Below are 144,179 nucleotides of genomic sequence, written 5' to 3'. Positions count from 1 at the left end.
TAAATAAAACAGAGAATGCAAAACAATAGAGGAAATCAATGAATGCGAAAGTTAGTTCTTTGAGAAGATCAACAAAACTAACAAGCCTTGACTAGACCAAACCAAACAAAGGAAAGGGAGGTTAAAAAAAAAAAAAAAAAAAAACCACTGTATGCCAATAAAATTACTATGCCTACAGCACAATAAAAAGATCATACACCATAACCAAGTGGGATTTATTCCAGGAAATGTAATACAACAAATCAATCAAATAAAAATGATTTGAAAAGCAACTGACAAAATCCGACACGTTGTCATGACAAAAACACTCAACTAACTAGGAATAGTTGAGAACTTTCTCAACCTGATAAAAGTCATCTATGACCACCTCACAGCTGATATGAACAGAGATGAAAGACACAAATTATTGACCCTGATTCAAGAAGAAAATAGAAAATTTGGGATGGGCGTGGTGGCTCATGCCTGTAATCCCAGCACTTTGGGAGGCCAAGGCAGGAGGAGCACGAGGTCAGGAGATCGAGACCATCCTGGCTAACATGGTGAAACCATGTCTCTACTAAAAATGCAAAAAATTAGCCTGGTGTGGTAGCGGGCGCCTGTGATCCCAGCTACTAGGGAGGCTGAGGCAGGAGAATGGCGTGAACCTGGGAGGTGGAGGTTGCAGTGAACTGAGATCGTGTCATTGTACTCCAGCCTGGGAGACGAAGCAAGACTCCATCTCAAAAAAAAAAAAAATAGAAAATTTGAATAGAGCTATAACAAGTAAAGATATCAAATTGATAACCAAATATTTTTCACAAATAAAACCTCAGGACTAGATTAATTCACTGGTTAATTCTACAAAACATTCAAATAAGAATTAATACCAGTTCTTCACAAACTTTTTCAAAGTATAGAAGAGAAGGGAACACTTTTCAACTTCTTCTATGAGGACAGTATTATCCTGACACCAAAATAAGATAAACACATCACAAGAAAAGAAAACAACAGACCAATATCCTTTCCAAATACAAACACAAAAACAAAACAACATAGTAAAAGGACCATACACCATAACAAGTGGGATTTATTCCAGGAAATGTAATACTACAAATTAATTGAATAAAAATAAAAACTATATGAAAAGTAACTAACAAAATCCAGCACCTTCTCATGACAAAACACTCAACAAACTAGGAATAGTAGAGAACGTCTCAACCTGATAAAGGTCATCTATGACTGCCTCATAGCTGATAGCATACTCAATGTTGAAAGACTTACTGCCTTTTCCCTGAGATCAAGGACAAGACAAGGATGTTCAGTCTCACCGCTTCTATTCAACACAATTTCTTTTCTTTTCCTCTCTCTCTCTATCTTTTTTGAGATGGAGTTTCACTCTTGTTGCCCGGGCTGGAGTGCAATGGCGCAATCTCGGCTCACTGCAACCTCTGCCTCCCAGGTTCAGCCAATTCTCCTGCCTCAGCCTCCCAAGTAGTTGGAACTACAATCATGCACCATCACATCTTGCTAATTTTGTATTTTTAGTAGAGACAGGGTGTCGCCATGTTGGCCAGTCTGGTCTTGAACTCCTGACCTCAGGTGCTCCACCCACCTCAGACTCCCAAAGTGTTGAGATTACAGGTGTGAGCCACCGTGCCCAGCCTATTTAACACAATTTCTATTAAAATCCTGGCTGGCTTCTTTGTAGAAATGGAAAAGCCAATACTCAAATTCATGTGGAATTGCAAGGGACCTTGAATTGACAAAACAATCCCAAAAAGGAAGAATAAATTTGGAAGACTCACACTTTCTGATTTCAAAATTTACTAAAAAACCACACTAAATCAAGACATGTGAAAATTGCATGAGTGTTCACATCAATGGCATACAATTGAGAAATAAGCCCCCATGTCTATGGTCAACTGATTTTGTGTTAGGGTGGCAAGACCATTCAATGGGGGAAGAACAGTCTTTTCAACAAATAGTGCTGGAACTACTGGATATTCACAGCAAAAGAATAAAGTTAGACCATTACTTCACACTATATATAAAAATTAATTCAAAATGGATCATAGGTCTCAATGTAAGAGTTAAAAACATGAAATTCTTAGAAGAAAACATAGGAGAAAATCTTAATGACCTTGGGTTGGGCAATGACTTGTTAGATACAACACCAAAAGCTCAAACAACAAAATTAAAAATTAACGAACTGGACCAAGTCAAAACTAAACATTTTTATGCTTCAAAGGACACTATAAAGAATGTGAAAAGAAAACGCATAGAAAGGAAAGGAAAATTTTTCAAGTCATATATATGATAAGGGACATTTACTTGTATAGAGAATGTATAAAGAACTCTTACAACTCAATAATAAGAAGATGAGTGACCCAATTAAAAAATGAAGAAAACAGCTGAATAGACATTTCTCCTAAGAAGATAAATAAATGTCCAACAAGCACATAAAAAGATGCTCAAAATTTTTAGTAAGTAGGAAAATGCAAATCAAAACCACCATGACATACCACTTCACATCCACTAGGATAGCTATAACCAAAAAGACAAATAATAAGTGTTGGCAATGATGTAGAGAAATTGGAATCCTCATATGTTGTTGATGGAAATAAAAAAAATGGTGCAGTCATTTTGGAAGACACTTTGACAATTCCTCAAATAGTTAATTAGAGAGTTACCATATGACCCAGCAATTCTACTCCCAGGTTTACACCCAACAGAAATGAAAATATATGTCCACACAAAAATTTGTACATGAATGTTTGTAGCAGCATTATTCATAATAGCCAAAAAAGTAAAAGCAGCCCAAAAGTTATAAACTGATATATAAATAAATTAAACCTGGCAAATCAATACAACGAAATATTATTCAGCAATAAAATACTGATAGAAACTACAAAATGAAGCTGGGCATGGTGGCTCACACCTGTAATCCCAGCACTTTGGGAGTCCAAGGCAGGCAGATCACTTGAGGTCAGGAGTTTGAGACCAGCCTGGCCAACATGACAGAACCCCATCTCTACTAAAAATACAAAAATTAGCCAGGAGTGGTGGCTTGCACCTGTAATCTCAGCTACTTGGGAAGCTAAGGCAGGAGAATTGCTTGAACCTGGGAGGTGAAGGTTGCAGTGAGCCAAGATCGTGCCACTGTACTCCAGCCTGGGTGACAGAGTGGGACTCTTTCTCCAAAAGAAAAAAGAAACTACAAAATGGATGAACCTTGAAAACACTATGCTAAGTGGAAAAGCCAAGCACAAAAGACCACATATTGTCTGATTCCATTTACATAAAATGTTCAGAAATGGTGAATCTATGGAGAGGAGAAGTAGAATAGTGACTGCCTAGGGCTGGGTTGCGGTGTCCAGGGAAGGGAAGGGGATTGGGGAGTGACTGCTAAGGGGTATGTGGTTTGTTTTTTATTTTTTATTTATAAACACATATGGTTGATGGTTGCACAACTCTATGAATATACTAAAAACACACTGAATTGTTTACGTAAAAAGGGTCATTTTATGGTATGTCAATTATATCTCAATAAAGCTGATAACAAAACAAAACAAAAAAGGAACTCTCCATGTACCTGCATCTTAACACGCACCCCAGCCCATGGATGCTCTTTTCTTTACGGCTACTCTTGGTTCCCTATAGTCTGTGTTCATTTCTCCTTCTTCCATTCCTGTTTTCTCTTCTCCTCCCTCTCTCTCATGTCTTAATCACAGATCTCTTTTCTTCTCCATTTAATAGCCATAAATAAACTATTTTTAGTATCTTTATATTGACTAGAATTGCATTTCCTTGTGCTTATTTTGATCTATGTACCATTTCATATTTGTCCCTTTAAAACTTTCTAAAATGTGGGTGGGTGTGGTGGCTCATGCCTCTAATCCCAGCACTTTGGCAGGTCGAGGAAGGCGGATCCCTAGAGCTCAAGAGTTTGAGACCAGCCTGGGCAACATGGCAAAACCCTTTCTCTACAAAAATTAGCCAGGCCTGGTGGCACACACCTTTTGTTTCTGGCTACTTGGGAGGCTGAAGTGGGAGGATTGCTCTAGCTCGGGAGATAGAGGTTGCAGTGAGCCATGATAACACCACTGAACTCTAGTCTGGGTGGCAGAGTGAGACCCCATCTCAAAAAATAATAATAATAATTTTTTTAAAAACTTTCTAAAATGTGACTTAAATTGTTTGGGAGGTTTTTTGGTCAGTCAATAAATGTGTTAAATGAGATTAACATTACAAAATTATTTCAAACCTAATTTATTAGAATGCTATTTATTGCAATGGAATTTATTATTCAGCCATTCTTTTGAAATATCTCAGATACATCCTAATGAGTACTAATTCCTGCATGTAGCAGAGTCACAGTGTCTTAGACTTTTTTTTTTCAGAAAAGATATGACAAGTGTCTTATGTGGAAGCTACTTAATACTAGAACGCAGCATCTTTTTTTTTTTTTTTTTTTGAGACGGAGTCTTGCTCTGTCGCTTAGGCTGGAATGCAGTGGTGCGATCTCGGCTCACTGCAACTTCCTCCCAGGTTCAAGCGATTCTCCTGTCTCAGCCTCCTGAGTAGCTGGGATTACAGGCGCCTGCAACCATGCCTGGCTAATTTTTGTATTTTTAGTAGAGACGAGGTTTCACCATGTTGGCCAGGCTGGTCTTGAACTCCTAAACTCAAGCTATCCACCCGCCTTGGCCTCCCAAAGTGCTGGGATTACAGGCATGAGCCACCGCACATGGCCGAGAACATGATATCTTAATTCAAGTGAAATTATAGTTAAAACACATACAAATATCTGTAAAACAAAGCAGTATGGGGTACAGGTCATATTCATTTTACATAAATCATTATCATAGAAATAATTACAATTATATGTAAACACAGTCTTATTGTGGAAGCATGAAAATTGTTTTTTATAATTAATGGTAAAGCTCATGTTTCTCTACTAAAAATACAACATTTACCGGGTGTGGTGGCGCATGCCTATAATCCTAGCTACTAGGGAGGCTGAGGCAGGAGAATCACTTGAACCTGGGAGGCAGAGGTTGCAGTGAGCCGAGATCATGCCATTGCACTCCAGCCTGGGCAACAAGAGCGAATCTGTCTTGGAAAAACAAACAAACAAACAAAAAAAAACAGGAAAAGAAAGAAAGATGAAGACACTGAAGCCAGAGAGACATTCGACTTTGCCAGTGTCAAACTATAAAGACTGAAGCTGGAACTAGAAATCAGACCCCCCTTCCCTAGGTCAATATTATCTTCTTCATTTCCTCCTCAAGGTTGATATCAATTATCAAATGGATCATAGTACATACCATTAGCCCACACTTTAGTTTCTTTCAGACAGTAATAGAAGTCATAGTAAGGAAGGAGACCACTATTACTCCTGCTGCCCTCTTTTCCTCACCTTGCCTAGTTCACAAGACAGGAGGAAAGCGAGAAAGCAAAAAGTGGGAAAGGAACAGAAGTAAGATAAATAGCCAACCTTGGCACCACCACCCGGCCCTAGGAGTTAAAAAAAAAAAAAGTAATAATAATGACATCAACTCCTGACCTAAACTACTTGTGTTATCTGTAAATTCCAGACACTGTATGAAAAAGCACTGCAAAACTTCCTGTTCAGTTAGCTGATGCATGTAGCCCCCAGTCACGTTCCCCACACTTGCTCGATTTATCACGACCCTTTCACATGGTCCCCTTAAAGTTGTAAGCCTTTAAAAAGGCCAAGAATTTCTTTTTCGGGGAGCTTGGCTCTTAAAGACGCGAGTCTGCTGACGCTCCCGGCCGAATAAACCACTTCCTTCTTTAATCCGGTGTCTGAGGAGTTTCGTCTGTGGCTCATCCTGCTACAATAGTTTCCATACAGGCTTCATCATATACTGAGGTATTACAGAGCTTCACTAAAAAAAAAGAATAAACCACAACTTTAATGGAGGCTAGCACCACTACAAATTCCACAGTGACTCCTTAAAACAAATCAAGCATCTTGTTTCTCAGCATCTTAGCTTGGGTTCCCTTGAAAGTAGAGCCTCAGATGCAGATAATTTATTTGTGAGTTACTCTCAGAAGCCAGGAACAGGCGGGCAAATGGAGGGAGGAAAGGTTTGGAAGGTCATTCGTGGGCAATGGGAAATTGATTCCAGTAGAATCTCCTGAGAAAGAAGCAAATGTCTTCCAGAATTCTCCACTTGAAGGAGAAGAGAGATTATTCATTAGCTGGCTCACATTTCTCATTCGTTGAAGATAGTCCCCAGGACACTGATCCTTCTCTATTTTTAAGCTGTGCTTAGAGGAGGGGAGTGGCCCAACATCCCCTCAGTTCAGAGAATGCCCCAGAGCAGAAAGCAGGCAGAGCAGGCTTCAGTGAGTCATCGTCAGTGCCAGGTGGTCTGAGCTCACTGGAAACTGTACACTACAGCTGGGGCTGAAATTGAAGAGGGGATTGAAAGAATGGTATATGGGGTTCCAGAGATATCTGCTACACACAGCGTATGAATGCTTAATTTTAGGTAGGTGTATTTGTCTGCTCTCATACTGCTAATAAAGACATACCTGAGACTGGGTAATGTATAAAGGAAAGCGGTTTAGTGGACTGACAGTTCCACGTGGCTAGGGAGGCCTCACAATCATGGCAGAAGGCAAAGGAAAAGCAAAGGCACGTCTTACGTGGAGGCAGGCAAGAGAGCTTGTGCACGGGAACTCCCCTTTATAAAACCACTAGATTTCATGAGACTTATTCACTATCATGAGAAAGACCGACCCCCATGATTCAATTACCTCCAAGCAGGTCCCTCCCACAACACTTGGGAATTATGGGAGCTACAATTCAAGATGAGATTTGGGTGGGGGAACAGCCAAACCATATTAGTAGGCAATTAAGAAAATCACCATCACCCATGCCAAGGCCAGATGATTCCTTCATAGACCCCAAGAGGACAACTCAATTCTTTGGTTTTGTAAAAAGTCTTCCCCAGAACACATGGCATATCCACAGGCCTTGGTTTTGTGTGTGTGTAGCCCATGTATTCCGAGTCTAAAGCTTTGGTCCATAAAGTCATTATGTTGCAAGCCTCTATGGTTGTATTGAGGAATGCTTATATACTGGATCCAGGAAAACCAAGGCCTACTGGTTCTGAGATTCACGCAGAGGGCTGAAAAAATTTTCATCAGCTAAAGGGAAAGTCAAGAGAAGGGTAGCCCAAGGGGGTCACTCTGACCTGCAGCGAGAGCCAGAGCCAAGGCACTGGAGGTCAGTGCAAGCCTTACGAGTGAGGCATCTTTTTTTTTTTTTTTTTTTTTTTTGAGATAGAGTCTTGCTCTGTCGCCCAGGCTGGAGAGCAGTGGCGCAATCTTGGCTCACTGCAAGCTCCGCCTCCCAGGTTCACGCCATTCTCCTGCCTCAGTCTTCCAAGTAGCTGGGAATGCAGGCGCCCGCCACCATGCCTGGCTAATTTTTTGTATTTTTAGTAAAGACGGGGTTTCACCATGTTGGCCAGGATGGTCTCGATCTCCTGACCTCGTGATCCACCTGCCTTGCCTCCCAAAGTGCTGGGGTTATAGGCTTGAGCCATCTCGCCCGGCCGGGAGGCATCTTAAAAAAGAAAGATTCTGCTGGACGCAGTGGCTCACTCCTGTAATCCCAATACTTTGGGAGGCAAGGCAGGCGGATCACGAGGTCAGGAGATCGAGACCATCCTGGCTAACATGGTGAAACCCCGTTTCTACTAAAAATACAAAAAATTAGCCGGGCGTGGTGGAGGGCGCCTGTAGTCCCAGCTACTCGGGAGGCTGAGGCAGGCAAATGGCGTGAACCCGGGAGAGGGAGCTTGCAGTGAGCCAAGATCGCGCCACTGCACTCCAGCCTGGGAGACACGGAGAGACTCCATCTCAAAAAAAAAAAAAGAAAGAAAGAAAGAAAGATTCCACCTTCAGCTTCGGTCTTAACATAAGATGCAATGCACTCATTATATCACACTTTATAAAATTCTCACAGGGAGTAGGTCAGATATCAGCTTTCCAAAGAAATACGATGATACTCTAAAATAGCCACTGGTAGACTCATGCACAGACTGCTTTTTTTCAAGAACCAGAAGAAATACCACTGAGACATTGTTCAGGCATTGGTTGCAGGACAAGTAGAACAGGAAGCCACCTCTGTTATAAATTCCTGCAGGGCTATTGTTTAAACCACAGTAAAGAACCTGGATGCCCCAGTCTGATAACTGGGGCTCTTATTTCAGGAATGGAGTCTTGACGCTCACCAAACCAATTTTTGAATAAACGTTTGGACACCCACCTGAGTTGATGATCAAAGAAAGTTCACTCCTTTTTTCACCTACTAAGAGTTCATTACATTCATATTTCGTTTCCCTGTAGAAAGAAGAATTGACATAAAATTCAGCTAATTCCTCTATTCATTGTTTATCCTGTTTGGGAGGCTTTTCAAGTTCCCCAGGTTTCTCACCTCCTTGCTTCCTATTTAAGGTCACAGCAGAGGAGCCTCTATTAACATGTGTGAAGAAATCAGCAGAGTTTTTATAGGATTTACACTGGTAACTCGCAGAGCAAAATATATCAAAGTTTTTTATACAGGACCATGGAACATCACCCTTCCAGAAGCCAGCAAGGTAAGGCTATCAAAAGGTTTGAAGATGGCCTAACAGGGCTAAGGAATGGAGAAGAGGATGGGCCTTCTCTGCCTTGTCATCTTCAGGAGAAGAAGTGCATTTGATGTGCTAACATCTAAGCCAGTGGTGGGCTCATCCAGAAACAGAACAGTTATAGCTCTCATCACCTCCATTGCAATGCTGGGCTTCTTTCTCTGTCCTCCAGACACACCCCAAATGACCTGGTTTTCTACATTGGAGTCTGCTAATTTTGCTGAAGGCCACCTCTTGAATGGTTTTGTTAATGTGTGTTTGTTTTTTTGTTTTTGTTTTTTTGTTTGTTTCTTGCCTGACTGTTTATACTTGTTGACAGCCAAAGGGCTGCTGAAAATTTTTTCCTTAACCATCGCTCCCATCGCTATACCATCTGAGACTACATAATCTGAGATACCTTTTTGTTGTTGTTGTTGTTGAGATAGCGTCTCAATCTGTCGCCCAGGCTGGAGTGCAGTGGTGTGATCTTGGCTCACTGCAACTTCCGCCTCTTGGGTCCAAGTGATCTTGTCAGCCTCCCCAGTAGCTGGGACTACAAGCACACACCACCACCCCTGGCTAATTTTTGCATTTTTAGTAGAGATGGGGTTTCACTGTATTGCCCACGCTGGTTTTGAACTCCCAGCCTCAAGCAATCCCCTGGCTTCGGCCTCCCAAAGTGTTAGGATTACAGGCATGAACCATTGCGCTCAGTCTTCAGATACTTTTGAAGTTGGCAGGTTGCAGGGTTTCATTTAGCAAAACATCTGCAGAGAGACCACAGGAATCCTTCCTTGCCTCCACCAGAGGGTCCCAGGATAGTATTAAAACCAGGTTTTATCACCCATGGACAACCTTCAATATCTCCTTCTCAACTGTTTTTTAACCAACTAGAAGCCACTCTTTACCTTCATTTAATAGTAAATATTGTGAAAACACAGGTACATCAGATAATGTCCCTAAGTTTTTGGAGGGCCCAGCAGGTAGACCATTAACACTGGTTGTTGTTGTTGTTGTTGTTGTTGTTGTTGTTTTTAAGTGATGGGGTCTGGCTACCTCGGCCAAGTTGGTCTTCAACTCCTGGCTTCAAGCAATCCTCCCAACTCAGCCTCCTAAAGTGAGGGCATTACAGGTGTGAGCCACAGCACCCAGCCTGTCAGTGCTTGTTTTTGATCTTGGGAAAATAAAAACGTTTTTTGCAGACATGTAGAAATTGTTTTTTTCCACTGTGCTGCCATGGGATGAAATTAACTTTTCACATAGAACCCTAAATTGAATTCTGATTTATGAAACTGCTAGGGCCACTTCTTTTCTGCTATGGAAAATAATCTCTGCTTAGTCTTCAATGTTAGAACATTTACATGTATACATTCACACACAACTATACACACAAAGGACAAACTATGGTCAGGGAGGAAAAAGGACATGAATTATTATCACTCAAATAATGACTCATTTACATGAACCCTACTGTTCACTGAAGAGGAAGGATAGAAATTCACTCATTCATTCAATAAAGATCCATTGTGCACCTAATTTTTTTTTTTTTTTGACAGTATCTCACTCTGTCGCCCAGGCTGGAGTGCAATAGCATGATCTCCCTCACTGCAACTTCCGCCTCCCAGGTTCAAGCGATTCTCCTGCCTCAGCCTCCTGAGGAACTGGGATTACAGTTGCATGCCACCACACAGGCTAATTTTTGTATTTTTAGTAGAGACGGGGTTTCACCACGTGGGCCAGGCTGGAATGCACCTAGTTTATGTTAGAGACTGTTCGTGTCACGAGGAACAAAGTGCTATGTAAAACAGTCTCTACCCTAATACAACTTAGATTATTAGTAGACGAGTGCCCATTGGTTGACGGCAAAGTAACAGATGAGAGAGAGAGAGAAAGAAAGAGAGAATGAGAAAGAGTAGAAGAAACACACAAGAAACTAATTAATTAACATATAAGTAAGTTAATATCATGTGGTGGAAGTGTTATGAAGCCAAATTAAGCAGGATAATGGGAAGAGAGTGTCCACGGGTGTCATTTTAGATAAAGTGATCAGGAAAACCTCTCTATGGAGAAAATATCGACCAGGGACCTGTATGAAGTAAGGGATGGAGCCGTGCAGACATCTGGGGAAAGAGCATCCGAAGCGGAGAGAAAAAGGCAGGCTGCAGTGGCTCATATCTGTAATTCCAGCACTTTCAGAGGCCAAGGCTGCCGGATCACTTGAGGCCAGGAATTCAAGACCAGCCTGGACAAAGTGGTGAAACCCCATCTCTACTAAAATTACAAAAATCAGCCAGGCATGGTGGCACATGCCTGTAATCCCAATCACTCAGGAGGCTGAGGCAGGAGAATTGCTTGAACCCGGGAAGTGGAGGTTGCATTGAGCCGAGATCATGCCACTGTACTCTAGCCTGGCAACAAAGCAAGACTCCATCTCAGAAAAATAAAATAAAATAAAGTTTAAAATGACAGTCATTTTATATTAATTGGATATTGACTATGAAAGAAAAAGAAAATTAGGAATAACTCTAAATGTTTTGGCTTAAATAACTAAGGGGATGGTTGTACAGTTTACTCAGGCAGAAAGCACTTAAGAAGGAGTAGATTATTGGGGGAATAATAGAATCTAGGGTTTGGTTTAAGGCATGTCATGTCTATAATGCCCAATAGATGTGCAAATGGAGAGATTTCTCTCCCCTACAGAAGCCTATCTCGCCTTAATTCTGAAAGTCATAGCTCAAATACAGCTGAAACTAGGCACAATTTTGAAACTAGACACAATATTTGGTAGGAACTTAAATAAAATCATTTTAGAGACCACTCAGCCACTTTTTAAAAATTACATTATACTTCATTCAGCTAAAAATCAAACAAACTAACAAAACATGACCTTCAATGTGAGTGGGGCAAATGGTTTTGTTGACCTGTTTTTCCTTTAATGTAAGTAACAGAATCTTCACCGTTAGCATCACACTGTTTATTACTTAGAAAAAGAAAGAAAAAACAATAATGAACCTTCAAGGTGAAAGTGTTTTACATAATTCAAAACTATTTTTTGAAATCCCAGTTTTTCCAAGATATAAAAGAGTCATTGCTTAATTCCTTCCCCATGTCAGGAATGAAGTATGACATATCTACAAAAAATATAAACCACAAAAAACACAGGAGACGATATGCTATCCTACAGAGAACATACATAGATATAAAACATACAGATAGATATAAAACACAAAATTTCTCCTACACATGGGAAAGTAAGCCATGTTATTTCAAAGTACTTTTGAATGCAACTTCTTCATCTTTCTTTTATTTTGATTTTCAGGCTCAATGTATTTGTGATCAAAAAGTTTGTTGTTATTAGATAGTATAAAATAAAGCAGATCATTTCTGATTATTGCAGATTATTGCTTCCATTACTGGATAAGGAAGTGGGGACTTGGCTGCTTTTCAAGGAACCTTTCACCATGCTAAAGGCAATTCTACTTACCAATGTACATGAGGGTTCAAAGGTTTTAGTAGGAATTTCCCTTTTAACTTTTGAAGCCAGTGAGTCTTCCTTACCACTTCAGAATAATTTGCATAACCAAGCCTATCAGCTTTCCACGATTGAATTGTCCTTACAGTAAAGAATCAACTCCATTGAAACAACTTTATAGGTCCACATGACTGATTTTTTAAATCTTCAAGTCTTTTAGGAAATATAAGCTTTTCAAATTCTAGTATTATCAAACCAACTTTGCCTTTCTTTGCTCAATTGGTAGTAGAATGCCTCAAGCCCTGTTGGTTCAACCAAGATCTGTGCCTTGAAATCCAGGTTGAGGGAGGATTTAAATGCTAAACAAAACATCAAGAAATTAAAACTCCCCTAAGAAACAAGGTAAATACTATAGAACATACCAAAATACTCAGTGTTCATGCTGAATGTCTGTGTATGTGTGCATGGTGTCACCATGAGAAGATATCGGGGTGTACACTGTAACACACGTACACTGATTTATTGTACTTTAGAACAGTATTGATTTAGGCTGGACACAGTGGCTCACGTGTATAATCCCAGCATTTTGGGAAGCCGAGGCAGGTGGATCATTTGAGGGATAGGAGTTCGAGACCAGCTTGGCCAACATAGTGAAACCTCATCTCTACTAAAAATACAAAAATTAGCCAGGTGTGGTGGCATGTGCCTGTTGGGAGACTGAGGCGAGAGAATCCTTTGAACGCAGGAGGCGGAGGTTGCAGTGAGCCAAGATGGCACCACGGCACTCCAGCCTGGGCAACAGAGCAAGACTCGAGACTTCGTTTCAAAAAAAAAAAAAAAGTAAAAAAGTATTGATTTTCTGTATTTCCAACATGTTATATAGAATTCTCCACAATAAAATAAATTGTGCTTTTTTGTTTAAATATTCTAACGCATTCATAGCATTTTTCTTAAAGGGAAACGCTATGCTTCTTGGTTTAGAAGAATTTTTTTTATAATAATATTTCATGAAAAATGCAACAGATGCTCTTCACCAGTTTTCTTTCTTTCTTTTTTTTTTTTTTTCTTTTTTTTTGAGACAGAGTCTCACTCTGTCGCCCAGGCTGGAGTGCAGTGGCATGATCTCGGCTCACTGCAACCTCTGCCTCCCGGGTTCAAGCAATTCTCCTGCCTCAGTCTCTGGAGTAGCTGGGATCAAAGACACGCGCCTCCACGCCCGGCTAATTTTTTGCATTTTTCGTAGAGATGGGGTTTCGCCATGTTGGCCACGCTGGTCTCGAACTCCTGACCTCAGGTGATCCGCCCACCTCGGCCTCCCAAAGTGCTGGGATTACAGACGTGAGTCACTGCGCCCGGCCTCTCTTTACCAGATTTCTAATTGATTTTAGTATGATAATTTCCTGAGATGGCAAATGGATGCCGATCTTTGATGAAAGGTTTTGATTGAGATTCTGAGGCTAACTGCACTACATTGAGGAGAGTGGGATGACTGTTTTGAGATGGGGAGAATGGTGTCATGAAGGCAGCATATTTGTAACTCTAGAATCATATCTGCTCCCAATGTTTTGTAGTGGTTTTAATGTAATGTTTGGTGTTTGGTCTTTTCCTTGCAGGGAGACTTTATCACAAAGACAAAATGTGCATGTCAATCTAAGTACATAAATCTTCTATTGTTTTATCTTCTCTTGAAGGTGGAAGAAAGTCTTTGAGGCACAATACAGAAAGAACAGAGTTTTAAATCTTTTTCTGTGCTTCAAAAAATATTACCATAATACATACTCTGTTGAAAAAATATATAAATAAGTTAAAAGAGGAACACAAAGATTAGTCATAGACTCACCATCTAGAGAATTACAGTACTAATTTTTTAATAACTTCTAGACTCATTTCTGTTCATATATTTAACATAAATTGAATCTTAGAGTACATTTTATTAACCTAGCCTTTTCATTTAAGGATATGAATACAGTCATCTGTTCATCTTTTAAAAAATGACTTCCTATGCCATCATTTAAAACAGTTGTACAGTTTTCAATTGTATGGTTATTCATGATTGAATTCCCCAGGTTGTTTCTAATTTTTCAATTATTATAAATAGTACTATGAAGAACAGTTTTTGGATGAATCTTTGTACATATTCCTAATTACTTTCTTAAGATAACTTCAAGAAATGAAATGTTGGGGTCAAAAAATATGTGTATATTTAATAGTTTTGAGATTGTAGGCCAGGTGTGTGGCTCACACCTGCAATCCCAGCACTTTGGGAGGCCAAGGCAGGCAGATCACCTGAGGTCAGGAGTTCGAGACCAGCGTGGCCAACACGGTGAAACACCGTCTCTACTAAAAATGCAAAAATTAGCCTGGCGTGGTGGTGTGCGCCTGGAATCCCAGCTACTAGGGAGGCTGAGGCAGGAGAATAGCTTGAACTTGGGAGGCAGAGGTTGCAGTGAACCAAGATTGCACCATTGCACTTCAGCCTAGCTGACAGAGTGAGACTCTGTCTCAAAAAAAGAGAGAGAGAGATTGCAAAACAACCTTCCAGAACTCTGTGATCGAGTAAACCCATTTCCCTGCACCTTTCACAAAGATCAGATAGAGATGAGTTTACTTAGGATATTATGGAAGCAACTACATCTTCTTCTCATAAATATGAGTCTAAAATGTGACAAGAGCCTCAGCGCTATCGGCTATTGTGATTATGTCCTCACCTCTACTTCACTAACCACAAGGGACTTTTTATTTTTTCCTGGCACAAAGAACACATGCCGTTGTAAAGTGAGTATGCCACACCCTGAGCTCTTAAAGTAAATATTTTGCCAGGGAAATCGAAGAACCGGAAGAAGAGAACCAATGGAAATGGGGAGGGCAGTCCCTACCACTCCCGTACTTTCCAAAGGAGCCTCTGGGTGCCGAGCATATTTACTTAACAGATCAAAGGTTTTTAATATGTATGACAGTTGTGGTGCTGATGATGAAATATTGGTAGCTCTCTATCGTAAATCTGAAAATTCCCCTGCATGTGTCTCACAATTGACATGAAGAAGGCAGCTACAGTAATCATCGGACTACGCAGAGAACAATTTACTAAGGAATGCTGATCAGTTAAGGCACAAACTGGAGACCGAGGCCTGCGTTCCTTCATAGCACGTAGCTTCAGGTTAGAGCCAAGAATTTCCAAGTGGTCGTTATGAATGGCGTTAACTAATCGGCTAGCATGTTGACATATTCCAAGTTCTAAGGTGTGATGTGTAAATACTCCAGTTTTATGTGGGTTTAAGTCTTTTACAGTTCTGTAGAAAAAGGGCCAGCTGCCCATTTGTATATGGCTCCAGAGTTATTCCAGGAAAATCTAAGCCTAACCATTTGTTTAAGACAATGTATATTTACTATGAACATAATCAGAAATGTGTGCAAAAATTACATACAGAACTATTCACTGCATCATAATTAAAATAGGAAAGGAAACAAAAAATACACAAATAGTAAGAGAATAGTGATTAAAATCATTGTTGGATATCCACAAAGTTCAATATTATAGTATGTTGCCATTTAGTAATCTGCGAAGCATTTTATGCAAGGGATAAACGCTAATGACATAATGACAGTGAGACTAGCAGGACACAAAATCATAAATGGTGTGTTAACTCATTATGGGAAGTTGTATATTTCCCATAATTGTGTATTTCCCATATGTATGCGTTTTTAAAAAAGACTAGAAGGAAATTCTCCAGAATGAAAATAGAAATGATCTCTGGTAGTGGGAGGCGTTCCCCTTTGGTTTTCACATTTTTTCTATATTTATCAATTTTTTAATTTTTTAATTTTATTTTATTTTATTTTATTTTTGAGACAGGGTCTTGCTCTATCACCCAGGCTAGAATGCAGTGGAACAATCACAGCTCACTACAGTCTCAAATGCCTGGGCTCAAAAGCATCCTCCGGCCTCAGCCTCCTGAGTCCCAGCTGGGACTACAAGTACATGCCACTGCACCTGGATATTTACCCTTTTTTTAAAAAAACAATAAACACATGTTACTTATAATCAGAACAGAACAAACTATTTTCAAGACCACATGTGAAACAAACTACGGTTCCTAGTATATGAAGCAAAATAAACTTAGAAATATAGCCGGGCGCCATGGCTCATGCCTGTAATCCCAGCACTTTGGAAGCCTGAGGAGGGTGGATCACTTCAGGTCAGGAGTTCAAGACCAGCCCAGCCAACATGGTGAAACCCTGTCTCTACTAATAATATAAAAAATTAGCTGGGGGTGGCGGTGGGTGCCTGTAATCCTAGCTACTGGGGAGGCTGAGGCACGAGAATTGCTTGAACCTGGGAGACGGAGGTTGCAGTGAGACAAGATCATGCCACTGCACTCCAGCCTGGGCAGCAGAGTGAGAGTCTGTCTCAAAAAAAAAAAAAGAAAGAAAGAAATGTAACGTTAGGCTGGGCTCGGTGGCTCACGCCTGTAATCCCAGCACTTTGGGAGGCCGAGGTAGCCAGATGGCTTGAGCCAAGGAGTTTAAGACCAACCTGGCCAACATGGCAAGACTCTATCTCTACAAAAATGCAAAAATAACAACCAGGCATGGTGGCACATGCTGTTAGTCCCGACAACTCAGGAGGCTAAGGTAGGAAGATGGCTTGAGCCTGGGAGGCAGAGGTTGCAGTGAGCCAAGATCATGCCACTGCACTCCAGGATTCCAACATGGGCAACAGAGTGAGACCCTCTCTCAAAGAAAATAAGAAAAAGAAAAAGAAAAAAGAAATATAATTTTACAGAGTTACTTTTATTTATAGCTTTAATACTTTATAGTAAAAAATGCCACTGGAAGAGAAAGACCTTATTTCTTTCTTTTTTAGACAGAGTCTGTTGCTGCCCAGGCTGGAATGCAATGGGGCAATCTCAGCTCAATGCAACCTCTGCCTCCCGAGTTCCAGCAATTCTCCTGCCTCAGCCTCCTGAGTAGCTGTGATTACAGGCACGCGCCACCACACCTGGCTAATTTTGTATTTTTAGTAGAGATGGGGTTTCTCCATGGTGGTCAGGCTGGCCTCGAACTCGTGACCTCAGGTGACCCGCCCGCCTTGGCCTCCCAAAGTGCTGGGATTACAGGCGTGAGCCACCGTGCCTGGCCAAGAAAGACATTATTTCTTAGAATACTTCATACCAGTCTCTCATGAAAATATTACAGTGAGCCTTACAAAATTTTCACTGCCCTCCTGACTTTGTAGATGGCCCTAGAAGAAACATAACTCTGCCAGGAAGACATCAATAATATATTATACCTTGTATTGGGATTTACAGGATAAAATAGATGAAAGCTAATTGGAAACAATTTACATGGCAAGTAAACTTTTAAGCTTTTAGAGAATTTAACTATGAAGTCATTTTATGTTAGAAAAATATGTCCATAAAACAGTTTGAGAAACACAAATTACTTCATCTCATGAAGGCTAAAGAATCACTAATTAACCATACCAATAACTCACTGTGTTGGTTGGGCAAGTTCTTGTGTTCTCTGGGTCTTAGTATCTCCATTAGATAATTAGAAGTATGCAATTAGTTACTTCCTGGACTCTTTTTGGGAAGTAATATTATATGATTCAATGCTATAAAAATAACATTGGAAAGTAACATCGTATGATTCAATATTATAAAAGAATTCTTTTACAGATCTTACTAATTAGCAGCTTCATTTCCACTCAGTAAGAAGAAATGACTATAACCTCTTACAGTATTCTAGCCTGATTATTTTAATCAGTTTATAACAACAGTTTAACCAGTGGTTTTATAAACACTTTATTGCCTTTCACCATGGTCTGACTGTAAACAAGCATCCATTTTGAACCTTGTTCTGTTTCATGATTGCATTACATCATGCCTTCTTAGTCAGCCTTTCTTCTCACAGCAGAAGTTAGGCAAACCCTAAGCTATCATGTCACTTCCAGCTACATACATTACCATTTATGGCCCATTTCTTTAGGGCTTACAGGTGCCCATTAGGAGTGAACCCAACCCTAGAAGCAGATGAGCAACTGGAATGCTCCCTCATGCCTGCCAGCCCAGGCCAAGAGGCACCAATCTGCTTGGAGTCTCTACGGCACATCAGAAAGAGTAAATGAATCGTTGGCTTGACACAAAAGATGTTTCAACTGCTGTAGAACTAGGTAGGGTGACGTAGTAGCTAACCAGGGAATGACACTAATAAGCCCAAAGCTTTGGATCCATTACTGAGTTGACTTACTGATTTGCCACTGCCGTGCGGTTCTTTCCAAGCTGGCCACATGTAAGGGAGCTTGAGTGAGTGATGGTAGATGAATAAGAATAAAATGTGATTTCAACTGGTACAAAAATCAGTATAATATCTCCAGAAAAAGTCTGAAATTTTTCGAAAGCCAACCAATAGGATACACCTTCCATGATGACTGAGTATAAACATCTTCTGAGAGGCTCCTGCCCTTTCTGAGGGACACCAATCTCCCTTGGTAGAGACAAATGAAGACTGTCAACCCCTTTTAAACATCTGTGTCATACAGAGTAAGCCTTCCAGGAAAGAACCTGCTCCCAGAGATGAGTCAAATGCAGGTGATAATTGTTACCTAAGCTGAGGGATGAACAGGACCACTGAAGGAAAAAAAGTTAAGGCCTGGTGCAGTGGCTCACATCTACAATCCCAGTACTTTAGGAGGCCAAAGCAGGATCTCTTGAGCTCAGGAGTTTGAGATCAGCCTGGGCAACATAAGAAGACTCCATCTCTACAAAACAAAATTAAAATAGGCTGGGCACAGTGGCTCATGCCTATAATCCTACCACTTTGGGAGGCTGAGGTGGGAGGATCACCTGAGGCCAGGAATTAGAGACCAGCCTGGCCAACATGGTGAAACTCCATCTCTACTAAAAATACAAAAATTAACCAGGCATGGTGGAACACACCTGTAATCCCAGCTACTTGGGAGGCTGAGGCAGGAGAATTGCTTGAACCCAGGAAGCAGGGGTTGCAGTGAACCGAGATCATGCCACTGCACTCCAGCCTGAGCAACAGAGTGAGACTCCATCTCAAAAATAAATAAATAAAAATAAAAATTTAGCTGGGCATGGTGACACACATGTGTAGTCCCAACTATTCAAAAGGCTGAGGCAGGAGGAATACTTGAGCTCAGAATTTCGAGGCTGCAGTGAGCTAGGATTAGTATACTCCAGCCTGGGTGGCAGAGTAAGACCCCATCTCTGATAAATAAATGAATAAATAAGCTGGGCGCGGTGGCTCACACCTGTAATCCCAGCACTTTGGGAGGCCAAGGTGGGTGGATCACAAGGTCAGGAGATGGAGACCATCCTGGCTAACACGGTGAAACCCTGTCTCTACTAAAAATACAAAAATTAGCCGGGCATGGTGGCGGGTGCCTGTAGTCCCAGCTACTCGAGAGGCTGAGACAGGAGAATGGCGTGAACCCGGGAGGCGGAGCTTGCAGTGAGCCGAGTTTGTGCCACTGCACTCCAGCCTGGGCGACAGAGCAAGACTCCATCTCAAAAAAACAAAATTAAAATTTAAAAAAAAATGAATAAATAAATAAATGTTAAGGAAAGCTATGATTCTAAGAAACTGAGTATCTTACCATGAAAGTCACTAGAGACTTTTCCACCCTAAAACTATGTGTTACTCAGGAATAGAAATTCAGAATCCCTTTTTTTTTTCTGGACGGAGGCTTTTTCTGTTGCCCAGGCTAGAGTGCAGTGGCATGATCTTGGCTCACTACAACTTCTGCCTCCCGGGGTCCAGCCATTCTCCTGCCTCAGCCTCCTGAGTAGCTAGGACTATAGGCACATGCCACCACACCTGGCTAATTTTTGTATTTTCAATAGAGGTGTGGTTTCACCACGTTGGCCAGGCTGGTCTCAAACTCTTGGCCTCAGGTAATCCTCCCACCTCGGCCTCCCAAAGTGCTGGGATTACAGCGTGAGCCACCACACCCAGCCCAGAATCACTTTTAAAAAGATGATTTCAGTAATGAAAGCAGGTAACTCACACCACCGTGGAGCCTGGGTAGCACATGAAGCACCTTTATATAGTTCTCCTTCATTCATTTCTCTTACTCTGTATTTATTTTATTTTAATATCACTTCTGCTTTCTTTGGGGATTTAAGCTTTTTTTTTCTCACCTTCCTCCTCCGTCTTTTCTGTCTTCTCTCCCTTCCCACATGCTTTTCTTATTTCTTTTCAATAGGCCATTAGTTTTTACATATGAAATGTGGTATATGATATTTTCCCCTCTTTCTGCTTCTTTTTTGTCCTTCCCTGCTTTCTGTGCCAAATGTTAGTGTACATGAGTAGAATTTTACTTAACCAGCTCTAGAAAAATGTTGACCCTTTTACTTATTGATAAAAATGTATGTGTTTACTTTCAAACTGTACCTCTAATAGAAAAGACATTAGCAAGTTCTTCCACAGATTTTGGGAGTTTAGAATAAGTAGGTAGCATGAACGCATATGGCTAAAATGCCATTACAAATGAGAAAGCTTTTGTTTCAGCATGAAGGCAGCTAAGAAAATCATTCAGACACAAGTTTCTTTATCCCTCCAACTCCAAAGAAGTCTGACCTCCACAATACATAACAGAAGTAAGAGACTAGGGCCAGGCGCAGTGTCTCATGCCTGTAATCTGGCATTTTGGGAGGCCGAGATGGGAGGATCACTGGAGGTCAAGTGTTCAAGACCAGCCTGGCCAACATAGTGAAACCCCATCTCTACTAAAAATACAAAAATTGGCCGGGCGTGGTGGTGCATGCCTGTAGTTCCAGCTACTTGGGAAGCTGAGGCAGGAGAATCGCTTGAACCTGGGAGGCAGAGGTTGTAATGAGCCGAGATCGCACCACTGCACTCCAGCCTGGGTGACAAAGCGAGACTCTGTCAAAAAAAAAAAAGAAGAAGAAGGAGAAGGAGAAGAGGAAAGAGATTAAGTACAAGAATGCAGGGAATTATTTTGAGAAACTGGGAAGCTAAAACTAATGAGAACTTTCAGTAAAGGAGGGGAGGAAAGGAGGAAAAGACTGAATGTGCTGTTTCCTATAATTTGTAGCAATAAAACACATTAGAAGGACAGGAATCCCTTATTTCAGGAATTTTAACTATACCAAAATGTATAAATAAGAAATGACCACTGAAAGTTACCATGCCAAATTACTCTATAGAATGTGAAAGATGCATCTTAGAGAAACACATAAACACACAGAAGCATTTGTTGAACATCTGCCATGTGGTCAGATGGTCAGATTTGCCTGGAGGGAATAACGTAAGACCAGAAACCAGAAAGACTAAGTTCTAGGGTCATCTGGGTCACACACTAGCCGTGTGGCCCTGATCAAACAAACTTTTAGCCTCAGTTTCTGCATTTAAAAAGTGGGAATAAGCATGTATCCAAGTATGATTGGGAGGATTGGTGAGGTAATCTAAGTGAAAGTACCCTGTACAATGTAAAGTATGACTCAAACGCAAACTATTATTGATGATACCGTTTCTACTGCACTAAGCAATATGGTCAAGACACAGACATAAAAGAAATAGTCTTGTGATTGAACAGCTTATGACTTAGTTAGAAAGACAAAACAAAAATTCATGAGAAAGTCACAACAGCAAGCATTTATGTAGCAACTTACTGGCAGGCACTTTTATGTGTATTTTATATATATTAATTTGTTTAATCATTACAATAATTATAGAAGTATCATCCTATATATTCTCTATTGTATATATCACAATGACTATTATAATTCCCATTTAACAAGTGAGGAATCTGCTACAAAGTAAAATGAAGTAACTTGCCCAGAGTCACAGGAAGTAAGTGACAGAAATGAGATCTGAACTCAGTAGTAGAGAGAGAGAGAAAGAGAAAGAGAGGAGGAGGAGGAAGGGGAGGAGTGGAATAAGGAGAAGAAAAATAAATAGAAAGAGGAAAATACGGTTCTAAATTCTGTGTTCCACATTTTATGTTATTAAAGGAGACATTATTCAGGTAACCAACAACCTAGCAGTGAACACTCACTCTAATGAATATTCTCAGAGAAACAAAGATATATTAAAAACTATTCTCTTCCTTTAAAGAAGTTGGTGAATTATGAAGCTACTACAAATAAAGTGTTAGAGTATGGGAATTTGACACAGGACATTTCACACAGAAGAAGAAATGAAGTTGTTCTCTTTTTTCCTTCTATTCTCTCAAGACTCGTCTGAATCATAAACAGCAATTAGGGTTTCTTTGACTAAGGAGAGAAAATATATTCTAGAAATGGAAGAGGGAGAACAATGTCCTAAGTAAATAAATAAACAAACAAAAACTTCCTAGATATGATAAGATTATCTCCTGGCACCTGTAGACATTTCTTGTATGTGATGCCAAAAAAAAAAAAAAAACACCCTGCTTCTATTTCATCATTCAAAAAAATTTGCAATCCACCCACAATGTGCATGCCAGCATCCTACAAAATTTACCTGGCATGCAAGCCATTTGGCCTGGAGTTCTGGCAGGGATTACCCCAACTCCCTCCTCACCCTCAACTCCCTCCTCACCCTCAACTCTTGCTGTATGATGATTGCTGACTTCTTAGTCTTACTTTTTGTCGTGACCTATTTATCATTTCCTGTACATCAGGAAGAGATTTGACTTTAGAGTAGAAAGTAGTCTGTCAGCATTAAGTTCCACTGAATAAACTTGAACCAAATCCAGTTCCCAGGAGTGACTAACAGCCGCCTAGCATGATCACACAAGAGCCATCTGATCCCCTTCGCCAAGCCCATGAGTGTGACGCAAACAGAGAAACTCAAACGGGGATTCAGGATGCGGGAGAAAAGTTAGCATGATTCCCAAATGAAGATTCGGAAAATGAGGAGGGCGGAAAGACATTGTTTGGGAAAGTGAATGCTAAACACATATCGGCCTCAGACAGAAGACAAAGCCAAGAGTAGAGGGGAAAGGAACTGATTGTGTGTCTGTCTCTGGGGACACACAAGACCTTCTTAGAGCCAGGCCTTCTTAGATCCAGGTCTTCAGACCCTCACCACTGTCAAGGTGACTAGCCTAGGGAACATTCAGCATACACACCTGCAGGCTTGGAGAAGCCCCTCAGAACATGAGAGGGAACTCACTTGGTGGAATTCTATCCACGCTTCTCCTGTGCAATTCCGTCATTCCAAGAAGTCCTGGGAAAATACAAAATCTCTTCTAGTCTTATCTCTCACTCAACATAACAAAAATATCTAAGATCTTTCCCTAATGTGTTTTCCCTTGCCCCTGGAGTAGCTCCAACCATCACTCTTGTTAGGTGGTCATATTCTACATGTCATTCAATGTCTAATTAAAAGGCTACTTTTTCAAGGAAGTTCCCATAATTGGATGAAATAGTTCTCTACTTTGAACTCCCATTGGGCTTTGTTTTTCATGCCACATAATCACCTGTATTGTCCTGTCCTTGTCCACTTAGCACCTGACAGACGGTGCTGAAAAGTTCAAGGATGTGTGGAAGATGGACAAACCATGTGAAGTCACGTTTGATTACTCCTACCCTCATTTGCCCTATCTGTTTGTCACTAATTCTTTTTACACTTTGCCTCCAACTCATTTCCTTCTCTCCCACCTTGGCTGTCCTGGTCTCAGGTCTCAGAGCTCAAAGTCTGTATTAATATAGTAGTTTTCTGAAGCAGCGTCATCACTGCAGCCACAGAATCAAAGAATAGTAGGATGATAACATCACAAAAATTGTTCTCCATTGTTCTAATTGGTTGGTCCCCAGGGGAGAAAAAGGGGTTGACAGACCAGTCCAACTTCCCCAGGGGGCTGTTTTTGACACAGGCAAGATCCTTTTGTAGGAATTAGACCTCAGGAGAAGTAGTAAATAGGAAAGAAGAGTAATGATGGGGAAATTACATGAATAGAGTGAGGTGATGAGATTTCTTTTTCGGTGGGGCAGTAACCATGAGTTTGAAATTTTAAAGAAAGGAAAAATGTTTAAAGGGAATAGTTTGAAATTTTTTGCTAAATGATGCTCTATGGAAAAAACTTGTAGAGGATTTCTTACCTCTGCAAGAAATCCTACCGTAAGTTGAAGTTTATTTTTGAGAACTTTGTGCTTAGACTAGTAGATTGCTCGATGTCATGTTGAACAAGACTAAATTATACCAGCCATGGTGGCTCACACCTGTAATCTCAGACCTTTGGGAGGCTGAGGCGGGAGGATTGCTTGAGGCCAGGAGTTCAAGACCAGCCTGGGCAACATAGTAAGACCCCCACCTCTGCAGAAAATACACAAATAATTTTTTTTAAAAACTAGATCACAGAATATCTCAGCCTTATTCTGGCTACAATAGAACCTGAGGATCACAGAATCATAAAACACGAAAAGGAAGTTTTCTCCTTATATGTATAAGAAAACTGAAGTCCAGAAAACTTAAGTGACCTATGCAAAGGTATATAACTAACCATTGGCAGAGTCTAGCAACCCAGAAATTATCCTGCCCAAACAATTATTCTTGCTGCTCTAATATCCAAAGAATCCCCTAAAATGCAGACCATGCCTATTATTCCCATTCTTCACCCATTACCTATCAAAAGAAATTCTAACATCTTAAGTATGAAGTTACATAGGAAGACACACAAAAATATTAAATGAGTAAAATTTACCCAAAAATGGACAGAGCTTTATAGCTCTTTGATAGTTATAATTTGGCATTAATTTCTTCATAGATCTGATCTGCCACTTTCTCCCAAAATGTACCTTCTATTGAGTTAAATAAGCCTCCTTTCTCATAATAAAGCCTATCGATTATTGAAAGTTCTCTCTATAATGTGTTATTTATGTACTAATCATTCTTTGGGTACCTATTTCTATACCTATCTTAGAGATAAACCTTGGAAAATTGAATAACTTGCCTAAGGTCACCCAAAACTTGTAATGTCGGAGCTGAGATTTGAAACCAGATAAATCCAGACCCACATTCCACGCTGCTTCTGCTCCATCACCCGCTTCTTCCATACTGGCCATAAAAGGAGAAAGTTGACGGCTGCCCTGGAATCACTGGATTCCAAACCTGGGTAAGCACCCTTGCCCAGGTTCACATGGCTAGACTCTAGTGGAATCAGAAATTCAACACTGAACTACCTTCTTCCAAAACCCGAGCTTCTTCTACAGTGTTTTCCTTTGACTTCCAGCCTTGTGACCTTGCTTCTGTCTGTTGCCCTATAACTTTTCCAAGTCTTCCACGGCATTGCTGGAGGTAACTCTGTCTTCCATGAAGCATTTCTTTATACTCCTTGCTTCATAATTACTTATCACTTACAGCAGTTTGCTACAATACTTCAAACTGAAGAATTATTAACTTCAAATTGTTTGGATCCCTAGGCACTGCCGTGGGTGGTCTTCAAGATGTTTACCCAGCCCCAGAAATTGTGTTTGGCTCTGTATGTATAGCTATATTTTTCTTGAGAAGTAGGCCATAGTTTTCATCCAAGCCCTCAAGGAGTCCACAACTCCAAAAAGTTGAAGAATGGCTACCTCGGAGCACCTTTGCAAATCCTCAGATTTGCTCTAAAAACAAACAAACAAACAAACAAACTGTGTTTCTTCTTTTCAATGTATTTCCCTGAGCCTACTACACAAAGGAATTTCAACAGTTCAGGGTGTTTTTTGTAACAAAAGAGGCTCCAAATTTCCCTCAGTGCTTTCCTATGGTCAGAATTCCAGGATCCCGGTTATTTGAGCACCACAGCTAATTTCCCAGCTGTGGCACTTCCCCACTTCTTTCCTTTATCCTTCTTCAGACAATTATGCTGTGCTTTTCCTACACTACTTGATTACTCCTCTTTTGAAAGTCTGACTGATAAACTGTTCCCAGGCCCTTTATCTCAAGCCTTTCATTCTCTGCCTGACTGAGCAGGTAGTTTCCTGATACTGGGACCAGAGCCAATCAGTTTTCTTTTGAAAAAAATTCCCAAAAGGGAAACCCAAACCTATTGAGAAATATGAAAAATGTAGAACCATTTTATTCCTGTCATCTATGTTTATCAGTTCAGGGCTTCAAGTTAGACATGTAAAATGATTCAGAGAAAAGGGAATGAAATGTTTGAATCCACAGTCAGATTTCAGGGCTATAAGTGAACTCATCCAATTCAACAAACAAGTCGACCAAACACCCACAAATTTCATCAAAGTCTTAAAACTAGTTAGTTGCAAAATCAAGAGGGTTTTTTCCTCCAAATCATTCTCTATCACCAACTCCAAGACATACACACATTCTTTTCTTACTTGAGTCAGCATTTTTCTTTTTTTTTTTTTAATGCTATCCCTCCCCCAGCCCCCCACCCCCCAACAGGCCCCAGTGATCAATGTTCCCTGCCCTGTGTCCAAATGATCTCATTGTTCAATTCCCACCTATGAGTGAGAACATGCGGTGTTTTGTTTTCTGCCCTTGTGATAGTTTGCTGAGAATGATGGTTTCCAGCTTCATCCATGGCCCTGCAAAGGACATGAACTCATCCTTTTTTATAGCTGCATAGTATTCCATGGTATATATGTGCCACATTTTCTTAATCCAGTCTATCATTGATGGACATTTGGGTTGGTTCCAAGTCTTTGCTATTGAGAGCATTTTTCTAATTCTATATACCAAAGCTTCTTAGCCACAAAAACAGGAACATGTCAACTCATCTTGCATGGCAGCAATTTTCCTGACTTTGGGCCTAAACTGGATAATGCAAATCATATATACAGACTTAACTGTGTAGCACCCAGTCTAAAAATATTTATAGTTATACAAAAGAGAGAAGTAAATAAAAACCAAAGTCATGGTCACATCTAACCAGAACAAAACTAAAGATTTGCCAGCTGGCTTCATGATGCAAGGTTTAGTAACTGACTATATCCTGGTCTCAGCAGTAGGCCCCTAGCCCCTCACTAAAGTATTAAATCTGCAAAGACAGCTCTATGCAGCAGGCTGGCAGTAGCTTCTGCCCATTATGAGGGTCAGCAGCCCTGCAAAGGCAAGGCAGAGACTCTGTTCAGCAGCTTCCTACCCTCATTTTCTTTCCAATAGGAAACAAACCACCCCAAAGGTCCCATCAACTCTGCCAAACCTCTCTGCTTCCCAACTGCAGCTTTACCAGAAGAGATAAAAAGGAGAAACTGCTTTTACTGTTTGGAAACAATCGTGGAGCTCATGTTCGGGAAAAAGTGAACACAGTGAGATCACACTTCTCCCTAGGTATTGGGGGTTATTTCTCACTGGTGTTATATGGATCTGGGAAAGTGAAATAGGGAACAAAAAATGAGATAACAGAAAAGGTCTCGATGCTAGGATTAAAGCTGAGTGGACAGGCCCGGTGCAGTGGCTCACGTCTGTGATCCCAGCACTTTGGGAGGCTGAGATGGGTGGATCACTTGAAGTCAAAAGTTCAAGACTAGCCTGGCCAACATGGTGAAACCCCATCTCTACTAAAAATACCAAAATCAGCCAGATATGGCGGCGGGCACCTGTAATCCCAGCTACTGGGGAAGCTGAGGCAGGAAAATTGCTCGAACATGGGAGGTTGCAGTGAGCTGAGATCATACCACTGCACTCCAGCCTGGGCAACAGAGAAAGACTCTGTTTCAAAAAAAAAAAACATTGAGTGGACAAGGAGGATATTCTAGTCAGACAGTCAGGGATCTTCAAGAAAGTGCTTGAGATGTGGTTATTCTACGTGGGTGGGAGGGGAATCACTACACGCTTTGAGAAGCAGAACTCTACTTGCTATCCACTTAGTTTTTCTTTTGTTTCGGTGACAGAATTTCTTCAAAAGCGCAATGAAGTTTCACTTCTCAGCTAGCACAGTGACCACCTCTTCCATGCTGTTTGAAGTTCAGGCTGTCTTGTGGGGTCCATTGTTACCACAGTAGAATCCAACCAAGGTGGGCATTGCCCCCAACTCCTGGTGTGACTAGCAACCCCATATAAATGGTTTTTCCCATTTCTTCACTTTGAAACCTCAGTCAATAGCTCAAGATCCTTACTATATAGAAGGAAGAAGAAAGGGAACTTCCTTTTTTAAACAACATTTACATAACACTAACGTGGCTTTTATTCCAGACCTTTTTGTTAGTGATTTTCAAATATTAACTCATAACGTTAAAAAATCCCAGGCTAGGGACTTTTGAATCCATTATTTACTCCTGTGTCTCTCAGAATATTTGGAAACTACTCATACCAGAATCACATGAATCTTGTGAACAGTGAAGCTTTCTACACCTTCTAAATCAATCCACACAACAACTGGGAGAGGTAAGTGTATTCACACCCATTTTTCTTTACAGATGAAGAAACTGAAACTCAGAAAAATGTATGTCCTACCGCAGGCCACATAGCTAGTAAGTCCCAGAGCCCAGATGGAAACGTGAGTCTGCCTGGCACTAGAGCTCATGCTCCTTCAGCAACAACATGGTACAGAATGAAATAATGTGGGAGAGGCTGGGCACGGTGGCTCACTCCTATAATCCCAGGACTTTGGGAGGCCGAGGCAGGTAGATCATGTGAGGTCAGGAGTTCAGACCAGCCTGGCCAACATGATGAAACCCCCCACTCTACTAAAAATACAAAAATTACCCAGGCGTGGTGGCACATGCCTATATTCCCAGCTACTCAGGAGGCTGAGGCAGGAGAATCACTTGAACCTGGGAGGTGGAGGTTGTGGTGAGCCAAGACCGTGCCAATATACTCCAACCTGGGCAACAAGAGCAAAACTCCATCTCGAAAAATAAAATAAAGTGAAGAAACAATGCGGGAGGATGAACACATGGATGCTGCCTGCTACAACTTCAGCAGCAGAGTCTTGGACATCCACCTTGTGCAAGACACTCCTGAGTGGCATTGCTGTGTCTCACACACAGCACCTTGGCCTCAGTAGACAACCACGGGACAAGGAAGACTGGGGACTGCATCAAGACCTAAGGTGGGGCAGGAATGGAGTGGACCGCAGCTACAGAAGGTGGGAGCCGTACGAGTTCAGCTGTGGATCATCCAGGCAGAAGAACAGGATGTCAGGATGCTCAAGAGTTAAGAAACTGGAGTGTCCCCAGAGATGACAAGCAATCTATGAAGAGACCTATTCAACAAAGTGGGTAGGGATGCAGAGAACAACAGAGAAATGAACAGAAAATAACAGAGCCCCATCACCGTGCCCAGTTTTCAGGACAGGCTGCGGTCCCTGGGGTGAGAGCAAAGTGACTGAGAATAAGGCACGGCCATCTCCAGAACTGAGACATGGTCTTGGCCCCAGCAATAGGGCAGAAGCCCAGAAATCACAGCTGGATGCATGGTCAGGTTGGACCAGTGGCAAGGGGGCAGAGTCCTAGCACATTGTCTGGAAGGAGGCATTTTCCACTCTTCCGTGGACCACCATGCTCGCTGGGGAGGGTGAGGGGTAGCTTGGGTGGTGCTAGGCTAAGCAAAGCTCACCAGATACTTCACTGATGTTTTTGCCAAGGCATTTGTATACTCAGATTAATTTTGATATCTCCAAAAAGGGGCCATAAGTCATTTCCCAAACATATTTGATCACAGTGTTATTGGCGGCGAATCCTTATGTGTCTGCAGCAACCTCAATTCTTGCCTCCTCAGAAGGAAGAATTCTACTAAGGGCCATAAGGCCAAAGGAGAGATTGAGGCAAGTTTTAGAGCAGGACTAGAAGTTTATTTAAAAGCTTTAGAGCAGGAATAAAAGGATGTAAACTACACTTGGAAGAGGGCCAAGCAGGCGACCTGAAAGGCAAGTGCACTCTTTGACCTTTGACTTGGGGTTTTATACGTTGGCATGCTTCTGGGGTCTTGGCGTCTGTCCCTTTTCCCCGGATTCTTCCCTTGGGGTAGGCTGTCCGCATGGCCAGTGGCCGTCCAGCACCTGGGAGGGGCCCCATGCACAGTGTGTTTACTGAAGTTGTATGCACGCTCCCTTGAGCTATTCTTCCTTTACCGGGTGAGTGTTCCTATAAGGTCATATACCAATTAAACTCTGCCATTTTGCCTCTTAGTGCGCATGCTTGAGCCTACTCACCCAACACCTGAGATCTTATCGGGACGCTGCTGATCACCAGTTTCAGGTTTTTTCTATCTACTGAGAGACTGCCTTTCCCTGGCACTGGCTGTGACCAATTATTATTTTAGAAAGGCAGTTTAACAACCACCTGACCATCACTAGATTGTTGATGGTTGCCCGACATTCCTGGTGGGAAGTTGGGGGGGCCTCCCCTGCCCTGTTCATGTCTGACTAGCTACCTACTGTAACAACAGCATTCCTTTTTTGTTCTTTAACAGATCGTCTATGGTTATCTTCCAGAATATCAAAATAATATTTGAAAAGCAATGAGGTTGTAAGCTTTGGGTCTATTAATAAGATAAATAAATAGATAATAAGATAGTGTTTTTTAAATCCACTCTTCACACTTAACATTGAAAATATGTCCTTAAAATGGAGCAATGCTGGGCCAGCAGGTGGGGATCCAGGAGTCCTAGCCACGCAGAGGGGACTGCAGGGCTGGAGACCAGGCAGGGCCAGACAGACACAAGGAGAATAATACATAGAAATGTGGTTCCTGGGCCAGGTGCAGTGGCTCATGCCTGTAATCCCAGCACTTTGGGAGGCCAACGCTCAGATCACTTGGGGTCAGGAGTTTGAGACCAGCCTGGCCAACATGGTGAAACCCCGTCTCTATTAAAAATACAAACAAAAAAAAAATTAGCCAGGCATGATAATGGGTGCCTATAATTCTAGCTTCTTGGGAGGCTGAGGCTGGAGAATTGCTTGAACCTGGGAGGTAGAGGCTGCAGTGAGATGAAATCATGGCATTGCACTCCAACCTGGGCAACAGAGTGAGACTTCGTCTCCAAAAAAAAAAAAAAAAGTAGTTTCTGCTGTCAGATGTTTAGATGTTTACACTCCATAGCACTCTAGTCTTTTCAAAAAGGCAGCTGTATCTTCTCTTTCACTTTATCCAGGCTATAGCAACATTTACATGACAGCTCTGCTGGTTTTCTCCTCCCCTTTTCATGGAGTCGGTCATTAATAATAAAATGTGGTATGTCCATACAGTAGAATATTGATCAGCAAAAAAAACCCCGCAAAGCACTGATACATGCTACACACAGATGAACCTCAGAAACTTCATGCTGAGTGAAAGAAGCCAGGCACAAAAGGCCACATATTGCGTGATTCCCCTTTATATAAAATGTCCAGAATAGGCAAATTCATAGAAATAGAAGTGACATGGATGGATGCAGGAACTGGAGGTGGGAAAGGAATGGGGAATGACTGTGAATGCACATGCTTTCTTCCAGGAGTGTGAAAATGCTCTAAAATTAGATTGTGGTGATAGCTGCACGACCCTGTGAGTATAATAAAAGACATTGAATTGTATACCTTACATGGTATGTGAACTCATCTTGATAAAGCTATTTTAAAAAAGGTTACTGAAGGCTGGGTACGGTGGCTCACACCTGGAATCCCAGCACTTTGGGAGGCCAAGGCAGGTGGATCAGCTGAGGTCAGGAGTTCAAGACTAGACTGGCCAACATGGCAAAACCCCGTCTCTACTAAAAATACAAAAATTAGCTGGGGGTGGTGGCAGGCACCTGTAGTCCCAGCTACTCGCGAGGCTGAAGCAGGAGAATGGCTTGAACCCGGGAGGCGAAGGGTGCAGTGAGCTGAGATCACACCACTGCACTCCAGCCTGGATGACAGAAGCTCTGTCCCCCGCCCCAAAAATAAAATAAAATAAAAATATAAAGGTTACTGGGTAGTTGCCCCACACCCAGCTAGCTAAGAGAGAGGTGCATCGGGCCTCCATCCCTGGGGGCAAGGAGAGACCTTCCTTTCTTTTTTTTTGAAACAGAGTCTCGCTCTGTCATCCAGGCTGAAGTGCAATGGCACGATCTCAGCTCACTGCAATCTCCACCTCCCGGGTACAAGCGATTCTTGTTCCTCAGCCTCCCAAGTCTCTGGGATTACAGGCTTGCACTACCATGCCCAGCTAATTTTTTGTATTTTTAGTAGAGACAGGGTTTTGCCATGTTGGCCAGGCTGGTCTTGAACTCCTGAGCTCAAGTGATCCACCCACTTTGGCCTCCAAAAGTGCTGAGATTATAGTCATGAGCCACCGCACCCAGCCTAGAGCCCTTTTTTCCTTCCTGCAATCCATCTTCTCTTTTCCTCCTGGTGGCAAAACTCCCTTGTGGAAAGCATACCTTTTTATGCCACCTACTTCTCTCTTGACACACGTACAGCACCTCAGTTACTTCTAAGAAGAAAATGGCTTCTCAAAATGGGATTCTCTGATCTCCCTGAGTCTTTTAGCCCCGGTTTTGAGAAATTGATACCCCTTTTTTGCCAAATTGACAAAACTCTGAATGGGGGAAAAACAGCCCCCTTTTGGCTCTTCGCTTGTTAACACTTAACTTTGCTCAAATAAAGTGATTTGCGCCAGGTGTGGTGGCTCACACCTGTAATCCCAACACTTTGGGAGGCTGAGGCAGGAGGATTGCTTGAGGTCAGGAGTTTGAGGCCAGCATGGGCAACATAGGGAGACCCCATCTCCTAAGAAGAAAGGAAGAGATTCTGTTCCAAGGCATCTGTGAGCCTGTGGAGTAGACACCATGAGCAAAGCTCACTCTTTCAAGTTGAAAAAACTTATGGACAAGAAGTTATCATTGAAGTTAAATGGTGGCAGACATGTTCAAGGAATATTGCAGAGATTTGAGCCCTTTATGAATCTTGTGATAGATGGATGCATGGAGATGGCAACTAGTGGGCAACAGAACAATATTGGAAAGGTGGTAATACGAGGAAATAGTATCATCATGTCAGAAGCCTTGGCCGGGCGCGGTGGCTCATGCCTGTAATCCCAGCACTTTGGGAGGCCAAGGCAGGTGGATAACTGGTGGTCAGGAGTTCTAGACCAGCCTGGCCAACATGGTGAAACCCCGTCTTTACCAATAACACAAAAATTAGGTGGGCGTGGTGGTGGGTGTCTGTAATCCCAGCTACTCAGGAGGCTGAGGCAGGAGAATCGCTTCAACCCAGGAGGCAGAGGTTGCAGGAGCCAAAATCGTGCCACTGCACTCCAGCTTGGGCGACAGAGTGAAACTCTGTCTCAAAAATAAATAAATAAATGTTAGAAGCCTTGGAATGAGTATAAACAATGGCTGTTCCGCAGAGAAATCCATGTCCTCTCTCCAAAGAGCTCATTTTACTATGATGTAAAAATTAGGTCATGTACATTTTCATATTAGACTTTTTGTTAAATAAACTTATGTAATAGAAAAAAAGAAAAGAGAGAGAGGGAGGGGAGGGAGGGAGAGAGGGAAAGAAGGAAGGGAGGAACGAAGACAGGGAGGGAGGGAAGAGGAAAGAAGGAAGGAAGGAAGGAAGGAAGGAGGGAGGGAAGGAAGGAGGGAGGGAAGGAAGGAGGGAGGGAAGAGAAGGAAGGAAGGAAGGAAAGAAGGAAGGAAGGAAGGAAGGAGGGAGGGCGGGAAGGAAGGAGGGAGGGAAGGAAGGAGGGAGGGAAGAGAAGGAAGGAAGGAAGGAAAGAAGGAAGGAAGGAAGGAAGGAAGGAGGGAGGGCGGGAAGGAGGGAGGGAAGGAAGGAAGGAAGGAAGGAAGGAAGGAAGGAAAGAACGGACAGCCAAGGAATTAGGAAGAGGGCAGAGAGGAATAGATCCTCCCTTCCTCCCTGGGCCGTGCAGCTACAGGTGAGCAGATCCTGAATTTGGCAGGTGCACAGCAGTCGTGAGTGAATCACATGAGAAGCTCTTGGAGCCTCCAGGATGGTGGATTGGTGGCTGCTAAGTTTTTAATGTATGCATCCGTCCAAAAATTCATGTTGGAACTTAAATCCCAAAGTGACAGTGGGAGATGATTAGGCGTGAGGACTCCATCCTTGTGAATGGGATTAATGCCTTTATAAAGAAGCTTCAGAGAGCTGGCTGGTCATCCCATCCCTTCTGCCAATTGAGGACACAGCATTCATCCCCTCTGGAAAGCACAGCAACAAGGAAGCAGATAGAGCAGTGAATCTGCCGGCACCTTGGCTTCAGACTTCCTAGCTTTTGGAGATGGATGAAGAAATAAACTTTTATCATTTATGAATTACTCCATCTGTGGTATTTTTCTATGGCAGCAGGAACAGACTAAGACAAGCCAAGAAAGAAAGAAAGAGAGACAGAGAAGAAAGAAAGAAAGAAAAAAGAAAGAAAGAAAGAAAGAAAGAAAGTCCACTTTTCATAAAAGTAATAATTAATAAAATGTAAACAATTAAAAATATTTGACTCCTCAAAAATATCAAGGTCATTAAAACCAAGGAAAAACTGAGTCACTATCACAGTCCAAGGAGCACTGAAGACACCTGACAACTAAATGTAATGTGGTCTCTTGGAAGGATCCTCAAACCGAGAAAACATATTAGTGGAAAACTAGTGAAACCCAAATAAGGTCAGGAGTTTAGTTAAAATGAATGCGCCAATGTGATTCTCTGTTTTCATCAATGCAACATGGCTATGTAAGTTGCCCACAGTGGAGGTAGCCAGGTGAAGGGCACACGAGAATTCTCCCTACTATCTTTGTAACTTTCCTGTACACCCAAAATTATTCCACAATAAAAGAGCAAAATTGAAAATTGAAAAAAATGTCTATGTACAAGCATAAGTCTAGTTCAAGCAGACTCTTATTATCTTTTTTTTTTTTTTTTTTGAGACAGAGTCTCGATCTGTTGCCCAGGCTGGAGTGCAGTGGCGTGATCTTAGCTCACTGCAAGCTTCGCCTCCCGGGTTCACGCCATTCTCCTGCCTCAGCCTCCCGAGTAGCTGGGACTACAGGCGCCCATCACTACGCCTGGCTAATTTTTTGTATTTTTAGTAGAGACGGGGTTTCACCATGTTAGCCAGGATGGTCTCGATCTCCTGACCTCGTGATCCGCCTGCCTCGGCCTCCCAAAGTGCTGGGATTACAGGCATGAGCCACTGCACCTGGCCTGTTATTATCTTTTTAGCTGAATCGTGTCCTTTCTCCTGCTTTTCATGGATTAATTTAGTTTTCATAAGGCCTTCTCCATAATCAGATGCAAGAAGCATTTCTTCCCACTGGTTCCCAATGCCCCACCAAAACCTCTCTGCAGCCATGTCCTGCTCTTTCCCTTTCTACTGCATGAAAGAAGATTCCTTTTTGTTTGTTTGTTTGTTTGTTTGTTTGTTTGTTTTCCTTTTCCTACAGATTCTTCCCTGAGGCTGGGTGTGGTGGCTCACGCCTGTAATCCCAGCACTTTGGGAGGCCCAAGGCTCCCTGACAAAGGATCACCTGAGGTCAGGAGTTTGAGACCAGCCTGGTCAACCTGGTGAAACTGCATCTCTACTAAAAATACAAAAATTAGCTGGGCATGGTGGTGGGTGCTCATAATCTCAGCTACTCGGGAGGCTGAGGCAGGACAATTGCTTGAACCCAGGAGATGGAGGTGGCAGTGAGCCGAGATCACACCGCTGCACTCCAGGCTGGGTGACAGAGTGAGACTCTGTCTCAAAAAAATAAATTAATTAAATTAAATTTTAAAAAATTATTCTTCTCTGAAAACATCCAGAGAAAATTGAGACACTGTGGGACTATGGGCTTCAGTTTTCCTTGGAGTCAGGATCTGTTTCCGGGGGTGACTTCTACTCACTTCTAACTCTACCGCTTACACACACACACACTCTCACACACACACACACCCCTTACAACTTCAATTATATGCTACTGTAAACATTATATAATCCCATCTGCATTTTACCAGACTTATCTTAAAGGTCAAACCACCCCCTAGCCACCTAAAACCTACAGGCAGAAACCATGAACTTATAGTGACATATTCTTGTACCTTTTTCTTTTTAAGCAAATGGCTCATTTGAAGTGATACAAAGTAAAGAACAACAAGCAGAAAATGAATCATGTGGATTGAGACTGCACCTGTCAGCACATAGAGAGAAATGAAAAGTTGAAGCCAAATGTGTAAATGTCAGCATTTGTCTTTTCATTAAAAGAAAGACCTTTACTGTTAGCATCACTTTTCACACCAGTTTTCAAAGTGTGGGTGAGAATATTTTCCAGTTCATATCAGAGCAGGCAAAACACCGCAACACTAAAGATAAAATGTTAACATCAAGATTTCCTGGAAATCAGTATTGATGGCATTCACACAGCTTTGCCAGACCATCAGAAAGGTTAAGAACTTAGAAAACTCCTGTAATGCTAGGTGGAATCAAAATGAAAGGCTGTCAATCAATGAGAGACGAAGATGAGAGGCCCAGTGTGCTTTTCATGATTAACGGAAATTCTGATAGATAATACCAGGACTTTGGTTTTTAAAATTAAGAAATGGAAAACAGCAAACTCGTTGTCATTTCCTCTTCTGTATTATTTGTCTGTTTTAAAACTGGCTTACCTAGATTTGAAAGAGTCTTCCTACCAGCAATTTAAATGTAGAAAAGTCTACCACAAAAAAAATGACCTACTTAGAGTTTGGTGATATTTTAATAGAAACTGCAGAGGCCATCTCCACAACCATTTGAGTATCAGATGATGAAACGGGGCCGCAGATTTGTTGAATGACTTTTCCAGGGTGAGTTATCTAGTGAATTGTTGGGATTCGCTCAGGATGGTGGCAGAAATATTAAAAGGAAATATTACGGAAAGTTATAGGGAATAGTCACAAACCTTTTTGGAAGGCTGAAAGGTTACATAGCTTGTAATAATTGAACAGGCTGAAGGCAGCCAGTTCTTACCTTAGAGAATTAGAATACTAGGGACAGTAGAGGCTTCCCCAATAAGTCTGTTTACCCTACCTCCGTTAACCAACTGTTGAGCCGGATGGCCCTTTCGCGGGGAGGTGGACCAGAAATACTGCCCCCTAATGGTATTTACTTTAAACCGCGGTACCTGAGCTTTAATCATTTGTAGAACTACTCTCTTAACCATGTTAATTATCCACAAGACTCAGAGCTTCTGTTGTTAATAGTAAACAAATGCCTGGAGGGCGAGCTGCTCCGGACCGGCCGGAGTGACAAACCTCTCTTGGTGTGTAGGGGTTCAGACACTCAGCAGGACTGGCAAGACAGAATATCTGTGTGTCAGTGTACATTTTATCCATCCGTCGTTTGGGTCAGGGTCTGTGTGCCCTCTTGTGAGGAGCAATACCTCAGTGCGTGGAGAATCAGGACCCCAATCCAGGTCTTCTCACGATCTTCATGTAACCCACAAACTCTGTTTTGCTTATATCGCTTTGGATGAAAAAGGCAAAATGTTAGAATATGGAAAAATGGTATAGTAATTCACTATTATTTTCAAAGAAGAGGCATTCATAAATACAAGAAGATGGCCAAAGGAGAAACTGGAGATAATAGTTATCTGTCACTGAAAAATTAACTCTTCACTTATTATGTTATAAGCTGTTTATTTTGTCCTATTTGGTACAGAGAAAAAAGGAGCCAGGCTTTCAAAGCAAGATTGCATTTATATTAGAACCCAAGATCTTCTTCCCCTTAGCAACACTTCTCTCCCTGTATCTTTAGTATTATAGGTGAACTAAGTATGCAGAGAGTAAATATTTCATAATCTTAACACTTAGGCCGGGCGTGGTGGCTCACGCCCGTAATCCCAGCACTTTGGGAGACCAAGGCGGGTGGATCACGAGGTCAGGAGATTGAGACCATCCTGGCTAACACGGTGAAACCCCGACTCTACTAAAAATACAAAAAAATTAGCTGGACATGGTGGTGGGCGCCTGTAGTCCCAGCTACTCGGGAGGGGGAGGCAGGAGAATGGCGTGAACCTGGGAGACGGAGCTTGCAGTGAGCCGAGATCACGCCACTGCACTGCAGCCTGGGTGACAAAGTGAGACTCCGTCTCAAAAAAAAAAAAAAAAAAAAAGACACTTGCTGCCAGAAATACTCAGAGAGGGAACTATTTTCATAAGAAAAAAAAAGTCATAATAAGTGGTTAAGATCACCATGAGCAAGGACAGGGAAACAAAAGAGAATGCTGAAGTGTTTTGCATTATAAAGCAATAGAAACTTGGGTATGATGAGAGAGGAGGGGAAGGAGAAACTGGTGACCATATAAATGCATACAAGCTAGGTGTGTCCCTGACACTCAGAACCCTTAGGGAAGAAGGACAGTGGGCCTAGTAGAGCCCCACTTAGCACACTGAGTGACAGCCTAAGGCACAAAGCAATCCCAGCATACACTGTATACACATTCATTATGGCATGCGGTAAGTGAAAGATGGTTCCACGTTTGGCCAGTGGGGAGAATTGTGTGGTTTACACCAGCAGTCCTCAACCTTTTTGGCACCAGGGACTGGTTTTTTGGAAGATGATTTTTCCACGGACCAGTGAGGGTTCAGTGGGGGATGATTTCAGGATGACTCAAGTGCATTGCATTTATTATGAACTTTATTTCTGTTATTATTACATTGTAATATAATGAAATAATTATACAACTCACCATATTGTAGAATCACTGGAAGCCCTGAGCTTGTTTTCCTGCAATTAGATGGTTTCACCTGGGGGTGATGGGAGACAGTGACAGATCACTGGGAATTAGATTCTCATAAGGAGCGCACAACCCAGATCCTTACATGCGCAGTTCACAATAGGGTTTGTGCTCTTATGAGACTCTAATGCTGCAGCTGATCTGACAAGAGGCAGAGCTCAGGGAGTAATGTGAGCAATAGGGAGTGGTGGTAAATACAGATGAAGCGTCACTCACTCAACTGCTGCTCACCTCCTGCTGTGTGGCCTGGTTCCCAGCAGGCCACAGACTGGTACTGTTCCACAGCCCGGGGGTTGGGGACCCCTGGTTTACACAACTTGGCCAGGTGACTGATAAGTACAAACTTCATCACACAATATGACCTGGCCCCTTTGTCACATGGAACAAGGAGCAAGTAAATATGACTCCTGCAGTTTCAAATTCCCTCTCTTCCTTTGTGTTCTGGTTTTGTTTGTTTGCTTTGCACTTTGAGTGTTATTGTGATTCTGGAGATCTCAAGGAGAAAACTGCCTAGAGAAGGGTCTCAATAGGCCGGGTGTAATGGCTCGTGCCTGTAATCCCAGCCCTTTGGGAGGCTGAGTCTGGTGGATCATGAGGTCAGGAGTTCAAGACCCACCTGACCAACATGGTGAAACCTCATCTCTACTAAAAAAAAAAAAGAAAGAGAGAGAGAGAGAAGGCCTCAGTAATGACCCAGAAGGCCTTCACCAAGTAGTGGAGAAACTTTTTTTTTTTTGAGACAGACTTTCACTCTTGTTGCCCAGGCTGGAGTGCAATGGGGCAATCTCATCTCACTGCCACCTCTGCCTCCCGGGTTCAAGCAATTCTCCTGCCTCAGCCTCCCAAGTAGCTGGCATTACAGGTGGGCACCACCACACCTGGCTAATTTTGTATTTTTAGTAGAGACGAGGTTTCACCATGTTGGTCAGGCTAGTCTCGAACTCCTGACCTCAGGTGATCCACATGCCTTGGCCTCCCAAAATGCTGGGATTACAGACGTGAGCCACTGCGCCTAGCTAGTGGAGAAACTTCTAAGATTAGACTTAACTTATAAGAATGTCGGCCTGGGAGAAAAAGGAGGAAAGCTACAGATAACCTGACAAAATCCTTCACTTCATAATGAAGAACCAGAGGCTGAAGACAGCAAGTATTTGGCCTCAGAGAAGTTAGCTGGTTAGCATTTGAGCAGATCTCCTACGATTCATGTCACTGCTGAAGAAAACTAGATTTACCCATTTTAAAACATGCCTCTGCCTGCATGAGGCCATCGACCACATTCTCCAGGGCATTAACTGTTTCCAGCAAAGAGGAGGTAAAATACTCCTCCAGAACCCAGCAGTCTTTTTCTTCAGCAGAATCGTGTTCCCCGTGGAACTCTTGTAGGCAAAACAGAACTTTGACGCAGCCCAAAGCTCAATCGATTCATGATCAGTTAAACAAGGAGAAAGAAGGAAATCTCAGACCCGAGGAAACTCTAGGGAAAACACCTATGATACAACACTGGGGAAAACTAGCAGAAGTCATCATGACAATGTTTATTATTATTATTATTATTATTATTATTATTTGAAACGGGGTTTTGCTTTGTTGCCCAGGCTGGAATTCAGTGGCACAGTCTCAGCTCACTGCAACCTCCACCTCCTGAGTTCAAGTGATTCTCCTGCCTCAGCCTCCCAGGTAGCTGGGATTACAGACGCATGGCACCACGCTAGGCTAATTTTTGTATGTTTAGTAGAGATGAAGTTTCACCATGTTGGCCAGGCTGGTCTCAAACTCCTGACCTCAAGTGATGCACCTGCCTCAGCCTCCCAAAGTGCTGGGATTACAGGCATAAGCCACTGTGCCCAGCCTATTCTTAAAATACATAAAATTAAAATATGAATTTTAATAAAAAGCTGCTATTCAAGGTCAGGTCCAGTGGCTCATACTTGTAATCCCAGCACTTTGGGAGGCCAAGGCAGGCGGATCACGAGGTCAGGAGTTCGAGACCAATCTGGCCAACATGGTGAAACCCGTCTCTACTAAAGATACAAAAAATTAGCCAGGCATGGTGGCGTACGCTTGTAATCCCAGCTACTCAGGAGGCTGAGGCGGGAGAATTGCTTGAACCTGGGAGGCGGAGGTTGCAGTGAGCCAAGGTCGTACCATTGCACGTTAGCCTGGGTGACAGGGCTAGACCCGGTCTCAAAAAAAAAAAAAAAAGCTGCTATTCAAATAAAACGTATTTTTAGCAAACAAATGTTTTATTTGCTAACAGGTTGAATTCCTCAATAATTATAAAGGAATCATTTTCTTTGACCAAATAACCCTTCCCACAGCCAAAACATTTGCTTTGAGGGAAGTTATATCAGCTTTATATTTTGCAAATATTTTCCGATTCTATGAGGTTTTGCCGCAGACTAAACACAATCCTCTGAGTCATCTAATTTGTGTTAAAGGAGAATGTGCTGTGGTTGGCTGAATAAAAGACCCCAAAGATATCTAGGTCTTAATCCCTGGAACCTGTGAATGTTACCCTCCATAAGTGGACTTTGCAGATGTGATTAAGGTTTTTGTTGTTGTTGTTTGACAAGAGTCTGGCTCTGTCACCAGGCTAGAGTGCGGTGGTGTGATCTCGGCTCACTACAACCTCAGGCTGGTCCCGAATTCCTGGCCTCAAGTGATCTGCCTGCCTCGACCTCCCAAAGTCCTGGGATTACAGGCGTGAGCCACTGAGCCCAGATGATTAAGGATGTTAATGGAAAGATGGAAAGAGTATTCTGGATTATCAGGGTGGGACTCAAATGTAATCAGAAGTGGCCTCATCGGATAGAAACAGATCAAGATTTGACTACAGAGGAGGAAATAGATGTCACAATGGAAGCAAAGCTTGGAATGATTTGAGGAAGAGGTTTTAAGTCAAGGAGTGCACAAAGCCTCCAGTAGCCAAAAAAGGCAAGGAGGCGAACTCTCCCTTGAGAACCTCCAAAGGGAACCAGCCCTGTGAACCCCTTGACTTTAGCCCAGTGAGCCTGGTTCTGAACTTCTGGCCTTCAGAACTGTAAGAGAATCAGTGTGCTGTTTTAGGCCACCAAATTTGTGTTTATTTGATACAGCACAAAAGGAAAGTAATTCAGCTGGTAAATGCGATTAATTTCCACATGGTGAGCCCCAGTGTGTTTTCATTTAAAGATAAAAGAATGAAGACAAACTTTTGATAAGTCGAAAGCGTCAGAGTGGGTACAGAGCACATGGCAAGCCCCTCCCCTCCAGTTTGGCCCTGGAAGCCTCACTCAGAATCTGTTTGCAGTCTATCCAGAATATATGCTTCTGGGGCCTAAAGAATTTTCACATTAATAAATGAGCCTAGGGCCAGGCGAGGTGGCTCATGCCTGTAATCCTAGCATTTTGGGAGGCTGAAGCAGGTGGATCACTTGAAGCCAGGAGGTTGAGACCAGCCTGGCCAACATGGTAAAACCCTGTCTCTACTAAAAATACAAAAATTAGCCAGGTGTAGTGACGTGCGCCTATAGTCCCAGCTACTCGGAATGCTGAGGCATGAGAATCACTTGAACTCAGGAGACAGAGGTTGCAGTGAGCCGAGATGATGCCACTGCACTCCAGCTTGGGTGATAGAGTCAGACTCTGTCTCAAAAATTAAATAAATAAATGAGCTTAGAGTATAATAATGTTATTGATCAACAACAAATCTCATAGGAGCAATTTCCAACAATTTTTATATACTCTTTTATTTATTGTTTTATTTATTTTTAATTGACAAGTAAAAATTGTATGTATTTATGGTGTATAACATGTTTTGCTATATGCATACATTGTGAAATGCCTAAATCAGCTATTAAACATATAACATTACCTAGCATACTTATCATTTTTGTGTTGAGGACACTTGAAATCTACTCAGCAATTTTCAAGTATACAATATATTGTGATTAACTCTTGTCACTATGATATGCAATAGACTGTGCGAATTTATTCCTCCTGTCTAAATGAAATTTTGTGTTTACCTTTAACCAACATAGATACTCAATCAGAAGCAAATAAAAAACATCAACAGAATCCAGCAATACCGATTCTTCTCATGGATGACCTTTTTTTTTTCTTTCTGACGATGTCTCACTCTGTCACCCAGGCTGGAGTGCAGTGACGACATCTCGGCTCAGGTACAGACCCCAAGACCATCCTGCTGGGGGCAGGCAGGTAAAGCTGCAGTCCGGGAAGCCTAGAGGCCCTGCAGCTCCTGAAAAGGAGACTCTGGGGAAGGAGGCACTTCCCGTGCCCTACAATAAACTAAGGCCTGCTTGAGGGGAATCACACTGCCTTTCGCCTGCAACTGTATCCAGTGGCTTCCCGGCAGTAAGACGGTAACCTTGTCTGGGCCGCAGAATGCAGTTTTCAGCGCTCAGGAGCCTGGAGGGGTAAATGGGGCAGGGGAACCCTGGGAGGAACGGGATTCCATGGAGGGCAAGGGGTCTTCGGGAGACCCCCGGACATCTGCCCGGAGCGCCAGGGCTTGCTTCTGTAAAAGCACACTCCGTGAGCCAGGGCCTCCTCGTTTCCTGCCTCCTGGAGCTGGCGCCGCCAGAGGGGACCCAGGCAGCCGCGCCCCGAGCCCAGGATTCCCGTCCCATGGGGCCTGCCGTGTGCACCAAGGGGGTTTAGCAGCGTCCTCTAGCACCGCCACCCCGGCCGCTTGCTGTGACCAGCAAAACTGTCCGAGACACAGCTGGTTGTCTCCTGGGGGGCGGAATGGCCCCTGGTTGAGGATCCCGCTATAAGGCTCGGAACAGCCAAGGAGTGATCGGAACGATCATTTTCCTGGTGTCTGTAGCCTGCTTCTCCCACTCTGTCCATTTCGCATCACGTTCATTCGCCAAGTGCTGACAGCTTTGCCTCCTAAATATTTCTTGAACCTGTGCTCTTCCCGCTCCGTCACCGCTGGGGTCCTGGTGACTTGGGAACTTGCAGGCTCTTTCCTGGCGGCTCTGCGTTGGTCTCCCCGGGCCTTGTCCCCCACATCCATTTTCCTCACAGTCACTAGGGACTTTATACAAAATGTAACTCTCCCCAGGTCACTGCCATGATTGACTGATTATGACTGATCGATATATATCTATATCTATATCTATATCTATATCTATATCTATATCTATATCTATATCTATATTAGACAGAGTCTCGCTCTGTTGCCCAGGCTGAAGTGCAGTGGCATGATCTCAGCTCACTGCAACCTCCGTCTCCCAGGTTCAAGTGATTCTCCTGCCTCAGCCTCCCGAGTAGCTAGGACTACAGGCGTGCGCCACCATGCCCAGCTAATTTTTGCATTTTTAGTAGAGACGGGGTTTCACTATGTTGGCCAGGCTGGTCTCGAATTCCTGACCTCAGGTGATCCGACTGCCTCAGTCTCCCAAAGTGCTGGGATTACAGGCACGAGCCACCACGCCCGGCTGACTGATCGATTTTCCATACAAGGTCTGGCCCTGTCTCCCAGGCTGGAGTGCAAGGCTCACTGCAACCTCAATCTCCTGGGCTCAAGCAATCCTCCCACCTCAGCCTCCTAAGTAGCTGGGACTACAGGCATGCTACCACACCCGGCTAATATGTGTGTGTGTGAGTGTGTGTGTGTGTGGTGTTTCATTTTTGTGGAGACGGGGGCGTCTCATTATGTTGCCTAGGCTGGTCTAGAACTCCTGGCCTCAAGCGGTTCCCTTGCCTCATCCTCCCAAAGTGTTGGGATTGCAGGTGTCAGCCACCACGCCTGGCCGACTGCCGTGATTAAAAGCTCTTCAGTGGCTTTCCATCAGCCTCAGAATAAAGTCCAAGCCCCTTACTAAGAGCTCTCCCATCATCTGGTCCCAGCTGACCTCTCCACTCAATCTCCTAACACATCATTCTTTGCTCTTTAAAAAAAAAAAAAAGAAAAGAAATTCTTTTTATTTTTTACTCCTCTTGCTATCATTCCCAGTTGTCTCTTGTTCCTCATGCATGGAGCGGTAACTGCTGTTTTTGTGCCTTGGCGAGTGCTGCTGTCTCTCCCTGGAATGTCTTTCCTGATTTCTGCTTCAAGTTCACATCCTTCTGGGAGCCGGCTCCTGGCTGGCCTGGGCTCACCTCCATTGTTGCGTGTATCACTTTTGACCACCAGGTGGTAGCACAAGGCAGTGTTTAAGCGCTCGGGCCCAGGAGCCCAGCTGCCTGACCCCAAATGCCAGCTCTGCCAAGGACTGAATGACCCTGGACAAAACACAGAATGCCTCTGTGCGCCTTGTTTTCTTTATCTACAAAAGGGAGATAATTAACTGTCTACTTCATAAAGTTGCTATGTGGATTATATGAGCTAATATGTGAAAAGTTCTCAGAAAGTCTCCTGGTGAAAGATCAATACAAGCTACTTGTTATATTTTTCTGTGTGTCAGTCTCTTCCAGAAGACTGATGAATACTTCATATTTTAAACATGAATAACAGAAATCTCACTTTAAAGCGGTCTCTTAACACTATCCTTGGGGTTTCACGTTTTCCAAGTTATTTGAGAAGTTTCCTGGCCATTTGTACTACCCCATCTGTGAATTACTTGTTCAAATCCTTTGCTTTTTAATTCCCCCAACAGAGAGGACTGTTGTAGAGCTCAGTTTTGATCACTGGCCTCTCTCCCTCTCCTCATAGTCTCAGGCCTCTCCTCTTCCTGTGACGGTGTGGACTGTGTTTCAGGACCATTGTTCTTTTCTACATTTGACTATTTAAGGTAAGCATATTGTCCTGTTACTTGAAGTAGATAAATCAGCAGCTGTGTACTTTTTCCAGCCAATAAAAGAAATCGCATATTAAGTAGGGAACAGATAAAGAATGATGTTATTTCATGTGTATTGTTTAATTTTCTCCACTCAAATTCCAATTATGAAAGAAGAGGGAATTACTAAGATAACTCAAAACCATATGCTGCAGGTTTTCAGGTTACTTAATGACACAGAGACCTCCAGAGCCACATGATACTGGGGTAGTGCTTTCACTGACAAACACCACAAAAAAACAAATCTTTTCTTTAAGGGTAGTTTCTGGTAGAATCTACATGCCTATATGTTCAAGGATGCTCATTGCAGCATTGTTTACAATATCAAAAAATTAGACACAACATAAATGCCCATTATTGGTGACATAAATAAATTGTGGGAGCCAGGCACAATGGCATGCACCTGTAGCCCCAGCTACTTGGGATGCCCAGGCAGGAGGATCACTTGAGCCCAAGAGTTCGAGTCCAGTTTAGGCCATATAGCAAGACCTCATCTTAAAAAATAATTGTGAGCTGGGTGCGGTGGCTCACTCCAGTAATCCCAGCACTTTGGGAGGCTGAGGCAGGCAGATCACTGGAGGTTAGGAGTTCGAGACCAGCCTGGTCAACATGGTGAAACCCTGTCTGTACTAAAAATACAAAAATTAGCTGGGTGTGGCGGCACATGCCTATAATCCCAGCTACTCAGGAGGCTGAAGTAGGAGGATCACTTGAACCTGAGAGGCGGAGGTTGCAGTGAGCCAAGTGGTGCCACTGCACTCCAGCCCGGGTGATAGAGTGAGACTCCGTCTCAAAAAAAATAAAATAAATTAAATTAAACATTTAAAAATTTTTAAAAATATTGTGGTAAATCTATAAGATGGGACACTTTGCAAAAATTGCTAAAAGATACGTGTAGACCACAGAAATGACATGCAGTACTGTAATAATAAGTAAGAAAAGCAAGGCTGGGTGTGGTGGCTCACGCCTGTAATCCCAGAATTTTGGGAGGCCGAAGCGGGTGGATTGCCTGAGCTCAGGAGTTCGAGACCAGCCTGGGCAACACAGTGAAACCCTGTCTCTACTAAAATATAAAAAATTAGCCAGAGATGGTGGCATGCACCTGTAATCCCAGCTGCTCGGGAGGCTGAGGCAGAAGAATCACTTGAACCCAGGAGGCAGAGGTGGCAGTGAGCTGAGATCGCACCATTGCACTCCAGCCTGGGTGACAGAGAAAGACTCTGTCTCAAAAAAAAAAAAAAAAAGAAAAGAAAAGAAAAAAAGAAAAGAAAGTTGCACAAAAAATATATAGCATATAGAACAAAAGTCTCAATTTGCAAATAGCAACTTACATTTGTACATGCTTAGGAAAAACCTGAAGGCATAGCCACCAAATGCAAAAGTGGTCACCTTTAGGTGATGAGATTCACTGTGACTGTCTGCTTTCTACTTTGTCCAGTTCCAGAGAATAAATTTCTCCATCACCATAATCTATTTGTGCAATATAAAATTAATATAAGTTTAGGCCAGGCATGGTGGCTCTCGCCTGTAATCCCAACACTTTGGGAAGCCGAGGCAGGTGGATCACCTGAGGTCAGGAGTTCAAGACCAGCCTGGCCAACATGGTGAAACCCCGTCTCTACTAAATATATAAAAATTAGCCAGATGTGGTGGCACGTGCCTATAACCCCAGCTACTCAGGAGGCTAAGGCAGGATAATTGCTTGAACCCAGGAGGTGGAGGTTGCAGTCTGCCGAGATCATCGTGCCACTGCACTCCAGCCTGAGCGACAGAGCAAGACTGTCTCAATAATAATAATAATAATAATAATAATAATAATAATTAAAAGTCTAGACAGAGTGGCAGAGAGATGGGTGTGTGCAGTCTGTGTAAAACTGTGCTGTCTTGTGGTCTCAGTACAAAATCATAGTTTTATTCCTTGTTTCATGATTTTCTAGGAAAAAAGAAAAAAGAAACAAAATCATTTAACCAAGAAAACAATAACGAGCAATAGGAATCTTCACTGCACTCTCTTAGCAAAGTTCAAAATGGGCAGCAAATTGTAGGAGCCAGAGAAAAGCACTATCAACATACTCATCCCTTGGTCTCAGTGTGCCTCCCCGTCAGAGCATGGCAGAGGTCCTCATCTCTCCCAGGGCTCCCAAAACTCCCCCCAAATTCCCAAAGAACTCAGTCTTGGCTTTCTTCTCTTAGGATCCCACCTTCGCCACCCCACCCCCACCCCCGCCAATCTAATCCTTCCTTGATCTTCCAATATAAATTGAATTTCTTTTTTTTTTTTTTTTGAGACGGAGTCTTGCTCTGTCGCCCAGGCTGGAGTGCAATGGCGTGGTCTCAGCTCACTGCAACCTCCGTCCCCCGGGTTCAAGGGATTCTCCTGCCTCAGCCTCCTGAGTAGCTGGGATTACAGACGCCCGCCACCACGCCCGGCTAACTTTTGTATTTTTAGTAGAGACGAGGTTTCACCATGTTGGCCAGACTTGTCTCGAACTGACCAGGTGATCCACCCACCTTGGCCTCCCAGTGTGCTGGGATTATAGGCATGAGCCACTGCACCTGGCCTAAATTGATTTTTTCTTTCTGGGCTTCCTTCAGTCCTCCACTCTGAGAGCTGATAGGTAAACCCAAAAACTATGGGGTGGAGGGGAGGATATGCATATTTTTGTGTGAATATCATTTATTTACATAACATGTGCTATATCTTATATAAGACACTATATAGTCTATGGCCATAGTACTCTGAACATGCCCGATTTCATCTGTTTGAGGAAGCTAAGCAAGGTCGGGCCTGGTTAGTACTCAGACAGAAGGTACTGTATACCCACGTGTACGTGCCAGGAGAATGATCCCCATTCAGTAGTTTTCCTTAGACATAAGCAAGATGTAGCCGGGCCCGATGGCTCATGCCTGTAATCCCAGCACTTTGGGAGGCCAAGGAGGGTAGATGGATGGATCATCTGAGTTCAAGAGTTCGAGACCAGCCTGGCCAACATGGTGAAACCCATCTCTACTAAAAATACAAAAAAATTAGCTGAGCATGGTCGTGGGTGCCTATAATCCCAGCTACTTGAGAGGCTGAGGCAGGAGAATTGCTTTAACCCAGGAGGCGGAGGTTGCAGTGAGCCAAGATTGTGCCACTGCACTCCAGCCTGGGCAACAGAGCGAGACTCTGTGTCAAGAAAGAAAGAGAGAAAGAAAGAAGGAAAGAAAGAAAGAAGGAAGGAAAGAAAGAAAGAGAGAGAGAGAAGGAAGGAAGGAAAGAAAGAAAGAAAGAAAGAAAGAAAGAAAGAAAGAAAGAAGTAAGTGAGATGCAAAAGGCTAAGTGCAAGACAAGAAAACAAAGGACTTTCTGTGTTATTTGTTAATGTTTGACTTAAGATACAAACACACACATACGCACATTTCCACGAAATACCATGTGCTTCTTCAAAGACAAAGAGCAGTAGCTATCAACTGTGTTAATCATTGAAGAAGCCATTATTCTCCCTATAAAAATAGAGTCTGGAGATGTAGCAATAAAGTTGTATTTATAGCCAGTTATTAAACTTTTACCCTTTAGTCTGGGGAAATGGCTATAAAGTTGTATTTATAGCTAATTATTGAACTTTGCCTTTTCCTGGATCTGGCATACTTCACTCACTTGTGCTATGTGCAAGAGTCAGCACAGAAATGTTGGATGATTACCTAGTGGGCCCTGAAACCTGATTTTGCATAATTATTACTCAAGTGGATTGGTATTCTTCATGCTATCCATGCAGCCAGCTTTCTTCTCCAGACCAAAACTTGGGCAGAACATCACAAAAAGGCTCCAGCCCCAACTAGGAACTGTGCCTGACATTCCTTCAAAGGCAAACAGTTCCCAGTTGAGAGTAAAATGTTAAATGAAAATGTGTCTGGCACCTGTCCTCTTTAGTACATTTACACAGCTTTTAATAACTGACTTCTGCTATCAAGACTTTTCCTGGAGTAGCTTTTGAAAAAGAAAAGGAACACACGAGCCAGTGAACCCAGAGGAAGAGCCTTCCCCCACGCACCACCCTAAGCCGCAGAACAAGGACAATGGCAAGGACATCAAGGACACCTTGATCTTCTTCATCAACTGCTTCAGGCTCACCCAGCAAGGCCCCTTTTTTGGACTCTCGCTAACTCATAAAATAGCATCATGAGGTTGCACTGCATCCACGTGGAGATGTCAACTACACACATGGAGAGATCAGCATCCCACGTGCTGAAAGCTGGCCTGGGGGTAGCAGAAAGTGTATTCCAGGCTGAGAAACAAACCATCTAACCAGCAGAGATGGTGGATGAAAGTGTGTGGGTTAATGTAAACATGGCTCGAATGAAGGGGAATGTTAGACACTGAGTTTAGAAAAAGAGCTGGCATAAGATTTGGGAAGCCCTTGAAGCCCACACCAGGGCCTCAGTATCTGCGTGTTTGGGAACTAGGACTGCTGATCCAATTTCTGCAGACATTAGGTCACTCTTGTTCTGTTTTTCTTTCTACTAATTTGTAACTGATTAGCATAGGCTAGTCCCAGCCCTGGGGATATAGTGCTAAACCAGACAGACTTCCATGATATTTGCACCAAATATGGAGGAAAACAGATCATAAATGGCAAATATATATAATGTCAATGTGCAAGGAATACAATGATGACAGTAATGGGGCAGATGGCTCCGTGAGACCTGACAGAGGGATAAGGAGCCAGAAGTGCAAAATAGGGGTAAAGTGCCTCTAAACTGATGAAACAGTAGGTGCAAAGGCCCTGAGGCAAGGAAGATTGAGAAGAGATGAGCTGCAGTCCAGCGCAGAGGGGTGCACTGAAAGCTGGTAGTTGAGGACTAGATTACGTCAGAGTTTGTAGGCTGTGGTAAAGAGAAGCACAGAGCTGGGCGCGGTAGCTCACGTCTGTAATCCCAGCACTTTGGGAGGCCGAGGCGGGTGGATCACTTGAGGTCAGGAGTTCGAGACCAGCCTGGCCAACATGGTGAAACCCTGTCTCTACTAAAAATACAAAAATTAGCCAGGCATGGTGGTGGGCCCCTATAGTCCCAGCTACTAGGGAGACTGAGGCAGGAGAATCACTTGAACCTGGGAGGCGGAGCTTGCAGTGAGCTGAGATCCTGCCACTGCACTTCAGCCTGGGTGACAGAATGAGACTTTGTCTCGAAAAAAAAAAAAAAAAAAAATAGTCCAGGTGCGGTGGCTCATGCCTGTAATCCCAGCACTTTGGGAGGCCAAGGCAGGCAGATCATTTGAGGTCAGGGGTTCAAGACCAGCCTGACCAACATGGTGAAATCCTGTCTCTACTAAAAACACAAAAATTGTAGGACGAGGTGGCCGAGTGGTTAAGATGATAGACCGCTAAAAATACAAAAATTAGCTGGGCATGGTGGCGGGTGCCTGTAATCCCAGCTACTTGGGAGCCTGAGGCAGGAGAATCGCTTGAACCTGGCAGGCAGAGATTGCAGTGAACCGAGACTGCACCACTGCACTCCAGCCTGGGCAATAGAGCGAGACTCAGTCTCAAAAAGAGAGAGAGAGAATCACAGAAGCCTTCAAATGACGATGAATTCCAGAGGAGAAATGCTGATATCCATATGAAAACCATTGCCTAACTCGTGTCACAGTTAAAGAGGCATGGAACAAGAGCAGGGTGAAAATGCACCCAGCAAAGCTGATGGGGTACCCGGCTGGGACCTTACAATGGCTGTACCTTGGAAGAGCTGCATCCGTCTGAGGTCCGTGTAGGAATTCAGCGGGGTTAGACAGAAGCCCAGAGGCATTCAGGCCTGAAACAGTGACTCAGGCTACCAAGCCCAGACAAGGCAGTTAGGCCAGAAGTTGTTATGCGTGCGTCTAATTGAAGAGACACCCTGAACAGGCTAAGTGTGAGCAACAAGGCTGTCTGTTCACTCGGGTGCGAGCAGGCTGAGTCCAAAAAGAGAAGCAGCGGAGGGGTGGTGGGATTGGAGTTAGTTTTACGGGTAAGGGGTAAGTAGTGGAAAGTTACAGTTAGGAGTTTTTTCGGGAAGGGGAAGAATGTCACAAGGTGCATAGTCATGAGGTGGGGGCACGTCACAAGGCACAATATCACAAGCTTGATTGATTAGTTAGGGTAGGGCGGGAACATAACACAATGGTGGAATTTTGCAAGGTTGGTTATCAGTTAAGGCAGGAAGTAGCTGTTTCTCCTTCTTCAGTGGTTCTGCTATTGATCCAGGCTTTGTGACTCCAGGAAGCCTGTGCGTGTGGGTCACAGGGGTCACAATGGCTCTACTATGGTGAAGCCTGTTCAGAGGACCTTACAGAAGTGATCTTTTTTTTTTTTTTTTTTTTTTTGAGACAGAGTTTTTGCTCTTGTTGCCCAGGCTGGAGTGCAATGGCGCAGTCTCAGCTCACTGCAACCTCCGCCTCCTGGATTCAAGCAATTCTCATGCCTCAGCCTCCCAAGTAGCTGGGATTACAGGTGCCCACCACCACGCCTGGCTAATTTTTGTATTTTTAGTAGAGATGGGGTTTCACCATGTTGGCCAGGATGGTCTCGAACTCCTGACCTCAGGTGATCCACCCACCTCGACCTCCCAAATTGCTGGGATTACAGGCGTGAGCCACCACACCCGCCCAATTTTTTTTTTCTTTAAACTAACTCCCAAAGCAAGCCAACTCTTAAATCTCTGACAAGGGTATCCTCTTAAAAGCAATTACTTAATTATTTAGTTAATTAAAATAAACTCTACTTACTGAAAGACCTAACAATTATGAAAGCTTTCTCCGGCTGGGTGCAGTGGCTCACACCTGTAAACCCAGCACTTTGGGAGGCCGAGGCAGGCAGATCACCTGAGTTTAGGAGTTCAAGACCAGCCTGGCCAACATGGTAAAACCCCATTTCTACTAAAAATACAGAAATTAGCCAGACGTGGTGGCAGGCACCTGTAATCCCAGCTACTCGGGAGGCTAAGGAAAGAGAATCACTTGAACCCAGGAGGCAGAGGTTGCAGTGAGCCAAGATCACACCATTGCACGCCAGCCTGGGGGACAAGAGTGAGATTTCGTCTCAAAAGAAAAAAAAAAAAAAAAGCGTTCCTTGGTCCGCACTGGATTAGAAGAAATAGAATTTGAACAACCTTAACGTCTACGGGGATTGAGCCAGATGGGTTCAGATTTATTGCAGAGACGAACCTGGCAAAAAGACCACAGAGTCGAGGCCACCTGTGGATGTGATGGGATCCTGCCACTTGTCACCCCTCAAAACTCTGCTCTCGGCCAATGCCAGGCAGGCCATCCCTCCCATTAATTAGCACATAGTAGGCACGGCACGGTGGCTCACGCCTGTAATCCCAGCACTTTGGGGGGCCGAGGCAGGCGGATCACGAGGTCAGGAGAAACCCCGTCTCTAATAAAAATACAAAAAATTAGCCGGGCGAGGTGGCGGGCGCCTGTAGTCCCATCTACTCAGGAGGCTGAGGCAGGAGAATGGCGTGAACCTGGGAGGTGGAACTTGCAGTGAGCCGAGATCGCGCCACTGCACTCCAGCCTGGGCGACAAAGCAAGACTCCGTCTAAAAATAAATAAATAAATAAATAAATAATAAGCACATGGTAATCACAGGAGTTCTCAACAGTACTAGCACCCCATGCACAGAGTACGTCCCCTGGGCCTGGGCCAGGCACCTCTCAAAGCTCTCTGCAAGGGACATACACAATTTTCTCTCCAGAGCAACTTTGTTGGAAGATATTACTGTCCCCATTTTACAGATGAGCAAAGTAACACAGAGGTTCGTTATCTTTGCTTAATACATATGAACAAGCAATTGCCAGAAAAAGGAGCAGTGATAAGGAATTTACATGAGGAAATGAGCCTGGGATCCCTGACACTCAAGGAAGTGCCTCATGCTCCTTCCAGATTGGCAAGAGAAATACCCAGTGTTAACAAGAGTGAGAAATGGGCAATTCAGATGCCATTAGCACGAGTTCAAATTGTAGCAACTTAGGTGAGCCTATCAGAATTTAAATTTCAACCTGAGAAATCCATTTTTAGCATCTACCATAGAGAAATATTCGGGAATCTAAAGCAGAAATTCTTTAACTTCATTCCTTCTTGACCTGGTCCTCTTAGCTCTCAGACCTCATCTCTTGCCATTTGCCACCCTGTCTCTACTAAAGCACCTCTCTGCTTCTTATAGAAGGCAGTGTCATAAAACGCATGGTTGGGGTTTGTCCCTTGTTTCTGGCACAGAACTCATAAGACCTTTAAAATTTGCTGAGTGACAGAAGCGTCTTTTGTGCCTGGGCGAGATGGCTCACGCTTGTAATCCCAGCACTTTGGGAGGCCAAGGCAGGCGAATCTCAAAGAAAAAAGTGTCTTTTGTTATTTGTAAGAGGCCCCTTTCAATCCTACCTGCGTTTATGCTAATAAGGTTACTTAGGGAAGAACCCCTAGATGGCCTCAGGATGGGGCTGGCCACCAGCAAGACTAAGTGATTAGATGGTGGGAACTTTTTTTTTTTTGAGACAGAGTCTCGCTCTGTCGCCCAGGCTGCAGTGTAGTGGTGCAGCTCGCTGCAACCTCCACCTCCCAGGTTCCAGGGATTCTCCTGCCTCAGCCTCCTGGGTAGCTGGGATTACAGGCATGCACAACCATGCCTGGCTAATTTTTGTATTTTTAGTAGAGACAAGGTTTCACCATGTTGGCCCGGCTGGTCTTGAACTCCTAACCTCACGTGATCTGCCCTCCTCAGCCTCCCAAAATGCTGGGATTACAGGTGTGAGCCACCACACCCAGCCACTGTATCTTATGTAAAGTGCTGATTTACTGAGGACAAGACATGCGTAATTGACTATTTCCTTACCTACTCCTTTTCTCTTGCAACATGTGGATTACCGTACCCTCCCTATTTCCCCTCCAGCTCACTTTTCCCCTTTAAATATTGGAGCTCTCAAATTTATCGTTGGAGAAAGGCACAAGCCACAGGCTGCTTCTGTGATTCCATGTTTTTTTCTTCCGGGCATGTCCTTAATCTTGGCAAAATAAACTTCTAAACTGATTGAGGTCCGTATCAGATACCTTTTAGTTAACACTCCAAAACACAAGACAGTCTCCTACAACAAAGAATTATCCAGCCCACAAAGTCAGTAGAGCCAAGACTGAGAAACGCTGACATAAAAAGAGAGAGCTGGCTGGGCACAATGGCTCACGCCTGTAATCCCAATACTTTGGGAGGCCGAGGCAGGAGGATCACTTGAGGTCAGAAGTTGGAGACCAGTCTGGACAACATGCTGAAACCCTCTCTCTACTAAAAATAGAGAAATTAGCTGGGTGTGGTGGCGGAGGCAGGAGGATCACTTGAGGTCAGAAGTCAGAGACCAGTCTGGACAACATGATGAAACCCTGTCTCTACTAAAAAGAGAAAAATTAGCTGGGTGTGGTGGCAGGCGCCTGTAATACCAGCTACTTGGGAGGCTGAGGCATGAGAATCACCTGGGAGGCAGAGGTTGCAGTGAGCTGAGATTGTGCCACTGCACTCCAGCCTGGGCAACAGAGCAAGACTCTCAAAAAATGAACAAAGCGTAAGGTAGATCTACACAAACTGGCCTGGAAAGAGCTCTAAAGCAAAATGCTAATTGAAAAATAATCAACTTTCTGAAAAATAACTACATCTTTATTCCGCTGCTATATTAAAAAAAAAAAAAAAAAAAGCCTGGTAAGATATGTTTCTAAACGTGCAAGTATCTATATGTGCAGGAGTTTTTGTCCCTGGGTAGTTGGAGCATTCACCAACCCAGAAGCTCTCAGAATCTTTTTGTTCAAAAGTTGGATAGAGCTCCATCTCCAGCCCTGGTCCACTCCCTGGAGGTCAGAGGGCAGAGCTGAAAGTGCCCACTCTCTAATCACTTAGTCTTGCTGGTGGCCAGCCCCATCCTGTCATGACTATGACTATAGGAGCAGAAATGAGATTAGTGGTAAGATGAAGACACATCTTGCTTTACATTCCATATACTTTTTTATTTTTTGAATTTGCCATGCTTGTATCCATATATTACCTGTGTCATTAAAAAAAGTTTGGGCCTGGTGCAGTGGCTCACGCCTGTAATCCCAGTACTTTGGGAGGCCAAGGCGGGTGGATCACTTGAGGTCAGGAGTTCTAGACCAGCCTGACCAACATGGTGAAACCCCATCTCTACTAAAAATACAAAATTAGCCTGGCGTGGTGGCACATGCCTATAATCCCAGCTACTTGGGAAGTGGAGGCAGGAGAATTGCTTGAACGTGGGAGGCAGAGGTTGCAGGGAGCCGAGATCATGCCATTGCACTCCAGCCTAGGCAATAAGAGTGAAACTCTGTCTCAAAAAAAAAAAAAGTTTGTCTTAGGTAACAACAGATCATTTTAATCAGTTCTTCAAAATCAACACTAATTTTAAATTCTTTAGTTTAAATTCATCGCAGTCATTCCTCCCTAAGGTGATAGTCACAACTGATTCAGATTTGAGTGGGGGGGGGCGTGGGGGCGGGGTTCCTGAAACTCCTTAATCATACGTTTCCAAGCAGTTTCTTGGGTTGGGTTATTTCTGCATGAACCAATGTCATTATGACTTTTTCTCTGGAAAAAAAAAATAGTACAAAATTTTAAATGTACAAAAAGGTCAAAGAGTGAAAAGTAAACTTTCCTCCACCCCTCACCCCATCCTTCAGCCACCAATTCCCCTCCCTTACCATTGTCTTGAGTATCTTTTTTTTTAATTGAATAGAGATGGGAGCTTACTATGCTGCCCAGGTTGGTCTCAAAATCCTGGCCTTGAGCAATCTTCCAGCCCCAGCATCCCAAAGTCCTGGAATTACAGGTGTGAGCCACTGCGCCCTGCCTTGAGTATCTTTTTAAAGATATTCTGGCTGGGTGCGGTGGCTCACACCTGTAATCCCAGCACTTTGGGAGGCCAAGGCAGGCGAATCCCCTGAGATCAGGAGTTCAATACCAGCCTGGCCAACATGATGAAACCCCGTCTCTACTAAAAATACCAAAAATTAGCCGGGCGTAGTGGCGGGCACCTGTAATCCCAGCTACTCAGGAGGCTGAGACGGGAGAATCGCTTGAACCCAGGAGGCAGAGGTTGCAGTGAGCCAAGATCATGCCATTGCACTCCAGCCTGGGCAACAAGAGCAAAACTCCGTCTAAAAAAGAAAGAAAGAAAGAAAGAAAGAAGAAAGAAAGAAAGAAAGAAAGAAAGAAAGAAAGAAAGAAAGAAAGAAAGGAAAAGAAAAAGATATTCTATGCACATACAGACCCCTGTGACAGCTGAGTATACCATTCTACTTCTTACCTTGATTTCCTCATCAATATGACCTAAAAATAATACATAGGCAGCTGCCTCCTTCTCATTTGTTACTATATTTTATTTCTTTTCACACGTGTACCAAACTTAACTAAGTCTTCCTTTGTTGGGTCATTACGTTGTTTCAAACATTTTTCTTCTACAAACAATACAACAAATATTCTTGCTCACAGGTATTGTCCCCATGTAGGAGTAGATATGGGATGTATACATAATATGTCAACTCTTCCTACTTTTATTCTTAGAGATTAATTCGTCTGGGGTGCCCCTAATTCTATGTGTTTTGTTCAAAGTACTCCACCTTTGTGGATTTACAATAATGAGATGTGTTATGGACTGAAGTGTGACCCCTGCCTCCCACCAAAATTCATATGTTGAAGCTCTAACCCCTAATGTGACTATATTTGGAGATGGGGCCTCTTAGGAGGTAATTAAATTCAATGAGGCCCTTAAGGTGGGACCCTAATTCAATATGGCCAGTGTTCCCATGAGAAGAAAAAGGCAGGCCGGAAGCAGTGGCTCACGCCTGTAATCCCGGCACTTTGGGAGACCGAGGTGGGCAGATCAGGAGGTCAGGAGTTCGAGACCAGCCTGGCCAACATGGTGAAACCCTGTCTTTACTAAAAATACAAAAATTAGCTGGGTGTGGTGGCGGGCACCTGTAATCCCAGCTACTCAGGAGGCTGAGGCAGAAGAATCGTTTGAACCTGGGAGGCGGAGGTTGCATTGAGCTGAGATCATGCCATTGCACTCCATCCTGGGTGACAGGGCAAGACTCTGTCTCAAAAAAGAAAGAAAAGAAGAAAGAAAGAAAAGAAAGAAAGAAAGAAAAAAAGAAAGAAAAGAAAGAAAGAAAGAAAGAAGAAAGAAAGAAAGAAAGGAAGGAAGAAAGAAAGAGAAAGAAAGGAAGGAAGGGGAGAGAGAGACAGAAAGAAGGAAAGAAAGAAAGAAGGAAGGAAGGAAAGAAAGAAAGAGAGAGAGAAAGAAAAGAAAGAAAGAGAAAGAAAGAGGCACCAGCGATGAGTGGACACAGAGAAAACGCTGTATGAGGACATGGCAGGAGGGTCATCTGCAAGCCAAGAAGAGAAGACTCAGAAAAAACCAACCCTGCTGTATAACCACCCAATGGGTTTACCTTGCCAGCTGCCTAGACAGAGCCAATTTATCAAGACAGGGGAATTGCAATGGAGAAAGTAATTTATGCAGAGCCGGCTGTGCGGGAGACCGGAGTTTTATTACTACCCAAATCAGTCTCCCAGAGCATTCAAGCATTCGGGGATCAGAGTTTTTAAAGATAATTTGGCAGGTAGGGGTTTGGGAAGTGGGGAGTTCTGATTGGTCAGGTTGGAGATGGAATCATAAGGGGTCGAAGTGAGTTTTTCCTGTGTGTTTGTTTGTTTGTTTGTTTGAGATGGAGTTTCCCTCTTGTTGTCCAGGCTGGAGTGCAATGGTGCGATCTCGGCTCACTGCAACCTCCGTCTCCCAGGTTCAAGTGATTCTCCTGTCTCAACCTCCCAAGTAGCTGGGATTACAAGCTCGCAACACCACACCCAACTAATATTGTATTTTTATTAGAGACAGGGTTTTGCCACGTTGGTCAGTTTGGTCTCAAACTCCTGACCTCAAGTGATCCACCCACCTCGGCCTCCCAGAGTGCTGGGATTACAGGCGTGAGCCACCGCACCCGGCCCGAAGTGACTTTTTCTTGATGTTCTCTGTTGCTGGGTGGGAAGGCAGAACTGGTTGAGCTAGGTTACCAGTCTGGATGGTATCAGCTAATCCGTATAGTGCAGGGTCTGCAAAATATCACAAGCACTGATCTTAGGTTTTAAAATAGTGATATTATCCCCAAGAACAATTTGGGGAGGTTTGGACTCTTGGAGCCAGAGGCTGCGTGACCTCTAATCTGTAATTTCTAATCTTGTAGCTAATTTGTTAGTCTTGCAAAGGCAGACTAGTCCCCAGGCAAGAAGGGGGTCTTTTAGGGAAAGGGCTATTATCAATTTTATTTCAGAGTCAAACCATGAACTGAATTCCTTCCTAAAGTTAGTTCGGCCTATGCCCAGGAATGAACAAGGACAGCTTGAAGGTTAGAAGCAAGATGGAGTCGGCTTTCACTGCCATAATTTACTCAATTGTAACTTTGCAAAGGCGGTTTCACTGGCATCTTGATCTTATACTTCCAGCCTCCAGACTGTGAGAAAATAAATTTCTATTGTTTAAGCCTCCCCAGCCTGTGTGTTTTGTTATAGCAGCCCTAGCAGACAAATACAATATGCTATTGTTGGTAGATAATGTGCTTACAAAAAGTTAGTTAAGAAATTGTTTACTATGTTATACTGTATTTCTGAGTAATTGACCTTTGCTTTTTGGGGGTTTGTTTTTTTATTTTTGAGATGGAGTTTCACTCTGTCGCCCAGGCTGGAGTGCAGTGGTGTGATCTCAGCTCACAGCAACCTCTCTGCCACCTCTCTGCCTCCTCCACCCACTTCTTCTTCTATGTATACTTCATTTGCATAGAATTATAACTTTGTAACTTCACCCTAGCCAACCCATTGCTGCAAAAAAGCAACCAATCAGACATTTGCACAGAAGTGTGACCTATGTAACTTCACTTCAGCCTCTGTTCGGCTGCTGTCCACAACCAATCAGACTGATTGTTGGCTACCACTTCATTTACATGAGGTGAGTATGAAGTGGCCAATGGGAAATTTCTAGGCGGTATTTGAACCCAAGAAGATTCTGTATCTGGGCCCTTGAGCCACTGCTTGGCTAGAACCCACACTGTGGAGTGTACTTTTCATTTTCAGTAAATCCCTGATTTCATTCTTTTGTTGCTTCATTCTTTTTTTTTGCTTTGCTGGGCAATTTGTCCAGTTCTTTGTTCAAAATGACAAGAATCTGGACAATTTTCAGTCATGACCCTCTAGCGGTGACAAAACCAACCATTATTTGTCCATGTCCACCTTCTTACACCATACACTTACCCTTTTCACAAATAGCTCATTAGCCAGCCAGCACAAACACACACGAGGACTTTTTTTTAAATATTTGAGACAGAGTCATTCTCTATTGCCCAGGCTGCAGTGCAGTGGCATGACCTTGGCTCAGCTCACTGCAACCTCCGCCTCCTGGGTTCAGGCAATTCTCTTGCCTCAGTCTCCCGAGTAGCTGGGATTACAGGTGTCCACCACCACACCCAGTTATTTGTGTAATTTTAGTAGAGACAGGGCTTCACCATGTTGGTCAAGTTGGTCTCAAACTCCTGACCTCAAGTGATCCGCCCACCTAGGCCTCCCAAAGTGCTGGGACTACAAGTGTGAGCCACTGGACATTCTTCATATAAGTACATACAGCAGATCTTGATGCCTTTGCTTTGTCTGGATTGAAGTGCCTAAAGGACTTTCGGATGGTAATACTCTGACCTGTGAGAACCTCTGGTAGAAGCCACGGAGCATACAGTAAACACAAGGGTGAAGTCCCTGTAATCACAGTTGACCCAAAGATCAGGAAGGAACAGACACAGTGAGGCAGAGGCAAGCCTTAACAATGGAAACAATGTATTCGAGAACATATGCTCCAAAAACTACTAGATTTTACAAAATCATGTGTTAAGTCACAAAGTTGAGACTGTGTATGTGTTATACATACATACATATGTATTTACATATAACATGGATATGTAAAAATTGTATTGTAACATATATAATCTGAGGTATATGTATCTGTTATATATAAGTAACATGTATAACCTATATATATGAATTTCATGTATAACGTAAGTATACTATAATGAATACAAGTAACATATACAAACATATATATAACCTATATTATATTATATATAATATATATGGTTTTATTTTATTTTATTTTATTTTATTGAGATAGAGTCTTTCTCTGTCACCCAGGCTGGAGTGCAGTGGCATAATCTTGGGTCACTGCAACCTCTGCCTCCGGGTGTTCAAGCGATTCTCCTGCCTTAGCCTCCCGTGTAGCTGAGATAACAGGCATGTACCACCATGCCGAGCTACTTTTTGTATTTTCAGTAGAGATGGGGTTTCACCATGTTGGCCAGGCTGGTCTCAAACTCCTGCCCTCAAGTGATCCTCCTGCCTCAGCCTCCCGAAGTGCTGGGATTACAACCATGAGCCACCAAGCCTGACCTATATGTAGGTATAGTATACATAATATATATAACATTTGCTCATTCTAACAATATTTAGTGGCAAACTATACGTGTGCCGAGCCCTGTGATCCCTATAATGTGTGTTGTTAGTCTACAATCTTCATCCAAACGTTCTTAAAATGAATGCAAAAAATCAACATTCAATAAGTAGGAGGTGGCTCACACCTGTAGTTACAGCACTTTGGGAGGATAAGGTAGGAAAATTATCTGAGGCCACGATGTTGAGTCCAGCCTGGACAACAGAGCAGGACCCTTTCTCGACAAAAAAAAATTTACATTAGGCGGGCATGGTGGTGCATGCCTGTAGTTCCACCTGCTTGGGAGGCTAAAGCAGGAGGATTGCTTGAGCCCAGGAGGTCAAGGCTGCACTCCAGCCTGGGTGACAGTGAGACCCTGTCTTGAAAGGAAAGAAGGAAGGAAAGAAAAAGAGAAAAGCAAGGAAGAAAGGAAGGAAGGAGGGAGGGAGGGGGGAGGGAAGGAAAGGAAGGGAGGAAGGAAGGAAGGATTGATTCATTTAAGTAGACTAAAAAAGCAATTTTTGGCTGGGTGTGATGGCTCATGCCTGTAATCCCAGCACTTTGGGAGGCCTAGATGGGTGGATCACTTGAGGTCAGGAGCTCGAGACCAGCCTGGCCAATATGGTGAAACCTCATCTCTACTAAAAATACAAAAATTAGCCAGGTGTGGTAGCACATGACTAGTCTCAGCTACTTGGGAGGCTGAGGTGAGAGAATCGCTTAAACCTGGGAGGCGGAGGTTGCAGTGAGCTGAGATCCCACCACTGCATTCCAGCCTGAGCAACAGAGGAAGACTTCGTCTGAAAAAAATAATTAAAAATAAACAAATAAATAAATAAAATAAAAAAGCAGGCCAGGCACAGTGGTTCACACCTGTAATCCCAGCACTTTGGGAGGCTGAGGCAGGCAGATCATTTGAGGTCAGGAGTTCGAGACCAGCCTGGCCAACATGGTGAAACTTCCAGCTCTACTAAAAATATACAAATTAGCCAGGCATGGTGGCGCATGCCTGTAATCCCAGCTACTCAGGAGGCTGAGACAGCAGAACTGCTTGGGCTCAGGAGACAGACGCTGCAGTGAGCAGAGATTGAGCCATTGCACTCCAGCCTGGGTGACAGCACAAGACTCCATCTAAAAAAAAAAAAAAAGGAGGCAATTTTTTTTTCAAGCCTAGATCTTTTCGGGTCAGCCCAATGTAGCCAGTCAAGCAGATCTGCCTTTTCTCAAAATAACCATTTCACATTTCATCTGCAATACAGTAAATACACCAAGATCAGGATCAGTGATATATAAGGGAGTTATCATGCACATTTATTAGAAAGCATTTTTAGATTATCAACTCCCTTTCCTGCTACATCTTACAGAGTGAAACAAACAACTTTAAAGGAAATGGCCAGTTTCTGACCTTGTTGATCATATTTGATAAGAATTTTAAAATGGGGCCAGGCACAGCGGCACACACCTGTAATCCAAGCATGTTAGGAGGATCACTTGAGCCCAACTGTTTGAGACAATCCCGGGCAACACAGCAAGACCTCGATTCTATCACAAAATGTAAAAAGTGTGGTAGCATGCACCTGTGATCTCAGCTACTCAGGAGGCCAAGGTGGGAGGATCGCTTGAGCCCAGGAGGTTGAGACTTTAGTCAGTAATGATGGTGCCACTGCACTCCAGCCTGGGCAACATTGCAAGACCTTGTTTGAAAAAAACAAGATAAAATAAAATAAAAATAAAGAATAAACTGGACTACCTTGTACAATTTCCCAAATCTCTAAGAAAAGAAGAATAGAAGTCCCAGTGCATTGTTAAATCACCATTGTCATCTTGCCTGTTTTGTCATCTCAGACATTCCCTTCATTTGTTTGGTTTGTATTATGCCTTAACTCCCCACAAATACTCTTGCCATTCCCACTCTGCTGTTGTCTTGGGCCCTCGTTGCTTTGCCCAGGATTTCTGACACTGCTCCGTTCTCCCAGTGAACCGATTAATTCTGCACATTGCTGTCCAGGTAAGTGTCCCCTCTCAAAAGCCTTCCCTGGCCCATAGCATTGCTGTGTGTGCAGCGCCCCCTGCGGCAGTTATGTGTTTTGAACAAGTTAATAACTTCTCTGTGCCATTTCCCTCTCTGCAACATGACACATGTATGTGCTTAGAAGAATGCCTGTCCCCTTTTCACTCTGTCACCCACGCTGCAGTACAGTGGCACTATTATGGCTACTGCAGCCTCAACCTCCCAGGCTCAAGTGATCCTCCCACCTCAGCCTTTCAAGTAGCTGGGACTACAGCTGCACACCATCACGCCCAGTTAATTTGTGTATTTTTTTGTAGACACTAGGTCTCACTATGTTGCCCAGACTGGTCTTGAACTCCTGGGCTCAAGTGATCCTCCCAGCACTTTGGGAGACTGAGGCGGGTGGATCACTGAGGGCCAAGAGTTCGAGACCACTCTGGCCAACACAGCGAAACCCCGTCTTTACTAAAAATACAAAAATTAGTCAGGCGTGGTGGCGCAAGCCTGTGATCCCAGCTACTCGGGAGGCTGAGGCATGAGTATCACTTGAACCCAGGAGGCAGAGGTTGCAGTGAGCCAAGATCATGCCACTGCACTCCAGCCTGGGTGAGACATTGAGACTCTGTCTAAAAAACAAAACAAAACAAAAACCAAAGTGCTGAGATTGCAGGCATGAGCCACCACGCCTGGCCAGAATACCTGGTTTTTAAGGGCAACGCAAATGCCAGTTACTATTGCTGTTGTCCTTGCTGTTATTCTTAACCCCTCAGCCTTCCAAATCGTAGGACAGCCTTCCTGTCATTGTTGACTTGTAACTATTTATATTAGCCTACTGTAGGTCAAATTCATGATTTGTCCCATGTATGTCTTGAACTTTTCCATTCTCACATTTTTGCCCTTCTCGAAACATCTGCCCCAACCACCTCCACCTGTCAAAACCTTACTAATTCTTCAAAACACACTCCCAAATGTCCCTTCCTTCTTGAAGTGATCCGAGTTCCTTTGAGTTACACCGATTCACCATCCAGCAATGTGGAGTTGTTCCTGCCCATGACATACACATCAACATAGAACTTTTAACACGTTTGTTATTACTCTACCTCATGTTTGTGGTTATTTGTGTATAAATGGAATGTAAACCACACAAGGGCATAATTATATGTGTATCCTTAATGGCCTCCAACCCACAGAAAATCATGATTAATGGTAGTTTAATGAAAAATATCTATAAGAATAAAACTAAGGGAAACTGTTCAGAGTTCACTTTTGCATTTTATTATGAAATTTTTCATGAAGAATCGTTGATTAATGAGTACAAAAATACAGTTAAAAGAACAATACCTAGTGCTCAATAAATCAGTAGAGTGACTACAGTAAACAGTAATCTATTACCCATTTCAAAACAGTTAATAGAGAATAATTTGAATGTTCCCAGCATAAAAGAAAAAGATTTAAGGTGATTAATATCCCAATTACCCTGATTTGATTATTACACATTATGTAAATTTATTAAAATATCACATGTATCCCCCCAAATATCTACATCTATTATGTATCAATTTTTTCAAGTAAAAAAATATAGATGGGTTACTACCAAAGGGAAAAAAGATTTTTTGGTAATATAATCAAAATTATGGCACTAAAATAAAGACCATGAATTAGTAAAACAAAAAAAGAAAATTTTAGGAGAACATCTAGAAAAGACTCTATGGCCACAGAAAAGACAGAGCATATGTGGAACACACAAGAAGACCTAATGCCTAGAGAGAAAAGAGTTCAAAGAAGAAAGCACGGTCAAAATCATGATCCTGCTTTGCTGAGCTCAAAACTCAAAATGTCCCGCATCTTTGTGCTTGAATGACATTGTACCAGTTGCCCATGTGACTACCTTAATAATAGGAAGAATTAGTTAAACTACAGAGATGAGAACCAAGCAGAAAAGTGCCATGAAGTCCAGGTGACAGGGAGACAGCAGGGAGCACACAGGATGGGATGGAGGAAAGCCACAGCAAGGGGAGCAAGCTGCCTCCCTGCGGCACCTGCAGACCCGCAGTCTTACCAACAGCATGAGTGCCTGCAGCCCCTGCCCAGAGGCTAGGTTCCCACCTAGCAGCAGCATTGCTTCTGGCAGCAGCACTTCTGCTGGCAGCATCCCTTCTGCTGGCAGCAGCCCTTCCCATAGCCACAGCCACACGAACTGCAGGTACGGCGGCAGCAGCAGATCACGGGAGTGCTGCAGCAGCCCCCACAGCAGCCACGGCAGCAGGGGCAGCAGCTGGAGCAGCAGCCCACCCGGTAGCACCTGCAGGTGGTGTAGCTGCCACAGCCACCACCACAGCCACCACCGCAGCCACCACCACAGCCACCACAGCCACCACCACAGCCACCACTGCAGCCACCACAGCCACCACCGCAGCCACCACACCCACAGCAACCCATGGTGTCAGTAGAGAGGACTGAGGAGAAGCGAGGATAGAGGGCTCAGGAGAGATGAAGAGGTCTGATGCCGCCTTCTGTCCGGGGAAGCCCTTATGTAGCAACTCCAGCAAGCCAAGCCTAATATGTGGCCCATTTCTTGTTGTTGTTTATCCTATCTCCTGTTGTTCATGAGACCTCATAAAAGATCTCATGAGTTGTCTTACGCCCTACCTTGTGAACATCTTAAGAAGCTAATATTGCTAAATTTAACTTTTGCTCATCTCTTAAACCTCTGTTTGGATGAGAACACACCTCTAAGATGTTTGTGTTTGCAAGAACTTAAATGTGTGTTAGGGCTTAAAATAGTGCCCGACACATTGTAAGTATTCAATAGGTATCTTTTGAATTAAATAAATGCCTAGAACATTTAAGAATAATCTTCATTTCTTTATAATCATGAGAGTCTGAATCCAGAGCCAGGTAAAAAGTCTTGTGTCTCTGTTGATACTTCTCAGTTGTCACAGGTTGGACAAAACATTGTTTTTCTCTCTGTTGGAATTCATCACACAGTCTTATGATATTAAAAAAAAACCTTGGCTGGGCGCGGTGGCTCACACCTGTAATCCCAGCACTTTGGGATGCCGAGGCGGGTGGATCACCTGAGGTTGGGAGTTCAAGACCAGCCTGACCAACACGGAGAAACCCCATCTCTACCAAAAATACGAAATTAGCCAGGTATGGTGGCACATGCCTGTAGTCCTAGCTACTTGGGAGGCTGAGGCAGGAGAATCGCTTGAACCCAGGAGGTGGAGGTCGCGGTGAGCTGAGATCATGCCATTGCACTCCAGCCTGGGAGACAGAGGGAGACTCTGTTTCAAAAAAAAAAAAAAAAATTAGACCAGCTACTCAGGAGGCTGAGGCAGGAGAATCACTTGAACCCGGGAGGCAGAGGTTGCAGTGAGCCAAGATTGTGCCATTGCACTCCAGCCTGGGTGACAGAGTGAAATTCCATCTAAAAAAAAGAAAGAAACAGAGTAGGCATTTCTGAATGTATTATCTTGCACCTTATATCTCACCTTAAAACACAAATATTCTCTTTTCTAGCTCCTTGGGATTTTTCATTCACCAGAAGAATTGCTTGATCATTAAAAATTCCAAAAAAAAATTGTGCTATGTGAAATGCTAAAAATGCAATAATTTAGGGCCTACTCCTAAGTCATCTGCCAAGGGTGAGGTTTCTGTTTGTTGTTTATCTGTTAAGTAATTGGGAAAACAAAAGCAACAAAGTTTACATTTGGTGGCTGGCCTTCTCTCGTGCCTCTCTCATATTTAAGACCCATGGGGAGGCTCCAGGCTTAGGCCTGCCCACGCACTAATGGAATGTTTATTTGGAATGATCCCATTCGGTCCAACTGACTCTACCTGTCAGGCCTCCATTTCCTGCCCCAGGTAGCCCGTGGGTGTGAGTAAGTCAGTAGGGTAAGGTTCTTGCCTGACTATCTCCAGAGTTTAAGGCCGGCCCGGCTAATCTCTATTCTCCAGACAACCCACAGAAGAGGCCCACGCCATGGAGACCCCGCAGTCCCTCTTGGAACTTACGCTGCAGGTTCTGATCAACAACCACCAGGCTCTGCAGGGGGCTGCATGTCCCCCAGGATGTCGGTGTCCGTGGTTTTACAACTGGCACCTCTTTCATAAGCTGACTTTTTGAAAGCAGAAGAAAGGCTTAAGACACCCTCCCTTGATCTACCTCTCACAGGTGTGGGGCTGTAAGGAGTCCTCCTGCTCTCTGTTTTGTCTGCCCAGTGCCCTACATGAGACACTTGTATAATGTCTATGATGCCCACAGTAGAGACATAAGGGCCAGACTCCCTCAGTTGGTTCCTGCTACTTCCAGACCTGCCTGCCCTGCTGTATGAGATGGCTGTCCTTTTTGTTTTATTTTGTTCCTTGATTTTTTGAGACAGGGTCCTGCTCAGTCACACAGACTAGAGTGCAATGGTGCAATCACAGCCCACTGCAGCCTCAGGCTCCTTGGGTTCAAGTGCTTCTCCATCTTCAGCCTCCCAGTAGCTGGGACTATAGACCTATGCCACCAGGTTCAGCTACAGACGGCTGACTCTGGACTCTGTCTGGGGACCTTGTTTTTCTGCTCTTCTCCCTTTTCTTTTTAGATGGAGTTTCACTCGGTCGCCCAGGCTGAAGTGCAGTGGCACAATCTTCGCTCACTACAACCTCTGCCTCCTGGGTTCAAGCAATTCTCATGCCTCAGCTCCCAAGTAGCTGGGATTACAGATGTGCACCACCACACCTGGCTAATTTTTGTATTTTTAGCAGAGACAGGGTTTCACCATGTTGGCCAGGCTGGTCTCGAATCCCCGACATCAGGTGATCCACCCACCTCAGCCTTCCAAAATGTTGGGAGTGTAGGCATGAGCCACCACGCCCGGCCTGTGGTGTGCTTTTGACATCACAGCTAAGAAGTATTAATGACCTCAGTAACCCCTAACCAGGGAGAGCAGCGCTCCTAATTCTTCTACTTTCCTGGGTCCATGTGTCTTCCAACACATACACAATAGCTTTGGGGCTGGGCTGGGAGATGTCAGGCAAAAACAGCAGCAGTGACAGCATGACAATGGCTGCCCTCCCCTCTCTGTGGAATGCAGATGTCTGATTTTTCAATTGGCCAAAATCTTCAATGTCTCAGGGTTCCTGTAGGCTGAGAGTGAAGTTATTTGGGGGAAGTATCAGGGGATTCTTGGGCTCAAGTTTGCTCAGGCCATAGGTTTCAGTAAGTAATTCACCCTAATCTTATTCTCTGCAAGTGTTCAGCATTTATTATTATTATTATTATCATTATTTGAGACGGAGTCTCACTCTGTTGCCCAGGCTGGAGTGTAGTGGCGCGATTTCAGCTCTCCATAACCTCCACCTCCCAGATTCAAGTGATTCTCTTGCCTCAATCTCCTGAGTAGCTGGGACCACAGGCACGCAATACCACACCTGGTTAATTTTTGTGTTTAAGTAGAGACACGGTTTCACTATGTAGGCCAGGCTGGTCTTGAACTCCTGACTTCAGGTAATCCACCCGCCTCATCCTCCTAAAGTGCTGGGATTACAGGTGTGAGCCACCTCACCCAGCATGTCTTCAGAATTCTTATAGCTCATGCCCAGAACATCTTTGCTCAGGGAATTAGACCACATCTACAACCATTGCTTAGATTCCCAGGGAAACACAACCTAGATGGGACACCTGCCTCAAAACACGTTCACAACAGAGTTGAGAGTTGTTCCAAAATGCACGCTATGGATAGTAACAGCACTTTCCCAAACACTTCAGAAGGTGCCACACCTAGACATCAGCAGCTGCCTCTACCTCTTTCCTGAGTCCACCTGTTGTCATGTCAGGTTATGGAAATTGACATAGAACATTGAAAAAGAAAAATGGGGAAAATTGAGTGGTTTTTCTCTCCTCTAAATTTTTTTTTCTGAATTTAGAATAATAAATATAAGTTAATTATAAACAATTTTAAAATACAGAAAAACATAAAGGAGAAAATTAATAGTGCCTGTAATAACCACTTTTACCATTTTGTCATATTTTCTTCCATCATTTTCCTATGCCTTTTAAAAATGGAGATGGGGTCTTGCTATGTTATCCAGGCTGGGCTCAAGCTCCTGGGCTCAAGCAATCCTCCTGTCTTGGCCTCCCAAAATGCTGAGATTACAGGCATAAGCCACTTCACATTGCTCCATCATTTTTCTATGTTTTGTTTTTTCCCAATATTTGTATTTTGTAGAATCTTAAACCCACAGAAAATTTGCAAGAATATTATAGTAAAATCCTGTATACCATTTACTTAAGTTAACCAGTAGTTAACATTTTGCCATACATTTCATTTTAGTTCTCTTTCATTTTATTTTATTTTATTTTATTTTATTTTAATTACATTTTTGTAGAGATGGGGTCTGGCTATGTTGCCCATACTGGTCTTGAACTCCTGGCCTCAAACCATCCATCCACTTCAGCCTTCCAAAGCATTGAGATTACAGAAGTGGGCCACTGCACCCAGTCTTCTCTCTCCCATTTGAATGAAAGTAAGTTGAAGAGGAATACTACAAATTTTAGTAAGTGTCTCCCAAAAGGGAGATTCTCCTATAGAACTACAATACTATTATCACACTTGAGAGATTTAAAAGTGGCACGTTTTTATGTAATTTTTAACCAATCTTAAATTTCCCTAATTATCCCAAGAATGTCCTATAATTTGGAATTGCATTTTTAATAATTTTTCATGTTAGATCCAATCAAAGATGTATTTTTATTGAACTTTAATCTAGAACGGTTTTCCAGCATTTTATTTTTGTCCTGGAGAGTTGTTTTGCAAAATAACCCTCAACAGAGATTTGGCTCATTGTTTCCTCGTGGTCAGGTTCTGGTTAAACATTTTTGCAGAAATATTACACAGTTGATGTGTTTTCCTCAGTGCATCACATCAACAAGTGTGTGATTTTAATTGATCCCATTTCTAGTGATATTAAATTTTATCACCCAATTAACATGATGTCCACCAGATTTTGCCATTGCTAATCTACTGTTTTCTTTTCTTTTTTTTTTTAATTATTTTTTTTTTCTTTGAGATGGAGTTTTGCTCTTGTCACTCAGGCTGGAGTGCAATGGCGCCATCTCAGCTCACTGCAACCTCTGCCTCCCAGGTTCAAGTGATTCTCCTGCCTCAGTCTCCCGAGTAGCTGGGATTACAGGCATGTGCCAACACGCCCAGCTAATTTTTATATTTTTAGTAGAGACGGGGTTTCACCATATTGGCTGGGCTGGTCTCAAACTCCCGACCTCAGGTGATCTGACCACCTCGGCCTCCCAGAGTGCTGGTTATACAGGCATGAGCCACAGCACCCGGCCTCTTTTTTCTTTTAATTAACATAGACTATTACCTTGATTTTTTTTTTTTTTTTTTTTTGAAATGGGGTCTTGCTCTGTCGCCCAAGCTAGAGTGCAATAGCGCCATCTGGGCTCAGCCTCCCGTGTAGCTGGGATTACAGGCACGTGCCACGATGCCCGGCTAAATTTTTGTATTTTTAGTAGAGAGAGGGTTTCACCATTTTGGCCAGGCTGATCTTGAATTCCTGACCTCAGGTGATCCGCCCACCTTGGCCTCTCAAAGTACTGGGATTACAGATGTCAGCCATCATGCCTGGCTATTTCCTTGAATTTATATGGCAAAATTAAAAGTACTGTGAATATATAATTTTGTATCCCGGTTTTTAACTTAACATTTAATCATATACAATTACCCTCATTATTAAATATTTGCTTTTCAGAAACTGTTTCTTAATGACCACATAAACGCCAATTATGTATGTAACTTCTGTAAATTACCTCATATTCACCACTAAGCTCCCTAAGCAATTAAACATTTAGCTAACCATCTGGAAAAATAAACCTGATACCAACCACCACCACCACAACAATAACAAAATGACAAGATGGGTTTTTTCGTTCTTTTTTCTTTTTTTTTTGAGACAGGGTGTCAATCTGTCACCCAGGCTAGAGTGACAGTGGCACCATCATAGCTCGCTGCACCCTCAAACTCCTGGGTTCAAACAGTCCTCCTGCCTAATCCTCCCAAGTAGGTAGGATATCAGGCATGAATCACCACACTCAGCTAATTTTTATTTTTATTTTTTTTTTGTAGAGACAGGGTCTCACTGTGTTGCCCAGGCTGGTCTTGAACTCTTGGCCTCAAGCGATCCTCATGCCTCAGCCTCCCAAAGTGCTGACATTACAGTTGGGAGCCACTCTACTCAGTGTTTTTTGTTTTTTGTTTTTTTACTTATTTTGAAATTATAATAGACTTTTGGTTGCAAAAATAGCATAGAGAGGGCCCACGTACTCTTAGTCCAGCTTCTGTCAAGGATAACATCTTACACAACTAGAGTATGACATAAAATGATTTTTTAAGTAAAACCCTTGCATCATGCCATAAAACCCTTGCATCATGCCAAATCTCCATAAATTCCAGGGATTAAGTATTGAAATATAAAAAAGTAAGGCAATAGGGGTAGTATAAAAAATATGGGAGAATAGTATTATATTCCTGGGCTGTGGAATACCTTGCTTAATATGGCACCAATACCAAAAATCATACGCATTGGGGTGATCAGACCCAACACCAGGTCGCGAGGGCAACAAAGTCTAGCGGAGTCAAAGGATTGAGAAAAAGACAGTTTGAGAAGTAAAGTGGGACCAGCAGGCCATCGCGATTGTGGAGGCTGCGAAGGCCCTGAGCTCTAGGAGCCCACGCTATTTATTGGTAATCCAACAAAGAAACCGGCAGTGAGAATGTGGGGGTCAAAAGGGCAGACACATGATCTACAGCTGTGACAGTTTAGTGTTTATATGGACCATGTTCTGCTACTTGAGATAATGCGAATACGATTGATCTAGGAGCCTAGGAGGGCTAGAAGCAAGGAGCCAGCAAGTCTAGACACATTCCAGAGGACATTATTTCAGACATGCAAGCCCTGCCTCAGTTTTTTCCCCAACACTCAGCTTTTTCCCAACAATATGGAAAAAAATTGAGAGATGTGACTTATAAAATGTTTAAATTTCGGACAAAAACAAAGCTTCAAAATTTCTGAAACTGGGGAAAATATATATGCGTATAGGACAAAAGATTAATATCTTTATATGTAAGGAACTTTTATAAATTCACATAGGGAAATATGTAAAGGAAGAATCAGACATTTTAAAAAGAAATACAAATAAGAACTCCTTGAAAAATGAATGATTCCAGGCTGGGCAAGGTGGCTCAGGTCTATAATACCAGCATTTTGGGAGGCCTAGGCAGGCAGATCACTTGAAGTCAGGAGTTCAAGACTAGCCTGATCAACCTGGTGAAACACCACTCTACTAAAAATACAGAAGTTAGCCAGGTGTGGTGGTGGGCACTTGTAGTCCCAGCTACTTGGGAGGCTGAGGCAGGAGAATCGCTTGAACCCGGAGGGCAGAGGTCGCAGTGAGCCAAGATCATGCCACTGCACTGCAGCCTAGGTGACAGAGTGAGACTTCATCTCGAAAAAAAAAGAAAGAAAGAAAAGAAAAGAAAAATGAATGATTCCAGGCCAGGCATGGTGGCTCACGCCTGTAATCCCAACACTTTGGGAGGCCAAGGTGGGTGGATCATTTGAGATCAGGAGTTCGAGGCCAGCCTGAGCAACACAGCGAAACCCCATCTCTAACTAAAAATATAGAAAATTAACCAGATGTGGTAGCATGTGCCTGAAGTCCCAGCTACTTAAGAGGCTGAGGCATGAGAATTGCTTGAATCCAGGAGGCAGAGGTTGCAATGAGCCAGGATTGTGCCTCTATACTCCAGTTTGGGTGAGAGCAAGACTCTGTCTCAAAATAAAAAATAAATAAATAAAATGATTCCAGATTTGGGGCATAAAATGTACGGGATAAGCCTGGAATATCTTGTCACGCCAGAAAACAAGGAAGCTACCAAAGGGTAATGGGTTCATATCAAGACAACAATTTAAGCATCAAAAAGAAAAATGGCTGCAGTGAGCTAAAACACATAAATTTTTTTTAAATCTATGAGTTCATAATAATAGCAAATTTTTAAGAAATCCTCATTGGTCATCTTTGGAAGATGCTAAGAAATTAACACATTATTTTGAAATAGATATTTTTAATGGTAGGAGGAGAATTAGGCATTTATTCTTCTTTTCCTAAATGAACTGTACCTCAGAGTAAGCAAAGAGTTGAGGAGAGGACATTTCTTTTCTTTTCTTTGTTTTTTTTTTTTTTTTTTTTTTTTTTTAGTATTAGAGACAGTGTCTCACTATGTTGCTCATGCTGATCTCAAACTCCTGGCCTCAAGTGATCCTCCCACCTTGGCCTCCCAAGGTGCTGGGATTATAGGTGTGAGCCACCCCACCCAGCCCACATTTCTTTCTATAGAGGTATTCCAACAAATAGATGAGGAAAAAGTAGAATATCAATCACCATTTTGCAACCCAAATGAATTAATGGATGTAGGCAGTGACTAACAGCAGGTGCCGCTATCATTCAAAGACAGACAATTAGAATTACATGCTTCCTGGTGGAGGAACCCAACACCACCCATGAAGCATTCTTGTCCAAAAATAGAAACTGAATCTTAATAAGCCTCTAGATCTAATTACATGGGGATGCAATGATCAAAATTCAAAATTTGACCATGGAAAACTCACAGGAAAAACACACTTCAAGGAGAGAGAAAGAGAGGGAGATGGAGGGGGAACTACAGATTAAGAGTCATTCAGGCCGGGCACGGTGGCTCACGCCTGTAATCCCAACACTTTGGGAGCCCAAGACAGGCAGATCACTTCAGGTCAGGAGTTCAAGACCAGCCTAGCCAACATGGTGAAACCCCATCTCTACTAAAAATACAAAAAATTAGCTGGGCATGGTGGCATACACCTGTAATCTCAGCTATTCGGGAAGCTGAGGCAGGAGAATCACTTGAACCTAGGAGGTGGAGGCTGCAGTGAGTTGATATTGTGCCACTGTACTCCGGCCTGGGTGACAGAGTGAGACTCTGTCTCAAAAAAAAATCAATTAATTAATTAAAAAAATAGAGTAGAGTTGCATTTCCATTGAATTTTCCCAATATCCCTGGGCAATACAGTGAGACCCCATCTCTACAAAAAATTAGCTAGGTGTGGTGGCATGCACCTGCGGTCTCAGCTACTCGAGAGGCTGAGGTGAAAGGATCACCTATCCCAGGAGGTTGAGGCTGTAGTGAGCCATGAGCAAGCAACTGCACTGCTGCCTGGGTGACAGAGCAAGAGTCTGTCTCAAAGAAAAAAAAAATTCCTTCAATAATGATGGCTGGATTCACCTGCATCTTTTTTGCTGGAATTTTATCCCTCTGGTAGTGACCTCTGCACTATGTACTCTCTGAGCTCATCTTTCTCTGAGAGTTTCCTGGGGTGCCAGGTCACACATCTAGGCAGGCAGAGACTACCCGCTACCGCACCACATCACACGCAGCATTGCTCTGCTTCTGGCCTCTTCATCAGGGAGCCTGCTGTCTTCCTGCCATCAGCTCTCAGGGGTCCCAGGTCTGCTGGGCTGACCCAACTCTCCTGGCATCCACTGCTTTCACCCCATTCCAGCTAAGCTCCCCTTCTCTGTTCTCCATCCCAAGAGTGGAACAGGGTCTTCCTTTAGTTCCCTACAACCTTTCAGAACCCAGATCATAATTATTGGCAAGTCTCTAGTAAAGGTTCAAAGACAACCCAAAGTAGTTTAAAATCATGGTCAAATACAACCTCTGGGTGCCTCTTACAAGTATTTAACCTCTATCGCATGCTGCCTGCATTGGGCAGCACCAGCCGGCTCCCTCCTCCCAAGGAATGCCCTCAAGCATCTTTGCTCCCCTTGGAGTCTGGTCAGGAACCACAGTTCAACTGCAATGAAAGGAGGAGGATGCCCCAACCTTTGGGAGGGCTTCACCCCCTTTTCAGTTCCCAGATCTGCCTCAGCTCCAGGTGATGGACAGCTAAAACATCTGCTCCCTTCAGGGTCTCCCACCCCACTCCTACCCACACCAGAGTGGGCTCGCCCCCTGCCCAAGTTCACAGCTGGACAATTACTCAGGACTCAATAAACCAACATTATTACCTCCTGATACTTGGAGTATTTCATTTCAAGCATTGCATGTGTGGGATATGAATATTACTTCTTTGTTGAAATGTGTCAAACTCTGTCCTATTTGTGATTTCAGTCCCTCATTCAGCAGGAGGTTAAAATCAAACTGTGGCATCTTTTGTAGAGACCTGAAGTCAGTACTCCAGAACAGTTGTGAGCATCGGCTTAAATAAAAGCACACACACTCCCCACCCTCCAGGCAAGGAGCCACCTGAGTCTAAGCAGAGAAAAAAACACGTCTATCCTAACGGCTCCATATCAACACGACAGAAATATATTCCAAATTGGCATGACTGAACGGAAACGGTGTCTGCCTCTGCATAAGCAAGGGGCAAATACTTATCTGCCTGTGGACCCAAACCAAAGGAACTGCACCTTGAAGGTAATGGACGTCTCCACATCTGAGAAGAATGAGAAGAATGCTGCTTTCAACTTTTATATAAAACCTCTCCTGCTCTCACCAAAGTTTTACAGGGGACACAATTATAGAAGGGAAGACAGTTAACAACTGAAAATTTACATGTTAGAAACTGAACACTTGAAATTCCCACCAGCAATCCCTACTCACACCCCAAAAAAGCACATGATTTTCTTGCAGATATGCCCTTTATTTTGGGGGATGAGGCAGGGGTTGAGACAGGTCTTGCTCTGTCTCCCAGGCTGGAGTTCAGTGACGCGCTCATAAGTCATTGCAGCCTTGACCTCCCAGGCTCAAGCAATCCTCCCACCTTAGCCTCCTGAGTAGATGGCACCACAAGCGCACACCCACCATGTCTGGCCAACACCTTTTCTAGTTAATCTCAATAAACAGCAACTCCATCCTTTTGGTTGCACAGGCCAAAAAGACGTTGGTGCCACTTTGACTCCTATTTTCCTCTCACACCCTACACTGGATGTATCAGCAAATCCACTTGACATTACCAGAGCTGAATCCTCTCTTGACCTACACCCCTACCCCACAGGTTCAGGCTGCCTCACCCCTACCCAGCAAGAGCTTCCTCAAGATGGCCCAGGTCCTAACTTTGACCCTCCTGTGGTCAATTCTCAAGGCCCTGTTTGGAGTAATCCTTTTATAAAGGAAGGCAGGGGATCCTTCCCAGCTTCCCTGCTTCTCTCACAGTCAAAGCTGGTTTACAGTGACCTAAAATTGTCCCCGAGAAATGCCAACAACACCCTCTCCATTACTTCACTGAACTCGGTACTCCTGACACTCCCATTAAGTGGGTGCTGGTTGAACTGCCTTTTCACTGTTCCCTTCCCACTTTCTGGAATGTTCTTGCCCCAGAAAACTGGATAGTTCACTTCTTCATCACTTTCTAGTCTTTGATGGAATGTCAGGTTCTACCTGAGTCCTATTTGGACCACCCAATTGGAAATTGAAATCCCATCCACCATTCCTTCAATCCCAATCTCTCATACTGTGCTCTATTTTTTTTTATAATGGTTACCACATTTTAACATATGCCATTTTTTTCTTTTTCTTTTTTTAATTTATTATTATTATACTTTAAGTTCTAGGGTACATGTGCACAACGTGTAGGTTTGTTACATATGTATACATCTGCCATGTTGGTGTGCTGCACCCATTAACTCGTCATTTACATTAGGTATATCTCCTAACGCTATCCCTCCCCCAGCCCCCCACCCCACGACAGGCCCCATTGTGTGATGTTCCTCATCCTGTATCCAAGTGTTCTCATTGTTCAATTTCCACCTATGAGTGAGAACATGCGGTGTTTGGTTTTCTGTCCTTGCAACAGTTTGCTCAGAATGATGGTTTCCAGCTTCATCCATGTCCCTACAAGGGACATTAACTCATCCTTTTTTATGGCTGCATAGTATTCCATGGTGTATATGTGCCACATTTTCTTAATCCAGTCTATCATTGATGGACATTTGGGTTGGTTCCAAGTCTTTGCTATCGTGAATAGTGCCGCAATAAACATACGTGTGCATGTGTCTTTATAGCAGCATGATTTATAATCCTTTGGGTATATACCCAGTAATGGGATGGCTGGGTCAAATGGTATTTCTAGTTCTAGATCCTTGAGGAATTGCCACACTTTCTTCCACAATGGTTGAACTAGTTTACAGTCCCACCAACAGTGTAAAAGTGTTCTTATTTCTCCACATCTTCTCCAGCACCTGATGTTATCCTGACTTTTTAATGATCGCCATTCTAACTGGTGTGAGATATCTCATTGTGGTTTTGATTTGCATTTCTCTGATGGCCAGTGATGATGAGCTTTTTTTCATGTGTCTGTTGGCTGCATAAATGTTGTCTTTTGAGAAGCGTCTGTTCATATCCTTTCCCCACTTTTTGATGGGGTTGTTTGATTTTTTCTTGTAAATTTGTTTAAGTTCTTTGTAGATTCTGGGTATTAGCCTTTTGTCAGACGGGTAGATTGCAAACATTTTCTCCCATTCTGTAGGCTGCCTGTTCACTCTGATGGTAGTTTCTTTTGCTGTGCAGAAGCTCTTGAGTTTAATTAGATCCCATTTCTCAATTTTGGCTTTTGTTGCCATTGCTTTTGGTGCTTTAGACATGAAGCCCTTGCCTATGCCTATGTCCTGAATGGTAATGCCTAGGTTTTCTTCTAGGGTTTTTATGGTTTTAGATCTGACATTTAAGTCTTTAATCCATCTTGAATTAATTTTTGTATAAAGTGTAAGGAAAGGATCCAGTTTCAGCTTTCTATATATGGCCAGCCAGTTTTCCAAGCACCATTTATTAAATAGGGAATCCTTTCCCCATTTCTTGTTTTCATCAGGTTTGTCAAAGATCAGATGGTTGTAGATGTGTGGTATTATTTCTGAGGGCTCTGTTCTGTTCCATTGGTCTATATCTCTGTTTTGGTACCAGTACCATGCTGTTTTGGTTACTGTAGCCTTGTAGTGTAGTTTGAAGTCAGGTAGCGTGATACTTCCAGCTTTGTTCTTTTGACTTAGGATTGTCTTGGCAATGCAGGCTCTTTTTTGGTTCCATATGAACTTTAAAGTAGTTTTTCCCAGTTCTATGAAGAAACTCATTGGTAGCTTGATGGGGACGGCATTGAATCCATAAATTACCTTGGGCAGTATGGCCATTTCACAATATTGATTCTTCCTACCCATGAGCATGGAATGTTCTTCTATTTGTTTGTGTCCTCTTTTATTTTGTTGAGCAGTGGTTTGTAATTCTCCTTGAAGAGGTCCTTCACATCCCTTGTAAGTTGGATTCCTAGGTATTTTATTCTCTTTGCAGCAATTGTGAATGGGAGTTCACTCATGATTTGGCTCTCTGTCTGTTATTGGTGTATAAGAATGCTTGTGATTTTTGCACATTGATTTTTTATCCTGAGACTTTGCTGAAGTTGCCTATCAGCTTAAGGAGATTTTGGGCTGAGATGATGGGGTTTTCTAACTATGCAATCATGTCATCTGCAAACAGGGACAATTTGACTTCCTTTTTTCCTAATTGAATACCCTTTATTTCTTTCTCCTGCCTGATTGCCCTGGCCAGAACTTCCAACACTATGTTGAATAGGAGTGGTGAGAGAGGGCATCCCTGTCTTGTGCCAGTTTTCAAAGAGAATGCTTCCAGTTTTTGCCCATTCAGTATGATATTGACTGTGGGTTTGTTATAAATGGCTCTTATTATTTTGAGATATGTCCCATCAATACCTAATTTATTGAGAGTTTTTAGCATGAAGGGCTCTTGAATTTTGTCAAAAGCCTTTTCTGCATCTATTGAGACAATCATGTGGTTTTTGTCTTTGGTTCTGTTTATATGATGGATTACGTGTATTGATCTGCATATGTTGAACCAGCCTTGCATCCCAGGGATGAAGCCCACTTGATCATGGTGGATAAAATTTTTGATGTACTGCTGCATTCAGTTTGCCAGAACATATACCATTTTTTAAGGGGCAGAGGAAACAATGGTTTGTGTGCCCTTTTGGTTCATAGAACACTTTAAACATAGCCTTCTTTATTTAATTTGTTAATTATTTTAATGATGTAACTGTTCAGGACCTTGACAGTATGATCTAACATAAGGCTCCTCCTGCCCAACCTGTCCTCCTGCCCTCCTACACCCAAGGTAGTCCTTGCCCTAAAGCTTGTGTTCAGCTAGGAGTGGTGGCTCACACCTGTAATCCCAACATTTTGGGAGGCAGAGGCAGGAGGATTGCTTGAGCTCAGGAATTTGAGATTGGGCAACATAGCAAGAACTAGTCGCTATTAAACTTAAAAGTTAGCCAGGCGTGGCAGAGCATACTTGTAGTCTCAGCTACTCAGGAGGCTGAGGCAGGAGGATCACTTGAACCTAGGAGATCAAGGCTACAGTGAGCCATAATCGTGACACCACACTACAGCCTGGGCAACAGAATAAGACCCTGTCTCAAAAACAAAAACAGAAAAAGCTTGTGTTTGTTATTCCTTTGCATTTCTTTGGACATGGTTTTACTACATCCACTTACATTCCATTTCTGTTTATTTACTCTCCAGATGATAGGAAGTCCCGTTGTTTCCAGGTTTTTGCTATTTTTGACAGTGCTACTGTGAGCATTCTTGTATGTATCTATAGAATTTACGCACACTTAGGAATGAAATTCCTGAGTCTTGTGGAAATAAATGACAGCCCACCAAATTAGTCCAGGTAAAGGCTATTTAATTATGCTTGCCATAGCAAAGTGATGGTTTGCCACAGCATCCCCTGTGTTTTCGTGGACACTCAAAGGCAGGCGGAGGAGTGGGAAAGCTTTATACCAGAAGAAGGGAAGGTTTCAGGTATGCCCAGATGAGAGACTTTTGGTATGGGACATTGCAGACAGACTAACTGGAAGCAGGGCATCTTATGTGATTCATTAGGAGTGCATATTCGACTCTCTCTAATTGGTCTTATATTGGAAAAAGGGAATAAGAATTAGGGAAACTGCCAGTTATTACTCAAATCCTGGCCATCTGGGGCTTGTTTTCACGTGTCCTACTGTGCCCACCACAGTGTCTGATGCAAAGTTTGTGATTGCCAGATATATGCTGAAACAAATTCATCTACTTTATATTATTACCCGGTTCTTTTGATCCACATATTGATGCTGAAACTGACAGGCAATAACAAGAAATAACCACCAAGTCAGCACTGTAGCCCCTCATCTTTTAGGTCCCTATAGAAACACACTTGAGTCAGGCAAGAAGTGCCCATTTTTCCTTGACTCTTATGAAACTCTCATAACAGCCTCTCTTTGGAAGCATCCGTGGTGTTACTATTTAACACCAGGGGCAGACTTTGAACTTGCCCCTGGACTGGCATCTTCTACGGTTCTTTTCACTGTAGCATTTCTGAAGTATCTACTTTCTGTGGGTGCTTCCAAGAATGGAAGAGAAAGAGAAGAGACCTCTGTGGTCCAGGAGCAAGAATCAGTAAATTACCTTTCTCAGGCCCAGGGTGGCTGCCAACACCACGGAGAAGTCTTCTGTCCCTTTCTCCATCTCTTGCTTTCAACAGGGAACAGAGTTGAGCTCAAAATTCTAATGGATATCTCATTTAAAAAAGGACACTACATTCAGAAGATGGGTTTTTCAACATACACCATATGTGGCTTCACTTTCAGGGGACTTACAGATGTGGTATGAAAGCCACCCCTTGTGAACTCTGTATTTTTTTGTTCTTATAATATTCTTACTTATTTGTGATAGAATATAATTAAAGTAGGGCTAAGCGCAGTGGCTCACGCCTGTAATCCCAAAACTTTGGGAGGCCAAGGCCAACTCACCTGAGGTTGGGAGTTCGAGACCAGCCTGGCCAACAAAGTGAAACCCCATCTCTGCTAAACATACAAAAATTAGCCAGGTGTGGTAGTGGGCACTGGTAATCCCAGCTACTCAGGAGGCAGAGGCGGGAGAATCGCTTGAACCCAGGAGGCGGAGGTGGCAGTCAGCCGAGATCACGCCACTGCACTCCAGCCTGGGCAACAGAGTGAGACTCCATCTCAAAAAAAAAAAGAAAAAATATATATATATACAAAATTAAAGTGGATATAGTGCCTTAGTAGGTCACAACTTTTACTAATAGATTTATTCCAGTATGGCCACATTAGTATTTTGTGACCATAATCTACCAGAAAGACAATTAACTAGTACTGATGATGAATTTTTTTAATTTCATTGAACTGTAATTAAATTTTAGTCTGTTAATAGAACCAAAACCAAAATAACCAAGACCTAAATAGCTTTAGGTATTGAATTTCATCTGGCTATAGATGCTGAGGTTAAACTCTGTCAGAAAATTTGAATCTAAGGGTAGAGAGAAAGTGATGAAATAAGATCTCATTGATAGTTTTCTGAATCTTTTTTCTAATTCAGATAGAAGCCAACAAACTTTTACCACTGTGTGAAAACCTATTAGGAACAGATTATTCATGATTTCTTCTCTTTTCTTTTCTTTTTTTTTTTTTTTTTTTTTGACAGAGTCTCACTCTGTTGCCCAGGCTGGAGTGCAGCGGTATGATCTCAGCTCACTGCAACCCTCACCTCCCAGGTTCAAAGTGATTCTCCTGCCTCAGTCTCCCAAGCAGCTGGGACCACAGGCGCACACCACCACACCCAGCTAATTTTTTGTATTTTTAGTAGAGATGGGTTTCACCATGTTGACCAGGCTGGTCTCGAAATCCTGGCCTTAAGAGTCACCCACCTCAGCCTCCCAAAGTGCTGGAATTACAGGTGTGAGCCACTGCACCCAGTTTATTAGTGATTATTCTTTTCTTTTCTTTTCTTTTCTTTTTTTTTTTTTTTTTGAGATGGAGTCTCGCTTTGTCACACAGGCTGGAGTGCAGTGGTGCCATCTCAGCTCACTGCAACCTCCACCTCCCGGGTTCAAGTGATTTTCCTGCCTCAGCCTCGCAAGTAGCTGGGACTACAGGCACCCATCACCACACCTGGCTAATTTTTGTATTTTTAGTAAAGACGGGTTTCACCATATTGGTCAGGCTGGTCTCGAACTCCTGAACTCCGCCCGCCTCGGCCTCCCAAAGTGCTTTAATTACAGGCGTGAGCCACCGCACCCAGTCTGTTAGTTATTATTCTAAAGCCATCACAAACAAACATACGGAGTGTTAGTTTTCTGGATTTCATCGCATCTTTCCTTTAGACACATTAGAAGAACGAAAGAAAGAAGGAGATGTCCATGAATCTTTAATGCCAATTTTATGTGGTTAATTGGGAAAATATTGTCTCAGGTTTACAGAAACAGAAAGCAGGAGCAGACATGCAGGATACAGAAACTACAGAAAGGAGGGAAAAGGAATAGAAACAAACATTTCAACAGTAAAATTTCAAGAAAACAGCATTAAAAATATCCCTCTGTTTTTTTGGGCTCATACTTTGATTGGTGATTGATAGAGAAGGTTTGTGTTGGTGGTTTTCACGTGCAGGCAGGATCTCAGAGACCAGGGAATGTGGATAAAACTTCTTGTGACTTTCAAATCAGAGAAGCCTGGCAGGAGGGAGAGAAAATTTACCAACAGGACAGTTCGTTACCTGCAGCATCTTCCCAGAGGCCGGGGACCCGCCTAGCAGCAGCATTGCTTCTGGCAGCAGCCTTTCTGCTGGCAACAGCCCTTCCCACAGCCATAGCGACATGAGTTGCAGGTGCGGCGGCAGCAACAGATCACGGGTGTGCTGCAGCAGCCCCCACAGCAGCCGCGGCAGCAGGGGCAGCAGCTGGAGCAGCAGCCCACCCGGTAGTACCTGCAGGTGGTGCAGCTGCCACAGCCACCACCACAGCCACCACCGCAGCCACCACCGCAGCCACCACAGCCACCACTGCAGCCACCACAACTTCCACAACCACAGCAACCCATGGTGTCAGTAAAGAGGACTCAGGTGAAGTGAGGAAGGAGGACTTGAGAGGTGAGGAGGTCTGATGCCTCCTTCTGCTGGGGGAGGCCCTTATGTACCAACTCTGGGAAGAGGAGAGGGAAGACACATGACCACTTCCTAGTTATTGTTTGGGTCAACTGTCATGGGAGAATCTCATAATATATTATTTACTGCCCTTTGGAATGGGAGCTAGGTTTATGAGATTACTTGTTTTGTTTATTTTCTGAGTCGAATGTCGTAAAAATTCCAGTAAGACCTCCTGATAGCCATGGGAAAGGGGGTATTATCAACAGTTTTGGACACACTCAGAAAGCCCATATAGTACAACAGCAATGCTTGAATGGATGGTCCAACGTTCGAACAATGAATAAACATTATCAGGAGGCTATTCCTGTATAGTGCCCAGAAATTCTCTTACCAAAGACTGGAGAAATGACAGGTGTCTCAGGCACATATGTCATTGCCAACTGCAGAAGCAGCGGGATACTCTCACTGGAGATTGTCCCCCTGAGAATGGAAGATTTTGCTCCCCACCACACAGTTATAAAGCCTGGCTCTATGTTTCATTATTCAGTATATTTAACATTGTGTTGGCCAGGTGTGGTGGCTCATGCCTGTAATCCCAGCATTTTGGGAGACCAAGGCGGGTGGATCACCTGAGGTCAGGAGTTCGAGACCAGCCTGGCCAACATGGTGAAACCCCATCTCTACTAAAAAAATTACAGAAAGTTAGCTGGGCATGGTGGTGCATACCTGTAGTCCCAGCTACTTTGGAGGCTGAGGCAGGAGAATCACTTGAACCTGGGAGGCGGAGGTTGCAGCGAGCCAAGATTGCACCACTATACTCCAGCCTGGGTGACGGAGTGAGACTCTGGCTCAAAAAATAAACAAATAAATAAAATAACATTGTGTGATTGCTTATAAAGCACAAGTAAACCTTCACAATGATACATCTTTTTTGATACAATTCACATGGCATTTAAAATAAGAAAGCATTTTGTAATTAGAATAAAGAATAAGTTTGGGGGCTTGAAAAGTTTTATCAATTACTGTCCAAGAGGAAAATCTACATGAAACATTATATGGCTGACAATGGCAAATAGATCAAGAGAAATAAAAGCAAAAAGTTAAAAAAATAAAAGAGAGAGAGAGAATTAAATCCAATGCTTTAGAAAAATAAAAGACTGCTTCAGGAAATGTAATTATATAGACTACTTGAGTTGCGCGAGCAATATTTATATTATAATAATCAAGTTACCATTGGTTATAGATATTACAAAAACTAGTAATACAAATATATTAGGAGTGACACAAGAGAGTTAAATCCCCATCCATCTTAACAGAAACTAACACTGGCAATTAAGAAATAAGGGAATTAGCTGGGCAGGGTGGCTCACGCCTGTAATCCCAGCACTTTGGGAGGCCGAGGTGGGCGGATCACGAGGTCAGGGGATCGAGACCATCCTGGCTAACACGGTGAAACCCCGTCTCTACTGAAAATACAAAAAATTAGCCAGGCATGGTGGCGGGCGCCTGTAGTCCCAGCTACTCGGGAGGCTGAGGCAGGAGAATGGCGTGAACCCGGGAGACAGAGCTTGCAGTGAGCCAAGATCGTGCCACTGCACTCCAGCCTGGGTGACAGAGTGAGACTCTGTCTCAAAAACAAAACAAAACAAAACAAAAAAAACAAGCAAAAATGTCTTCGGATGTTGCTAAGTGTCTCCTGGGGGCAAAATTGCCCCTCATTGAGATCCACTGCTCTACAGAAATCCTCACATCATAGCACTCTGGAAAAGGATGCCAGTTTAGGAATAGCCTTTGAAGGCTGCAAAAGGACTTTACATGAAGTTCTTCTTTTCTTTTAATTTTTTGGAGACAATTCCTAGGACATACGATTCTTTTTTTCTTCTTTGAGACCAAGTCTCATTCTGTTGCCCAGGCTGTCGAACCTCTGCCTCCCGGATTCAAGCCATTCTCGTGCCTCAGCCTTCCGCATAGCTGGGACTGCAGACATGAGCCACCACCTGGTTAATTTTTGTATTTTTTGTAGAGACAGGGTTTCACCATGTTAGCCAGGCTGGTCTCAAACTCCTGACCTCAGGTGATCTGCCTGCCTCAGCTTCCCAAAGTGCCGGGATTACAGGCATGAGCTACCACACCCGGCAGGACATACGATTCTGAAGGGGCTAAGTACCCAGGGTGGTGAAAGAAGACAAGAGTGAGCCTTGATGAAAACTATGGACTTTGGGTGATTATGATGTCTCACTGTAGGTTCGTTCACCAGTTTTAACAAATGTACCACCCTGGCATGGGATGTCAGTAGTGAAGGAGATTGTGTTGGGGAGGACAGGGAATATATGGGAACTCTGTACTTTTAGCTCAATTATTATTATTATTATATTGCTATTATTTTTTGAGCAAGAGTCTCACTCTGTCACCCAGGCTGGAGTGCAGTGGCTCGATCTCGGCTCACTGCAGCCTCCGTCTGTCGAGTTCAAGCAATTCTCTTGCCTCATCCTCCCAAGTAGCTGGGACTACAGGTGCCCACTACCACGCCCAGCTAATTTTTGTATTTTTTAGTAGAGATGGGGTTTCACCATGTTGACCAGGCTGGCCTGGAACTCCTGACCTCAAGTGATCCACCCACCTCAGCCTCCCAAAGTGCTGGGATTACAGGTGTGAGCCACTGCACCCGGCCCTCAGCTCAATTTAGATGTGAACCAAAAATTGCTCTAAAAAATAAGGTCTTTTAAAAGTTTATGCATTATTTACCCTAAGCTAAGGAAACTGGGTCACATAGGGATCATGGCTTTTTTAGGGACATGAAACCAGCTGGTGGCAGAGGCTCTTAGCTACCTCATCCACTAATCCATGAGTATAGGACAAGAGGGGAACATGAGCCAGTGTGGGAAGCTCACTTTGAAATACACCGTGACCATCAACCCAAGATGGGTATCTTTCTCATATTTTGACTTGTGAATTAACAGCAAAAGTAAGTCTGAAAACAGGTGAGAAAACCTTCTGAGATGTTAGCCAAGGGACCTTATGACATGTGAAGCTTTGAGTGTTTCCTTCATGAGGGATCTCACCTTCTCTTGCATTCTGCAGACAGCACCTGAAAACAGAAAAGCCTTCCTTTAGAGGAGGGGGAAACCAAGGGAAAGATCCTCTCGGCACCAAGGGATCCTGATTAATGGAAGATAGGAGACGGGCTTTCATCAAATGAGACTCATAGATCACACTTGAAAACTGCTACGTTAAAACAAGACTAAATATTTAAGAAACAATTAGAAGCATAACTTGAGGAAGAAGTAAATGTGAAAATAAGCAATTCTATGAAGTCAGAGGTGTTCAATGAGGAAATACACTCAGGGTCTTGTGAAATTCCTCCAGGGAAGCCGGAGGAAACAAGGAAGTGGCCACCTGCCACATGTGAGGCCTGGAAGGGGTATTTAAGAGCCCCTGAAGCAAAGAACATCAGACCTCCTCACCTCTGCTGAGTCCTTCCTCGTCACTTCACCTGAGTCCTCTCTACTGACACCATGGGTTGCTGTGGGTGTGGTGGCTGCAGTGGTAGCTGCGGTGGCTGCGGTGATGGCTGCAGTGGTGGCTGTGGTGGTGGCTGCAGTGGTGGCTGTGGTGGTGGCTGTGGCAGCTACACCACCTGCAGGTGCTACCGGGTGGGCTGCTGCTCCAGCTGCTGCCCCTGCTGCCGCGGCTGCTGTGGGGGCTGCTGCAGCACGCCCGTGATCTGTTGCTGCCGCCGCACCTGCAGCTCATGTGGCAGTGGCTGTGGCTGTGGGAAGGGCTATTACCAGCAGAAGGGCTGCTGTCAGCAGAAGGGCTGCTGTCAGCAGAAGTGCTGCTGCAAGAAGCAATGCTGCTGCAAGAAGCAATGCTGCTGCTAGGCGGGCCAGCCTGGCTCTACCTCTAGCCTAAGAAACGCTGAGGCTTTGCTCACAGAATTTGGTGAAACTTTCCTTCACCCTTCCTTTCTGCTTCTGTCCTGCCTCATCTACCTGGATGCGTTGGAACTGCTCATGCTGTCCCTTGTAGTCTGAAGTGTCAGGATTGTTTTTCCTCCTTTGTGGTGGTATGACTACTTCAATTCCTTCTCCCTGTATCTTCCAAGGCTTAGCATTATGCTATTATGCTATTGTGCTATTATGCTATTATTCTCCGTCATTTTTGTAATCTTGTTTTCTTTTGGAAAAAAAGATAAAAGATTAGCATATATTATCAATGTAAAGGGTGGAAGCACAGCCACCCATGTCAAAAATATATTTGTATTCTGAGCTTAACAAAATAAAATCGTGAGAACTAATATTTCATTTTTTTGAAAAAAATTCTTATGATGGATTTATTGTTGTTTCATATTGCACATTCACTAACTTCTTTCCTGTTTCTGTGTCCCTGTTTTAAAAAAAAAGGCTACTCTTCCTTAATAAAAATAATAATCTCTCCATATTCTCAGGCATCTCTCTATTCTGTAAGATGTACACCTTGCATTGGTGAGGCCAACAAAGCAAAAGACAACGGGTGATATGTAAAAATTTGGGATGGGTTTCAGTTAGTGGATGCCAGGACCCATACTATGCTGTAGCAGATTTTACAATAAAGATAAAAAATTGGGAGTAAATTCCAACCTTTGGTCATCAGTGTCACTGACAGAAATTCCTGTGCTCATCTACACATCTTCCCAGGATGTGGGTCCGTGTTGGGGTCAATGCAGTTTCCCCTTCACCCTCCAAAGGTTCACTGAAAATCAACTCACAAAAAAGGTACATTCATTAGAGAAAAGGCATACACCCAGAACTTTAGGAGGCTGAGGCTGGTGGATGACTTGAGGCCAGGAGTTTGAAACCATCCTGGCCAACACTGTGAAACCTCATCTCTACTAAAAATACAAAAATTAGCTTGAACTGGGAGGCGGAGGTTGCAGTGAGCTGAGATGGCATCACTGCACTCCACCCTGGGCGATTAAAAAAGAAAAAAAAGGTAAAGGCATAGAAATATATTAATGTTTGCACAGGGAGAATCACAGAGTGTACCCACCTCCCAACAGGGTTCAGAAGCTTATATACTGTGGGGGAAAGAAAGATAGATCAGATTGTTACCGTGCCTGTGTAGAAAAAGGAAGACATAAGAAACTGCATTTTGTTCTGTACTAAGAAAAATTATTCTGCCTTGAGGTGCTGTTAATCTGTAACCCTAACTCCAACTCTGTGCTCGCAGAAACATGTGCTGTACTGACTCAAGGTTTAATGGATTTAGGGCTGTGCAGGACGTGCTTTGGTAAAAATGTGTTTGCAGGCAGTATGCTTGGTAAAAGTCATCGCCATTCTCCAGTCTCGAGTACCCAGGGACACCATGCACTGCGGAAGGCCGCAGGGACCTCTGCCCAAGAAAGCCTGGGTATGGTCCAAGGTTTTCCCCACTGAGACAGCCTGAGATATGGCCTCGTGGGAAGGGAAAGACCTGACCATCCCCCAGCCCGACATCCATAAAGGGTCTGTGCTGAGGAGAATTAGTGAAAGGAAGGCCTCTGTGCGGTTGAGATATGAGGAAGGCATCTGTCTCCTGCTCATCCCTGGGAATGGAATGTCTCGGTGTAAAACCCGATTGTACATTCTATTTACTGACATAAGAGAAAACGCCTTATGGCTGGAGATGAGACATGCTGTCGGCAATACTGCTCTTTACTGCACTGAGATGTTTGTGTAAAGTCAAACATAAATCTGGCCTACGTGCACATCGAGGCACAGCACCTTTCCTTAAACTTATTTATGACACAGAGTCCTTGGCTCATGTTTTCCTGCTGACCCTCTCCCCACCATTACCCCATAGTCCTGCCATATCCCCCTCGCCGAGATGGTAGAGATAGTGATCAATAAATACTGAGGGAACTCAGAGACCGGTGCCGGCGCAGGTCCTCCGTATGCTGAGCGCCGGTCCCCTGGGCCCAGTGTTCTTTCTCTATACTTTGTCTCTGTGTCGTATTTCTTTTCTCAGTCTCTCGTCCCACCAAGAGATGAACGAGAAATACCCACAGGTGTGGAGAGGCTGGCCCCCTTCAATCTACCAGCCTGGCTAAACACATTATGGGAGGAGGAAGAAGAGGAATTCTGCTGAAGGACAATAAGGGATCAGGTACTGAGATTAATTTGTAAGTAGTTCTCTTTGACTGTGAGAGGGTCTATTCAAGTGTGGTTACATTCTTACTCTTACAAGGAGGGGAAGAAAAAACCATAGTTCCCCTTGGTGGGTCTAGATCTTAGGCAGACAGAAGACTTCAGCTTCTTCGGAAGAGACCTTGTCGGGGAGATCAGACAGACCCTTAGGCTTCTGCAGTTCGGTATCTCAAGGCACTGTATTTTGTGTTATCGGTTTATGAGCTCCAACATCTGCAACTGATTTATGATTGGGAGTGTTGGATGGTCCCAGTATGGCAGGTCACAGCTTCACTCCAACTCTCCATGTGTTTTTTACTCATTCACTCAGCAAATATGCGGCTGCTCTATTAGGCCAGTTATCCAGCCAAGATAGAAATCTAAAGATAAGGCCAGGTGCGGTGGCTCACACCTATAATCCCAGCACTTTGGGAGATCGAGGCAGGCAGATCACCTGAGATCAGGAGTTTGAGACTAGCCTGACTAACATGGTGAAACCCTGTCTCTACTAAAAATACAAAAATTAGCTGGCCGTAGTGGCAGGTGCCTGTAATCCCAGCTACTCGGGAGGCTGAGGCAGGAGAATCCCCTGAACCCAGGAGGCAGAGGTTGCAGTGAGCCAAGATCGACCCATTGCAATACAGCCTGGGCAACAGAGTGAGACTCCATCTCAAAAAAAAAAAAAAAAAAAAAAAAATCTAAACAAATATTTGCCTTCAAAGAGTTAACATTTAAGAGTGAAACAGATAAATTAGCCTACTTGCAGTAATCCTAATGTGAGATTTTCTTTGCCTGGCCACCTTTTCTCCACTCCTATATCAACTATTCAAATAGACTTTTTTTTTTTTTTTTTTTTTGAGACAGGGTCTCACTCTGTCACCCAGGCTGGAGTGCAGTGGCGTGATCTCGGCTCACTGCAACCTCCACCTCCTGGGTTCAAGCGATTCTTCTGCCTCAGCCTCCCAAGCAGCTGGGATTACAGGGGTGTGCCGCCACGCCTGGCTAATTTTTGCATTTTTCGTAGAGATGGGGTTTCACCATGTTGGCCAGGCTAGTCTCGAACTCCTGACCTCAGGTGATCTACTCACCTAGGATTACAGGCGTGAGCTACCATGCCTGGCCTTGTATAGGTTTTCGTGGACATAATTGCAGCCACATTTTTTAGTAACAGTGCAAGAGGAAGTATAATAGGGAGGTACACAGTGTTGAGCAACTCCCTAATACACTATGGCTCCCTCTCCTACTGTTCTCATTCAGCCTCCCTGTAGGTTCTTTCCCAAGATGGAGCCCCAAGCCTCAGGCTTAGTCCTCTGCTCCAGCCTCTTCTCGGTGGGATCCACGGCACTTACCACTTTCTAACACACTATAAAATTCACTAACTCATCATGTTTACTATTTATGTTCCCTCTATATACCCCATCCCAAGCTAGAATGTAAATTACAAGGCAGAGATTTTTAGCTTTGTTCACGAATGTATCCCAAGCACCTAGGACAGTGTCTGGCACATAGTAGTTACTCAATAAATAACTTCTTAATGAACAAATGATTTTTTTTTTCTTTTTTGTGTGTGGGTTTATTTGAGACAGGGTCTGGCTCTGTCACTCAGGCTGGAGTGCAATGGTGTGATCTCAGCTCATTGCAACCTCCACCTCTTTAGGCTCAAGCCAATCTCCCACTTCAGCCTCCCAAGTAGCTGGGACTACAGACGCATGCTACCACGTCTGGGTAAGTTTTGTATTTTTGTAGAGACAGGGTCTCACTGTGTTGCCCAGGCTGGTCTTGAACTCCTGGGCTCAAGCGATGCACCCACCTCGGCTCCCCAAAGTGCTATATTACAGGCATTAGCCACTGTGCCCAGTCAGAATAAATGATTTTAAAACAATTTTGTATTATGGAAAATAAACATATACAAAAATGGAAAATAGTGCAATCAGTTTCTGAGAACTACTGCCCAAGTCAACAATAATCAACACACAGCCAATCTTTTGTCATCTATGACCCCATCCACACCCTTCTCCCCACACAATCATATGGGATCAAACTCAAATGTCATGTCATGTAATCTGCAAATGTGTCATTTATGTTTCTATGCATGAATGAATTCCTCAATATCTCTCTCTGATTTAGACTGTGGCTATGACATATTAGAGAATCAGAGTAAATTTCTCAAGGTCCAATTTGAACTCATTTTCTTCAAGAGGTGTGAAGGAAATCATGACACCTTCAGCCTTTAAGAAAATTTCACAATATTCTTTGGGAGGACCCAGCAATTTGCAAGGTTGCACAATGAGCAGGGCACTCCTACACCTAAGGTTCAGCTCAGGACTTTTCACAAATCATAGGAAGATGAAAATAGAAAACCCAGAGTAGTAGGACAGAGAACCAAGACAGCTTGGGGTCTTTTAATCCATTTCACTTCCGCTGGTAGCCCTTAGAAGCCACGCAGTGTTTATCTTTAGGGAGGGTTTTTCAAGTCCACCAAGAGATGAACAGAAATAAAAATATTTTTTCCATTTTAACAGATAAGAACCTTGTAATGCTTTAAAAAAAATCCTCTGTTTAATAAGAAGTTTCACTTTAATATATAAACTCTTTGCAGGCTAAGCGTAGTGGCTCATGCCTGTAATCCCAACACTTTGGGAGGGCAAGGCAGGAGGATCCTTTGAGCCCAGGAGTTCAAGACCAGCCTGGGCAAGATAGTGAGACTCTGTCTCTACAAAAAAAAAAACAAAAAAAATAATGTGACGTGGTGGCACCCACCTGCAAGCCCAGCTACTTGGGAGGCTGAGGCAGGAGGATCACTGAGCCTGGGAGATCGAGGTTGCAGTGAGCTGGGGTTGCACCACTGCACTCCAGCCTGGGAGATAAAGTGAGACCTTGTCAAAAAAAAAAAAAAAAAAAGAAAGAAAGAAAGAAAGAAAGAAAGAAAAGAAAGAGAGAAAAGAAAAGAAAAGAGGCCAGGTGGCCGGGTGCTGTGGCTCACACCTGTAATCCTAGCACTTTGGGAGGCTGAGGCGGGTGGATCACCTGAGGTCAGGAGTTTGAGACCAGCCTGGGCAACATGGTGAAACCCCATCTCTACTAAAAATACAAAAATTAGCTGGGCGTGGTGATGGGCGCCTGTAATCCCAGCTGCTAAGGAGGCTGAGGCAGAAGAATTGCTGGAACCCGGGAGGTGGAGGTTGCAGTGAGCCGAGATCGTGCCATTGCACTCCAGCCCGGGGCCAACAACAGCGAGGCTCCATCTCAAAAAAAAAAAAAGAAAGAAAGAAAGAAAGAAAAAAGACCAGGCGCGGTGGCTCACGCCTGTAATCCCAGCACTTTGAGAGGCCGAGGCAGGTGGATCACGAGGCCAGGAGTTCGAGATGAGCTTGGCCAATATGGTGAAACCAAACCCCGTCTCTACTAAAAATACAAAAAATTAACTGGGCGTTAATTTTTGGAGGCTGAGGCAGGAGAATCGCTTGAACCCAGGAGGTGGAGGGTTGTAGTGAGCCGAGATCGCGCCACTGCACTCCATCTTGGGCGACAGAGGGAGACTCTGTCTCAAAAAAAAAAAAAAAAAAAAAAAAAAAGAAAGAGAAAAGAAAAGAAAAAGAAGAAGAAAAGAAAAAATTGTTTGTATCAGATTTTCAAAGTGCCAGGAAACCATCCCACTCTACCTCCTTTAAAAAAAAAAAAAGTGCAGAGTGATGATAACCACTGGCTCTGGAGCCAGGAGCCCCAACTAAAACCCAGGCTTCTCTATTTACTAGGCCTACTTCCTTCCGCCTCACTTTCTTCATGTGTAGAGTGGGGGTCACAGCCAGCCAGCCCTCTCTCCTAAGCTTTTGGAGAGAAATAAATGGATTCATAAGAAAGGACATATTTGTAAATAAAGCAAACGATCGCTGTTGGATTCAGGCCCTCTTGCTTCATTATGCTGAATGTCAGTGTATTACTTAAGTTGCTCCTTTCAGCGGAGTTGACTGTTTCTGCCCAGAAAACCGGCCCTGGGCCAGGAAAATCTGGGCTTCCACACTGGGATGAAAGGTCTGGACGCCCGGATTCGCATATGCAAAGCGTGGGGGCGTGGCCCCGGGCTCCGGGCCAGGCAGGCTCCGCCCCCTTCCCATCAAGAGCGCCTGGATCCATCCGACAGCCGCGGGTGCGTGGTCGTGCGGCAAGTGAGCGATTTGGTGAACAGACACTCCCTTCTGTAGGTAAGAATATCTCGGGGGGCGAATTAATTGAAGAAGCACCGTCATCCCTCGGTCTTAGCAGTGTCGCCTCTCTCTTCCCGGGTTTGGAGAGCTGGGGGCGGGTTCCTGGCTCTGCGGGCCTGGGCTACACTCGGAGCCGCGAGAGGAGCTCTCCCCCTACGCCGCAGCCCGCGTGCTGGGATTCACCCAAGTGGGTTTGTCTGGAATTCCCATTTGCAGCCTTCTGGAAGCGCAGATTAAATAAAATCATGATTCTCGTAAAGTGCCAGCACCTCCTATGGTTACATCCCACGTTCACAGATTTTAACTGAAAAGGCATTTTAGCATAGAATTCCAAATTCCAATCCAAGGATGGAGAAAAGGTCCTTCCTAGTGGGAAAAAGGAAGGTGAGTTTGAATTTAAGAGAGCAGGGGCTTTTTTGGGAACCACTTGAAATTTAGTTAATTGAAACTAAAAGAAAACGCAACTACACCTTACAAAAACACGGCTGGAAAGGATACCTAAGTCATCAAATAATAAATAGTGTGATAGCTGTTTACCAAATCAATGTCGCTGCCGCAAATGTGCAAAAGGTTGGGACTTTCGGAGTGCTTCAAGTTTGAAAAAGGTAAAGGAATAATGTTTTCTAAAAGTACTTTCAGGCCAGGCACAGTGGCTCACGCCTGTAATCCCAGCACTTTGGGAGGCTGAGCGGGGCGGATTGCTTGAGGTCAGGAGTTCGAGACTAGCTTGGCCCTGGGATGAAACCCCGTCTCTACTAAAAAGGCAAAAATTAGCCGGGCATGGTGGCGGGTGCCTGTAATCCCAGCTACACTGCAGGCTGAGGCTGAAGAATGGCTTGAACTTGGGAGGCGAAGGTTGCAGTGAGCCAAGATTGCACCACTGCACTCCAGCCTGGGCGACAGAGCAAGATTCTGCCTCAAAAAAAAAAAAAAAAAAGCACTCTCATGTGTTTTGCTCCTATCAATATTGAAACATTGGTGTCTCCTGTGGCAAAAGGTGTTTTTTTCATCGAGGTACATATATTAAATAGACCAAAACATAACTTCCCAAATATCTTATAAGATTATCCCAGTAGTAGCTGAAATGGACAAAAATACCAATTTCCTTCAGTCATTATTGCTAATAGACCAACAAGACTCTTTTAAGGTTGTGTAATGGTAAATGCATACACATTTATTTAACATGCACACAGGGAGAATCAGAGTGATTGATTACCCACCCTGCAGCATGTCTCAGAAGCTTATAGACTACCCTGGCAAATGAGGTTACGGGAGGGAGCAGAAGAGCATCCAGCAGAAGTGGATGGGCTTCTGCTAGGGAGCATGAATGGGTCAGGGGAGAGAATAAGCTACAATATCTTGTGAAAGGGTCTGTTCAGGTGTGGGGTATATTCTTGGTCTTACAGGGAAGGGAAAAGAAACAGTTGTCCCTTTTGGTGGGTCTGGATCTTAGGCAGATAAAGGTTTTTTTTGAGCTGGGAGCCGGGAAGGTCAGAAAGACCTTGAGGTCTCCAGCATGTCAAAGCCCCATATTTTGGGGTATCGGCTTCTGAGTCCCGGCACTTATTAGTGACGAAACTGATGAGTCTGTAGTAGCCAGATCAGAGAAGAACCCAAAGAATGGGTACATTCGTAGATCAGGAATATTGAATAATGAAATATAGATCAGGAATATTGAAACTGGTTTTCCATGGGGGAAAGGAAGACTGTTGTCCTTCATGGGATAAACCTTATTTGCATGTCTATAGACAATAATTACTTAACATTGCCATCAGTTGTTAAAATTTACAGAGTTGTAAAATAGCTCAAATGACCTCTAATTTTTCTTTAATCCAATTTTTTCCCTACAACCCCACCTTCTCTCAGTGCATTTAATCAGATACTTTCACTGCATCTCAAGGATTAGATGTCAGCTGACTTTCCTTTTTTGTTTTGTTTTGTTTGGGGTTTTTGAAATTTTTTTTTTTTTTTTTTTTTTTTTTGAGACGGAGTCTCGCTCTTGTTGCCCAGGCTGGAGTGCAGTGGCTGGGATCTCGGCTCACCGCAGCCTTGACTTTCCCTGTTCAAGCAATCTTCCCACTTCAGTCTCCCAACTACCTGGCACTATAGGCACACACCACCATGCCTGGCTAATTTTTGTATTTTTTATAGAGGTGAGGTCTCGCTATTTTGCCCAGGCTGGGCTCAGTTGACTTTCTAAGCCGTTTTATGTTTTTCTTAGTTTTATGGTTTTCTTAGGCATATTCCTCCTGCTCTCCCTAAGACTAGATTGATCTGGACATAGACATAACAGAATAAACAGAATTTGGAAGGAAATGATTAATTTGCCAGCAAACACCTCATGCAAATTAAAAGGAATGGTACCATATATGATAAAATAACATCTGAAGCATCTTAAAGATCACTTGGGCTGGGTGCGGTGGCTCACACCTGTAATCCCAGCACTTTGGGAGGCCAAGGCAGGCGGATTTCTTGAGGCCAGGAGTTCAAGAGTAGCCTGGCCAACATGGCAAAGCCCCATCTTTACTAAAAATAAAATTTTAAAAATATCACTTGTTTCTGCTCTTACAAAAACAAACAACAGAACTATTCTGGCCCACATACTGAATATCTGGGTCTAGTTTACGTCTTTGGAAGTTGTGTGGCATGCTTTATTTCAGCAAAGTTCTTTTTGGGGGGTGGTGTGGGGTTTGACATAAAGGATTATAGATGGGTGATAAGGCTACTTTGTAGTTTTTTGAGAGTCTAGGTCACTTAGCACAAAATTCTATAGAAGCTAAATTAGGTGACTTTAGTAAGAATAGTCAGGGCAAGGCCGGGCACGGTGGCTCACACCTGTAATCCCAGCACTTTGAGTGGCTGAGGCGGGTGGAGCACTTGAGGTCAGGAGTTCAAAACCAGCCTGACCAACAAGGCAAAACCCTGTCTCTACTAAAAATACAAAAATTAGCCAGGCCTGGTGGCAGGTGCCTGTGGTCTCAGCTACTCAGGGGACTGAGGTGGGAGAATCGCTTGAACCCAGGAGGCAGTGGTTGCGGTGAGTGGGGAGATTGTGCCACTACACTCCAGACTCCAGCCTGGGTGACAGAGGGAGACTCTGTCTCAAAAAATAAAAAAAAAAAAAGAATAGTCAGGGAAAGGTGTTATTCATGTATTTATCTCTCTAATCACTTGTGTTTCAGAAAGATCTGGATCTGGGTGTCTGCTTTTTTTTTTTTTTTTTTTTTTCTGAATGGGATTTCAAATGGCATTGGCTGCAGAAGAGGGTGGGCCCCAGTACATAAAGCCACCAGAAGTGGATGGGCTTCTGCGTATAAAGCTATTGCTCTTGGCAGCTCTGTCTGAAGGAGGAGGACAAGAGACTCCAGGGTATGGAAAGGGATTTTCATAGTGGCGGGCAGCAGGAAGGAGCAGAAGTTGGATCTGAAGACAGGAAGCCAGCTTGGTTCTGGAAAGAAAGAAACCGGGGGCACAGAAAAAAACAGGTAACTCAAGGGATCCTCCTACCTCAGCTTCTGAGATTCAGATTCTATCTGTATGAACTGAAGAATGTTATATGTGGCCAGACTTACAAGGTTTATTGCCCTGTCCTAGCTTTGCGTTACGGGCACTGTTTTCATCAGAAATGTTCTGGGACAGACTCAGTTTCAAAGATCCTGTTCAGTTTTCCTATTATACGGAGGCCTTGCCCTGATGTGGACTTTAAATTTAAAATAGTCATTGCACCCCTAGAAAAGTCCAGAGCTACAGAGAGTTGTACACAGTAAAATGCTTTGGAGGAGGGAGAGTAGGATGCATTTCTTTAGGTTGAGGTATAATCTACATACAAACAAAGATTTTAAGTTTAAGTGTTTATAATTGTGTACACCCACATAACTATATCCCATCAAGATATAGGATATTTCATCAACCCAGAAAATTGCCTCCTGCCCTTTTACCATCAATTCTTACCCACCCCCACCTCCAAGATGACCGTAGTTGTGATTTCTATCAGCATGAAGTAGTTTCGGTTGTTTTGGACCTGGCGTAAATGAAATCTTCATGCTATGTCCTTTTTGTATCTGGATTCTTGTACACAGGATAATGTTTGAGACTGGTTTATTTTCTTCCGTGTATCAGTGATTTGTTTTGTTGTTTTTTTTTTCAAATCATCTTTATTGAAGTACATCTTTTTTTTCTTAATCTGTTTTCTGTTGCTTATAACAATACCTGAACCTGGGAAATTTAGAAAGAAAAGAGCTTTATTTCTTACAGTTATGGAGGCCGGGAAGTCCAAGGTTTAGGGGGCACTTCTTTCTAATATGGACTCTAAAGAATCCCAAGGTGGCGCAGGTATCACACGGTCAGAGGGCTAAGGCTGCAAGCTCAGGGCTTTCTCTTAGAAAACCACAAGTTCCCCTCCCATGATGACCCATTAATACATTAACCTTTGACTCCATTAATTCATGAATGAGCTAATTCATTCATGAGCACAGAGCCCTTATGATCTAATCACTCTTGAAAAGCCCCACCCCCTCTTTTTTTTTTTTTTTTTTACAACAGGGTCTCACTGTCCAGCCCAACCTGGAATGCAATGGTGCAATCATGGCTCACTGCAGCCTTGATATCCTGGGCTCAAGGGATTTTCCTGCCTCAGCTTCTCAGTAGCTTGGCATGTACCACCATGCCCAGTCAATTTACTTAATTTTTTTGTAGAACCGTATTCTTGCTATCTTGACCAGTCTGATCTTGAACTCCGGGCCTCAAGCAATCCTGCCTCAGCCTCTCAAAGTGCTGGGATTATAGGTGTGAGCCACTGCACCCAGCCTGGGATTAAGATTTAACATGAGTTTTGAAGAGGACAGATATTGAAACCCTAGCAGTATGGTTTACAAATAAGAAAATGTATATTATAAGTGTATAGTATGAATGCATGAGTTTGGACAAATGTTTGTAACCATCACCACAATCAAGGTGTAGAGTGTTTTGTTCACCCCAGGAAGGTCCCCTGCGCTCTATTGCAGTCACTCTCTTCCCTACCTCCCACCCCAGGCAACCACCAATCCGATTTTACATCACTACAGATAAGTTTTGCTTGTTTTAGGACTTTACATGTTAATGAAATCATACATTTTTTTGTGTCTGGATTCCTTGGCACAGCAAATTTTTCTTTTTATGTTCATTCACGTATTTGCAATAGTTCACTCCTTTTTATTGCTAATTAGTATTGGTTGCCAACATTTATCATTATTTATTCATTCCCCATTTAATGGACATTTAGTTGCTTCTCATTTTTTCACAAATATAAATATATGAACATTCTTGGATAGATTGCCAAATGATTTTCCAAAGGGTTGGTACCATTTTACATTCGAACAAGCAATGTATATGGATTCACTTGCTCTAAATCTTTGCCAACATTTGGTATGCTGGCCTCTGTAGCCATTCTAGTGCTAGTTTTCTCTCCTAGCTTTAACTTAGCATTTCTGATTACTTATGTTGAGTATCTTTGCATGTGCTCTTGGCCAACCACATCTTTTGCAAAGTATTTAAATCTTTTGTTCATCTATTCTTATTGAGTTGCAGGGGTTCTTTATTTTGGAGACAATTCTTTTATCAGATATTGCTTTTAAGACTATTTTCTCTTCAGTCTGTGGCTTCCCTTTCTAATTTCTTTGCCTTTGTGTGTGTGTGTCTGTGTGTGGTATTTTTTTGTACAGACAAAAAAAGGTGTTGTCCAGGCTGGTCTTGAACTCCCAGGCTCAAGTGACCCTCCTGCATCAGCTTCCCAAAGTGCTGGGATTACAGTCGTGAGCCACTGCACCTGGTCCCTTGCCAGTTTCTTAACAGTACCTCTCGAGAAGCAGATGTGGCTTTTTTTTTTTTTTTTTTTTGGAGACAGAGTTTCATTCTGTCGCCCAGGCTGGAGTGCAATAGCGGGATCTCGGCTCACTACAACCTTCACCTCCTGGGTTCAAGCGATTCTTCTACCTCAGCCTCCCGAGTAGCTGGGATTACAGGCTTGTGCCACCACGCCTGGGTAATTTTTGTATTTTTAGTAGAGACGGGGTTTCGCCATGTTGGCCAGGATGTTCTCAAACTCCTGACCTCAAGTAATCCACCTACCTCGGCCTCCCAAAATGCTGGGACTATAGGCATGAGCCACGGCGCTCAGCCTCCTTTCCATTCAGTTTCTTAACAGTACCTCTTGATAAGCAGATGTGGCTTTTTGATGAAATGCAATTTATCTTTTTTTTTCTTTTAAGGTTCTTTTTATTATTTCAAATATGTGCCAGTCCCTAGGTAACGAAGATCTGTTTCCTTCTGGATGGCATGCTGTGGTGTTAGTATTTGTTATGTCAACTTAGTTTTTGTGTATGGAGTAAGGCAGTGATCAGTAAGATGCATTTCAAGTAAGATGAAGTTACAGCCAGAATACAATAACTCCCTAGAAGTTGGTGGAACCACCTTCCAATTTTTATTTTATTTTATTTTATTTTATTTTATTTTATTTTATTTTTTTGAGACAGAGTCTCGCTCTGTCACCCAGGCCAGAATGCAGTGGCACTATCTTGGCTTACTGCAGCCTCCACCTCCTGGGTTCAAGAGATTCTTGTGCCTCAGCCTCCCAAGTAGCTGGGAGTATAGAAACCCACCACCATGCCCAGCTAATTCTTTTGTATTTGTATTAGAGACGGGGTTTCACCATGTTGGCCAGGCTGGTCTCAAACTCCTGACCTGAGGTGATCTGCCTGTCTCAGCCTCCCAAAATGCTGGGATTACAGGTGTAAGCCACCGCACCCAGCCTTATTTTGTATTTTTGTAGAGACGGGGTCTGGCAAACATACAATTACCAATTTATTGCTCTTCTATTTGAAAGAAGTGTTTTGACTGCAGTAAAGTTCTGACCTATTGTGAAAATCAGGCCAGCCCATTTCTCAGATGGCTGCCTGGCTAGACACCCTCTCTGAGATGGCTGGAATGATTAGTAGAAAGGAGTGGGCAGGAAGTAGGTGGAGAGTGGGGATTCTAGATCAGGGGTCCTATGGCCTGTTAAGAACAGGCCATTACAGCAGGAGGTGAGTGGCGGGCAAGCAAGCATTACCACCTGAGCTCCGTCTCCCCTCAGATCAGTGGCGGCATTAGATTCTCCAGGAAGTGCAAATCCTACTGTGAACTGTGCATGCAAGGGATCTAGGTTACGAGCTCCTTGTGAGAATCTAATGCCTGATGATCTGAGATGGAACAGTTTCATCCCAAAACCATTCCCCCTAACTCCTCCCCCATTTTTTCTGGAAAAATTGTCTTCCATGAAACGGGTTCCTGGTGCCAGGAAGGTTGGGGACCACTATTGTAGATAATTTCCTTCCAAATTACTGGCATCTGGGTTAATTCTGGCAGTATTGTCAGTACAACATGGACGAGGACTTGATAAAGTGATTTCTTTCCACCCACCCAATATCTTGTTCTTCTCCAGGCAGTCAGTTGTGGGAAACTTATCAGGTTTGAGGGAGTTACTTGCTTTCATCAGGTCACCTTGTCCCGTACCTCAGGGAACCCCACAGCTCTGAGTGCTTTGGCTGTGGGAGAATTCCATCCTCTGGGTGTGCAAGTGGGTGTGTATGGGTGGAGGAATCTGACCAAATAAGGCTTTACCTTAGCTAGAAAATCACCCTGGCTTCAGGAAACCCACCAGTGCATGCCAGCTTCTGCAGTTCTTTTGTTGTTGTTGTTTTTGGGACAGAGTCTCGCTCTGTCACCCAGGCTGGAGTGCATTTGCTCCATCTCGGCATTTGCAACCTCCACTTCCCAGGTGCAAGTGATTCTCGTGCCTCAGTCTGCCAAGTAGCTAGAATTACAGGTGCCTGCCACCATGCCTGGCTAATTTTTGCATTTTTTAGTTTGAGACGGGGTTTCACCAATGTTGGCCAGGCTGATCTTGAACTCCTGACCTCAAGTCATCCACCCGCCTCGGCCTCCCAAAGTGCTGGGATTACAGGCATGAGGCACAGTGCCCGGCCTCAGTTTCTGCAGTTCTTGCTTTTTAACAGTTGTTTACCCTACAAAAATGGAAAATATACTTGGAAATATTTATGGACATAGGGCTTTTAAGTATATGCACTTAGAGATAGATACAGACAACCTATGGATTAGGAAATAGGACACTATCCATGTCTGAAATTTAAATAAGGGCCAAATTAGCTTAGATCCAATATGATTCCCCAATGCATATATGAATAATTCGTGAACATTGTTGTGTGCACAACTATGGAAAGGTCTTAATCCGCACAGTGACTCTGAGATAAGACTCACTGAAGGAAATACAGCAGCAAACCCAGGAGATGTGAGTTCCAATCTTCATTTGTAACTCACTCCAAATGAGATCCTAGCAATGAAGTAATTTTTTTTTGTTTCCCACTAAAAACAAATAAACAAAAACCTTAGTTTTTCTATGCTACAGAATTAGGATGACAAATGAACTTATCTTGCAGTCACTGTAAGAACACTGAGAGTTTCAGAGATAGTATTAAAAATCAACTAAACACTTATAATTATTGTGAAAGCATTTATCTATCAAAGAAGGGTAGCCTGCAGCCAGTTGGAAAGGTTTTTTTGTGGTTTTTTTGGTTTGTTTGTTTGTTTGTTTGATAGAGACAGGGTCTCACTATGTTGCCCAGGCTCTCCTGGGCTCAAGCAATCCTCCCGCCTCAGCCTCCCAAAATGCTGGGATTACGGGCATGAGCCACCGTGTCTGGCTGCCAGGTGGAAAGAACAATTTAAGGAGATGGTTAAAAGTGGAAAAGCCAATAACATGGTAATAATTGAAATAAAAGAAGAAAGAAAAAATTGAACTCTGATACAAAGAGACTACAACTGTGTAATAGGTTGCATAAAAAGAAATTTTGCAAACATGTAATAGGTTGCAAGGCAGATAAAAACAAAAATCATGAGAAGCTACTCCTGCCAAATCCATTCATAGTCAAAATACAAGTTAACTTTTGTGGGAGATTAAAAAAAAGAAAACTAAGAGCATTTTAAAATGAAGTAGGATTAGGTATGCTAGCAAGAGAGTTTTTTTCAAAAGGCTGTGGCACCCCACATACCCCAAAGAAGGGGAGCCAGCAGTAAACAATGTGGCCTTATGTGGAATACATGGCAATGGGCTCCAAATACAGATTCAGGCTGGGCACGGTGGCTCACATGTGTAATCCTGGCACTTTGGGAGGCCAAGGCAAGTGGATCACCTGAGGTCAGGAGTTCAACACCAGCCTGGCCAACATGGTGAAATCCCGTCTCTACTAAAAATACAAAAAACTAGCCAGGCATGGTGGCAGGCACCTGTAATCTCAACTACTTGGGAGGCTGAAGCAGGAGAATCGCTTGAACCTGGGAGGCAGAGGTTGTAGTGAGCTGAAATTGCACCACTGGACTCCAGCCTGGGCAATAGAGTGAGACTCTGTCTCAAAAAAAATAGAGATTGAGAGAAGCTGGAGGCCAAACAGTAGAGAACTGAAGCATCCTTGGTGGGACAGCTGTGGCTTTTTTCATAATATGAAAAATAATTATTTCCATTATTTTTTAAATTTTTTTTTTATTATATTTTATTTTATTGTATATTTTTTGAGAACAGGGTCTTGCTCCATTGCCCAGGCTGGAGTGCAGTGGCACCATCTCAGCTCATTGCAACCTCCACCTTCAGGTCTTCAGCGATCCTCCCACCTCAGCCTCCCAGGTAGCTGGGATTACAGGTGCGCATCACCATGCCTGGCTAACTTTGTATTTTTGTAGAGACGAGGTTTCACCGTGTTGCTCAGGCTAGTCTCGAACACCTGAGCTCAAGCGATCCACCTGACTTGGCCTCCCAAAGTGGTAGTATTACAGGCATAAGCCACCGCACCTGGCTGAAAAATAATTATTTTTCTACCAGCAAAAGAAGAAAGGAACCCATTAGTTCCAAGGCAACTGAAGTGACCACTTGCAATGCAAAGGTGTTGGCTCATTCAAAGTCAAAGATGCTGGCTGGATCAGTGCCTCTGTGTATCCCCACAGTGTCTGTGGCCATTTTCTTCAGGGCTCACGTGGTGTGCTGCAACAGGGTCAGGGGGCAAGTGCACTCTGGTCTGCCGTGCAGGTGCAGCAGGGAGACCCGCCCAGGGTCACTGTAGCTCTGGAGTGGAGCAAAGGCCAAAGCTCAGGGTTCACCTCCTCAATCTGCTGTTGTAGCTAACACTGTGCCACTGTAAACCCTCTCCTGTGCGTCCAAGTCCACCAAGGTAAGGTCTGTTGTGGATTTAGCTGCTCTGAGTCTCCGCTAAAAAGAGCAGCTGATGAATTGACTCTTTCTTTCTACTTTCAGCATCTTCACTGCATGTTTCAAATCGTGAGAGCCTGATAGGCTGACTTTTGTTTAGGGAATGTGCCTTTTGTTGTTGTTATTAACACAGTCGTTCTCTGTTGCCCAGGTTGGGGTGCAGTGGCATGATCTCCACTCACTGCAACCTCCATCTCCCGGGTTCAAGTGATTCTCCTGCCTCAGCCACCCAAGTAGCTGGGATTACAGGCACCCACGACCGCAACCGACTAATTTTTGTGTTATTAGTAGAGATGGGGTTTCACTATATTGGCCAGGCTAGTCTTGAACTCCTGACCTCAGGTGATCCACCTGCCTCAGCCTCCCAAAGCGCTGGGATTACAAGCATGAGCCACTACACCCAGCCTTTTAAAATTTTTAATCTACTGTTTACACAGTGTTCTTGTACCTTTTTAAAAAGTGATAGAGCTTATAGTAATGGGTGAAGATGACTGCTACAGGAGTAACTTTTAAAAGACTATCTTGTGATTTGGAACGCACAGAAAATGAAGGGGAAAGGTAAACATCTGGCTTTCACAGGTATGAACTCAGAAAATCAAGTCAATTCATGTCCTCACCTTAGAAGCAGTGGAAGCAAAGGGATGTTTAGAGCACTTTTTAGAGGCAGATAATATTACGGGATCAAAATGGAATGATAAATGGAAAAAAGACAAAAGAACAGTCTATTCCAGAATAATACTTTGTTGTGGACGTGATCCTCCCAAACAGCACAGGTGGTTACTATGTTTATAAGGGACATGTGTTCATATTTAGTGCATTTTTTCTTCTGCATTTTTTTTTTCAGACAGGATCTCACTCTGTCGCCCAGACTGGAGTGCAGCAGCATGATTACAGCTTACTGCAGCCTCAAACTCCGGGGCTGAAGTGATCCTCTCACCTCAGCCTCCCAAGTAGCTAGGATTACAGGCATGCTTCACCACACCACGCTAAATCTTTGTTTGTTTGTTTTTTCATCAACTTGTATTTTAAGTTCTGGGGTACAGGTGCAGGATGTGCAGGTTTGTTACACAGGTAAACGTTTGCCATGGTGGTTTGCTGCACAAATTAACCCATCACCTCGGTATAAGCCAAGCATCCATTAGCCATTCTTCCTCCCCCGCCTCCCCATTTCCCCGACAGACCCAAGGGCATGTTGTTCGCCCCATGTGTCCATGTGTTCTCATCGTTCCGTTCCCACTGGCCAGGTTGCCGAGAAAAATAAATGCTTTTACATTGTTGGTGGGAACATAAATTACTTCAACCATTGTGGAAGACAGTGTGGCGATTCCTCAAAGATCTAGAAACAGAAATACCATTTGACCCATCATTCCTGTTACTGGGTATATACCCCCAAGAAATAGAAATCATTGTATTATAAAGATACATGAACATGTATTTTTTTTTTTAAGAGATAGGGCCTCGCTATGTTGTCCAGGCTGGTCTCAAACACCTGACCTCAAGCAGTCATCCTGCCCTGGCCTCCCAAAGTGTTGAGATTGCAGGCATGAGCCACTGAGCCCAGTCTTCTTCTACAACTTCTAACTTAGTACCGTGTCCCATAGTAAGATAGTGTACATTATGATTATATATTTGTATTTATATATTGCTGACCCAAACAGAAGTTTCAGAAAAAGAAGCTTAGCCTTTCTCTGCAATGCATTCTGATAGTTAACATTTTTTGTACCATTAAAAAAATCCAACACTTTGGGAGGCTGAGGCGGGCGGATCACCTGAGGTCAGGAGTTTGAGACCAGCCTGGCCAACATGGCGAAACCCCATCTCTACTAAAAACACAAAAATTAGCCAGGCATGGTGGGTGCCTGTAATCCCAGCTACTCTGGAGGCTGAGGCAGGAGAATCACTTGAACCCAGGAGGCGGAGGTTGCAGTGAGCTGAAATCGTGCCACTGCACTCCAGCCTGGGCAAAACAGTGAGACTCCATCTCAAATAATAATAATAATAATAATGCTGTTTGCAACCCCATACTAAATTTCCTTGACACCACAATATGAAAATCACTGTTTTAAAATAAACTGAAATTGGATTTTTATTTTTATTTTTGAGACAAGATCTCACTCTCACCCAGACTGGAGTGCAGTGGTGTGATCACAGCTCACGGACACCTTGATCTCCTGGCCTCAAGTGACCCTCCTGCCTCAGCCTCCCAAAGTGCTGGGCACCATGCTCAGTTTAGAATGGGAATTTTGAGGATATGGCCAGGCTCTCTCAAACAGAGGGTAAGAGGAAAGATAGCTGAACTTGGAATTAGGAAACTGAGGCCAAGTCCAGGCTCTGATGTTTGTTAAAGGTGAAAATGAGCACAAATCTTACTACCTTTAGTCCTCCATTTCCCCATCTGTCCAGTGACAACCATACCACCTCCATGTGCCTCACAGAATGCTCCAAGAAAAATTAAATCATTTTCAAAATGTAAAAATTATTTTAAAAGATTGCGTAAGTAATTCAATTATCATAGTCCTAGTCATAAATGTTAAAACACTTGGAGATCTGAGGACCTTTCTGTCCTTTAAGGCATGCAGCTAGGAAGTGAGATGCACTCACAAAAACCAGGCAGCACTTGAATTTATTCTCAGTGGTGAGGCGTGACTCATGCCCTTCCTTCTATAAGATTGTCTTCCCTAACTCCTGGATTCTTGCCTGTTCCTGACACTTCTCTCTTTTCACCCTTACCCTTCTTCAAGTAGACTGTAGTGGTTTGTTTATTCAATTCATTCAGCATCTTCCTTGAGTGCTATGTATTAGGTGCTATGCTAGGCACTTAAGACAATGTGGTGGACCAGGCAATACGCCTTGCCCTCCTGGGCTTGTGCTTTAGTAGGGCATGTCTTATTATAGGGTTTTTTTCTGCTTGACCATCCCAACTAAATCGATTTGGACAGCTGTATTAGAACCCTAAAGAAATAAAAAGATGGATAATCCAGCAGGCTTTTAGCAGCCTGTGGATCACTGTGGCATAGTCCTAGGTCTCAGATGCACAGAGAAGATGATGACCTGGATTTAGAGAACAAATCCGTGGTCAGCAAAGGTGGAGAGGAGGCTCTGGATATAGAGCCAGCAGATGCTACCCCAGCAAGACCACTCTTCAGAAGATGACCAAGCCTCAGTGATCACCTGTCCAGGACAGCCATTTCTGTAAGATCATTAACAACGAAGACAGAAAGCACCAGCAAACCCAGCAGCATTCCAGGAAGAAGAGAAAGACCTGTTTTCTGGACTAAGGGAGTAGGTTAACAGTCACTGTAATTTGCCTTTGGCAAAATTTTCACATTGTCAGCATTGCTCACTGATGCTGTAATCCTAGTTTCAAAATCTGATCGCTCTTGTCTCTCCACTGCTTAATCAAGGGCTTTGTTGACATAAACAGTGTTTACCCTATTGAACTTAAGAGAGGAATTATGCAGCTGTCGGGGTCACCTTGGGAAAGGGTAGGGTGAGTGGCAAGCCGCAATGATGTGACCTAGTAGGTCCTTCCTACCTCCCCAACCCCTGGTAAAGCTCCCCACCCACTAGATACCTGGAATTCCACCCAGGTGACTTGCTATTCTGGAATGAGAATGCTTTTCCTTCTCTCTCGTCTGCTTTCAAACTGCAATTGACCCTAAAAGCTCTATATATGTAACCATAATCTTTAGTATGAATGTGTTTATAAATACACGTTTTTTCCCTCACTGTGGTTGTCATTAGGTTAATATCAGTAGCTGAGGGGGCCTCCAGAATGAGGGAGAGTGGAGTGGGTGAAAGATTCCTGATGGGAGTAGGGAGACCTGGATTCAGATCTTGATCATGTGATTTGAAGCCAGTGTTCGGGCATCTTGGATCTTCCATATGCTTCTCTGGGAATGTGGGGAAATGATATCTGTCTTACAGTTATTATGTAGATTTAAGGAGATAGTATGCAGAAAAGCATCATACAACAAATTAGTTTCCTTCCTATAAATTTATCTCAGAGAACTTAGCCACATGCAGGACCATCAAAAATCTATAAGCGTTACAATAAGGCAAAGCTTGAGCTAAAATATGGAGGAATTAGTGAATTTTCCTGTGCACATGATAATTCACATGAGATAGCAAGATGTTTTCAAATATAGCTGCCATACAATGATTGTTTTTTGGTTTTTGTTTCTTCTGTGCAGTGACAAATGAGATCCTCTATTGGGCTTTATGTCTAAAGCTTGCATTTCAAGCAATTTCCTCACTCGAGGTCAGGAGTTCAAGACCAGCCTGGCCAACATGGTGAAACCCCATCTCTACTAAAAATACAAAATTATCCAGTCCTGGTGGCAGGCACCTGTAATCCCAGCTACTTGGGAGGCTGAGGCAGGAGAATGGCTTGAGCCCGGGAGGCGCAGGTTGCAATGGGCTGAGATCATGCCACTGCACTTCAGCCTGGACAACAGAGTGACCCTCCATCTCAAAAAAAAAAAAAAAAAAAATCAGGTTTTCATCGCATCAAGGATGCTAAAAAGAATAAGCATCACTTAATTTTCTCTGTTTCCATTTGATCAGCCATGGATTGTTACAGAACTTCACTAAGCAGTTCCTGGATTTACCCCACTGTGATCCTCTGCTTATTTGGTTTTTTCTCCATGATGAGACCCTCAGAACCATTCCTTATCCCATATTTATCTGGACCAGATAAAAACCTGACGAGTGCAGAGGTAAGTTAACATACATACATATCTTAATGTGGTTTTTTAAATTTTACAGGAGTTGAACAAGGATACAGGGCTTCCCTCAACTTGATATAAGATGAACACATTAAACTCAGTGAGCCTGATTTTCATAATATGTGTCCCATATAGAACTTTTCAAACTATTTCCTCTTCTTACTTGCAAAAAATTGCAGCCAAAACATATTACATGTGTTAACAAATTTTTAACTTGCATAGAGTCCTAACATTTGTGTTAATGATAGGAGACTTTCAGGTCTCCATTGATTCTATTATACTAATCCTAAAATAGCATCACTGGCAGGCACAGGATCTAGATCTAAATAAACTCTCAGGCTGCTGAGGGATAAGCAGGATCTCATAAAAAAATTGTGGTATTTCTTTATGACACCGTTTGCCAGCAGGTGAGCCATTAACAGCTTTATCTCCCAGCCCTTGCCTCCTTCTCTGGAATGCCAGTTTCTCTTACTTAAAAGAGCAACGCCTTTCTTTTTCTTTCTTTCTTTCTTTTTTTTTTTTTTTTATTGTTTTTGTTTGAGATGGAGTCTCACTCTGTTGTGCAGGCTAGAGTGCAACGGGGTGATTTTGGCTCACTGCAACCTCCACCTCCCAGGTTCAAACAATTGTCCTACCTCAGCATCCCGAGTAGCTGGGACTACAGGCATGAGCCACCATGCTCTACTAATTTTTGTATTTTTAGTAGAGACAGGGTTTCGCCACGTTGGCCAGGCTGGTCTCGAACTTCTGGCCTCAAGAGATCCACCCGCCTCGGCCTCCCAAAATGCTGGGATTACAGGCGTGAGCCACCGCCACCGGCCTCGCATTTCTTTATAAGAAGTACAACAAGAAAATGCACTGACCTAACTGCAAAATTACCCTGGGCTGATTTTACAATCTCCAGCCTTAGCCTTGAAAACACTGTGTAAAGTGTGTGGCTTCGCCTGCAAGGCTGATGGGTGCCTCGGGTGGTGAGGTGGCAAAGACAGAAAGGCAAGCTTCTTCTGTAGTATCAGATCACTTAGGGACAACCCTGTTTCCGAGTTGCTCAGGTTGAAGCATGCCACAATTAAGACAACAAAGGACAGATGCAGGGTCAGAAGCAACTCAATGAATCCACTGGGTTCTGCTTCTCGAGCCACTATGGACCAGTTAATAGACCCTCCCTCCAAGGAGCAGCTCAGTTGTGTGGTCTTTGCTCTGTGGCCTCCTGCTTTCTCCAGCAACCTCAGTGATCCAGGTGTCAAGGTGGGTACGTTCAGTGATTTGAGAGGCTGCGGCACTCACCCATCCCTACAGATCAGCAATTCCAGTCCTTCCAACTATGAAAATTGAGATCCCATGCATTTCTGACTAAATCTGTGAGATGATCCATATTAAATTGAGCCACAGACAAATCCGCAGAATTGTTAGGGGGAGCAGGGGGAAGGTTGGGAACCTAGCAAATTTGCCCAGGAAGGAAAATGAGATACATTATTTGCTTCCACTCTATAATGTGGCAAAGTTATTTACTCTTTCCCTATTTTCCCATATCTTTCCAGATGTTGGAAGGGCTGAAATGTTTGATGTAGTGATAGATCACATGAAAATAAAGGCTGTTGGATTCTTGTTGTTGTTGTTGTTCAGATGGAGTCTTGCTCTGTTGCCCAGGCTGGAGTGCAGTGGCACAATCTCGGCTCTCTGCAACCTCTGCCTCCTGGGTTCAAGCGATTCTCCTGCCTCAGCCTCCCAAGTAGCTGGGATTACAGGTGTCTGCCACCATTCGTGGCTAATTTTTGTGTTTTTAGTGTAGACAGGGTTTCATCATGTTGGCCAGGCTGGTCTCGAACTCCTGACCTCGTGATCTGCCTGCCTCGGCCTCCCAAGATGCTGGGATTACAGGTGTGAGCCACCATGCCTGGCCTGGATTCTTTTAACATTGTGGTCTACTTGTCTAATGTTAATATTCAAACAAGAAAGAAATTATATTTTTTAAGAATCTTGGGCCGGGCACAGTGGCTCACGCCTATAATCCCAGCACTTTGGGAGGCCGAGGCGGGCGGATCACCTAAGTTCGGCAGTTCAAGATCAACCTGATCAACATGGTGAAACCCCATCTCTTCTAAAATACAAAAATTAGCCAGGCATGATGGCGGGTGCCTGTAATCCCAGCTACTCGGGAGGCTGAGATGGGAGAATGGCTTGAACCTGGGAGATGGTGGTTGCAGTCAGCCAAGATCGGGCCACTGCACTCCAGCCTGGGCAGCTGAGCAAGACTCCACCTCAAAAAGAAAGAATCGGAAAAACTTAGAAGTGTCCAAAAACTTTTTAACTCATCTACTCAACTGTACATACTATCTAAACTTAATACATAATTCAGATTGCACAATAAGCCAATATATTTTTCTGCCGGGGTTTATCTAAGTGTGTACATTGGTTGGTTTTTACCAATGGGAAAGGAGACTATCTTTTCTTGTGATTTCCTTGAAAATCAGTTTTCTCATTATGTTTCTCTGTAATGCGAATAATTTCCAATTGGAGGCAGAATTTGAGATACAAACCACAGGTACCTTAGTAAAGTACCGGTGCTTCCTGGTCATGCAATTTACCAACTTTGCAGATAACAAATGAGATCTTCCCCGTTTGGACATACTCCTACCTGGTGCTGCTGCTGCCTGTGTTTGTCCTCACCGATTATGTCCGCTACAAGCCAGTCATCATCTTGCAAGGTATCAGTTTCATCATTACCTGGCTGCTGCTGTTGTTTGGCCAAGGAGTGAAGACCATGCAGGTTGTAGAGTTCTTCTACGGGATGGTCACCGCCGCCGAGGTGGCTTACTACGCCTACATATACAGCGTGGTCAGCCCCGAGCACTACCAGAGAGTGAGCGGCTACTGCAGGAGTGTCACGCTGGCCGCCTACACAGCAGGGTCGGTGCTGGCTCAACTCTTGGTATCCCTGGCGAACATGTCGTACTTTTACCTCAACGTCATATCCTTGGCCTCTGTCTCCGTGGCCTTCCTTTTCTCACTTTTCCTACCAATGCCCAAGAAAAGCATGTTTTTTCATGCAAAACCCAGCAGAGAAATAAAGAAGTCATCAAGCGTGAATCCAGTATTAGAGGAAACTCACGAAGGTGAAGCACCAGGCTGTGAAGAGCAGAAACCCACATCAGAAATACTCAGCACTTCAGGGAAGCTGAATAAGGGCCAGCTGAACAGCCTGAAACCAAGCAATGTGACTGTGGACGTTTTTGTGCAGTGGTTCCAAGATTTGAAGGAGTGCTACTCCTCAAAACGTCTTTTCTACTGGTCTCTATGGTGGGCTTTCGCCACAGCAGGTTTTAACCAGGTTTTGAACTATGTTCAAATCCTGTGGGATTACAAGGCGCCATCCCAAGATTCTTCCATCTATAATGGGGCCGTAGAAGCTATTGCAACCTTTGGAGGTAAGCAAATGTCACTTAATCTTCCTTTGTTGGCTTTACCCCCTTAAGTCCATTTCTCCAGGTACCGAACTTCATGGCAGCGAATTAGCTCTGTTCAGAAAGAAGCATAACTTTTTTCAGTCAAGAATGAAAGTCACGACCGGGCATGGTGGCTTATGCCTGTAATCCCAGCACTTTGGGAGGCTGAGACGGGTGGATCACGATTTCAGGAGATCGAGACCATCCTGGCTAATGCAGTGAAACCCCGTCTCTACTAAAAATACAAAAAATAAAATAGGTAGGCGTGGTGGCGGGCACCTGTAGTCCCAGCACTTTGGGAGGCCGAGGCTGGCGAATCACGAGGACAGGAGATGGAGACCATCCTGGCTAACACGGTGAAACCCCATCTCTACTAAAAATACAAAGAAATTAGCCGGTCATGGTGGCAGATGCCTGTAGTCCCAGCTACTTGGGAGGCTGAGGCAGGAGAATGGCATGAACCTGGGAGGCTGAGCTTGCAGTGAGCCTAGATCGTTCCACTGCACTCCAGCCTGGATGACAGAGCAAGACTCCTCTCAAAAAAATAAAAATAAAAATAAAAAGAATGAAGGTCACTGGAAAAGTAAGAATACTGTGACTTTCTATTGTGTTGTAGTTACAAGTAACTTTTTTATTTTTTGAGACAGAGCCTCACTCTGTCACCAAGCTGGAATGCAGTGGTGCGATCTCAGCTCACTGCAACCTCTGCCTCCCAGGTTCAAGCTATTCTCCTGCCTCAGCCTCCTGAGTAGCTGGGACTACAGGCACGTGCCACCATGCCCAGCTAAATTTTTTTGTATTTTTAGTAGAGACGGGGTTTCACCATGTTGCGCAGGATGGTCTCAATCTCTTGACCTCATGATCTACCCGCCTCAGCCTCCCAAGGTGCTGGGATTACAGGCGTGAGCCACCACGCCCAGCCACAAGAAGTAACTCTTAGGAGCTCAGGGCTTAGCACCAAACAATGAAATTCTAGTTGAATCCCTAAGATTCCAATTCATCATTAGCACAAAGGTTAATAACATGCCCTGTTCTTTTAGGATTATTTTTAATATCAAAATATATACATATATGTGTATATGTTTTTATTATTTTAGAAAATAAATTAAGGATTCCAAATTCTCACTGAGAGTTTTGTTAATACAGGATTTGAACTAGCCAGCATGCACCTATAACAATTCTAGGCTGTACACCAACAACTTTCAAAAGGAGCTTTCTCATGGTATTTAAATGAGGGGTGGAAGAGATGTGAAAGTCAGGATTTTAATATCAGAGGGAAATCTGTCTTTGAAGTTTAATCTACAATAAATGTTTATTTCCTAGTAACTGGAAGCTTAAATGTCAAATGAGACTTTGAAGATATTTTTTAGGAAGTGAGAATTCGCCCCACCCTCATTTACAAAAAGTTTTAGAAAACCCGTGTGACCTCTATTTTATTATTATCTCCCTTTTGGGAAGCTTCAGTTTAACTCCTGGAAACCAGGACTGTGCCAGAATTGCTTCACTGAAATTATTGCTCCTACATTCCAAATCCATGGGGGAAAAATAGTTATTTTTTTTTTCCTCTGTAGTCATGATCACATGTGGGAAGGTTAGTCATATGTCAGTGTAGTAATTTGAAATCTAAATACCTTTTGTTTATTTATTTATTTTAGACAGAGTCTTACTCTGTCACCCAGGCTGGATTGCAGTGGCATGATTTCAGCTCATTGCAAATTCTGCCTCCAGGGTTCAAGTGATTCTCCTGCCTCAGCCTCCTGAGTAGCTGGGATTGCAGGTGCCCGCCACCATGCTGGCTAATTTTTGTATTTTTAGTAGAGCCGGAGTTTCACCATGTTGGCCAGGCTGGTCTCTAACTCCTGACCTCAAGTGATCCACCCCCTTCAGCCTCCCAAAGTGCTGGGATTACAGGAGTGCGCCACTGTTCCCAGCCCTAAATACCTTTTACCTTTGTTATAGAGAACCACACAAAAGTACTAACCCTAATTACTGTCAATTATTTCAATTTCTTGAACTCTGTAAGTCTATATAGATATTTTCATCCAAAGCTTCTCAAGTAAATTATGTCAGATGTTGAAGACTTTAGAGTGGAGATTGGAAATAAGACTAAGATTACTAAAGGTTCATAATAAAGACTAAAACTGGGTAGGGCAAGAAAAAAGACTAAAACTATCAATGTAACACATCTGATACTCATCACTGAAAAAGACTTACAGCAAAAACTGAGAAAAGAAAGGCAAATAGAGATGCCAGTGTATTCCCAGAGAATTTATTTCATCCTTTTCCATCCCTGCATGTTGTACTGAGTGACTAGGTTAATGTATCATTTCTCCTTACACTGCTGTGGTTAGGAACCTTTCTGGCCCCTCTGCAGAATACAGTGTCTGGCGTGTAGTTGATACTAATTAAAAGTATGATGACTAAGTGACCGAAAGAATAGCAAGTGAAAAGAAAAGCCAAAAGAAGACATGCTTGAGAAAAGGATAGATCCACATTCAGGTCGATCACACAATTTTGTGAAAGCAATATATTTATCTTTCAGAATTACCCAAGACCTGGGTTTTTAAGAGAGGGTGTTGATATTTTCCTGCATGCAAAGTCATTATGTTTGATTGCCTTCAATGTTTTTTTTCAGGGGCTGTGGCTGCCTTTGCAGTGGGTTATGTGAAAGTCAACTGGGACCTTCTGGGAGAGCTGGCTCTGGCGGTCTTCTCAGTTGTCAATGCCGGTTCTTTATTTCTCATGCATTACACAGCCAATATCTGGGCGTGCTATGCTGGCTATTTGATATTCAAGTCCAGCTATATGCTTCTTATAACCATAGCAGTGTAAGTTTTACCAACCACTCCTAAAACTGAACTGTATTCCTCTCTCTTCTGTCTTTCTAAACTTTCTCTAAGAACTTCAGAAGGATTTTAGTCAATTGCAATATTAAATGTTGACTGCTTTATATTAAATTAGACACAACTAAGCCAACTTTTCATTTAACTATTTGCTCTCTGAATATTGCTACAATATACCTTTAGTCATCAAGGGAAAAAACTCTGTAGGTTTATAGACCAAAAGCAGTGATACATTGTCAGGTTTTTCTTTTTGTTTTGTTTTGTTTGAGAGATGGCCTGGCTCTCTTGCCCAGGCTGGAGAGCAGTGGTGCGATCACGATCATGGCTCAATGCAGCCTTGACTTCCCAGGCTCAGGTGAGTCCCCAACCTCAACCTCCTGAGTAGCTGGGATGACAAGCATGTGCCACCGTGCCTAGCTAATTTTTCGTATTTTGTAGAGATGGGGTTTCACCATGTTGCTCAGGCTGGTCCCAAACTCCTGGGCTCAAGCGATCCACCTGCCTTGGCTTCCCAAAGTGCTGGAATTACAGCCGTGAGCCACTACATCTGGCACCATTGTCAAGATTTGATTTGTTTATTTCCAGCAACTTTCTACATAAAGTGTGATGTGATCTGCTTTCAAATGGTTAGGTTTAGATTTCATTCCTACTTTCATTTGGTTGCTTGAGAAATTCTAAGCACATACTTTTATGACACAAAAGATTCTCAGGAAAGTTATTAAAAAGTTGGATACTAAAAAAAGTAGATGCAAAGATAACAAGAAACCTTTAGCTGCAGTCGTGTATGGAACCAAGCAGTTTTTCTTTTCTTTTGTTCTTTTTGAGACAGGGTCTCACCCAGGCAGGAGTGCAGTGGTGCAGTCATAGCACACCACAATCTTGATCTCCTGGGCTCAAGCAGTCCTCCCACCTCAGCCTCCTGAGTAGCTGAAACTACTGGTGCACACCACCATGCCTGGCTAAATTTTTAATTTTCATTTTTGTAGAGACAGAGTGTCACTATGTTCCCCAGGCTGGTCTCAAACTCCTGGGCTCAAGTAATCCTCTGGCCTCAGCTTCCCAAAGTGGTAGGATTATAGGTGTGAGCCACCACGCCAGATCTAGTTTTCAGTCATTTTCTAAAAATAATTTCTGGGATTTAGAATTTCCCATCATTTTTGCTTCTACTTTTTTCTCAGAGATCTCTTTAAGAAAATGATTAAAAAACCATTCGGTTTCATATAAAAGTACAGCTAAAGCTGACTACAGAAAATATGCTTTGCTATTAACCAAAAAAAAATGAGAAACATCTGAATTTCAAATTGCATGAAAGAAGTGGAGACAAAAGCTTCATCAAGTTTTGCTTTCAATTTGTGAAGAATGTTTTATAAACAATTTACAACACAGAAATATGAGCACTCCGGGAAAAAAATCATCAGACAAAGGAAAAAACAATTAGTTGGTATGTTTATTTTCTTCGTGGAAATGTCTTAATTTAATCAGAATCATGTATCTTAGGTTGCTTTTTTTTAAATGTGAAGATTTTGTTAAAGTAGGATTATATCATTTCTTTGCATTAATAAAAAATATTCACGGCTGGGCACAATGGATCCCGTCTGTAATCCCAGCACTTTGGGAGGCCAAAGCAGGTGGATCACCTGAGGTCAGGAGTTCGAGACTAGCCTGGCCAATATGATTAAACCCCATAGCTACTAAAAATATAAAAATTAGCTGGGCATGGTGGTGAGAACTTGTAATCCCTGCTACTGGGGAGGCTGAGGCAGGAGAATCCCTTGAACCTGGGAGGCAGAGGTTGTACATTCTCATCAGCATTTATTGCTTGTTTTTTGGATAAAAGCCATTCAAATTGAAGTGAGATAATATCTCATTGTAGTTTTGATTTATAATTCTCTTATCAATGATGTTGAGCACCTTTTCATATACCTGTTTGCCATTCACATGCCTTTAAAGAAACATCTGTTCAGATTTTTGCCCATTTTTAATCTGATTATTAGACTTTTTTTCCCTATAGAGTTGTTTGAACTCCTTATATATTCTGGTTTTTAACCCCTTGTCACATGGGTAGTTTGCAAATTTGTTTTTCCATTCTGTGGGTGGCCTCTTTCCTTGGCTGTGCAGGAGCTTTTTAACTTGATGTGATCCTGTTTGTCCATTTTTGCTTTGGTTGCCTGTGTTAGTGGGGTACTCAAGAAATCTTTGCCCACTCCAGTGTCCCAGAGAGTTTCCCCAATGTTTTCTTGTAGTTGTTTCATAATTTGAGGTCTTAGATTTAAGTCATTAATCCATTTTGACTTGATTTTGTATATAGTGAGAGATAGGGGTCTACTTTCATTCATTCTTCTGCATATGGATATTCAGTTTTCCCAGCCCCATTTGTTGAAGAGACTGTCTTTTCCCCAATGTATGTTCCTGGCATCTTTGGTGAAAATGAGTTTACTGTAGGTGTGTGGGTTCACTATTGGGTTTCTGGGTTCACTCTTCTGTTCCATTGGTCTACATGTCTGCTTTTATGCCAGAACTATGCTGTTTTGGTTACTATAGCTCTATAGTGTAATTCAAAGTCAGGCAATATGATTCCTCCAGTTTTTTGTTGTTGTTGTTGTTGTTGTTTCATTTTGTTTTGTTTTGCTTAGGATAGCTTTGACTATTCTGGGTCTTCTGTGGTTTCATATAAATTTTAGAATTGCTTTTTCTATTTCTGTGAAGAATATCCTTGGCATTTTAATAGGGATTGCATTGAATCTGTAAATTGCTTTGGATAGTATGGGCATTTTAACAATATTGATTCCTCCAGTCCATGAATATGGAATATCATTCCATTTTGTGTGTGTGTGTCCTCTTCAATTTCTTGTATCAGTGTTTTATAGTTTTCATTGCAAAGATCTTTCACTTCTTTAGTTAATTCTTAGGTATTTTATCTGTAGCTATTGTAAATAGGATTACTTTCTTGATTTCTTTTGCAGATTGTTCTGTTTGCATATAGAAATGTTATGGAGTTTTGTATGTTGATTTTATGTCCTGCAAATATACTGAACTTATTTATCAGTTCTAATAGTTTATTGGTAAGAGTCTTTAAGTTTTCCTAAATGTAAGATCATATCGTCTGCAAGCAAGGATAATTTGACTTGATCCTTTCCAATGTGGATGCCCTTTATTTCTTTCTCTTGTCTGATTGCTCTAGAGAAGACTTCCAGTGCTATGTTGAATAGCAGTGGTAAAAGTAGGCATCCTTGTCGTGTTCCAAATCTTAGAGAGTAAAGCATTTCAGCTTTTTCCCATTCAATCTGGTACTAGCTGTAGGTCTGTCATATATGGCTTTTATTATGTTGACTATGTTCCTTCTATACCCAGTTTTTTGAGGGTATTTAGCCGGAAGGAATGTTGAATTGTATCATATACTTTGTTTAGCATCAATTGAATGATCATAGTTTTTGTCCTTCATTCTGTCAATGTGATTTATCACACTGATTGATTTACATATGTTAAATGATCCTTGCATCCCTGGGATAAATCCCACTTAGTCATGATAGATTATCTTTCTAGTGTATTATTGAATTCAGTTTGCTAGTATTTTGTTGAGAATTTTTGCATCAATATTCATCAGAGATTGGCCTGTAGTTGTTTTTTTGTTTTTAATGTGTCTGGTTTGGTGTTAGGGTAATACTGGCCTTGTAGAATGAGTTTGGAAGTATTCCCTCCTCTGTTTTTTAGAATAGTTTGGTTAGGATTGGAATCAGTTCTTTGATAGAATTCAGCAGTGAAGCCATTGGGTCCTGGGCTTTTCTTTAGTGGGAGGCTTTTTATTATGACTTCAATCTTATTACTTATTATTGGTCTTCTCAGGTTTTGGATTTCTTCATGGTTCAATCTGGATAGGTTGTTTGTATATAGGAATTTATCCATTTCTTCTAGATTTTCCAATTTATTGGCATATACTTGCTCATAGTAGCCACTGATGATCCTTTGAATTTCTGCAGTATTGGTTGTAATGTCTCCTTTTACATCTCTAGTTTTATTTACTTGGGACTTCTCTCTTTTTCTTAGTCTGGCTAAAGGTTTGTCAGTTTTATCTTTTCTAAAACCCAACTTTTTGTTCATTGACATTTTGTATTGTTTTCTTCATTTCAATTTCATTTCTTTCTGATCTGATATTTATTATTTCCTTTCTTCTACTAATTTTGGGTTAAGTTTACTCTTACTTTTCTAGTTATTTATGATGCATCATTAAGTTATTTATTTCAGATGACTTTTTTTTTCTTCTTTTCTTTAAGAGACAGGGTCTTACTATGTTCTCCAGGCTGGACTGCACTGGCGTGATAATCTCTACTCACTGCAACTTCTGCCTCCTGGGCTCAAGTGATCCTCCTGCCTCAGACTCCTGAGAAGCTGGGATCACAAACATGCACCACCACACCTGGCTAATTTTTGTGTATTTTTGGTAGAGACAGGGTTTCACCATACTGCCCAGGCTGGTCTAGAACTCTGGAGCTCAAGTGATTCATCTGCCTCAGCCTCGCAGAGTGCTGGAATTATACACATGGGCCACCACACCCGGCCTCTCTTCTTTTTTTATGTAGGCACTTGTAACTATAAACCTCCCTCTTAATACTGCTTTCACTGTGTCCTATAGGTTTTGGCATGTTGTGTTTCCATTATCATTTGTTTCAAGAAATTTTTCAGTTTCTCTCAATTTCTTCATTGACCCACTGGTCATTCAGGGGCATATTGTTTAATTTCCATGTGTTTCTATAGTTTCCAAAATTCCTCTTGTTGTTGATTTCTAGTTTTATTCTATTGTGGTCAGAGACGATGTTTGATATTAATTATTTCAAATTTTTGAATATGTTTTAAGAGTTGTTTTGTAACCTAACATGGTTTATCCTTGACAATGATCCATATGCTGAGAACAATGTGTATTCTGTGGCCATTGGATGAAAAGTTCTGTAAATATCTATTAGGTCCATTTTTTCTATAGTGCAGATTAAGTCTGATGTTTCTTTATTGATTTTCTCTCTAGAAGATCTGTCCAGTGCTGAAAGTGGGGTTTTAAAGTCTCCAACTATTACTATATTGGATTCTCTTATCTCCTTCTAGCTCTAATATTTGCTTTATATGTGGGTGCTCCATACATAAAAAAAAATTTACAATTTTTTTTTTTTTTTTTTTTTTTTTTGAGATGGAGTCTCGGTCTGTCACCCAGGCTGGAGCGCAGTGGCGCGATCTCAGCTCACTGCAAGCTCCACCTCCCGGGTTCACACCATTCTCCTGCCTCAGCCTCCCGAGTAGCTGGGACTACAGGCGCCTGCCACCATGCCCAGCTAATTTTTTGTATTTTTAGTAGAGACGGGGTTTCATCGTGTTAGCCAGGATGGCCTTGATCTCCTGACCTCATGATCCGCCCACCTCGGCCTCCCAAAGTGCTGGGATTACAGGCATGAGCCACCGCACCTGGCCATATTTACAATTTTTATATTCTCTTGCTGAATTGACCCTTTTATCATTGTTTAATGACCTATGTCTCTTACAGTTTCTGTCTTGAAATGTATTTTCTCTGCTATATGTATAGCTACAAGTCCTCTTTTTTTGTTTGTTTCCATTGGCATGGCATATCTTTGTCCATCCCTTCATTTTCAGTCTATGTATGTCTTTATAGGTAAAATGTCTTTCTTGTAGGCAACAGGTCATTGGGTGTTTTTAAAAATCCATTCAACCACTCTTTTTTGAAGAGTTTAGACTGACAAGTAAGGACTTACTCCTGTTATTTTGTTATTTGTTTTCTGGTTTTGCGGTGTTTTTCCTTTTCTTTCTTCCTTTTAGTGAAGGTGATTTTCTCTGGTGATATAATTTAATTTCTTTTTTACTTTTTGGGTATCCATTGCATGTTTTTCAATTTGAGGTTACCATGAGGCTTGCAAATGCTATCTTATAACCCATTATTTTAAGCTGATAACAACTTAAGACTATTTGCATAAACAAACAAGCAAAAAGAAAACTAATAAAAACTCTACAGTGTAGCTTTGTCCTCCTGCTTTTTAACTTTTTGTTGTTTCTCTTTATATCTTATTGTACTATTTGTCTTGAAAATTTGTAGTTACTATTTTTGATTGGTTCATCTTTTAGTCTTTCTACTTATGAGAGTAGTTTACATACCCCAGTTACAGTGTGATAATATTCTGTGTTGTTCTATGTACCTATTATTACAAGTGAGTTTTGTGCCTTTACATGTTTTCTTATTGCGCATGAACGTCCTTTTCTTAGAGATGGAAGTACTCCCTTCAGCATTTCTTGTAGGACAGGTCTGGTGTTGATGAAATCCCTCAGCTTCTATTTGTCTGGGATGGTCTTTATTTCTCCTTCAGGTTTGATATTTTCACTGGATATACTATTCTAGGGTAAAAGTTTTTCTCCTTCAACACTTTAAATATGTCATGCCACTCCCTGGTTCTAAAGTTTCTACTGAAAAGACTGCTGCCAGACATTGGAGCTCTCTTGTATGTTATTTATTTCCTTTCTCTTGCTCCTTTTAGAATCCTTTCTTTATCCTTAACCTTTGGGAGTTTGATTATTAAATACCTTTAAGTAGTCTTCTCTGGGTTAAATCTGCTTGGTGTTCTGTAACCTTGTCCTTGGATATTGATCTCTTTAGGTTTGGGAAGCTCTCTGATATTATCCCTTTGAATAAACTTTCTACCTCTTTCTATTTCTTTACCTCCTCTTTAAGGCCAATAACTTAGATTTTCCTTTTTGAGGCTGTTTTCTAGGTATTGTAGGTGTGCCTCATTCTTCTTTTTTCTGTTGTCTCCTGACTGTATTTTTAAATAGCTTGTCTTCAAGCTTGCTAATTATTTCTTCTGCTTGATCAGTTCTGCTGGTATGAGATTCTGATGCATTCTCAGTATGTCAATTGCATTTTTCAACCGCAGCATTTCTGCTTGATTCTTTTTAATTATTTCAATCTCTTTATTAAATTTATCTGACAGAATTCTGAATTCCTTCTTTGTGTTATCTTAAATTTCTTTGCGTTTTCTTAACACAGCTATTTTGAATTCTGTGTCTAAAAGGTCGTATATGTTTCTCCAGGATTGGTCCCTGGTGCCTTATTTAGTTTGTTTGGTGAGAACGTTTTCCTGGATGATCTTGATGCTTATGGATGTTCATCAGTGTCAGGGTATTGAAGAGTTGTATTTATTGTAGTCTTTGCTGTCTGGGCTTTTTTGTACCTGTCCTCTGTGGGAAGGCTTTCCAGGTATTCAGAAGGATTTGGGTGTTGTGATCTAAACTGTATCTACATTAGGGAGCACCCCAAGCCCAGTAACACTGTGTTTCTAGCAGACTCTTAGAGCAACTGCTTTGGTGGTCTTGGATAAGATCCAGAAGAATTCTCTGGATTACCAGACAGAGACACTTGTTCTTTTCCTTTACTTTCTTCCAGACAGTCTCTCTCTCACTTTGCTGGACTACCTGGAGCTGGAGGTGGGTGACACAAATACCCCTGTGGCCAATATGTTCTATCTTTTTAAGACTTCCATCCATGTATATTATAGTTAAAAGGCTTATTTATGTTTAATGATAGATTTCAGATTGCAGTTAATCTGAATGTGGAACGCTATGCCTTGGTATTTGGAATCAACACCTTTATTGCCTTGGTGATTCAGACCATCATGACTGTGATTGTAGTAGATCAGAGAGGGCTCAACTTGCCAGTCAGCATTCAGGTAAGCTGCAATACTTCTGTTTTCAACTAGGTAACCTTAAAAGTTTCTCAACCTTACAACAAGCAATATTTAAATTTCTTGAGTTCCTTGGTTAAGCAATTAAAAAATACATAATTCCTTAATTATCATATTATAACACAACAAGTAGGTTTTGAGCAATAATTGCAACTAGGACAACATTTACATGGATAAGGCAGGTAAGAAGTAACCCCAATGCTTACATTTATTCTTGGAGACATTGAATGTAGCATTGCACCAGCCTCCAAACAAAGACATAGAGACAGTTCAATGAGTTTTAGTGTTTTTTTGGGTTTTTTTTGTTTTGTTTTGTTTTTTACTATTGATGATAGTAACTATGATTTTAACCCAAGCAACCTGCTCTAAAGCCAAGACTCTTAGTCACCGTATTGCTTACACCTTCTTACTTGATCTTGATTTCTTACTTGATAGGAGCGTATTGTTCAACCTAAATAACCCATATTAAAAACCTGGGTCTCAGTTACCCCATAATCCAAGCAAACCAACAGTATTATGATGTATTATCATTGACATAGATGGTCATATTTTATATGTGGCTAATTATTTGTTTTTCTCCAGTTTTTAGTTTATGGGAGCTATTTTGCAGTAATTGCTGGAATTTTCCTAATGAGAAGCATGTATATTATCTACTCAACCAAATCCCAGAAGGATGTACAGAGCCCTGCTCCAAGTGAGAATCCAGGTGTGTCTCACCCAGAGGAAGACAGTAATATCATCATGTCAACAAAACTCTAACCTCATCGCAACAAACGCAACAGTGGCTTTCAAAGTTATGCAATAATAAGGAAAGATTTTGAGATGGGTGGCATATGTTTTGCCATAACTTGACATGCTTTGCAAATCTGGATTCCAATGGACCTTTCAAAACCACAACAAAACCTCAGTTTTAGATGAGTTCTCTATGTGACCAATTTTACTGGATGCAATTGACAGGACCCATCATCATAATTAAACAACCCATATTGGGGACCCCCTGTGACTAGTAGCAGCTGGAAAATTCTGGTTTTTATCACTTGTAAGGACATGCAGATGGCGTGGAACCAAACCATGAGAAAACTCCAGCCATCCTGGAGTTGATATTCACCATTTGTGAGGAGAAATACTAACTGGACTGACCCTATTGCTTGGCTTAAATACTTATTTGATCTTACCAAAGAAGTCAACACATGGGACCTTTGTGTCACATGAGCCATTTTCTTTCCTCTTCTATTAAGTGTATTTCTGTTTAAGTTACAGTTCTCTAAGAGAATTACAATGTTTGTCCCATTTCTAAGGGCTTCTCTTCAACTCTAATAACAGCATTATTCACAAGTTATGATTTGATAGTATTATTATTTAATTTTTTTATGATTATTTTCCATTTTGTGCTCTGAGTTTTGCTGTTGAAAGTCTACCTCAAGAATAGCTTCAGATCCTCTTGTGTATTTGCAGAATACACAAGGTCATTTCCCAGTGGCCTGGGAGAGGCAGTGAGCCTTCTCTCCACCACCATAGACAGGTGTTAATGCATCTATGGGCCAGGTGCAGTGGCTCACTCCTGTAATCCCAGCAATTTGGGAGGCCAAGGTGGGAGTTTTGCTTGAGGCCAGAGGTTCAAGACCAGCCTGGGCAACACAGTGACACCTGACTCTACTAAAAAATTTAAAAATTAGCTGGGCAGCGTGGTGTGTGCCTGTAGTCTCAGCTACTTGGGAGGCCATGGTGGGAGGATGGGTTGAGCACAGGAGTCAGAGGCTGCAGTGAGCTATGATTGCACCATTGCACTCCAGCCTGGGCAACAGAGTAAGACTCTCATCCCCCTCCTCCCAAAAAAGAGCACCTGTGTGATGTCTGTCTAAAATAGGAAAACTTAAAGGAGGTTTCTAGAAGTATTAGAAATAAGAAAACACTGATGGGGGGAGTGGAATAAAACACCTGATTTTGTTTTGTTTTGTTTTTTGAGACAGTCTCGCTCTCTCACCCAGGCTGGAATGCAATGGCATGATCTTGGCTCACTGCAAACTCCACCTCCTGAGTTCAAGCCATTCTCCTACCTCAGCCTCCCGAGTAGCTGGGACTATGGGTGCACACCACCATGCCTGGCTAATTTTTGTATTTTTAGTAGAGATGGGGTTTCACCATGTTGGCCAGGCTGGTCTCAAACTCCTGACTTCAGGTGATCTGCCTGCCTCGGCCTCCCAAAGAGCTGAGATTACAGGCATGAGCCACCATGCCTGGCCAAAACACCTGATTTTTAAATGGTAGCAATTGTGCTAAATAAAATGTGTCAAAATTTTAAAGAGTTGTTAACATTTTTTGATGAATTCTGCTGAAAATTATCTGAACATACCTGTTTTTCGAAACTTCAAGAAACTTCAATAAGGGATGCATTGAGCAGTCTGACAGTGAGAATAAAGAATGCTGAGTCAAGATTTATATTAGGGCTGGAAGCTGTGGCTCACACCTGTAATCCCAGCATTTTGGGAGGCTGAAGTGAGAGGTTAATTTGGGGGTAGGGGTATGAGACCATCTTGGCCAACATAGCAAGACCTGTCTCTAAAACAAACAAAAAAATTTTTAATTGGATTTTGATATGGTTTGGATCTGTGTCCCCACCAAATCTCATGTTGAAGTGTAATCCCCAATGTTAGAGGTGGGGCCGGCTGGGAGGCGACTGGATCATGGGGGTGAAGCCTTCATGAATGGTTTAGTACCATCCCCTCAGTGCTGTTCTCATGACAGTGAGTTATCACTTGATCTGGTTGTTTAAAAGTGTGTAGCACCTCCCCACTCTCTCTTTCTCCTGCTTTGGCCACGTGAAGATGCCTGCTCCCACTTTGCCTTCTGCCATGAGTAAAAACTCCCTGAGGACTCCCTAGAAGCAGATGCTGCCACGCTTCCTATATAGCCTGTGAGCTAATTAAACCCCTTTTCTTACAAACTATCTAGTCTCAGGTGTTTCTTTATAGCAATGTGATAATGGACTAATATGTTTCTCAAGTATACTTCTCTCCAAATCCCCAAATCCTTCACTGGACTAAGATCCAGCCCAAGAATCAATGCACTCACTTAGTGGAGAAAACTAATAACATTCCTACTTACATTAAAGGCAAGGAAGGAATGGCCGCTATTCTTTTTCTTCTTCTTCTTCTTCTTTTTTTTTTTTTTTTTTTTTTTTTGATAGAGTCTTGCTCTGTCACCCAGGCTGGAGTGCAATGACGCAATCTCAGCTCACTGCAACCTCCACCTCCCGGGTTCAAGCAATTCTCCTGCCTCAGCCTCCTGAGTAGCTGGGATTACAGGCGTGCACCACCATGCCCGGCTGATTTTTGTATATTTAGTAGAGACGGGGTTTCACCATGTTGGTCAGGCTGGTTTCAAACTCCTGGTCTCGGGTGATCCACCCGTCTCGGTCTCCCAAAGTGTTGCGATTACAGGCTTCAGCCACCTCGCACCCAGTCTATTATCCTTCTTTTTTAACTTATTATTCTGGAAGCATTAGGCATCACAATTAGACAAGCAAGAAAAATCAGAGGTCAAAAATTGGAAAGGAGGCCAGGTGCAGTGGCTCACGCCTATAATCCCAACACTTTGGGAGGCTGAGGTGGTCAGATCACATGAGGCCAGGAATTGGAGGCAAGCCTGGGCAACATGATGAAACCCTGTATGTACTAAAAACAACAAAATTAGCCGGGTGTGGTCCATGCCTGTAATCCCAGCCACTCGGTGGCTGAAGCATAAGAGTCACTTAAACCCAGGAGGCAGAGGTTGCAGTGAGTTGAGATTGTGCCACTGCACTCCAGCCTGAGCGACAGAGTGAGACCCAAAGTGGATTAAAAAATGCATTATGATTCCTTCACATATTCACCTATAACAAAATTAACTGCTAAAAAATGAGGAAGATCTTTAGTGACACAGAATTCTAAGAGCTCTACTATCAAGTGGAAAAAAGTCAAGCACCAAAATAATAATGAACGCGGCAACTCAGCATTTGTATAAAAAGGACAAAAATATCTGTGTTGGCTTATATATGCGTATAACTTTTCTAAAAAGGCAAATGAGGCCTGGCACGGTGGCTCATGCCTGTAATCCTAGCACTTTGGGAGGCTGAGGCAGGTGGATTGCTTGAGTTCAGGAGTTCAAAACCAGCCTAGGCAACATGGCAAAACCCTGTCTCTACAAAAAATACAAAAATTAGCTGGGCATGGTGGCTTGCACCTGGACTCCCAGCTACTTGAGGGGATGAGAAGGGAGGATCGCTTGAGCCCAGGAGGTGGAGGTTGCAGTGAGCTGAGATCATGCCACTGCACTCCATCCTGGGTGACAGAGTGAGACCCTGTCTTGAACAAACAAACCAACAATCAAACAAATAAATAAATAAACAAATGAAACTCATACCAATGATTGCCTACTGTAGAGTAATGGGAAATGGGAGGGAGACATCACATTCTCATGGCGTTTGATGCTTGCACCAAATGAATAACCCACCAGTAAATTAAAATACTACTTTTACAAAAAAGCATTTAACCTCTTGGGAAATAAATTCGCATTGAAGAATAAGGAGCTGGAGATTTGCCATGCAACCATTATGATAGTTTTATATTTTTGGCAATGTGAATGGATTACTAAATGTGCATTTATAATTAAAAGGAACAAACAACAGAAGAAAAAAATAAGTAGGCCTGGTCGGGCACCATGGCTTGTGCCTGGAATCCCACCACTTTGGGAGGCTGAAGAGGGAGGATCGCTTGAGCCCAGGAGTTTAAGACCACCCTGGGCAACATAGTGAGACTCCATCTCAAAAAAATTAATAATAATAAGTAGACCTGACATTGAAAAATTAAATTAAAATTTTTTATTTGGTATCTCAGTAATGAAAAAAATTTTTTAAATAATGACCCCTCATATAAGTACCAGCCACTTTGGGGTGTCATTTGATTATCAATCCCAACTGTGATTCCTCAATCAGGAAAGAGGCTCATAGGCATATGAAACTGGTTCAAAGTCAAGCACACAGGAAATAGTGAAGGTGCAATTTGAATTCAAGTATGTCTGACCACAAAAACTGTGGTCTTTCTACAATACCACCCTGCTCTATACTCAACACAGGAGATTATTGTGTCCACTCATGAAAATAAAATTCAGAGCAGGGTCCCTATTTCCCTGGTCCACGGACTGGTACTGGTCGGTGGCCTGTTAGGAACGAGGCCTCACAGCAGGAGGTGAGCGGCAGGTGAGTGAGCAAAGCTTCATCTGTATTTACAGCTGTTCCCCATTGCTCACCTGAGCTCTGCCTCCTATCAGATCAGTGGAGGCATTAGATTCTCACAGGAGTGGGAATCCTACCGTGAGCAGTGCATGCTAGAGATCAAGCTTGCATGCTCGTTATTAGAATCTAATGCCTGATATCTGTCACTGTCCCCCATCACCCCCAGATGGGGCTAAATGGTTGCAGGAAAACAAGCTCAGGACTCCCACCAATTCTACGTTATGGTGAGTTGTATAATTATTTCATTATATATTAAAATGAAATAGTAATGGAAATACAGTGCACAAGGCCAGGCGCAGTCGCTCACTCCTGTAATCCCAGCACTTTGGGAGGCCAAGGCAGGCAGATCACTTGAGGTCAGGAGATCGAGATCAGCCTGCCCAACATGGTGAAATACCATGTCTACTAAAAATACAAAAATTAGCCTGGTGTGGTGGTGGGCACCTGTAATCCCAGCTACTCGGGAGGCTGAGGCAGGAGAATTGCTTGAACCTGGGAGGCAGAGGTTGCAGTGAGCCAAGATCGCGCCACTGCACTCCAGCCTGGGTGACAGAGTAAGACTCTGTCTAAAAAAAAAAAGAAAAAGAAAAAATAAATACAGTGCACAATAAATGTAATGTGCTTGAATCATCCTGAAACCACCCCCACCCCCACCCAGTCCGTGGAAAAATTGTCCTCCACAAAACCAGTTCCTGGTGCCAAAAAGTTTGGGGACCACTGCTCTAGAGGATCCCACTAACCAGCAAAATTCCAACTCATAGGATTGCAAGGAAATTAAGTGTTGTGAATTTTAAAGTATATTTTAGATTAACTCAGGAGTAGCTAGAAAACATTTTGATCTAAAGAATCTTTATATTTCAAAAAGTTTCTTACATAACTGCCCTTTACTGGGTACCATAAAAATCAGTGAGGGTTGGCCAGGTGTAGTGGCTCATGCCTGCAATCCCAGCACTTTGAGAGGCGAAGGCAGTAGGGTTGCTTGAGGCCAGAAGGTCAAGACCAACCTGGGCAACATAGTGAGACCACGTCTCTACAAAAAACTTTTTTAAAACTTTGCTGGATGTGGTGGTGTGCGTCTGTAGTCTTGGCTACTCAGGAGTCTGAGGCAGGAGGATCATTTGAGCCCAGGAGTCTGACAGAGACCCCATATTCTAAAGAAAAAAACATCAGTGAAGTTAAAGTAAAAAGGATGGCATGGTCCCCTCTTAAGGGACTCACTTAGAGACCAGCAGTAATATAAATAGGATCAGTAGCCAAATGCATGCTGTTCCAGAGAGAGGTTGAGGCCAAAAGAGCAGATTCCCAGATGCATGCTAGGAGGGTCCATCAACTCTACCTGCTCAGGGCAAGGAATTCCTGACAAAAAGAAACTACTGATCACTGAACTGAGTCCTGAGTGTGAGATTTTGAGAACTTTTAGAACATTTAAGGTTATCTGGGTACTTGTGTTTTTTTCGGATTCAGTAGACTAAATCTGATGGAATAATGTATAAAATCATTGTGATTCATAACTCTGAACACCAGCCCTCCCCTTTTAGTGTTTAAATTATATATAGGGATGGCTTCTATTTTATTTTATTTTAATTTTTTTTAAGGATGTGATATTTGACTCTGTGTCCACCCAAATCTCACCTTGAATTGTAATCCCCATAATCCTTATGTGTCAAGGGCAGGACCAGGTGGAGGTTATTGAGTCATGGGGGTGGTTTCCTCCATGCTGTTCTCATGATAGTGATTGAGTTCTCACAAGATCTGATGGTTTTGTAAGCATCTGGCATTTCCACTGCTTGCACTCACTCTGTCCTGCCGCCTTGTGAAGATGCCTTACTTCCCCTTTGCTTTCCACCATGATTGTAAGTTTCCTGAGGCAACCCCAACCATGCTGAGCTGTGAGTCAATTAAACCTCTTTCCTTGATAAATTACCCACTCTCAAGTATTTCTTCATAGCAGTGTGAGAACAGACTAATACAGGTTGGTTTTTAAATGGAGATATATTTTGAACCTAAGGAAAAAAGTTAATTTTCAATTTTTCCTTCTTGATATGGCCTTTTTTGGTTGCTATGCTTCTTTTCTAAAATTAAAATAATGATTATCTGAATAGGAAACTATTCCAATTAAGAGACGCGGCCAGGCATGGTGGCTCATGCCTGTAACATCAACACTTTGGGAGGCCGAGGCGGGAGGATCGCCTGAGGTCAGGAGTTTGAGAACAGCCTGACCAACATGGAGAAACCCCGTCTCTACTAAAAATACAAAATTAGCCAGGCGTGGTGGTGTGTGCCTATAATCCCAGCTACTTGGGAGGCTGAGGCAGGAGAATCACTTGATCCTGGGAGCTGGAACTTGCGGTGAGCCATGCCATTGCACTCCAGCCTGGGCGACAGAGTGAGACTCCATCTCAAAAACAAAAAACAAAAGAAAACAAACAAACAAAAAAGAGACATAATCCTATGGCTGGGCACAGTGGCTCACGCCTATAATCCCAGCACTTTGGGAGGCCGAGGCAGGCAAATCACAAGGTTAGGAGTTCAAGAACAGCCTGGCCAATGTAGTGAAACCCCATCTCTACTAAAAATACAAAAATTAGCCAGGTGTGGTGGCACGCACCTGTAGTCCCAGCTACTTGGGAGGCTGAGGCAGGAGAATAGCTTGAACCTGGGAGGAGGAGGTTGCAGTGAGCCGAGACCGTACCATTACACTCCAGCCTGGGTGACAGAGTGAGACTAGCTCTCAAAAAAAAAAAAAAAAGACATAATCCTGTGGTCCACCTATATTCACTTTAACTGTAATGCCCTAGAAGAAACTTTTACCATGTCTGTATCTTTTTTTTTTGTTTTTTGAAATTGAGTCTTACTTTGTAGCCTAGGCTGGAGTGCAGTAGTGTGATCCCGGCTCACTGCAACCTACTCCTCCCAGGTTCTTGCAATTCTCCTGCCTCAGCCTCTTGATTAGCCAGGAATTCAGATGTGTGCCACCACACCCTGCTAATTTTTTGTATTTTTAATGGAGATGGGCTTTCACCATGTTGGCCAGGCTGGTCTCAAACTCCTGACCTCAAGTGATCTGCCCACCTCGGCCTCCCAAAGTGCTGGGATTATAGGCGTCAGCCACCGCGCCCAGCCTACCATGTCTGTATCTATTATCTTATTCTCCACTGGTAGTTTGACCAGCCTTAAAACACATTTTAAAGAACATCTATATCTGACTACCTGCTTTCAATTTATTAACAGCCACACACTATATGTCCATTTTATTGGCAAGAATGGAAAGTCTCCTTCAGGGTTTAACACTTAAGATACCTCATGCCTACTACCTTCTTTCCCTTCCTAGCAAAATTCTGTGGACTCTAGTTTATCATTTTCATTCCACCCTAGGAGACTGTCACAGATGCACTATGGAAAACATTATCTTGGAGTGATGATTTATTAGTGATCCCTCCGTTTCACTTGTGGGTCAACAAAACTTAGTCTTGACCTATAAGCTGTTTCAAAATAATCATTAATTTTTTTAAAATTTTTTTCCTTTTTTTATTATTATTATACTTTAAGTTTTAGGGTACATGTGCACAATGTGCAGGTTAGTTACATATGTATACATGTGCCATGCTGGCGTGTTGCACCCATTAACTCGTCATTTAGCATTAGGTATATCTCCTAATGCTATCCCTCCCCCTCCCCCCACCCCACAACAGTCCCCAGAGTGTGATGTTCCCCTTCCTGTGTCCATGTGTTCTCATTGTTCAATTCCCATCTATGAGTGAGAACATGCGGTGTTTGGTTTTTTGTCGTTACGATAGTTTACTGAGAATGATGATTTCCAATTTCACCCATGTCCCTACAAAGGACATGAACTCATCATTTTTTATGGCTGCATAGTATTCCATGGTGTATATGTGCCACATTTTCTTAATCCAGTCTATCATTGTTGGACATTTGGGTTGGTTCCAAGTCTTTGCTATTGTGAATAGTGCCGCAATAAACATATGTGTGCATGTGTCTTTATAGCAGCATGATTTATAGTCCTTTGGGTATATACCCAGTAGTGGGATGGCTGGGTCAAATGGTATTTCTAGTTCTAGATCCCTGAGGAATCGCCACACTGACTTCCACAATGGTTGAACTAGTTTACAGTCCCACCAACAGTGTAAAAGTTTTCCTGTTTCTCCACATCCTCTCCAGCACCTGTTGTTTCCTGACTTTTTAATGATCGCCATTCTAACAGGTGAGAGATGGTATCTCACTGTGGTTTTGATTTGCATTTCTCTGATGGCCAGTGATGATGAGCATTTTTTCATGTGTCTTTTGGCTGGATAAATGTCTTCTTTTGAGAAGTGTCTGTTCATATCCTTTGCCCACTTTTTGATGGGGTTGTTTGTTTTTTTCTTGTAAATTTGTTTGAGTTCATTGTAGATTCTGGATATTAGCCCTTTGTCAGATGAGTAGGTTGCGAAAATTTTCTCCCATGTTGTAGGTTGCCTGTTCACTCTGATGGTAGTTTCTTTTGCTGTGCAGAAGCTCTTTAGTTTAATTAGATCCCATTTGTCGATTTTAATTTTTTTCATGAAGGAAAAGATACACGAAGATTTACCGAACAGATTAGTACTACGCAGAATCATCCTAAAACCATGATCTAAACTAGGAAAGTGTTTGCAGTGGTCATTCCAGTTTTATAAAATACACTCAGTCTAGTTTTTAACAAGGATATTCCCATGGCCAATCTGCTTACCTACTTTTGGCTTTGTTTCAGACATGGATCACTGCCAAAATTTGTTGAGCCTGTCTGGGGTTGTTCCTACAGTAATCATCTGTGTATATAGATTTTTATGTGACCTCAAAGAAGAATACATGCTTAAGTTTGCACTCACAGACATTTATGATTCTTGGATAATAAATAACAAAGATTCACATTATTTTATTCATCTTAACCAGGATTCATTTCGGGGAAGCTTCGTTTCACCTGTTTGCTTTTCCACACACACAAAACTAGTGGAGGATGATTGGGATTCAAAATGTTCAAATGCCTTATATATACAGTACCTCAAATTGTAAATTCTGACCAGATGATCCTATTGCCCTTGACCTAAAATTAAAGACTTACAAAGTAAAGGAATACTTGAACAAATATTTCCCAAAGGGAGTATTTATTCTTCTTTGAGGTCATCTCACCATTTTTTTTTTAAAGCAATACTAGAAGGTACATCATCTGCTCCCAGGATTTGTCCCAATATATCTGCAGATCATGGAAATACAAGTAGGAGAAGATAAGAGGCTGCAGCAGTTCACTTGCTTTGGGATAGAAATGTCACTTAAATCAGAAATTTACCCTTTCTTTTCCCAAGATCCATTTTCTTCCCCACGATCACCTTCCCTCATTTAAATGATCCACCAGTTGTCCTTGTTAAAATCAAAATGAGAAAACATCTTGGTTTACTTGATTTGTCTGTCCTAAATGAAGACTTGAACCACTGGGCTAGTTTTATATTCTCCAAGTAAAGCCAAGAAGACAGTGCATGGAGAATGACATTGATTGGAAGCCTAAATACCACTACTCTTGGTGGCTAGACTAAAGGCAAAATGGGGGAGGAATGCAGTTTGCCTCAGAAATAGAAATGTAGATACAGTTACATCTCAGACAGCTCTAGGGTGAGAAGGATCAAGTCAAAACAAAAGAGAAGCTCTACGTCCATGTATGCACATTATTTAGCTTCTTCTTATAAGTGAGAACATGCACTATTTGTCTTTGTGTATCTAAGGTATTTCGTTTAAGATAATGGCTTCCAGTTCCATCCATGTTGTTGCAAAAGACATGATTTTATTCTTTTTTATGCCTGAATTGCATTTCATGAAGGGTGGGGGTCCTGGGAGGGGTGGATGATGAGAAATTACTTAAGGTGTATAATGTATATTATTCTTGTGATGGATACACTAAAAGCCTTGACTTCACCACTGGACTGTATATTCATGTAACAAAATTACATTGTGCCCCATAAATTTACACACACACACACACACACAGGAAAAAGAAGCACAGCCCAAATTCAGCCCAGGAGATCCTCTGCAGCCTCAATTCAACTACCTTTTTTAAAATTTTATATTAATAAATAGAGATGGGGTTCTCCCTGTGTTGCCCTGACTGATCTTGAACTCCTGGGCTCAAGTGATCCCCTACCTAGGCCTTCCAAAGTGCTGGGATTACAGGCATGAGCCACTGTGCCCAGCCAATTCGCCCACTCTTAAAGGAAGACATTGGTAGATTATTGCCAGTACCTCCTTCACTGCTCTGCCTTCTCTGTGGCTCTACATGTGGCTTCTATTCCCCCAAGTTCAGACAGAAGGAAAGGAGAAGCAATTTGGGGTGGACATCTGCACCTTCCTCTATGCCTTCTTCTGCAAATTGTCCTTCTCTTTTCTAGAAATTGAGATTCCAAGAACCAAAGCTCTTCTGAGTCTCTTAGGCAATCCATGTTAAATTGTGACCAGAGTTGACCGAAACCAGAACAGTATTATGTGGGGGAAAAGAGGTTATGGTCCCTTTGTATCTACCCAGCATATTATAATTCAAGTTTTATGGAATCATAAGGCATCATTGTATAATTCTCACATATATAACAAGGCAAGAGAAACTATTGAAGTGTAAGGTGTTTTTACTTTACCTTGTCAAAGTAAACATTCTTTAAGTCAGTTTCACAAAATGGCTGTGCTATCTGTGTGCATTCAGAGGTCACTGTCAAGAACACTTTTTTTTTTTTTTGAGATGGAGTCTTGCTCTGTCACCCAGGCTGGAGTGCAGTGGCATGATATCAGGTCACTGCAACCTCCGCCTCCCGGGTTCAAGTGATTCTCCTGCCTCAGCCTCCTGAGTAGCTGGAATTACAAGCATGTGCCACCACGCCCAGCTAATTTTTGATTTTTAGTAGAGACGGGGTTTGGCCACGTTGGCCAAGCTGGTCTGGAACTCCTGACCTCAGGTGATCCATCTGCCTTGGCCTCCCAAAGTGCTGGGATTACAGGCTTGAGCCACCATGCCCAGCCAAGAATACTTCTTATTAAGAAAGGCATGATTAGAAAGCAGGGAACCCAACAATTCTACTTTTGTTATATCCTTTATCAAGGGAGCATGTGATTAAACCTTAATCGGACAGACTAATTCTCAATCATATTCTATTCCTTACAAAGTGTGTGAGTTGTATAATACTCTTTGAGGCTGCATTTCATCAGTGTAAAATTAAGAGATACCACCTATTCTATATATCCTGCTTATGTTTTACATTTGTTTGTTTGTTTGTTTGTTTGAGACAGGGTCTCACTCCCATCACCCAGGCTGGAGTACAGTGGCATAATCTCTGCTCACTGCAGCCTCTGCCTCTGGGGCTCAAGCAATTCTCCCACCTCAGCCTCTCAGGTGGCTAGGACTACAGGCATACGCTACCATGCCTGGCTAATTTTTGTGTTTTGTTTTGTAGTGACGAGGTTTCTCCATGTTGCCCAGGCTGGTCTCAAACTCCTGGGCTCAAGCAATCCAACTGCCTTCAGCCTCCTATAGTGCTGAGATTACAGGCATGAGCCACTGTGGCGGGCCTCAGAACATATTACTTTTTAACAAACACCATTTGATTATGGAGATGACAGCAGAGAAAAAGATGAATACAGAGAAAGAAAATGAAAAGGTTGAATTGATAGTGGCAATGTGGTCTTAGCCAGCATCGGGACCTGGAGAAACTGCAGAAGGAAGTTCTAAAGAATGGTGGCCAGGTGCGGTGGCTCATGCCTATAATCCCAGCACTTTGGGAGGCCGAAGCGGGCGGATCACCTGAGGTCAGGAGTTTGAGACCAGCCTGGCCAACATGGCGAAATCCCGTCTCCACTAAAACTGCAAAAATTAGCCGGGCGTGGTGGCGGGCACCTGTAATACCAGCTGCTTCTGAGGCTGAGGCAGGAGAATCACTTGAACCCGGGAGGCGGAGGTGGCAGTGACCCGAGATCCCACCATTGCACTCCAGCCTAGGCGACAGAGCGAGACTCAGTCTCAAAACAAACAAACAAAAACAAGAACGGATGTGAGGGTCTCCAATTTTCATCATAGTTTCCTCATTGGGGAGCTTTCTTCCTGCCTGTTGTATCCTTCCTCTCAGCTGAGGAGTTAAAATAGGCATGAGGTTGACAGGACCTTGGTCACACTCTTGCCTTTTCCTCCTGAGGCAGCTTGTGACCCTTCTCACATTTCCTTCGGAGGCCAGAGGGAAGCACATGATAGGAGTCAGAGGTTGATCCAACTATCTGCATTTATTTTCTGATTGTTCTGTTTTTGAAGACATTTTCTAAGAAACTGGAATGTTCTACACTCGTGTTTGTTGACATTTTGCAAGAAAACCTTGGGCTTATTTTCTCATTGCCTCCAACTTGTGAAATTCCAGTCTAGCTCTGGAATCTGGCTTTACTCCGGGATTTTTTGTTGTTGTTGTTGTTGTTCCTACATGCAAGTTTGAAATAGGAGGTAAATATTTATTTTTTATTCCTTTTTAAATTTATTATTTTTTATTCTTTAAGTGTATTTCATGTCATTCTCAATTTATTTTATTTTTTAATTTTTTTGAGACAGGGTCTCACTGTGTTGCGCAGGTTGGTCTTGAACTCCTGGCCGCAAACAGTCCTCCCACCTCAGCCTTCCAAAATGCTGGGATTACAGGTATGAGCCACTGCACCCAGCCTTTTTTTTTATGTACCATTTTAACTATTTTATTATATTTTTATTAATTTATGTTTTTAGAGACAAGGTCTCAGTCTGTTGCCCAGGCTAGAGTGCAGTGGTGCAGTCACGACTCACTGCAGCTCTAATCTGGGCTCAAGTGATCCTCCTGCCTCAGCTTCCCAAGTCTCTGGAACTACAGCGTGTGCCACCACACCCGTTGTATTAGTTTGTTCTCACACTGTTATAAAGACATACCTGAGACTGGGCAATTTATAAAGAAAAGAGGTTTAATTGGCTCACGATTCTGCAGCCTGTACAGGAAGCATGGCTGGGGAGGCCTCAGGAAACTTAGAATAGTGGTGGAAGGAGAAGTCAAAAGGGGCACGACTTACATGGTGGGAGAAGGAGGAAGAGAGCGAAGGGGGAAGTGCTACACACTTTTCAACAACCAGATCTCATGAGAACTCACTCACTACCATGAGAAAAGTCTGCCCCCATGATTCAATCATCTCCCACCCGGCCCCTTCTCCAACACTGGGGATTACAATTCGACATGAGATTTGGGTGGGGACACACAGCCAAACCATATCACTCAGGTAGTTTATTTTATTTTATTATTTATTTATTTATTTATTTATTTATTTATTGAGACAGAGTCTCACTCTGTCACCCAGGGTGGAGTGCAGTGGCACAGTCTCGGCTCACTGCAGCCTCCACCTCTCAGGTTCAAGTGGTTCTTGTGCCTCAGCCTCCCGAGTAGCTGGGATTACAGGCACACGCCACCACAGCCGTCTAATTTTTGTATTTTTAGTAGAGACGGGATTTCACCATGTTGGCCAGGTCGATCTTGAACTCCTGACCTCAAGTGATCTGTCCACCTCAGCCTCCCAAAGTGCTGGGATTACAGACATGAGCCACCGCACCCAGCCTTATTTTTATTTTTGGAAACAGAGTCTTGTTATTGCCCACGTTGGTCTTGAACTCCTGGCCTCACATCATCTCTCACCTCTGTCTCCCAAAGCACTGGGATTATAGATGTAAGCCACAGTGCCCAGAAAATCAGTTTTTATTTTAAACACAAATACATTCTCATCACATTAAAAAAAAAAGCCCTAATTATAGAATATGTCTTTATTAAATCAATTTAGAGAATAGATATGTAGATATGTGGTTCTAGCACTTCCAGTAAATTAAAACAGACCTACAAGGAATTGGGCTGAGGACCAATAAGCAAAGTAAGGTGTGACTGCTGTATCATAGACTCAGGCTTCCTCAGGAACCTAGGCCATTGAGGACCTGGCTATGTGTTCTCTGCCAGGCTGTGTCCTTCTGCTGGAGCTTGAAGTGCGCAGATCAAGAAGTGAGGGCAGAAAAATGGATATAAGGGGAGGAGAGGAAGAACTAGCTGGGGCTCACCGTTATGAGCTGGGACCCAGGAGGACAGACAGCCCCCCTTGTCAGTTCTTGTTGCCCCTGACCTTGGTGGCATGGGTGTCCTGCAGGAAAAGGAACCCTTTGTTATGGAGCTAACCAGGTATGTAGCTAACCAAAAGGTCACAGAAGCCAAAGGAAGATCCAGGAGAAGACAGAACCATTGCAGGCCTTGGCTGCTGCCTCACGCCAATGAATTAAGGAAAAGGAGAAGAAAACAATAAGTAAAGGAAAAGGTTATTAACATCTGGTAGAGCTGAATCAAGTTGCTTTTCTTCCTTTTCTTTTCTTTTTTTCTTTTTTTTTTTTCTGTCAGACTTGTCTCTGACACAAGGTTGCTTTTCATCAAATCAAAATTCAAGCAAAAAAAATCTGTATTTTGTTGTAGTATGGGTATTGACAACAATGGATAAAGCCATTTCACACTATGGCTACCAAGATACAGATATGTTTATTCCTTCCTTTCAGGGGACACGGCTATATCTTCATAGTGGGCCATGTGAAAGTCCACAGGGATCTTCTGGGGGAGTGGGCTTTGGGAATCTTACCAGCTGTTACCCTCAGAAGTGGCCAAGCTTTGTTAGTTATTTAATATTCATTCAGGTTACAGTTACATATGCATCATTGTCCATTTAGTTATAGCCCCTAATTATACAGTATTATTTTATCTTAGTAATTTCAGTTCCAAGAATAGCATTTTATAAGATATTTATGGTATTGCATTAAATACCACATGCTAGATACCATAATGCTGTCTGAATATAAGAATAGGAAACTTATATTGATGCTTATGATCAGTAAGCAGTGATACTGTCTCCAGTTTTGATATATCTTTCTGTTTACCATCACACCCAGTTTTTCTTGTCTGCTTTAGTAATTCCTGCGCAACTATTTCTTTGAAAAACAAATTGCAACATGTTCTCAGGGACGTCAAAAAAAAGAAAAAAACTAAATGCAAAGATTACAAGAAATGCTAAATTCCATGAAAGTTTACAAAGTCTAAAAGAACACTTGTACCCACAAAGAGAAGATAAAGTCAAGTCTGAGTTAGGTAAGTGAGCTGAAGAATTAAGGGGCCCTTAGGCCACTTGGAAAGCACATTAAAGCAATGAAGTGCCACTTTTCTGTTAGATCATGTGTTCTTAGATTAATGATCAAGCTGACTAGTAATAAAGCAACAAATCTGGAAAAGTATCCTCAGTCTGACACTACAGGACCCAATCATATAGTCATGATCTGGTGCCTTTGGTTAGACTGAGGATACTTGAAGATGAAAAATTAAAAAAAGAGAATTTAAAAAAACACTCCTATTCTTCAGGCATCGAATTCTCTTTCACCCTTGAGGGCCTTGGGAGAATAATGATCTCTTCTTTTGTAAATTTTCCTATTGTGAAAGATAGAAAAAACAACATAAGAATTGAGACATTTGTGATTATGTAAATGACTACAGCCTTATGATTGCTGACTATGGTATAAATGTGGTAAGTATTTTTTTTTAAACGGACTGACTCATGTTCATTAAGTATTTTTGTGAGATTTTTGGATGCCTGTCTAGGTAAGAAAACTGTGGGATTAAAGTTAAACTTTGAAGTGTTGTCATTTTGTAGTAAGTCATATTCACAAATATTAAAAATCATGATTCTTGTCTTCATTTGAATGCTCTCAAGGGAAGTCTTGAGTCTCTCTGTATTGTTCGTGTTAAAAACTCTAGAGTTTCTTAGAGGACCACAAGACCAAATGAAAGATGCTCTTATGATGACTGTGATTCAAATCAGTCTTTCTCCAATTTCTAAAATGTAGCAAACATGAATATCAGATAAACCTGCAACCACCCTAGGTTTTGGTTCTCCCAGATGTAATGACACAGAACACAGACCTTGGTATGGGAGGTCAGATCCTACACCTGCCACATACTAATTGTGCGAATCTCAACAAGCACTTTAACTTCTGTGATCTTCCTTTCCTCAACTATAAAAATGAAAACCAATAATAATTTTCCCTGAACTAGATTGATTTGAGAATTGAATCCTTTAAAGAAGCAAAAGCTTTTTGCTTAAGCTTGAAAATTCCGAAAGCTTTAAAAATAACTATAATTATATACCTACATCCCTTGGATAACAACATGGATTATTGCAAAACTGTTGATTCCTTCCTCATCAATCTATGAGCTTTTCTATAATTTCGAAGTCTAAAGATGCTGTTTCCCTGTAATGAAATGATCCTAGAGCATATGTATGTGTAAGGTGAACAGGCTAACCACTGCACTACAGAAACCTAAACAAAAAGCTTATGTGGACACAGAGGAAAAATAGATGGATAATTTGGAAAAAAAAAAAAGAAATGAGAAAGGACTTTCTGCAAATAGACATTAAAGCCTATTACAGAGCTAAAATAATGAAGACAGTGTGCCCCGGCACAAAAAATACATAGAAAGATCAACATAACATTACTGTTAATAGAACACCTGAAACTAATCTACTATAACTAATTCAAATGCCTAAGGAAATTTGGAATAAGCAAAAATATTACTGGGTGTCTCCAGCAGGGAACCACGCATTGTTTATGGTACATCCTTCTGGGTTTTCTGATGTTAGCCTTCTACTGCCATTGAGCTATTTCATAACTCTGTAATAGAGAACTGAAAACAATGCAGAGAACTAATGGGAATACCAAGAAATGATAATAATGCAATTGATTCTTGTCTGTGGACATGCAAATGAATTCTGTTTTGTGGAGGGACAATCAATGACATGATTGGCTGAAATTAAGAACCATGCTGGTAAAACTTCCAACCACAAGAATGGAATCTTCTCTTAATTTACTATCTATTGCTTTCCTAGAATCTTCACTATACATTAAGCTAATGTGAAAAATACTCTGTTTATGTGTAGAGTGGAGTTACTTATAGGTTCCAATAATTATACACAGGGACTTCATTTATTTGAATGCCAAAAAGACTTTTGAAAATCATATGTGTCACAAAACAAGCCTTTGTTGTGGGGATATCCTGTCTACGGCAGGATCTACTATCCCTGCACCTGCCCACTAGATACCAGTAGTGTACTTCTGATTGTGACAACCAAAAACTACTTCTACAAATTCCCAAGCACCCCACGGGGGCAGTACCACCTCCTGGAAAGCCACTAGTTTATTTTATTTTATTTTATTTTATTTTATTTTATTTTATTTATTTTTTGAGACAGAGTCTCACTCTGTTGCCCAGGCTGGAGTGCAGTGGCACGATCTTGGCTCACTGCAACCTCAGCTTCCTGGGTTCAAGTGCTTCTTGTGCCTCAGCCTCCCAAGTAACTGGGATTACAGGTGCACACCACCACACCTGGCTAATATTTGTATTTTAGTAGAGATTGGGTCTCACCATGTTGCCCAGGATGGTCTCAAACTCCTGACCGCAGGTGATCCTCCTGCCTTGGCCTCCCAAAGTGCTGGGATTACAGGTATGAGCCACTGCACCCGGCCGAGAGCCACTAGTTTAAATAAAGAGGTATTGATTCCAAAGTTTCCACGTATATTTATACTAGTGAAGCATAGGGTCCTACAAAAATTGGCTAATGGGGCTCAAAATTCTTAACAGTGACACTGAACATGTCGTTCATATTAATTACTTGCCCTTGGAGGTCATGTAAGTGCTCTTGGTTTCTGTGTTCATATTTGTTAACCAACTATACAACATAACAAAGGTTACTTTGCGGTTAGTATAATAATAGTCACAAATGCTTTGGTCAACTCACTTGGTATTCAAAGTCAATGTAAGTAAAAGATTGAGTACTCAACCTTAGTCACTCCCAGTGAAAAGTGCCTCATATCGCATCTTTGCTTAATTTACTAAATAAACTGACTGTAATTCCTTTCCTCTTTGGAATACACCAGTAGAGGGAAACATGCCTTTGAAAAAGCACCAGAAATATTCTTTGTTCTATTGGCTACAAGTTTTTAGTCCTTTGCAGTTTTTTCACTCTTAATAAAGTTTGAAGATGCTGGGCACTGTGGCTCAAGCTTATAATCACAGCACTTTGGGAGGCCGAGGCAGGAGGATCACTTGAGCCCAGGAGTACAAGACTAGCCTTGGCAACATAGTAAGGCCTTGAGTCTACAAAAAAATCAGAATAAATTAGCCGAGCCTGGTGGCGTACACCTGTAGTCCCAGCTATTTGGGAGGCTGAGGAGGGAGGATCACCTGAGCCCACAAGTTCAAGCCTTCAGTGAGCCGTGATCACAACACTGTACTCCAGCCTGGGTGACAGAGTGAGACCCGGTCTTAAAAATAAATAAATAAAAGAAAAGAAAAATATAGTTAGAAATAAAAAATAAGGTAGAAAAAATATGAGAATGTAGGTTTGCTTTGTAAGAGATAGTAGTTTTGTGGCTCATAGGAATACCCTATGGAGAAACATTTTAAGGGCTTTAGTTTGTACACAGAACAACTCTGAGACAACAACCACAAAAACAAGAGTTCACAGACAAAGAACAGAAATAAGGGAATAGAAAAGGCAGGAGAATAACCATCCTTAGAAAAAACGATAGGCCATTTTCTAGCTTGTTTAGACCTGCCTTTTGTTTACAGTTCGACATGGACTTATGTGAAATATTTAGATTTGTGTTGAGGAAGTTGCATCTGGAGAGGTGCATGGTTCCTTTTTGACAAGTAAGCTGGGTCTTGGGGTCTTTAGAAGAACAGGGGTACGTGGCAGCAGGTGTGGAAATACCTGAGGGAAGTGCCGATCTCAAGAGATGGAGAAAGGGCAGGTGGCAGGGAGGCCAGGTCCCCAGAGGCCTGGTGGTGGCCTCCCCAGCAGCCCTGTGCTGGCATTGCTGTCCGGTCATGGTGCATCTGTCACTCAACTTGTTCAAGGAGATAGAAATCTCTCTCTCTTTTTTTTGTTTTTCTTTTGAGATGGAGTCTCACTCTTTTTGCTCAGGCTGGAGTGCAGTGGTGCTATCTAGACTCACTGCAACCTCTGCCTCCCGGGTTCAATCAATTCTCCCGCCTCAGCCTCCCAATTAGCTGGAACTACAGGCATGCACCACCATGTCTGGCTAATTTTTGTATTTGTAGTAGAGACGGGGTTTCACCATGTTGGCCAGGCTGATCTTGAACTCTTGACCTCAAGTGATCCACCCGCCTCGGCCTCCCAAAGTGCTGGGATTACAGGTGTGAGCCAATGTAAGAAATCTCTTACGTTCCCCCTGTTGACGTGGCAGAATAAATACAGAAGCACTCAGGGTTGTTGACATTGTTTTATTAGGGAAATAAGCAGTAGCTATGTGGTGACTGGAAACAAAACTCATAGAAAAGGTGGGAAATGGTGCCCATGCAGGTGCAGAGAAGTAGAAACACAAAGGTGGAGGCCATCTGAACACCCAGGAAACAGAACGCTTGGGATCATGACCCTCTTGGCTGGGCTCAGCAAGGCGGACTGATCTTTAGGGATGAGTCTGGGGTTGTATTTTGGTAATGGCCATTTCCTATTTGGATTTTTTTTAATAAAAAGATTTTAAACCACTAGGTTCAAAGAGGGGGTTATAGAGTCCAAAGGAGCAAGTCCCTGGACACCCAGATGATACCAGATGGGGAGGTCTGAGAGAGAAGCAGGCAGGGGCATGGGGGAAAGTCTCATTACCTGGAGAAAGCAGGACCCCACACCTCAGTCTAGAAGCAGAGCCAGGCCGGCCGCCTAGCAGCAGCATTGCTTCTGGCAGCAGCACTTCTGCTGGCAACAGCCCCTCCCACAGCCGCAGCCACATGAGCCGCAGGTGCGGCGGCAGCAGCAGATCACAGGAGTGCTGCAGCAGCCCCCACAGCAGCTGTGGCAGCAGGGGCAGCAGCTGGAGCAGCAGCCCACCCGGTAGCACCTGCAGGTGGTGCAGCTGCCACAGCCACCACCACAGCCACCACCACAGCCACCACAGCCACCAGCGCAGCCACCGCAGCCACCACAACTTCCACAACCACAGCAACCCATGGTGTCAGTAGAGAAGACTCGAGGGAAGTGAGGAGGGAGGACTCAGGATACTGAGGCCCAAAGGGTAGAAGGGTGTTTGCTCAATATCACAGTCATTTCATGGCTTGCACAAATAAGTTAAACCTTTTCCCGTGAAGTATGTCCTATCCCATCTTCTTTCCTCTTTCCACTCTCTCCTCTTCTGGAATCTTAACATTTTTCCCAGGTGAGGAGGTCTGATGCCTTCTCCTGCTGGGGGAGGCCCTTATGTACCATCCTGAGGATGGTGATGGAGTGACCCAGGGCACATGACAAATAGCTACTTCCTTGTTACTATTTATTCTAGTATGTGTAAAGGAATCTAGAGTTCTTTCTCATCTATATCCACTCTGGAA

General features: G+C 42.9%; 6 protein-coding genes across 10 annotated transcripts; 3 read left to right on the top strand and 3 right to left on the bottom strand.

Moving 5' to 3' along the window:
* The first annotated feature begins 32,772 nt into the window (after nucleotides 1–32,772).
* LOC134808035 (small nuclear ribonucleoprotein G-like) lies at nucleotides 32,773–33,018 on the top strand. The gene has a single exon (XM_063791034.1). The coding sequence runs from the start codon at nucleotides 32,773–32,775 to the stop codon at nucleotides 33,016–33,018; it is 246 nt and encodes an 81-aa protein (XP_063647104.1).
* A 32,090-nt stretch (nucleotides 33,019–65,108) lies between these two features.
* On the bottom strand, nucleotides 65,109–65,463 carry LOC129143261 (small cysteine and glycine repeat-containing protein 8). The gene has a single exon (XM_054678839.1). The coding sequence runs from the start codon at nucleotides 65,461–65,463 to the stop codon at nucleotides 65,131–65,133; it is 333 nt and encodes a 110-aa protein (XP_054534814.1). The 3' UTR covers nucleotides 65,109–65,130.
* Nucleotides 65,464–82,710: 17,247 nt separating this feature from the next.
* Nucleotides 82,711–83,001, bottom strand: SCYGR7 (small cysteine and glycine repeat containing 7). Its single transcript, XM_054678838.1, has one exon. It carries the CDS (start codon nucleotides 82,999–83,001, stop codon nucleotides 82,711–82,713), a length of 291 nt encoding a protein of 96 aa, XP_054534813.1.
* Nucleotides 83,002–86,562: 3,561 nt separating this feature from the next.
* LOC129143283 (small cysteine and glycine repeat-containing protein 6-like) lies at nucleotides 86,563–86,928 on the top strand. The gene has a single exon (XM_054678853.1). The coding sequence runs from the start codon at nucleotides 86,563–86,565 to the stop codon at nucleotides 86,926–86,928; it is 366 nt and encodes a 121-aa protein (XP_054534828.1).
* Nucleotides 86,929–93,291: 6,363 nt separating this feature from the next.
* Nucleotides 93,292–123,771, top strand: SLC19A3 (solute carrier family 19 member 3). 5 transcript variants are annotated; one of them, XM_063790823.1, is made up of 7 exons: nucleotides 93,292–93,392; nucleotides 108,253–108,404; nucleotides 109,466–109,661; nucleotides 111,013–111,841; nucleotides 114,495–114,687; nucleotides 122,276–122,417; nucleotides 123,015–123,771. In XM_063790823.1, the coding sequence occupies exons 3-7, from the start codon at nucleotides 109,524–109,526 to the stop codon at nucleotides 123,189–123,191; spliced, it is 1,479 nt and encodes a 492-aa protein (XP_063646893.1). In that variant the 5' UTR covers nucleotides 93,292–93,392; nucleotides 108,253–108,404; nucleotides 109,466–109,523; the 3' UTR covers nucleotides 123,192–123,771. The 5 variants fall into 5 exon arrangements, with proteins under 5 accessions (XP_063646893.1, XP_016806111.2, XP_016806109.2 ...); XM_016950622.4 differs by lacking the exon at nucleotides 109,466–109,661 and adding an exon at nucleotides 96,731–96,880 and having other exon boundaries at nucleotides 93,294–93,392; XM_016950620.3 differs by lacking the exon at nucleotides 109,466–109,661 and having other exon boundaries at nucleotides 93,295–93,392.
* Nucleotides 123,772–143,063: 19,292 nt separating this feature from the next.
* LOC129143259 (small cysteine and glycine repeat-containing protein 7-like) lies at nucleotides 143,064–143,805 on the bottom strand. The gene has a single exon (XM_054678837.2). The coding sequence runs from the start codon at nucleotides 143,803–143,805 to the stop codon at nucleotides 143,518–143,520; it is 288 nt and encodes a 95-aa protein (XP_054534812.1). The 3' UTR covers nucleotides 143,064–143,517.
* Between the last annotated feature and the right edge of the window lie 374 nt (nucleotides 143,806–144,179).

This window comes from Pan troglodytes, chromosome 13, assembly GCF_028858775.2.
Source record: "Pan troglodytes isolate AG18354 chromosome 13, NHGRI_mPanTro3-v2.0_pri, whole genome shotgun sequence".
NCBI lineage: Eukaryota > Metazoa > Chordata > Mammalia > Primates > Hominidae > Pan > Pan troglodytes.
Note: the sequence above shows the minus strand (reverse complement) of the source record. Positions and strands in the feature narration are given on the sequence as shown.

Coding starts and splice junctions, on each gene's coding strand:
- SCYGR7 (XM_054678838.1), bottom strand. CDS start 83,001: ATGGGTTGCTGTGGTTGTGGAAGTTGTGGTGGCTGCAGTGGTGGCTGT.
- SLC19A3 (XM_016950622.4), top strand. CDS start 108,255: ATGGATTGTTACAGAACTTCACTAAGCAGTTCCTGGATTTACCCCACT. Junction 111,842..114,494: donor AGCTATTGCAACCTTTGGAG/GTAAGCAAATGT, acceptor GTTTTTTTTCAG/GGGCTGTGGCTGCCTTTGCA. Junction 114,688..122,275: donor CTTCTTATAACCATAGCAGT/GTAAGTTTTACC, acceptor GTTTAATGATAG/ATTTCAGATTGCAGTTAATC.
- LOC129143261 (XM_054678839.1), bottom strand. CDS start 65,463: ATGGGTTGCTGTGGGTGTGGTGGCTGCGGTGGTGGCTGTGGTGGCTGC.
- LOC134808035 (XM_063791034.1), top strand. CDS start 32,773: ATGAGCAAAGCTCACTCTTTCAAGTTGAAAAAACTTATGGACAAGAAG.
- LOC129143259 (XM_054678837.2), bottom strand. CDS start 143,805: ATGGGTTGCTGTGGTTGTGGAAGTTGTGGTGGCTGCGGTGGCTGCGCT.
- LOC129143283 (XM_054678853.1), top strand. CDS start 86,563: ATGGGTTGCTGTGGGTGTGGTGGCTGCAGTGGTAGCTGCGGTGGCTGC.